The sequence below is a fragment of the Mesoplodon mirus genome (assembly GCF_964341445.2).
Source record: "Mesoplodon mirus genome assembly, chromosome: X".
In the NCBI taxonomy this organism is placed as follows: Eukaryota; Metazoa; Chordata; class Mammalia; order Artiodactyla; family Ziphiidae; genus Mesoplodon; species Mesoplodon mirus.
In genome coordinates, this window is record NC_138981.1 from 37,617,376 (window position 1) to 37,759,143 (window position 141,768).

At 54.0% G+C, this 141,768-nt stretch overlaps 1 protein-coding gene across 15 annotated transcripts; it reads right to left on the reverse strand.

Annotated features, from left to right (window-relative positions):
* Nucleotides 1-2,049: 2,049 nt before the first annotated feature.
* Nucleotides 2,050-88,157, reverse strand: BCOR (BCL6 corepressor). Of its 15 annotated transcripts, XM_082609993.1 has the most exons (18): nucleotides 44,584-45,004; nucleotides 29,427-29,562; nucleotides 28,832-28,961; nucleotides 28,495-28,558; nucleotides 26,240-26,365; nucleotides 24,836-24,914; nucleotides 21,060-23,900; nucleotides 20,347-20,400; nucleotides 19,689-19,875; nucleotides 14,025-14,282; nucleotides 13,334-13,678; nucleotides 12,401-12,726; nucleotides 11,816-12,070; nucleotides 6,767-6,933; nucleotides 5,471-5,616; nucleotides 4,955-5,032; nucleotides 4,634-4,790; nucleotides 2,050-3,213 (listed from the first exon to the last, which is right to left on the reverse strand). In XM_082609993.1, the coding sequence occupies exons 5-18, from the start codon at nucleotides 26,323-26,325 to the stop codon at nucleotides 2,925-2,927; spliced, it is 5,268 nt and encodes a 1,755-aa protein (XP_082466119.1). In that variant the 5' UTR covers nucleotides 26,326-26,365; nucleotides 28,495-28,558; nucleotides 28,832-28,961; nucleotides 29,427-29,562; nucleotides 44,584-45,004; the 3' UTR covers nucleotides 2,050-2,924. The 15 variants fall into 15 exon arrangements, 14 of the variants coding, with proteins under 14 accessions (XP_082466119.1, XP_082466120.1, XP_082466123.1 ...); XM_082609994.1 differs by lacking the exon at nucleotides 28,832-28,961; XM_082609997.1 differs by lacking the exons at nucleotides 28,832-28,961; nucleotides 29,427-29,562; nucleotides 44,584-45,004 and adding an exon at nucleotides 45,394-46,171.
* Nucleotides 88,158-141,768: the final 53,611 nt, after the last annotated feature.

Consider the following 141,768-nt stretch of genomic DNA (forward strand, 5'->3'; position numbering starts at 1 on the left):
CCACTAGGTCCTCAGGTACCCAGGCTCCTCCAAATACATTGAGTGCTTGACTTCCATGCTTCACGGTCCAGGGTGGGTGCTGTGGCTACAGCAGTCACAACCACATTGTAGCCAGGGGGTAGGACCAGACAAAGGGAATGACCTTGACCTTTAAAGGCACCTTCAGAAGAACCACACTTCTACTCTCCACCTTGGTAAGCAGTATGAGTGGATCTATACCTGCGAGCCCGCTTCAGCCAGTATGACCTCATTTATACCATATCTTCACTGTGGAGAGCACCTCTACACCCAGTGGGTGCACTCCCTCTGCTCCCGTTGTGGGGGGAGGGCGGGGGGCGTGTGCGTCTACACCTATGGTACCTCCTCTTTGCCCATGGCCACAACCTTAAATGTCTCCTAAATCAAGCCCATTACTTACTTCCCCTGCACCCCTTAAACCTGTGGCTCCCACTTATTTTCTTGGCTTTATTAATAAAATGACCTTCATCCAGGATAGAACCTCAGTTGGTCTCAGGCCCCCCCTGGACCAACAGCACAAATGCAAATACAAACAGCCAAATATCTTGAGTTTGTCACTGCTTTTATTTGGGCTCTCGGGGGCCCCTTATTACCTATAGAAGTTCGGGCTCACTGGTGTTCTTTCGTTTCGATCATTCCTGCAGGTCTTGCTATTTATAGTCTTTCTCTCCTGTTGTTTGAGATGATTTCCTAATAAACAATATCCAGCAAACTGTGAACACTGGTTTTAACTCTGGAGTGGGGAATGGGAGGAAGGGTTGGCTTGGGATGACAAGAACCTCTATTTCTGAAATGCTGGGATTTTTTTTTAAACAATGAAAGTGTATTTTTTTATGATCAAAAAATTAGTAAATCAAGAACACTGTTGGTTCCCTTTTGTCTTCAGGATACATCCCAAGCATCATTTGGTGCTCACCAACAATGGGCTCTCTCTCATTTCCACCTCTGACAGTGCTGGATTTCCCCATCCCCAAACACGGCTCACTTTTCCCACCTGCCAGGTCACAGAGCTTGCAGGTCCCCTCCCTCTGCATACTTTACGACCCCACTCAAATACATCATCTCCATGGCGCCTTCCGTCTGCTCTGCCTAGGTGTTCTCAGGGTTCATTGCAAGACTGAAAAGCACTAAGAGCATTCTGATCCCAAATGGATTTGATACAAGGAATCAGATGCTTATAAAATCTTTGGGAGGGCTGGAGGAATGTGAGTCAGGGATGACACTGGAAGCGCTGGATTTAAGACCAGTCTGCTGAGGTTGTCATCCAGGCATCACCACAATCACTACTGTGTCTCATTACCCACAAAGCTGAAGACCCAGTGTTGGAAGGCTGATCGAGTCACTAAAACTGGCCAGCATGTCTCCCTAACCCTTCTTACCAGCAGCAAGTAGAACAGGAAGATGCCTCTACCTTGCTCTGCCTTCCAAACCAACCATTCAGAATCCTAGCGGCAAGGGAGCCTAGTAGTTTTCAGGTTTCTCGACTCTGCACTGAAAGAAGGAATTAAAAGGATGTAGGATGGAAATTGATAGTACCCAACAGGGATACTGCTGCAAGAAGTAAGAGCAGTAGAGTAGCTGAGTGGTCAAAACTACAAGCCTTGACTATTGGGCCAAGCAGGTTTGGACTTCGTGTTAAAAGGTAACAGGAAAACACGAGGCCTGGAGGGAGAAGTGACACAATGGAAGTCCTGTTTCTGGAAAAAGTATTCCCAAAGATAAAGGGTTGGCCATGATGAAGCTACTGGAGTCCATCAAGGTCAAAGGCAATGTAAAAGCCTACTACGGCATCAGAGGAGTTAAGGTTGAGAAGGATCTGAGAAACATCAACATATATGTCTATGAATTGAGTTTTCAGGACAGAACTTCAAATTGTCTTCAGAGTCTCACTCCCCTGAAATCCTGTAGTCTGTTTCAGTTTATAGAGACTATAAATTGCCCTAAAGTTATCTGTAGGGAACCGACCATCAACACCACTTTAAAACAAATTGTAATGTTTTAGGAAAATACATAGGAAACAAGGTACTTCCATTTTCTCCTTTCCTCAACAGGTTTATTGCCTTTTAAGAAAATTTTTGTAAAATATAAATACAAAGGCAGAGAATGTACTTACAAAGTTAAAACACAGATTTCAAACATAAACACACAATTCAGAAAATTTTAGTTTTATGTACAATTTCAAGCAACCTCAACATATTATGTTAGTTTTCAGTATCTTACAGGGTACAGAAAAAAATAGCTCAAAGTCTTCTTTAAATAAGAGCATAAAATGTTTAAACATATAAACAATCCGGTTTGATGCGTGAAAACTAATTTCACAGCTTTTAAATTAGGATATAAAAATTTCATACAATTAGTTGTTGTGTGTGGATATGGTTTGAATTTATATTACACACTACTGGATCACATCCAATAGCACTGACCTGGCCTGAGCAGGTACTCTGTAAACAAAACATAAAGTTACAACGTCGCCAAGTGCCTTCCCCGAATTCAACCCCCCAAACCAACCACACGGTTCTGACCACACTCTCAACAGTTATGGCCTCTGTCGTCGGAGCTTTGTATGAAATTAAGTCAAAGTGTGGAGCTCCTTTTCCTTGTTTTTTTTTCTCCTTAAAAAAGAAAAGAAACAATTGTTCCGAGTAAAAACAAACATATTCCAAAGCATGTGTACATTGAAAAGTAAAGAAACTTTATTAACAACTTCATAAAAACTGACTTAAAAGTTTAAAAAGAAAAAAAACATGTTTCAAAGTCCTTCCGACTGGAGTCGTGTCTCTTATATAAAGAAGAGATATTTTCATATGTAATAGTGTCCTTTCTTTACAGAAATAGTCGTATTATGACACATATGCACAAGGATTAACACTATGACACACTGTACACGGCGGGCCCCGGCGAGCTCACTAGTAGTCGTCTGAGTCCATGTCTCTGGGGTGGATCCACTCCACGGATGAGCCCAGCAGAGTCTGAAGCTCGTTCGTGAACTCCACCAGATCTAAGAGCTCCTTACTTTCCGGATTAAAGGACTCCAGGTCTTTGGGGCAAGAGAATAAGAGACTTGCTGACACTTGCCGGTAGAACTCGGCCTCCGCGATGGTGACAATTTCCACATTTGGGAAATTGCAGCGGAATATGCGGGAGGACATTTTCAGTTTCTTGAGCAGGTCTGAGAGCAACAGCCAGTTCCGAGGCCTGCACCAGAGAAAGGACAGTGGTTTGAGCTTCCGGCAAAATGAGAAGCGCTCCCAACTATGAACTACCCGTCTCCTGGCGGTGAAAGGGCCTGCCGCTTCCACTTTGATTACCCCACCCCCACCCCACTTCTCACTGTCCTTAGAAGATCTACTTCTTTTTTTTAAAATTTTTATTTATTTATTTATCTTTGGCTGCGTTGGGCCTGTTGCTGCGCACGGGCTTTCTCTAGTTGTGGCTCGCGGGCTCTAGAGCGCAGGCTCAGTAGCTGTGGCGCATGGGCTTAGTTGCTCCGTGGCATGTGGGATCTTCCCGGACCAGGGTTCGAACCTGTGTCCCCTGCACTGGCAGGCGGATTCTTAACCACTGCGCCACCAGGGAAGCCCGGAAGATCTACTTCTAGCGGGGGAACTCTGGACTCATGTGCATGTGTTAAGAGACCACCTAGGGCGGATCAGCCAACTTAGACAAAAGCAGGAGCAGCGCCCCTGAACGAGCCTCGTTGCAGGCCACCCCAGTGCTGCCTTGGCTCTGGCCACAACTCAGGTCACCCCTCTCCAAGTAAGTGCACCCCGTTCTAGTCACTGGGGAAAACCCAGTCTGTATGCCAACCCAAGGGCGATGGCAAACACCTCTTTGACCTCTCCTCTCCTCCGGCCCTCACGGAGAGAGCATGAGAAACACTCGAGGTCACCTGGCTTTCCTTTCCTTTCCCACACCTCCAACCCACCCCTCAATGCTGCCGGGAGTGAGGCTCTTTCGAGAAGGGAGGTGGTACAATCCTTCCTGATACCCTGCCATGCTTTATGATCTCTATCCCGAATAGAATGTCACCACAAAGGCAGACACGCTCCTAGCCTCAGAGTCCAAGGAGGATGCTACTCCTTAAGCACCGAGGTCAACACACAGCAGAGCAAGGTCTCCTGATGTGTTCACTCCGAAGGGTTGGTCATGGGGCACAGTGGCCCGACCGTGGGGACAAGACTCGGTCTAAGCAAATCTGAAGACACATAAGATCCCAGGTGCCACATATGGCTTTCTCTAATCTTATACGAGAAGAGGGTACATCAGTATCGTCCCGTGGACCTCACGCGCCTTGGAAGGCCCCTATGGTAGCCGTTTGGGGAGGATCCCTTCCCCAAGAGTTTAGTGACTGAAACTGTGCAATTGCAGTCGCTGACTCCCGTGTCCTTTGGGCTCTAGGGGTGTGTTCCAATGAGGGCAGTTTGCTGGGGAGCCCTCCCACCCCCCAAACTTTTCTGGAAAAGTTCTACTGCATTATGTGAGGTCGGTGGACACTTGGTGAGGAATTCACTCACCCCCCAACCCATCCACCCTCATCTGCTGAAGGGGATTTCTAACTCCTGCCACCCCATAGAGCAGCTGGGCTGGCTCTCGACCACACGCTGGCCACGCTCACCCCTGAGCGACGGACACCTGGACGTTATAACACGGCAAAAGGGGGCTTTCGGAAAATTCAAATTCGAATAGGTCACCATAGGCCTCGTTGCTGTCATCCTGGTCCTCCGGTCCTGGGGGATTTGCTAAAACATCGTAACCACTTTCATCATCTGGTTCTAACCGGGGGGGCAAACAAGAGAGAGGTCAGTAAGCTGGAGCAAGATTCCAGCTGTTCTCCAAAAAGGACCCTGGAAAAATTCTTTCCCAAGCAAGTCCTGCTCACAGCACCACCCCCACCCCCACCCCCACCAGCCCAACTGAAACGAACAAGGCTGCTCACCACACACAGAGCTGCCATAGAACTCCCAAGAGCAACCGGGGTCACCGTCGTCAGGAGCCTGCAGGTCATTTAAATAGTCTGGAGAGAGAGGGGGAGAGAGAGAGAGAGAGAGAAACAAGATAACGCCTGCTGGTAAGAGGCAAATGATGCTGGAGTTCGGGAACATCTCACGCTGGGGCTGGTGTCACCTCCTGACAAGTCCCACTGCACACGCCTCCAGGTACCTGACTGAAACCTCCCCACGCGTCCACCCGCCTTCCTGAGGGACTGCCCGCCTCACCGCCCCAGCCTGCCAAACAAAAGCTAGCCTGGCTAGCTAAGAGTTTTCCAGCCCCCCCCCCCACCACAAAACTCCAAGTATGTATCTCTTCTTTGACAGACTAACGTTGGGCCGCTTTTCCCAGTAAAGCGTCACTTAGGGTAAACGGGGGGTGGGGGTAGGGGGAACCCAGATGAAAGGCTGTGAAGTCACCGTCTAGATGCTTGAACAAGACCGTGTCTTGACCTCTGCCGTACCTGTTAAGAACTTCTCCAGAAGCTCGCTGTGGGTCATTTTCATGATGGTTCTACCTGAGTACGTAGCCAGGGTAGGATCAGCACCGTAGGAGAGGAGCAAGCGGACAATTTCGAGATGATCATTCTCGACAGCATCGTGGAGAGGCCTAGGAGAGGTGCGGGGAATTACACCTGTGCACGCGACGCTTGCTTCTAGCGACACGGGGCAAAATCGAGCGTGTGTGGCCAAGCCTCGTAGGCGCACTATTTCACCGAGGAGGTGAGTGTACGGTCGCTAGGACAAATTACTCTGTTATTTCAACACATAACCCTTTACGGGACAGGTGAAGGGACCATCTCAGGCCTAATTCTTCAATGCAAATCTCTCTTAATGCATGGCCCAAGGAGGAACTCAGGCCACGATGAAAACGTTTCCAATGAACTTAAATAGTGACAGACTGTAAGAAGGTAACGTACGGCGGGGTGGGGGGAAGAACCCCAGCATCACGGAAGCAGATACGACAAGCCATTGTTACACCATTACAAACAAAACCCCAAAAGTGCAGTTTGTAAAAGAAACTAGGGGCAAAGTGGAACCTCTCCTGAAACCAACTTGGAGATGAGTGATCAACCCTCTCGCCCAGAAGCAGTCGACAGGCAGGGCGAGTTCGCAGGAGGATACAGAGTCCTCCTGCCCGTGTCCGCTGGGGTCAGGAACACTGTCCGCAGTCCCATCCAGAAAGGATGCTATTTGGAAACCATGAACCACCAAATACCTTACGGTTTTGCTAATTTTATGACCGTCAGGAAAGGCCCAGTGCCCTGCCTCGTGGTGGCATCCCAGGTACAACCAGGAAGATGCTTGGGCTGACTCAGACCTGGGCCTCTGGCCAATAAACCGAGGTCAAGGACAGACTGGGGGCCAGGACCGGGAATGTGGGTGGACACGGCAGGTCCTATCAAGCCAGTTGCCACTGGACCTGTCTGTACTCCTGCAACTTTCAACTCACATATATGTTAAATATTGTGATTCAACAGACGCTGGTGAAGAGTCCAGGGTCTTAAAAGAGAACACCCCTGATTATTCATGCAGGCTCAACATTTTCAGGGACTTCTGTCCATAAGAGCGTCACAAAGTTTTAAAGTTCTATGTAAATTTGCCAGAAAGATCTGTCCGATTCCATTCTAGAGGACTCCGCCATCAGTGTGCTTACACGGCACTCACTCTCCATCTTTCCTTCTGGGGTTCCCCGCACACCCTGAGAACCACTGCCTATGCCCCAGCAGGGCCAGGCCAAGAGCAAGACTGCCACTGACCTGGTTCCATCCTGGGCACTGCAGTTGACATCGGCGCCATATTCAAGGAGGTGTCGTACGATGTTGAGCCAACCTCTTGCACAAGCCTCGTGCAGGGCACAGTAACCCGCGTTGTCGCGGTGGTTCACATCACAAATCTTGTTCTCCAGGCAGTACAAGACCACTTCCTATGGGGAGAGGAGAGGAGAGGAGAGGAGATACCATCAGACCACCATACAGTGAACCTTGTAAGGGTGACCTCCCCATAGCTTGGCGGTGCCCACTTTTAAAGGCATACATCCTTGGGGCCAAAAGCCCGCCATGGTGCGGGCAGGCGGCAGGCATCTTGGTGGGGGGCGAGAGTGCGTGCGAAGGGCTTGGAGATGCAGACAGTGTTGTCTAAGGCTCTGCTGCACCAGTGGCCTGGCCATGGGCAAGTTACCCTTGAACTTCTCCAAGCTTCCACAGGGCTGCTGAGAGGACACATCTGGATAGCGATGAAAGCCCTCAGCCCAGGGGCCGATGTGACCAGTACAGAGGTGTCACGGCTGCTAACATCTTAGATGACACATTGCCAAGCACAGACCATTCTCACTTGATGGGTCCGTTCAGTCGGTGGCAGCGGATGATAACACAAGTTTAGATAAAAGTATGGATGACCAACACTTAAAGAGAGCTTAAATCAGCCGGAGAACATTCCCCAGCTTAGAGAAGGAGGAACACCCAGGTCAGCTACATCCTCGCACCCCCTGTTAGGACCCCAAATCAGAACCTGGGCCTCAGATGCTCTTGTTTGTATGTTAAGTAGAGTTAAAGAGAAGCTCTCTCCCTCCATCCTCGAGGAATGACACAAAATGCCTCCAATAACCCCACCCTCTATTTTGCCTCACTCCACCCTCTCGGGGCAGAATCAGTCTAATATTTTCATATTTACTCAAGTTAATGACAGGAACCTGATACACCACAGGCTGCAACCTCCACATTTCAAGAATCAAATAAAACGTTCACCCTCCCCCAACCCGGAGATGTTCTGTGTCAACACTGTGCATTAGAATCACTGTTATTAACCTTATTTCTTTGGCTTGTTAAAATATTAATGAACCACTCCCAGTAAGCAGAGCAGGAATTTATTCAATGTTTTATTACCTTAAGAAAGTTTTCAGACACATCGAAAGCATTTGCCACCAGAAAACACGTTATACTGTTTATACTGGGTAAGTCGTGCCCAGCAGAGAGCCGTCAGGTTCTGAGAGCTGGGAGTAGGCAGAACGTGCATGTGGCCCAACACATGGTCTGCTGGGCAAGGGGGGATGGGATGGGGTCAGAACAGGCCTCCTTGTGACATCTCTCAGGTAACTCATCTGTTAAACCTAAAACGGGGGTCATTCTAGCCGCCCATAAGTGCGAGATGGGTTCTGTAAAACCTTTTATGCCCTTTGGAGGACACGCCAATCAAAGGTGACCACTCACTTGGGAGCGAACTAGAACGTTCCATTTGCTTACCACGTGAACCTAATGGGGCATGCTGGTAAACCTGGCCATCGGTGCCCTGTTACTTCAGGTCACTGCAGCAGCTCCCTTCCAAAACAAGAGGAGGAAGAGAAAAGGCACGCCCACGAATGCGTTTCTCCGTTTACATCCCAACCTGCCAGAAAGCCCACAATCCTCTGGGCTCCCAGGCCACCTGCCCCGAGCCCTGGTATCCAGGATACCGCATGAAGCTGCTGCGCTTTTAGCAGGCCCTCACTAGCCAGACTTGAGTGGACGGCTGCAAGCTAATGAGTTGTGTGCCCCAGCCAGGGAGAGGCCCTGTCACGTGGCTCTGGGATCATGTCTGAAGGCCACCAACTGCTGTGCACACATCAATTTACTCAACCCAGGGTTTATTTGCTGTGACAATCATGGCCTTCGCCTGGAAACCTTCATCACTACTAGGGCAGATTCAAGGGTACCTAGAAATGAAAGGCCGCCCAAGCTGATGGGTAAGTCAACTCTCTTCTCCTGGAAGATGGCGGCAAAGGCAGCAGTAGCCCCACGGCCAGGTCAGACTTTTGGCCACGGGCTGTCCTAACTCAACCACGTTGATCCCACTATTTACACAGTGCTTCTCATTTCCCCAGACGAGGACGTCTTCTGTCACCCACAGGAACCCAGGAGATAGCAGGAAAGGAAGGTAGTACTATCCTCATTCAACACTTGGAAACAGAGGCCCAGAGATATTAAACCCCAAGTTCAATTAACATGAAGTACTAGACCTATAACTCAGGTCTTTGGTACCTGGTCAGCTGGGAAGATTCAAAAGGCCCAAGAGGGCCCCAGTTAGAGGGATGCAATCCAGCTGTGACGAGCATCCCACAGGCCTTCTCTGTTGGGGGTCAAGTGGGCTAACTACACTCTCCTAGCTAGGAGGGTGATGGCCTCTAAATGGATGGCAACCGTCGCCACCAACACTTTCTCTAACTGAAAGGTGAAGAGGCGGGGCGAGTCTGTCGACGCAACACATTCCTTGGTTTATTTTCTCCGCTAGAAATAAACGGGAGTGTTTGAAGGCCAGCCCACCCATTCCCAAACAAAATCCAACTGCTTTTGTTGGACAACTCTCTGTTCAGCGGCTATAAGCCGAATGCCATTACCCGCAAAATGTAACCATCAAGGCCATAAACCCGACGTTGTTAATTAATTAAATGCCTCATTAACTTTTTAAAAAACATGACTTATTCAATTCATAGAAAATTTAACCATCACCGCTAAAGGCGCAAGCATGTGGTTGCACACGGGCGTTTTAGCCTAAGAAATAGAAGCCTTTTTCCCAGGAGGGAAAGGTTTGAGGTCTTTGGCCACGCAAGTGATCTAGTTAACGCGGATCTGAGGCCAGAGTGTGTTTCTAAACTTCCAGAACCAGATTATCATGACATAACGCTCAGACAGCCTTTATACTGCACATGGTATCTTTGGCTAAGCAGAAGAAAATAACCAAGAATGCTGAAGACAAAACTTCAGGAAAACCCTCCCAAACCACACCCTTATCTGGTTAAGCAAACTGTCCTTCAATTTTAAAAGGTTTAAGCTGCCACATCTCCCACTGGGCCATCATCCCAACATTTAAAATTCTGCCCAGAGAAATCCCAGAAAGTTGGATTCAAAGTTGAAAGCGTTCATCTACTTGTCACAATGTTCAGCATCAACACTGGTGATCTGTGGAATCTACATATTGAAATTTACATTTGAAGAAAAAAACAAATCCGACCGTAAACATTCCCAAGGCTTCCTGTGCAATCAAAGGCCAGGTAGCCTAAAAAAGTATGGATCAAGTGCCCCTTGGTCCAGGCCTCAGAGCCACCGAACCAAAATGGAAACTGTCTTAGAGGACCAACGAGGGTCTTTTGACGTCTCTGGTCCCAAAGGGAGGCTGCTGGAAATGATGCCAAGTTCACAGGTGGGGCTAGGAGCCCCGCCCTCCACGGCGGGTGCAGCAGCACCCCGCGCCCCCATCTCCAGCATTTGCTGGAAGCGGGAGTCTACTTTCTCAACCCTAACCCAAAAGTTGGGGTTAGGGGGCTCCCCCCCACCTCCAGCGTTTGCTGGAAGCAAGGAGACTATTTTCTCAACCACGGGGGGTCTAGCTCAACACTATGTGCAACATCTGCTCTGTCCTCCCAGGCGCCCGCTCTCAGCTCTTGGGAAACCAACTGGGTGCTCCTTGGACTTCACCTGCAAGTAACTGCGCTAACTACCAGAAAGTGCTCTCTAGCTAATGGAGAGGTCTCCAAGAGATGTGTAGATATACACAAGAGCACATTCAACCCACAACAACAACAAAACACCCCCAAACTAAGCATAGCCCTAGTGCTTCCAACTTCCCACCCCCAGTCATGCCTTAGGGCCAAGGCAGGCACACCTCGAAGGGCTCACGGCACTATGGACCGGGGTGGGGGGACACGACGGGAGACGGGGGACAGGGGCACAGAGCTGGCTGAGGGTGTGGGCGCCAGGGCTCCGGGCCAGCCTGGGTCCTGCCACCCCAGTGCTCAGCCACACCTCCACGCTCAGCCTGCTGAGCCGCGTTTTACTGTCACCATTCAACTCCCAGAGGGCTGATGCCAGCACAGAAAAATGCCTTTGCCCTGTGGGCTATCACATCACAATTGCTACTGACAAGTATGGTGGGGGAACTGCACAGGGCATGGAGAGGCATCTGTCTCACAGAGGTTTTGAACTGTAAAAAGGGCAATTCCAGTGTGAGCCAGTCTTGCTGAGGAGCGTGGTGGGCTGTGGAGCACTGCTGGATTGCTACCCGTACGGGGATCAGCTAACCCCTCTGAGGCTCAGTTTCCTCACCCGAGAGTGGGCTAGTACTCGTTACTCCCAAGTGAAGATGTTAACAGGGTGAAAGGAGTTACTACAGATCACACGGGCTTAGGCAGATATCAGCTCTCTTTCTATGTTGCTCTAGCAACAGAGGCTGTCACTGTCATCAGCCGTGCTGGGTTGGGATACAGCAGTGTGGACAGGGAGTTTTGTGCAAGGCTCAACCCCTGCTCCCCGCCCATCAGCCCTCGGCTCCCGTGCCCTCTCAGAAAGAGACTGCTCAGGTCTGCCCCACTCCCACCCCTACTCTGCACAGACACTTCCCACCGGCTACCCCACAGGGGCATCACTCTACCCGAAACAGCACAAGTAACCCAAAAGAGAGCTAATAACTACTCTCCCTCTTGCTATTCAGAATCCAAAAGGGCTCATTAAAATTCCCCTGGTCGCCAAGCCCTGGGTTAGGTCAGATTTTATATCAGAGATAAGTGAGCCGGACTGGCCGAAGCAGCCTACCTGCCTGAACGGGAACGAACATCAGAGAGGCCTGCCTTTCTTTTCACACCACGACTGAGCAAGCCACCAAAGAGCCCGCGGTGTGAGCGGCGCCAACGCAAACACCCTGCTGGAACACCCAGCCCAGCCCGCCACGTGGAGGGGGCTGGGCTCTGAGACCCGCCCCCCATCCCCAGCCAGCGTGTCCCCCACCCAAGGAGCAGCAGCCGGCGGATCCTGATCCGGGGCACCCACAAGGGTGCTCACCTCGTAGCCAAGCCGGGCGGCCCGCTGTAGAAGGGTCTCGCCCGCGTTCTTATTGACAATAAGTCTCCGCGCTTCCGGTGGCATCGGGCGGGACTGGGTGGTCTCTGGAGGGGAGCTTGAGCATGTCAGCTGCGAGGCCTGGGAAGCTGGTAACAATTGCTGCAAACGGTCCAAGGGCTTCTGGTCCTGCTTGGCCGGCGAAAGATCATAGTCGGAACTGAGCTCAGGCCGCTTTCGAAATCTCCGGACGGTCACCTATCACGAAACCAGGCAGCGCACACGTTTCAGGCTGTCCTTCCACCACCCGCCTGGTTCGCCTCCTCCCTGAGTTACAAACCTGAGTGGAGGAAAGCACTTTTCCTCCTCTCTGTCTGGGGGAGGCGGGGCGCGAGGAAAGGGTTGCATTTTTACTAGCTGGGAACTTCACCACCACCCAGGAGACAGGTCCCCTAGGAAGGGGCAGTGACGTTTTGGGGGGAGGGGTTCAGGAAAAGGAAAGCTTTGTCCCCAGAAGCAGAGAAGTAGGCAGGCGGGATGTGCCTGCACAGGCCCGGGGGGCGGGGGAGAGCCAGGGGCAAGAGGTACCTTGCCATCCGCATTGTCCACGTAGTAGTCCCCTGGCAGCGGCAAGCCCCGCCTGGGCTCCTGAGGGATCAAATGCTTGGTTTTGCACAGTCGCTTCCCGGATGGTTTCTCGCTGTTGTCGGTGTATTTCTGCGGCAAGGGCGAAGGCTGCCAATCCATTTCTTCGTCCATGCACAGCACATCTGTCTTCTGGCTTTCTTTAACTTGGTCATGTTTGGTAGGCAGTCCTGAGGCTGGCGTGCAGCTTGGCTGAGTCTGCTTTTTGCCGCTTGCATTGGTGGATGAAAGGCCCTTCATGGGCGGAGAGCCGGAGAACACAGGCAAGGCTGGATCCACAGGAGGGGGAGGGCGGGAGGCAGGGGGAGAAGAAGCGGGCGTTACACAGTTGTAGCCGGTGAGGAAAGAAAAGCCCATTGTTAGCACTGATCGTTGGAGCGGCTTCAGTTTTTAAAGATATACCAATTATGTTTTCAAAGCACTAATATTTTAATTATCCCACATTCAACCGGCAAATAGGCTAACCCACGAAACGCCAAATGGCAAGTCGCTTCAAAGGGCCGCAAGAGAGGGCAGAAGCCAGCCCTTCGTGCGCTCCCGTCCCCACCCGTGGGGGGCCTGGGTGCTCGGGACAGGGCGACTGGGGACAGCCCGAGGCTGGAATGAGGGCACTGACAAGCGCCCGGGGTCACCCAAGACTTCCCTTCCTGCCCAGCCGCGGGCTGGGTGATGAGGAGCAGCCCAGGAAGTCGAGCTCCCGCCTCACTGTACGTTCCATAAGGAAGTGTGCAGGCTGAAAGGACCTCATGAAGAAAACTCCCCGCTCGCCACACGCTACTCTTGTCAACTTGGATGGCGCTCAGGTCCCCTCCAGGGCCGTTTCCCACAGAGGGCGGGTGATCCACCCTCCAGGAGCGCCCCCCGCCCCGTGCGTACCTTGTTCATTGTCACTGCATTTAAGGGACTCCTCCAACCAGCTTCTGTTGCTTTTGGCCTCTGCCCTTTTCCTGCCAGGTTTCTCTTCGGAGATGCTATTGCCCTGGGGGGTGACCGCAGGCTGAACCGCCTGGGTCACTTCCTTCCTGCCCTGCCGGCCAGGTTTGCTCTCTGCTGCCGACACCTGCTGCTCCCACCGTTCTCTAAGGTGCAGCAAGTGGCGTTGCTTTTTGGGATGGAGCCCTGTTAATTCAATGCACACCTTCAGGTTGGTCAGCTCACTATAATGTGGCTCTTCTAAGTGGTTAGAGGAACTGTTTGTCATTTCCCTCTCAGGCCAGTCATCTAATGGAGAAATAACTACAAATTAATGAAGAAGCCCCCCGGGGCGGGGGGTGGGGAACAAACTGTCTTACACATCACTAATAGGGGTGGGGGAGGGGAGGGGTGTGGTCACTGTGTTGGCTGGAACTTGTCACCAAGTCTCGGGAGGGGGCCTATTTGCCTTTGGCCACCTTTGGGCTCCAGCCCCGGCACCTGGCTTTGGGGGGTGGGGGATGGGATGGGGGTGGGGGGTGGGGAGGTGTGAGTGGCTCCCCCCAGGGCTCCAGGGTGGGACTGGAACTTTCCATTGCTCCGCTCCAGGACTTCCGCAGGGTGCCCTGCAGGCCCGAAGCGAAACCGAGCTCACCTTTGGAGACCCGTCTCCGCTTGGCTTTCAGCAGAGAGTCCTCCGGGAGCTCTTCCACAGTGGTCTCAGTGTGGTTGCTATCGCCAGAGACCTTGCGCTTTCTGTTCAGCCGGAGGGTGGGGCTGCGTGGCGCGTCCGGGGCCGCCTGGTCGGCGGGGGGCTCTCTGGGGGGCTCCGTGTCCATGAAGTAGTCCTCAGGAAGATCATTGTCCTCTGGGGCTTCGAAGGGGTCAGGTTTGCTTCCATCATAACACTCCCCTAGGGGAGGGGAGACAACCCGGAAAGGAGGGAACAAAGGTCACCAGGAGCAGGCAGGACCCCCATGCCCAAGGCAATGTGCTACCAACAGACCCCCCTTTGGAGACCAGGGGCCTCACACGCTGGAAGCACAAAACCCTCAGAAAGACGTCCCAAAGGAAGGACAGCTGAACACAACCAGCAAAGAAAGCAGAAAATGAGGCGCGTAGCCCACTCACCACCCATCCTTCAAGGGTCAAGGTGAGGCGTCTACACCACCCCTCTATAGGCATGTGAGATCACTCCCTAACTGCTTAACTCTCCAAGGTGGCTTACTTTTAAAGGGAGGGTGAGTGACCTCACAGTAAGATCCAACCAATCAGAGCGGAGCTACAAATTACTATGGAAACAGTTGCTACTACTTTGTAGTAAACAAAAAAGGCTGATGTCATCAAGAGACCAAATAGCCCCCAACTGCCATCTACACAGACATAGCACCAATGTTCACTTGGGTCAGCAGGGGCGAGGGTGAAGAAAGAATGGTGGGAGGCTGGGAAGCTGGGGAGACCAAGGGAAGAGGAGCCTGGCAAAGGCAGAGCGAAAGGACCGTTGTGCACACACAAGGGTCAAGGGCAATTTCAAAGAACTCAACCAGATTGCTACAAGTCCGTCTGTCCTCTTTCCACACCCGTGGGGGGAAAAGCATTTCACTGCCATCGAGGGGCTACTCCTATTTCCTGTCTAGGAAGAAGGCCCTCAGTGACACCAGTCACCCACCTGGCACATCTCCACGCCTTCCTTCCCAGGCAACAAGCATCTAAGGACATTTCAAAGACAAGACTCCAACCCCTTTCATGGGGGTGGGGTGGGGGTGCGGCGGGCAGGGCTGAACGGCTCACACCCCAGCTCCGCCTGTGTTGCTCCTGCCCCCTCTGCTCAATCTAGCATCCACTTGGGGCTTTTCCTCCAATCACCCCAGCCTAACATCACTCCTCACTTTTGCTCTAGCCAAAGAAACAGTTCAACTGCTTTGCTAGTCACATTGTTTCTAACACACAAATAATTCCATAATGATCACTGTGCTGTTAAAGAGTTCCCCGAAGATGACCCTGTGTCCATCACCGGCCGGGGGTGGGGGTGGGTGTATGAGTTTGGTATTTCGTTAACACCTGAGCTAAGCTCCCACAGCCCGTTTTTCTAGATGAAATCATGGACACACCCCTCACATGCTGCTCGCATTCCTCCTCCTCTCCCTAGACCACTTCAAGTATCACTCCCACTTCTGCCCAGCCGGCTGGTCCCCTGATCAGCCTCTCTTGGGGGCATTCCCGGCATTTAATGGCAGTCAGTTGTGGGGATGAACCTCACCCCGGCCTGGGCTAGCCTGACCTGTGTTCTCAATGGTGGAACACACTTAGCTTTTCTCCAAGGGTATATCCCAAGGTGGGACAGGTCCCCATCTACTCTTGCCGGAATGGTGGAATCACCCCAACCGCGAGGGTCTCCTGTCATGGCAGCAGGAGAAACCCCAAACTCCTGGCCTGTGCTTACGGGTGATGCAGCCCAGGCTACCGCAGGCCGGGTGAAGACGGCGTGCTGCAACTCTCACTCTGGCTGCTCTGTGTCCCTCTTAAACACTCGGGCAGGAATGGCGCCGCTTTACAACGCGGCCCCCTTCACTTGTAAAGTGGGAATGTTACTGCTAGCCTCCCCCCAGGGGTGGGCTTCATAATCACGGGCCGGACCCAGCACAGAGAAAGGCTGGAAAAATCCCTTTAACCAAAAGATGCCAAGACTTTCAGACCAGCCTGAATTTCAGGCCTGAAATGTATGAAATTTTAAGAGGTGAGCCCTGCTGGTTACACCATTGGACTTCTCTGGTCCAATCAGCCTTCCCTAAAAGCTCCGTGGGAGGGGATCCATGGAGGAATGGAAGGGCTACCTTAAGAACCCCCATGTCCAATTTGAAAGTTTCTTTTTCCAAACTAGGTCCATCCACCCTTCCCCCAACCCCGAAGCCTTTTAGGGCAAAGATCTCAATTCCCCTCAGCTAAGGCCCCCCAAGACCTTACGCTAGTGTGACCTTACCCAGGCCAGTAATAACCCTGAAGGGACACCCACCCCGACTGCCCAAGGTGCCCATGGCCACCAGCTATGGGGTAGAGGCTCCGTGTCACTTGGAGCTTCTCAAAGACTGTTCTAACCACGACCCACAGGAGGATGACCCTTGAGGGCAAAGGAGATGGGGACATAAATAGATACACGGGGATCCTAACCATCAGGCTTTGCCATCATTGCTACTTTTGGCCCTTCTAAAAGTGGGAAGCCATGTGCCCTTGGTCACCCAGTCTAAGCAAGATGTGAACGTGGCTATATTGTTTTTTGAGGTTTAATGCTTGCTCCCTGCAGCATGGTCATATGACTCACAGCACATATATCCCAAATTCATTACGGTTGTACCATAGCATCACCTCACAGAAGCATCGCCACAGCAACATTTACAAGTCACTGTGGCAACAAAGCACCCTCACCACTGTTGAGCCATGCCCAGTGAGGCCTAAACAAGGTGAGAGGGTTCTGAGTTGCTGGAAGGCTCCCCAGGATTAAAATCCCCTTCTCTGTAGCTTAACTATAGCACCTCCAGTCAGGGCTAACCTTGTTAAAAGTTACACCCGCTACAGAAGGAGTGCAGGGGGCCTCTGTTCCAAAGTAGTTTACAAACGTGCAGGTGCTCAGCTGGAAGAGAAGTTCCCTGAGCAAAGAAGTTTCATGAAGCCCCTCGACTGAGGCTTCCTCCAGCCCCTGGCCAGGCACTGCCACTGAGCAGGTCCTAGGCCTGTCCCAGCCAAGTGGTTGGCAAGGGAGATGGTTACTCCAAGTTTGAGAAGGAAGGGACCAATGCCTCCTTGCCCCGCCCCATCTTCAAATGCCACCGAGGGTTCCTAGTGATGAACTTCCAAGTCTGAGGAACCTCCAAACTCATTTGGTGAACTTCCAAAATAAAAATTTCACTCAGCCACCCATGTGATCATAAAGAATAAATGAGTATCTCGGCCACTGTGTTTTCAAGTTAATTCCTTTTTTAAATAAGCCCCTAGCAACAAGATGCACCCGCACCAGGACAACCAGGGCCGCGCAAACAGCACCCACCACCTTGGAAGCTCCTGGGCCCTCCATGGGTAGAGGCTGCCTCAGAAGGGGGAAGGCATCTTGAAGGCGTCCTGGACCCTCTCTGGGACCCCTGCCCGCCCCAAATCCCCGCCCCAGCTCCCATGTGCTCACAGCTCGGCTCTCGGCCACACCGACACCCATGAGAAGGACCTGAGCCCGTATCAGCTCAAGACATGATAGCCCAAGAACAAGAAGGCCCATTCATATCCAGCTGAATGGAATGAACCCCTGCTGTGCCTTGGATGTGGAGGCCGCGGTAAGAACAGTGGCCCCTTCAGGTGACCTTTCCTGACCAGCTATTTACAAACCCCACGTCTCTCCAAGACAGAGGGTGGGTGGGGAACCCACCTCCATTGCCCCAGCCTTTCAAACGGAGCCCCTCACCTTCCCCAACCCTTCTCCTGCCCTCCCATGGTGGCGATTCATGGCTCACTGGGCCATGTCCCGGGTGCTCCAGGAAGAGACCCGTCGGTCGGTCTGAGATTGGAGGCAGGCGGTGGGGGGAGGGGGCTTTCGGAATCATCTGGGGCTCAGGCCCTGCTCCCCGTCAGCCACACCGAGTTCTTGTGTCCATGCTCAGCAGGCAAGACTGGGAAGGACACACACAAACTTCTCTGGGAAGAAGGGCGGGTGAGGCCATTGAGACACAAAGGGCAGCGGCCACCCTGGGTTTGGCCACGTTGCTGGAGAAAAGGGCGAGAAGACTCGAGGCCGGTTAACTTCCCGCTCCCTTCCTCCAGCCTCCCTCACCATCCACCCAGAACAGGCAGAGCCCCTCCTCAGAAAAGTGCATCCCCGTGAACTTGGCCTTGCCCACTTTTATCACATCTCCCTGAGAAACTTCCCCAAGAGCTGAGTTATGAGGCCACTCAGGAGGGTAAGGGCTGCGTGTCGGCTGTGAGCATAAGCAAGGAGGGAGGCCTTCTTGCTGCTTTACTCCAGGGTGGCCTGGACCCTCCGTTTTGCATTCCAATCCCGAGGGGGAGGAGCTCGGAATCGTCGACTCCAGGCACATCAAGAGCCCCATCACTCGGGTAAGGCCGCCACTGACTAGCCACAGAAATCCCCTTCTACGGGAGCCACGTAGCACAAACCGGTCCCGGTGTGGCTTACCCAGAACCCTGGCCACAGGCCTTTGTCTGACCCCAAAGATGAGCTGGGGGAGGGCAGTGCCCCAAGCAGCAGAGAGAAGCACACGCTGTCGCTGACCATAATTTTCCCGAACTGCATCAGGCACCCACGACCTAAGCGTGCGGGCAAACGCCGACCCTACGACTGGGTCCCAAGGGCCTGGACCTCCCAAACGTGCCCACCACCCCCGACTGTCCTGTCTCAGGAGGATTTCACGCCCACCCTGTCCACGACGTTCAGCTAGATGCCCTCACTCACCATCACCGGTGAGGTTTCTGGGGTCCGGAGCAGGCTGCAGGCCACAAGCACGCACACTGAAGAAAGCGGGAGAAAGACCTCCACTTGCTGCCAACACATCTCATTAGCCCAGGAAGTCTCGAGGGCAAAGCCCGAAGTCAACCCCAGTGGGGGAACAGCTGATGGGAGCGCAGAGTGTGACTTGAGGCAAACACTAGCTTTCTCTCCAATTTTGCCTCCAAAACATAATACACCCCGTCTGGTAGGAAGAACGACCTCGTTTATCCCACGCCCTTGGAGCGTGTTGTCAACTCCTAATGACTGCAAACAAGCCTGCCACAGAAAATAATTATGCTCATCTTTCTGGTGCCTTCATCAGCCCTCATCTCATTTTAACGAAACCTCTGCCTTTGGAGGGAGAATCCGAGTACTCTCCACTCCCTCCCACAGGAGACTGTCGCTCTGGAGGGTCTGGCTCTGGCTGCAAGTGTCATTCCGCTGCTACCAAAAACCCATATCCGTACCTGCTACAAAACAGAACACATACCTGCTACGCTGGAGGTCTTGCACTGCCATTCCTCTGCTCTGCTGTATCAGACTATTACTAACTACAGGACTAGCATTTCTCCGGAAAAAGGAGATGCGTGCCAGGAAACAACATTTCATAGGTGTTTCACTCCTGGATGCCGCAACGCTCAAAAGCACAACCAGCCTTGCAATCCACAGCTGGGAAGGGTGGCCAGAGCAGCCCGTTCTCCGAACAGCCAGCACCCAGACGCTGGGCCATCGGAAGCGTATTGTTTCCTCTCACCTCCCTCGGCACTGGGAGCGGAACCGCCCCGTTCCCACCGACGTGGTACCACACGCGAGCCGCCTGGGTTCACTTACATCTCTCACTGTCGTTCTGGTCAGCAATGGCCTCCTCCAGGGCGACCGACTTTGGCTTTTTGTCCTGACTTCCTTTCAGCCTTTCCCAGTCAGCGGGGCTGAATTTGCACACCTCGGAGTCTTTGGTCGTGGGGTGGCCACCTTCTCGCTCTTTCATCTCCAACTCTGAGAAGCGCATCATTGCACGCTAGAAAGAGAACGGAGATGGAAAAAAGACACACCTTACCACCAAAGCTATTTCACTGCCCTTACCTTAAAGGAAAGTATCTTCAAAGAAAAGTTTGCCCAAAACCAACCACAATTTATGATACAACTGAGATATTTTAAAATTTAACGATAAAAATGTAAGAGTGTCTATATGTAACTAGTCACACACTCTTTATTCGTAAAGCCATATGTATGTAGAGATATATGTGGTGTGTATGTATAGCCATACATACACTGTGGCATAGAGACAGACATTCTCTTTCGAAGGTAAATAAAACAAAACAAAAACACAACGCAAAGAAAGCGAAACAAAAACACAACAGAAAAGAAAACAAATGCACAATGAATAAAGACGACCATGGCCCACAAACTTCCCTTTGTATATTTGGAAATGAAATTTAACTCAAAAGGTTTATGTAAGATTCTAGTAATAAAAATTTGAAGAACTGACCTCACAGTAAGCAGCGGGTAGACATAAAATACTGTCCTCTTGTAATCCTTCCATCTATGTAATTAAAATGGGCACTCAATGGATCATTTAGATAACTTCATCCATTTTTATAAGCATAAACCAATTTTTTTCTTAACATTGCAAAACAATTTGGCTTTATTTATCTTTTAATTAAAAGTAAAATATCTTAAGGAAATTCCTATACAACATCTATCATTCACTAGCAAGTTAAATACATACTCTATCCCTTTAAGCAAGGTTTGTTTTTTTGTTTGTTTTGTTTGTTTGTTTTTTTGGCGGAAAAAAAAAATTGCACGAATCTCACAGACATGCGGCCGCTACACACCTCCACCAAGTATCACGTAAGGCATTCTAAGCAGCGCTTTTAGGTATATTTGTTAACGTACAGTAACGGCAGAGAAATCAAAGCGATTGATAGGTAAATGTCATGCAGTCTTTTAGACATCCTTTGCAATAATTAAAACTTCCGTTATCAGCATTCGAGTGGAGTTCGCTTAAAATCTACAGAATAACTTAAAGTATCCACTTACGTCCCCTTACTGGACACATTTCAAACATTTAAATTATCCTAAGCTTCATTAACCAAATCAGCCCGGTGTCCTGCCCTATCATACCCCCGGCCCCCTCCTCTTCACACATTAAAAAAACCTGACAACTGGTCAGGCTCCTGAAATTCGGGTGGGGGGGCTCACCTGCAATGCCCGCTGCTCCCGGCTGAGCTGACTGGAGTCTGCGTACAGTTCGGTGGTGACACACTTGAACCGATCACCCACGTAACCAGCGGAGTTTGCGATTCTCTTTGCCAGCTTAGATGGCTTCGGTTTCAGAACTTTGCCATCGGTTGATTCTGCCTCGTCAGCTCCGTCTTTGGTATAGGTGGGGGTGACGTCCACACTCGGTGGGGCACTGCCCACGCAAAATGGTTTGGGATCCTCTTGGGTTTTCCCGAAAGTGACCGCAGAGCCATCGCTCCCCAGGGTCGGCTCCAGGAATGGAGTCGAGACCGGCATCGCCAGGTTCTCCTTGTTGGTTCCCGCTGGAACATTCTCCTTGCTTAAGCCGAAGACTGGCTGGCCCGGAGCCTGTTTGAAAGTATAGGCTTCGTGGAAGTCACTGATGCGCCCCAACTCCTCTCTCAGGGCAATGAAATCCCGGTGTGGCTGTAGGGCCGGGTCAGGCGGGGGTTTGGTGGGCTCGGCACCCTGGCTGACACTCTCAGCTGTGAAGCCGGGTTTGGACACGTTAGCGTCGGTTTTCGCATCTGGCTCTTCCCGGAGGAGGTCTACATAGACGAGCTTGTCACTCTTGGCGACGGTCTTCCCTTGATTCCAGCTGGGGCTGGGCTTTAGGTTCTTGTCCGCGGGGACTTCTGGATGTAACTTGGTGCTGCCAGCTTCCAACATCTCAGAAAACCGGTTCCGGAGGCTTGGGTCCTCGTAGCGGGTCCTCTCGTGGGACCGGGACCTCCTCTCCGGTTTCTCCTCTTTAGTGATCTCGATGGGCGTGTGAGGTATCAACATGGGATGCACCATGCCCAACCCCAGCGCGTCCTGGTAGGTCACAAACTCCGGCCTGCCCGTGGGTAGCCCATAGGGCAGTCCGGGCTTTGGGGCGAGGTGCCCAGGAAAGAGACTGCCATTGGGCAACAACACCGGGTGAGGGTAGACAGGGCCTTTGCCGTGTAAGGAGAGGGGACTTATGGCAATGCCCTCGGGCGCTGGGTAAGGCAGGTAACTCCTGGGGTAGGGGATTGGTGGGGACCTGAACGCCTCGTTTGGTGAGAGAAATATTGAGCTCGGCGGGAGGCCATTCTCGTTCGCTTTGAAGCTCGGTTCTGGGTTGCTGGCTTTGGCGCCCTTGCTGCCGGTGCCGCCGCTGTGCTTGGCAGGTGTGGTCGGGGGCTGGCCCACGTGCTGGATGACGGATGGTGTGGTATCCACGGAGCTCCTGCTGGTCTTGCTGCCCTCGGCGGTGGCATTTGGGGCCGGCGACGCAGAGGCTGGGCGGCCGGCGCTCGACACCGACCCCGAAACGTTAGTGACCACGGCGTCGGTGGCGCCCATGCGGGGACACGAAGAACTGCGCTGCTGCGGGATGGCCCAGTCCAAGGCCTTGTTTTTCAGCGGCAGGCCTTTGCCATTGTTCTCTTCGTTAGGACTTGGCCCGGGCACCACCCAGGACGAGGGAGCCGTGCTAATGATCTCAGATCTATAGATAGCACAGCCATTTCCCGGAGGAGATAGAGTTTCTTTCGGAATCTCACTTCCGGAGAGCACTAGGCCGCTTCCAGCTCTGCTGTGAACCAGGACGGTGGGAGCCATCTTTTTCATGTGGTCAGCTTTGGAAGCATCTACATCCACCACTTTAGAGGACAAGTCTAGTGGCTTATCGGTGACGTCTTTGGTAACCGTCTGCTTCTCCAAGAGAGGAGGTGAGCTGCCATCTTTTCTGTCTTGACCTGCTGTTTTCCGGGTGTGCCCGGGAACTGGCTGGGTGCTTTCGGCTCCTTCTGGAGCCTTTGGATACTTGCTGCTGCAGAGCCTGGCCGCGGGGAACTCGCTGCTGACCGTCATGTATGGCTTCGACAGGGTGACCGAGGGCGAGGTGGAGATCCTGGCATAGTGCTTATGGAACTCGGAGTAGGTGTCCGCAGCGGGCTGGGAGGGAAGGTGGACGCGGGGTGAAGGCCGAGGCGAGGGGGGCAACAGGAGAGCCGTGTCCCCCGGCAGGCCGCTGGTGACCGCCTTGGCAGAGGGCACCCTAGGCTGCTTACTGTTCTGGATGTGGGGATACGAGTGGGAATCGACCGGGTTCCCAGGACTGACGCCCATCTTCCAGGGCAGGCTTTTGTCTGCGCAGTGGACCAGAGGCGGGATGGCTGGTGAGGCCGAAGGCGTCGAGAGTCTCATGGGCGAGGCCAGGGATGATGGGATGTGGGGACTGACGTAGTGAGGTGGCGGCAGGTAGAGAAATCGCTCCCCATTGGTACAGACCGGAGAATACAGCGGCTGGGCCAGGCCGTAGGACTGCTGAGGTAGCAAGGCCTTGTACATGTTCAGGGAATACTTATTTGGCGAGTCGAGGAAAGGGTAGATGGCTGGCGTGGCCCCCTCCATGTAGGGATTGACCCAGGGCAGCCGCAGGTAACTAGCACCATTGATGTTGAGCGGGCTCTGTTTGTCGCTGGCAGGTCTGTCCAAGCCCAGTGTTTCTGCCGTGGGGACAGCACTTTTTTGTATTCCGGGTGGCGTTTTGTATATAGCACTGAAGCCATTTGGGGGTTTTCCGGAGACAGCGGAGGCCTCCACGGTCTCAGGTGTATTCGGCTTGAACTGCATCTCTGGGTTTCTTTCGGAAGAAAACCCCAGACCGCCTATGGTTGTGGCAGCCTCCCGCCCTTTCTCTGAGCCCAGTCCACACAAGCTAGAATAGACGATGTTTCCGGGGACACGCAGCCCTTCCCGGATCAGGCCGGTGCGGTCCATGCTCAGCGCTGCCAGGCCATCGATCCGATGGGCCGTGGTCGCGTCCACCTTCGCAGAAGAAGAATATGGGTATTACCGAGGACACACCTTCAAAGCAGCCCATCCCAAAGAGAAACCGCGGACTAGCTCAACAGGACATCAGCCTCAACATCTGAGCCGAAACGGCTAAAAACTAAAGGATTCACAAGGTCTGTGGCCCCCTCCCCGCTTATCCAGAACCCTCCTCTGCTTGCCGCCTCACCTTTGTCCAACTAGTGTCCTCAAAGCACGGAAAACGTTGGTCCCTTTAGACTTGAGGCCCCTGCATTAATTCAGTCATCTATTAACTCTGGAAGATCCACCTTCTCAGCAGAAATTCTTTGCTGCAACTGAGGTGATACCAACTCCACTGCTCTCAGAACCGCCCTCGTGGGGTACAGAACTCGGACTCACCCTCCCCAGGCCCCAGTCAGGTTGGGGCGGGGCGATGTGCACTGTGTTTTTCCCGGATGGAGTGGGGAGGCATTCTTTAACATAACAAAAACCAATCTTCAGGGGGGCAGTAAGGAATGAAGGACTTGAGCTGTCTCATTTCTAAATCAATAAAGAGGCCAGGGGTCAAACTGTGGTTGTGTCTTTTGACTTCCTCTCCCTGGTATCTGAAGACAGCTCTGTTTCATATTTTACTGGGAAGGTAAACCCTAAGGGTCTACTTGGAGGCTACAAATTTATCCAGCTGGGAGCACTGATGTGGCACGTAGCTTATCGAAGAAAAGGCGGCACGTATCCCACCAGTCACCAGGGGACGAGGAGCACAGCCAAGAAAGGGAGCCAGGAAGAAATTGGGTGAGGCTTCGTCCTGCGGCCTAGGCTTTCTACTCAGCCCTGCCCTGAAACACCCCGCCCCGCCCCCAAAAGGCCCTTTAATGGTAATGCAAATGAATGCACGATTGATTACAGATCACTGATACTCAGCACATCAACAGAAGCCATTAATCTCTTACCACGTTGTGATTCAAGGGATTTTCTTCCCTTAGTTCCAGTCTGGCCTTTGAAGCGTCACCATCGTTTACAGGAATTTTCCTATTTAGAAGGACACACCAACTTCATGAAAGCATTCCTCACTTAATCCATCTTTCATAGATTGCCCCAGAATAGACCAGTTTCTAATAACTCCGTTTTTCCAACTGCCCTTAACAAACAAACAAACAAACAAAATCCTCCCCAATGGCCCATATTGAAACTTGTCCCCGAATGGTGATTCACCGGGACTGGAAAAAACAAAGGAAAGGCAGGGCAACAGGGATGTGAAATCACAAATACGTCCTCGAGTTGGGTAAGGCAGAAATTCTGCACAACCACGTCACCCTCACAATTTTTTCTCCAGAGAGGCCGGGCAGGACAGTCCGGGCTCTGCTGTCCTAGCAGACCCTTATAAGCTCTACCTGAGGACAGGAATGAAGTAATACAATGTCCAAAACCAAAGTGGGGACCTCAAGGCTGGAGTCTGCGAGCTGGCTACATCAATCACTTCTGTGTTACCCGTGAGGACAGGCTTTCAAAACTTTTCCCCAAACAAAGTTAGGTACCATGTCCTAAGAAACTGGTTTCCATGGTGATAATGAAGCCATATTTGACTGCCTCTATCAAAATGATGGGGGATAACACACTAATATCATACAAATGTCAGCTGCTCCAGGGGAAGCCGCACATCTGTGCCAGGCTGCTGCGGCTGCCCCTGGAACTTGTTATCAGAGAGCATCGATAAAGAAAGTGCTTGGTGCCAACTTCCAAATCCCCAGGATAAAATCACTGACAAGCGGCAGAGAAAAGTTTCATCATTACCCGGAAGAGCAGCTTCAATTATCTACTGCTTAGCTGCCTCTACCCCGCACTCCAAAATTACTGATGAGGAAGCATAACAGAGCTGTCGGGTGACTGAAACCAGGAGCCAGTGGCCTCGCTTAACAGGCGGCGGAGGACGCAGAGAAACCCTGGGCTTCAATGACGTGAAGGGTGGCTATCGCCCCATTTATTACTGAGCAAACTATTTGTTTTAAAAGCACATCGAATGCCGATCCACCTGGGCCCACACTCCTGACATTTAGAGTTAAAGCAGCATATAGACTGGGATTAATTCTCCTTCATAAATATGAAATAATAAATTAAGGACGAAAGTGCACTGAAAGGCCGCTTTAGGGGCTAATCTCTTAAAGGGCGGCAATGCTTCGCTGAGCCAGGTTGCCTGTTAAAACTGTAAATCAAGGGCCGCCAGCTAGGCAGGAGATCTCCCCCCTACCCACTTTGGGCCCACTCTGGCTGTGAGGACGTGAAGGGGGGGCTCTGCTCAGGAGCCCTGGGGAAGGACCCACGCTCTCCCCAGGCCTCAGCCGGACACACGCATTTACCTGTCGTCGCTGATCCCACACATGCGGACCCTCTCGCTGTTCATCCAGCTGTGAACGTTCCCATACAGGGGGGTTGCTGAAAGCATGTCGTCTTCTTGGATGGCAGCTTTTCTTCAAGCGTCTAGTCTGTTTAAAACAATAAGAATCCCAGGAGGTTGAATAAAAAAGGAGCCAAAGAGGGAACAAGAGAAAACCTCCTTCTAGGCACTTCATACAGAATGCACTTGGGAAGGCAGACCCTGCTCCATGTTCTACAGATGGCCAGGAGCAAAGGAACACACCTGAGCCAGAGGTTCAAGGAGGGAGATGGAACTTCCCTGGCAGGAGGCGCTGGGGGATGCAGAGAGAGTTCAAGAGCCACAGGCCACACCATTCAAGGTACAGCACGTCACCCTTAACCTGCCCTTCTCCCTTCCCCTTTCCCAGCCTTTTGGAGAACACACTTGGATTGAAAGTGGACGGTGCTGGATTCCAGGGAGCCCCACATTGATTCTTCTTGCGGCTGAAAGGATTGGGGACAGGGGTGGGGTGTGGGATAAAAGGCACAACAGTCCGGTGTGGCGGCCCAAACTACGACTCACTTCCACGGCTGCGGTGCGTGTGACTTACAGATGGAGGGGTAAAAAGAGTCAGTGGGCTGGCGAGCCACCCCACCCGAGCCCTAGATTAGATTAAGCCCCAAACCTGGGTGGTTTGGCCTGGGAGCTGCAGAGGGAGGCGGCTGAGTAATTCAATGACGCCTGCTCGCTGGGGACCAGCAATCAGGAGCGAGTGCAGAAATCGTAGCAGCCCAGGCTGCCGGGCTGGGGCTGGGGCTGCAAGTTTCCGGCCCGCGGGGAGCAAGCAGAAGCCACCCGTTTCCCGTCTACCGGGAGGAGGGGGGAGGCTGCTGAGGCAGCGGGGAGAGCCCCGCCCCCTCCTTAACTTCCCGGCCCACCAGCCCCACCCACACCACATTCTAGTTTGCTGCATGAGTGAAGGGTCAGGACAAGCTGCATTTTATTAACAGGATTATCACGGCGCGTGATTTATCCTCGTGCAGGATTTTAATTGCTCTTTGGAGGTTGAGCCGTTTCTTTTGACTGCGCTTCAGCCCCATATCCTGCTGTTAAATGCTGGGTTAATAAGTAGGGGAGCCTTTAATGCCTGGGACCGATGGCCCTAGGCAATTCCCCTGCTCGCAGACTCCCTTGTCCGGGGCGGGGTGGCGGGGGAGGGCCCCCCCCAGCCACGACCTCTTTACACAGGACCCAAACCTGAGTGGGAAATCACTGGTGTGCAGCTCATGGGGGGAACTTTTCTTTCTCCTCCCTCACACACCCACCCACACAGTTTCCGAAAGCCCAAATGTTCCCCAAGTCGACACATTTCCTTTGTTAGCAGGAAAAAATATGCAAATGCTTGCTTTTACACTTTAGCACACGGAGCTGACTGCCAGGTCTGTTGGGTGGGAGCCACCAAGGACTGGGGACTCTCTTTCCGAGAGTGACTAGGGGTGGGGTCGGGGAGCACCTGGGAGACCTGAATCCCAAAGCCAGCCAGGCTATCCCTCTGCATTTCTTTGTCCTAACACAGGCTTTTGTCCACCAGCATCCCCCGTCGGCCCCTATACAGAAGAGAACACCGTCTGTTAATCAAGAGCCGCACGCCGCAGACACACGGCGCGGTTAGAGCTCAACAATGAAGCTGGAGGAGAGGCAGGGATCTCCCAGTTGTGTCCGGCCTGGTGGGATTCTAGAGAAGCTATTTCTTTAGGAAGCGTCCCTTTCTTTAGACAGACTGGGGCATTTCCAGTGGCTGGCCACAGTGCCCCGAAAAGGTGGACTCAGATGGACTTGGGCATCAAGGAAGGTTCTGTGGGGGGCTCACGGGCTGTTCTTCCGTGTTTCGAACATACAAATCAAGTTGGGGGCAGGCCACCACTAGTGCGGGGCCGACCAGAAGGCACGTTCAACAAAGTGTCCCCTCCCTAACCCCTGCAGCCCCTTCTACAAAAGGAAGACCAAAAGGAAGATGTCCAGGGAAGCCTCATCTACAAGGTGGAGGAGCAACATTCCTCGGTGCAAGTGTCCTGGCCGCGGCTGCAGCGGGAGGACCACACCATGCCACCCCCTGGCTGGGTGTCATGATGAAATTTGGACATTATACCAGAAGCCAAAGGGTCACTCCACCAAACCCTTAAGAAAAGGATGAGGGACGAAGCGTGTGTGCCCTCGAAGCCCCAATCTTCTGGTGCTCCAGTCTTCAAAACTTACACAAGCTGCCTCTTACATGTCTCCTTTAGTTGTCACCTTGGGACAAGGACCTCTGAGCACCTGACTGAGGAAACAGAAAGGCCGCTGCCACAATCATCCTATTGAGCCCTCTCCCCTCCCCTCAAAAAGGGCCAGCAGCCCCCTTCCCTTGAAAGGGCTTTTCTTTAGAAAGGGCGGCCTGGACTTAGCATGAGAGGGGAATGCAGTTTAGAGACACCTGGGACCACGGGGTGCTTTCAAAGCCTCTCCCCGCCCTTCCAGATCTTGTCTGGTGGGGTTTTCAATATTAACGCCGCACAGATAAATAACACCCAGTTTCAGGATGAAGTGTTCTTACGTGCACAGGGTCAGATGGAGGGTTGAGGCCCCGAGCGTGGTCCGGTGTCATGTGAGTGGGGGCGGGGCGGGGGGCTGGCCGTGAAGAAACAAGAGGAGGAGGGGCAAGGCTCAGTACTGGATCCTGCTGACTACACCCACACACCTACACACACACACACCTACACACCCACACACACACACACACACACACACACACACACACACACACCCCTTATAATCTTTAGCTGCCCCATGAACTTTTTGTGAACTGTTTAAAAGTGGAGGTCTGTTGAACAAACAGCGGCGCCACTGCCAGCCATAATTTCATTGCAACGAGCTAAAGACTTTTAACTCTTCAGGTTCCGGGCCAAAGATGGACCTGAGCGGAAAGGGCCAAGGAGCCGGGGACCCTGCCTGGCATGAGGCCCTTCTCCAGAGCGACAGCCCAAATCCTGGGCAGGAACACCCTCATCCTGGGCAAAGGTCATACTGCGTACACCCCATCATCACTGAAAAACGGGCCCACCCCCCATCTCTCTGGGATGTAGAACTAACTAAGGGGATCTTGGGCGCAAGGGACACAGAGACAGGGTCAGAGACACCGCCATGCTCACCCCATTCCTCTTCTAGAAGCGGCTATTGAAATAGTTGGGGGTCTTTCTTACTTTCTTCTTCTTCTTTTTTTTTTTTTTAACCTCCAAGGAAAAGTTCTTCAAAAGTGACTTCCCTGACCCTTGGCTGTGGGTCATGCTGCAGGGGGCAAATGACGTGATTTAGATGACAGACAGAGCAAGCGCTTTGCTGCTGTATATAAGAGGCTCATCTGCCCTTATTTCTCAACGACTCCCCCCCTTTTCTTCCACAGGTGGGTGATGCTTCTGGAAGTGCCAAGATGTGTGAAGTCAGTCATGAAAAGCACTTTACAAGCACCAACCTGTTTCCAGTGGGAGCTGCTAAGCTACACCTTGGCTCTGGGTTTTAACCCTTTTTTCCAGCAGTGGAGAGAAGGGGGCAACGATGTGGGACAGGGATGAAGAGGGAAGGTGGCCAAGAGAAGGGGTCAGCCGGGGAGATGGAGGAGCGTCTGGTTTCTGAAGAACAGACCAGGAGTTGTGGTGGCTGCCCGCTGAACACCCAGTTCTGGGAGAGACCCGGCTTGCAAAATGCAGACTCGCCGTGTGGTCTCCGGCTTTCGGTCTGGCCCTAGGGGCAAGCACAGGAGAGCTTGAGTCTCCCTCGACAGACTTGGGCAGTCATCTGGTCCGGGAGCCAAGAGTTATGATTAGCATCCGAGCTTGGCCTGGACGCTGGGGAGAAGAGCCTGATTGGCAGAAAGAGGTCAAAGGGACCAAGATTAGGAGCTGTCCCCCCAACCTCGGCATCCCTGAGTGAGGGCACCTTGGCCCTCTGTGAAAAGACACGAGGGGGCACACGGGTCCCCAGCTGCACTCACCACCGTTCTGCCGATTCCTGCCATGAAGACACCATTATGGAACGAGGAGAAGGAGAGAACGTTTGTTTTGTTTTGTTTCTTTAAAGGCGACTTCCCTTGGCAGGCAACAAACAGGTTGCAAAGGAAGGAGCAGTGGCCGTGAGAGGCTGGCGTGAGCGCAGGGAGGAAGGCAGCACCAGGCCACTCCTGGCACCTCTCCTTTCTCTCCACCCCAGCTCCTCCTGGCACCGGGCCACTTTCCACTGCCTCCGCCCTTGAGGTGCTGATGGATTGGTTCAAGTCTGCACAGCACGCTTGTCAAGTGACAGCGACGGAATGGGAAGCAGCGCCACCAAACCATCCCAACTTCACTCCAATACGAACGGTGCCCCTTCCTAGGGCCTCACTCTCTAGGCACCCCATGCCGCATCAGGCACTTATCCAGTTAGTGACCAAGAAGACCTGGACGGGTTTTGGGGAGTTTCCGGCTCAGAAGGCCGGGCGGACGGCAGGGCTCCCAGCCAGCATGCCATGTGCCACAGTCCTCCGTAGGCTGGGGACCTCTTCGGGGAAGGGGTGTCTCTCACTGCACAGGCATGGCTGGTTCTCTGTGGAGGACACGTGCGCGCGCAGTCACCACAGCCTCCCAGCTCCCACTCTCATCCACGGCGTGTCTCTGGGCAGGTGGCCGGACCTCTTCAACTTTGGCCCCCTCATCTGTAAATATTTGGCACCGTGTTTTCCAGAGGATTAAACTGCACTATGGACTTGAGTTCTGCCTGGCAATAGCTGGTGCAGGCCACATCTAACCCATTAAACAGCATCTGACTCCACTAAACATTCTACGTAACAAACAAACCCCAGAATGGCTACATAGTTTCCTTGCGGCAGAGGGAAGGCTGAGGCAGGGACACAGAGGGGGCCAGGGAGGGGTGATCTTCTGCAGAGTGTGTGGCTTTCATGGAAGCCCAAAGCTCATGGCGCGGGAGCCCTTCCTGGGACTGCTCCAAGCGCAGACTGAGTCACACACAGGCACTTCTCTACTGGCGTCAAGGAAGGGAGGGATGAAGAAGTTCCTATTTTAGGACTGGGGGCCGCGAGGAGGTGGGAGATGAGAAAAAGCGGTCCAGGGTGTGCAGCGTTGGGGCAAGTCCTCCTGGGATGTTTTCCCCAGTATGTGTAGCAGTGGGGAGAGGGGAACCCCAAGGATGCCCCCAGGTCGGGGGTAGGGTCGCAGGCTTCCTGGGGTGTGGCTGAAGGAGGTCGCCCGACTGGGTCCTGCAGCCGGGCATGGGTGCTGGGGGGGAGAGGGGGGTGGGAGGAGTGATCCAGCCTGCCCAGGCGCTGTCTCTTGGCACACTCCAAGTCATGGCTGTCGCCGCCTCCAGAGGCGTCCCCACTCACGACCCAAGTTTTGCATTAGTAACAGAGCTGCGGAGCAGGAGTGCGGGTGTGACGGGGTGGGGGACGGGAAACTCACGCGGCTGGCCCTGACCTTTTGAGCAACCAGAACCTTCCCTGCCTCCTCCCAGGGCGCCAGGATAGCGCCGCGAGCCACTCGGGTCAGTCGGGAGTGAACTTGGCCCGCAGCAGCGGCGGCGGCGGCTGCGAGTGGGGGAGGGGCGCCCCCTCCCCCGCCTCAGCCCCAGCACGGATCGGTCGGCAACAAAGGGATTTTCTCTCCCACCACACACACCCGCGCTGCCGCAGGCTCCTCGCCCCTCCTCCGCCAGGTCCCCGCGCAGGGCCGCCCCCCCACACGCACCCCCCGCCCCTCTCGGCCAGCCCCCGACCCCAGCTCACCCCGCCCGCGCGCTCCTCTGGGCTCCCCCTTCCCAGGCGCCTGCCGCTGAATCTCTGACCAAAAGCAACTTTGGGTGGGCGCACGGAGAACCCAGGATGTGCGGCGGCGCGCCCCAGGGGAGTGGGCACTGACTGGAGACCGCTCCGGCCCATCGTCCTGCGCTCCCTTCGGCCAGCCAGGAGTGTTCTCTCCGTGGACGCCTCCCCCTCCTTCCCCGATTCAAAGATGCAAGCCAGGTGTAGCCAACTGTAAAAGGGGGCTCGGGGGCTTGGGGAGGGGGGCACCAGCAAGGATCGACCGGGGGAGCCGCTGCCAAACCGGGGCTGCCCGCCACACACCCCCTTTCCCAAAAACAGAGCCGTGGCCCCCCGTCAGCTCTTGGACCAACCTCAGACGCTTCCCCTCTCCCCCCCCCCCCCGACGCCAGGCCTCGGCTTTTTGTTCCTTTCACTTTCTTTCACGGTTGTGCCACACACAACCACGCGTGTATGCAAGAGGGGGCCCCATTTGGAAGCTGGTGTCCCTCAACAGCAGGCAGCAGCCCAGGACAGGAAACCTAGGTTGAATGCAATTAATCGACCTTACTCCACTCCTCCCCGCCAACCCACCCTCCACACCCCCTCGGGTCTGGTCCCTACAGGCCGGGTTCCCACTTGGAGTCTACACAACCTGGAGGCAAATCCAGAATAAACGATCCATAGACCACGACTCTAGAGGGGGTGTCACTGCACTGCAGCCTCCATCGGGGCTTTGTAGAAACAAAGTGAACTCACTGCAAACTCCTCCCCCCACAAGGAACAAGCTAGACCAGAAAGCTATTAACGACAGCTATCATTAGTACACACAGGAAGCACAAAGGAACTTTTTACGAATAAAAGATGCATAAAACACAGGGTCCTGTGATCTGCACCCGGCTTCCCTGCTGATTGTGTGCAGCCTGGGAGTCCTGGGAAGGCTGGGGATGAGGGTCAGAGGAGGACAGGGGCTCCCACTTTCTTTACAAGGAACAATAGGAACCCCATGTCTGTTCATCTTGGAACCCGGAACACCCCAAACAAAGCTGTGGGAAAACTGCGGTAGACGTGGGGGCCCGTGAATTTTTCTAGCTGTTCAGAGCTTAATTACTCCTCCTTGATCCGTGGGACCAGACACGACACCACCAAGGTTAAAATGCCCCAAACAGCGCCGAGCAGATGTGAGCGAGCTGGCAGACGCGCAAATGAGGCCTGCCTCGGAGCACGATAACAAGTGACTAATACGTTGCATATCGTTGAAAGAAAATTATTTTTCTCTAATTTGCATTTGCTTGGGGGGAAAAAAAAGCCAACCAGAGTCCCTCTTCACAAGCACGAGTCTAATCCTGGAAATACAGCCCGGCTGCTTTAAGAGAGCTGGAAGGAGGGAAAGACTGCCAGTGTTTTGGCGTTGCAGGCTTGTTTATCTTTCCGCCTTTCCTCCAAGGCGAAACTCGTTTTGCAAGCAACATTCCTACAGAAAATGGCACACGTCATAAAAAGAGACCAATTTATAGAACTGGCACCGAAGTTCATGTATCATTCCAGAAGCATCTCCCAGCTCCCCACTAGGGAACCCAACTAGATGTAGAAGTCCACATTATAACTCAGAGAGTAGATCTGGGGGCAGGGGTGGGGGGGGGAGGTGGACCCATAATTTGCAGATATCCTGCAAGCTGTACACTCAGGGGCCGAAGTCACACAGAAGGGCAGGATATAGAATTAAGTCAGCTCTAAATGATCCTCCAAAGCCCGGGGGGCCAGGGCTGCGGAAGCCTTCAACCTTGAGGTTGGGGGGAGTGGTTTTTACACCCAGCTTGCCCCAGGACAGCCCAGGGGCAGGCCCATCTTCCGGATCATCCTGAGGACCATCCTGAGCCCGCCAGCTTGGACCGGCCCAGCGGGGTATTGCTGCCACCCACCAACTGTTCTCCCTCCCACCCTGGCGCCTCCCCGCAGTGCCTGGCAGAGGACCAGGAACTCAGAGAAGGCCGGGCTGTGGGCATCTCGTTGATTAAGTCACAGAGTGGGTGGCGCTGTGGGCAGACCTCAAGACAGCACCGTTGGTCCTGCAGCTGAAAGGCAAGTGCGCTCTTAAAAACCGGGAAGGCAAAGGGAGGCGGGTGATCAAAAGCCGACTTGCACCCCTCCCCACCCCCATTCACCCCGCTTCGGGTCCTGAACCTACACACTTGTGTTTCCAATCCAGGAAACAGGGCCGAGGGCATAGAACACAGCGGCCGCCTGTCTCTTGAACTTGTCTGAATAACAGGGCCATTTCAGAGGAAGAACAACGGCCTTCAGAGCCTCTGCAATTTCCAGAAAGCCTTCAGTTAATAATACATTCTTTCCAACAGGCTTGCTTTAGGGCGGAAAGTTATTTTCCCAAATCTTAACAACCCGGTCACAAGCCACTGAGGCCCCAGGTCAACAGATCCCGGCCAAACCCCTCCAGACAGTTGACACTCATGACCCCGCAGGCCTTCTCCTGCCACCTCTGCCTAACAAGTTCCCTAAACCACAACACACCAACCAGCGCGCACGTCCACCACGATCCCAGGAGCCAGAAAGATGCGTGTCGCGGGTGCGGGGGGGCGGGCGCCGCCGCCGAGGGCTCTCTCGCAGCGCATCCGAGGGCTCCCGGGCCAGCAAGGGGCGGCCACCTCTGCAGCTCTCCGCGGGCCTGCACAGTGCGCGCTTTGTGTGAGCGCCGAGGAGGCACAGTGCTGCTCGTGCACCAACAGCTGTCACATTATTTGCACTCGCTGTAAACAGCCTTCACACTCCCCCCTTACCACACAGTTAAAGCCAGACTAACAATCCACAGTTAGAGATCAAACCAACAACAGCAGCATTGTGTCTGCCTTCGCACCAAGCCCAGCAGCTGGCAGGTTTCTCCGGAACAAGAGACCCCCCCTCCCCCCACCCCTCCAGGCTCCAGCCAAGGCTAGCCGAGGCAGCAATGCGTGTGTCGCTGCTGATTGTTAAAGCAAGAGAACACAGCCATTTCGCGCAGAGTTCTGTGCGGTTCATCAGCTCTCTCCCAGAGTTTCCTCCTCTCAGGCTCCCTCCCCCATTTCCTCAGCTGGGAATAAAGGTTGTTCAGACTCCCAGGGTCGGTTTCTCTGCTCAGCAAAGCGTGGGTCGGCCTGCCCCGGCCAGGCCTGGGGTCCTGCAGCCCTCTCTACCGTGGTCCCAGGGGCTAGGCAGCCCGGCACTTTCTGCAGCCCAAAGCCTCGTGTGTTTCAGAAAACCGTCCAACTCCCTGAATCCTTCCTGGTCGCCCCACTGATCAAAATGTCTCCTTTATGATTTTTGGTTAAGTCGAACATTTCCATAATCGTCATTATTAGCGCAAATTACACGCCTAATCGGTCCTTAAATAGATTTTAATTAAATAATCATACAAGGCTCATTTTATGACTTAAGAAAGGCATTAGTTTTCGTTATAAACTTTCCACCAGGATATAGAATAATGATAGCAGACAAATACTTATTCTTTGAAAAGTACCAATAACTGATGGGCAGAGTATTACTGGGAAAGCAGACCCTGCTTCACACCTTCTGGAATCGAAGTGGAGACGAGACAGACCACATCTGCACGACTTTCCTCCGGAGAAGGGAGAGGGGATTTCTTCCTCCAAAGCATTACTTTTGTCTTCTCTTTGGGGCCAGGAGAAAGGAACCCCAAATGTTCCTTTTCCTTGCCCATTTGAAGAGATTTCTCCAGCTTGGAAGTCTCTTCTAGAGACCACTCCTCGCCACCCCCATCTGTTTTCCACCCCTCAGTCTGCTGAGAGCCGTGGTGGAAAGCAGGCAGGCTGTGCTTGTTAAATGCTGTGTAAAATGCTGTTAATAAAATAATAAATACAAAGAATGGAGGCTGCTGGTTCCATGGGTGTTTTGACTGGAAATGCCTTGGCACTTGTCATGTGTTTATGGGAGGGCAGACAACTCTAGGATTTACATAGTTTGGACATTTCTGTACTTCATTTATTCTTTCCTAAATGACGTAGGCCTAGAGCTATTTCAAGTTTGCATTTGTACAGAACTGTTAAATGCCTAAGAGTTTCTCCAATTAAACCAAGTTTTAAATCAGACCCAAGGCTGGAACATACTCTCGGCCTCGCCCCACTCCACCCCTCTGCCTCTGTGGCTGGAGAAAACAAACAGACCCTCAACAACAATCCCCTGTCCTTGCTCTCCCCACCTTCACCACCCCCACCCCCGGAGGGGCACCTAGGGCAAAGGTTAAGGTGTCTTCAGATTACAGGCAAGGCCCTGGCTGCACACACTGGAAAGCACTGCAGCTGGGCGCATCCTGGGCATACTCGAACCTCTAAAATAGTGAGCTAAGATGGGGGGAAAACTGCTGGCCTGGTAAAACCCACTGTTCACAAAACAATGTCAGCAAAGGCTGGAAGGCATTCTTTAGAGAGGTACCAGGGACTCATGCCTACTGAAGCTCTTTCAGCACAAAGGCTTTTAGGGGAAGAAGGGAAAAGGGGGGTGGGGGGGAGGAGAGAAAGGGAGGGCTCCTGTTTCAGAGCAGGCATCCCCAGAGAGTCAAGAACCAAGTGTAGCTTCAATCAAACGCTGACTTCCCCTCTGGGAGTCTAGTAGGAAACCTGATCACAGTAGCTTACTACCGGCCTGGATCCATACAGGTCTGGTTTTCTTCTCATGCTAGTAATTTTTTAAAATACATATCGATATAAAAGAAGCAATCCCTGACAGACTTTTATTGAAAACCACACTGAGACCTCATAACATCCGGACTTAATCCCTATCAAACAAACCACAGCACCTCTGGCCTCTGCAGCGGGCCAGACCCTTTCACCTCTTCCCACCAGGTCTCTCCCCTCCAGCCGCTGCTGTTCCCTCCCCCCGAAAGAATGACGGGAGGACTTGCCAAAGAGCACCTAGATACCGGTTCTGGAATCAATTCCTAACCATATAAATGATCCCACTTAGGGGGAGAAAAAAAAAATCCCAGCCTTTTCATATGGATTCCTTTAAAGCCCAGAATGCAAAGAACTGTAACAAAGGGAAAGATGAACCCACGGAGGCATACCTGGAGGAATAGCCTCAGGAATACCCTTGGAGGGGAGCTTAACCTGCAGGTTGGTCCCCAGACACTGGCCTACGCAGGTCTTGGGGGGGGGGCATCTCAGGGGCAGCAGGGAACGGAGAAGCAACCTATAGGAATCTGACCAGTCATTCAAAGCAATTACTAATCCTCCAAGCCTACTATGTGCCAAGTATTCTTTGATCCTAAAGGTGGAAAATTATTCCCAGTCTTACAAATGAAGAAACTTACTGAGGCTCAGAGGCCATAAATAACCTGCCCCCAAGGTCACACAGCTAGTAAAAATGGGCCACGGTCAAACTCAGTCCTGGAGTTGCGGAGAGGAGCCAATTATTGGTCAAATTGTGCCATCCAGAATCCCCAAGAAGTTCGCAAGGCTTCCTTAGCCCTTGTACTCCAATACAGAGTAAAAGGATAGCACTTAACACCTATGAAATTCGGTCCACAAGGAGCCCGGACCCTAGTTTCTCCTACACCCAGAAATCTCTTGGTCCATGTGAAGTCTTTCGACATTTCTGCCAACATCCTACCCATCTCCCTACACTGGAACACCCTGGTGTGAGGCCAGGGATTCCCAACAAGGCTCCACTTTCCCCTCCTCCAGGAGCCCAGAACAGGCAGTGGGAGGTGGGTGCTACTCTTAGGTCTCTGTAAAAAGTGCTGACACCTGGAACTAGAACAAGGCTTGCCACACTAGTTTTGCCACATAAAGCAATAAATCAAATTATCTAGACAGAGCAAAAGCCCTTTGGAAAGAGTGCCTACATCTACCTTTCCTAGGACTTTAATGAAAAACCCAGGGACTAAAGTGGGCTGGGGAGGCAACTGAGGGGGAAGCGGCTTGCAAGATGCTAGACCGTCCTGGACTCCTGGGGGTCCCCACAAAAAGCCAAGTCCCGAGACAAACCGGGTGTTGGGGTTATCTCTCCTCTCCCCAACTTCTCATCCCAGCAGCGCAGGGTCAGCGCTCAACATCCCCTCCTCACCCCATCTTCAATTTCCTGGTCTGCCCCGGGCTTTCAGAAGCTCCGGGAACCATCCACACCCGATGCCACAGACGCCACAGGCTCCACGACCGAGGGCCGTCTCCAGCTCAGCTCGGTGGGAAGGGGAACGGGCAGGAGCGCCGGACACTCAGCCGCCCCTGCGGCTTCCCGGCCCCGGGCGGGTGGCTCCTCCAGTGGCCGAGGCTCCGGATGTGTGAAATGGCTCCAGGAGCGCCTGGGGCAGGCCAGGGCCTCCGCAGCGGGAGGGACCGAGGCGATGGCGGAGCCGGGTCCTCACCCCTCTAGTCAGCCAAACACGCCCCGGCGGCCCGGCAGCCCCTGGCTCGCAGCCAGTGGCTTTCTCTCTTTTTTAAACTTTCCGGCCTTGGCGATCACCGCCGATTGGGACAGGATTTCCAGCCCCCGCCTTCCCTCCTCCACCCCCTGCCTTCCCTCCTCCACCCCCTCCGTGCAGGCCCTTCCAACCTCCAGGGAGGTGACCCCCGCCCCCGGGCACCGTGAGTCCTTGGCCCCGGCAGACCCGCCCCCGCCCCCGCCACTTGGGCCACCTGGAGCGAGCCGCTTCCCAAAGCGATCGGCGTCCGGCCGAGTCTGGGGCTGCTGCTGCGTCCGGGGAGGAACTCCCGCAGCCTCCAAAGGTCCAGGCCTGCCCGCAGCGGCATGCAGAACCGCCCCCTACTCTCGCTCTCTTCGAAAGACCAGACGCGGGGGGGGGGGGAAGTTTAAGGCCTGTCTTTAAAAAAAAAATTTAACCCTTCAGATGCAAGAATTTGGGTGCCCTTGGCACGGTTATGAGCGCTCGGGTAGAACAATAGAAATAGGGGGTGCCGGAAATGGTGCAGGAAGACCCCTATAACCCTATAAACCTCTCCTCCCCCCTCGCAGTTACTATTAGCATTAAAAGATCCCAGTGCCTTCAATGCAATAGTGCCTGTTTATAACTTTTCCCTGCTGGGTCCCCATACCCTAAACAAGCCCCCTCCTCACGTTTTGCAATCACCAGGGCAAAGATCGCTCCCAAATCTGTGACCTCCCGGAGCTCTTGGGCCCCTCACCTGCTCTGCCCCTGGCACCCTGACCTCACTCACCCTCTTCCCCCCAGTAGTTCCTCTAGTTTGCACCTAGACAATAAATTTAGTTTCATTTAGCTTCCGGTCTTTAATTTTAGCAGGTCTCCTTTTTGCATGCAAATCAATATGGCAATTACCATCTAAAAGCTCGCCCAGCCCCGGGTCAATGTAAATTGATCATTGTCCGCCTTCCACAAAATAACACCGGGAGTCTGTGATGCATAATGAGATTATACTGGAAACTGTCTTTTAGATCAAATTATATTTTATGCTGTCAGGATCTTCTCCTAGCGGACTTCCCCGCTAGTCTAATCACGGGGCGCCGGAGCCCATGGGTGCTGAGGGGCGATGGCTGGCCGGGGAGACATGGTTCTAAGAAATAACAAAGTGCGGGGACGCCCCCCCTCATTTCCAACACCCTCGACTAGGGGCCGGCGGAAATGAGCCTGCGCTGGGAAAGGGGGCCTGCTACAGAAACGTTGCGGGGTGGGGGGGAAAGCTCGTTGGTTAATTCCCATCCAACAGAAAGTCAGCTATCCCTTCCGGAGGAACACATGGGGGGCAACCAGCGAAAGCCGTCGGGCCGGGCTGGAGGTTGGGAGACGTCCCCGGCCAAGGGCTCGGGGCACAGGCGGCTTGGCTGCCACGGGGGTGGCCTGAGAAGACCTTCCACTCCTGCCCCGGCTGCTTCTCAAGCCAGCGCCACCATCTAGGCCCCGGCAGCGCAGCCAGCCTTGCAAACAGACGGAATCCTGCCGGCCGTACACTCGGGCGAAGCAGCCCGGTCGGGCCAGGCCGGCTTCGGCCTCCCCTCTCCTGACTGGGCGAGGCCCCTCCAGGCCCGAACCCTGTGAGCCGAGGGCTGGAGGCCTCCAGCCAGGAGAAAGTCCTCCCGCCCCTGCGCGGCCCCCGGGGCACGGGTGTGACCCTGGAGCTTAACAAAGGGCCTTCAGAGCTCCTTTCGGCCTCGGGCTGGCGGGGGAGGGGTGGGGCCAGCGGGGAGAGGGGCGGTACGGCGGCCCAAGTGGACCCGTGAGGCCCCCCGCCCCGCCGGGCTGGGTCTGCCGGGCCCGCCGCCCTCGAGGAACCACCGAGGTGGCATTGCCGGGGCCGCTGGGCACTCCCGAGGACCGTCCTGGGGTTCGGGCGGCTCGGAGGCCGGTGAGCCTCCTGCCCAGCCCCGCGGCCCGGCTGTCGTGCCCGACCCAGCGCGGGCTCCACCCGAGTGCGGTCTTCCCAATAAAAGCTGGAATTCCCGGCTGGGCTCAGACAAAGAGGGACCGCGGCAAATCGACGCCGCGGGCAAACCAAACCCAAGCCGACTTTACGCGCGCGTCTGGGGTCACAGAGGCGCTTGCTAATCCTCCCTACGCTGGCCGTCCCCGCACGGTCTCCTCAAGGGGGGGAAAAAAAAGGGAAAGAAAGCATACCTCCCCTTGATTCCGCCCAGAGGCCGAGCTTCGCACTTCTTTCGGTTCAGTCTCTCTCACTCAGTTCACTAGGCCCTGCGCCACCTTAGCAAACAGGACTTAGAGGAGCGCAACATCCCTTGCTTCCGACCCAGAATGCAAAGCTACTCCTCTTTTTCCTCCACCATCCATCCTCTCAGGGTCCAGAACTCAAAAATCTTTCAGAAATCCTCCTACCTGCTCAAGACATACTCTCTTCCCCACTCTAGATGGGAAGAAACTATAACCAGAAGCAATCTTAGTAACCAAGGGCCATCCACCCTTAGTTAGGCACCGTCGCCCTCAGTTTCCCTCTAGCTGAAGACACAGTATTTCCCAGTGAATGAGTGTGCGAATGTGGTTGTGTGGCCCACACTTCCGTGCCCTACTCTGTCTCGCTGGGCAGAAAAATCTTCATCAGGCACTGAGGAGTTTTTGTCATTCAGCCTGTGTATCTAAGCATGGATGTATGCATGTGAATGCTTTTTGTGTTTCCAAGTGACCCTCTTCACACCTTTAAATGGGCTTTTGTCTCTCCAACGAACTTACAGAAATTCTGCTCCAGTTTCCAGCTCAACAAAGTCTGGGATTTTCTCCTAGAATCTCGCTCTAGGTCTCAGTATTTGCATACCCATGTTTACATTCCTCGCGGCCAGTTCTTTATCTCTTCTGTATCTCTTGTTCCATGTGGGCACCAGAGCCCAAGTGTCTTGATTTGTCTCAGCACATGTCATTCAGGCGCACATCTTAATCTGTGCATTCCTGTCTAACACGTACACCTCCCCACGACTTACATTCTTGCTTTGCCTATAATGGGGCTCGTTCCCAGACCAATATGGGTTTGCAGTTTAATGTAACTAGAGGATCCCCTAAGACTACAAACCCTAAAAGGAAGAGGAGGGGGAAGGAGAGAGGAGTGTGACTAACGATTCATTTCTCTATAGGGTAACCCACCCACCAATTTCTACCTCAGGGAAAGAACGAGACCAATGCCTGCAGAGCTGTATTAAATTTTTAGACCCATTCAATGTTGACCCCATGGATGTGTATACAAATGATCGATCTTGTACACATCGCTGTCCAACTCCTGTTTGGAGGCTGCCTCCCTGCACATACCTTATTTGAACTCTCCACAAGTTCATGGTTAAAAGTGTTTTTATTTACATAGACAACTCAAGGACCCCTTTGCTCTCTCCGACGCATACCTGTACGCACTGGCCAGGCATTTCAGGCTTGGGTCTTTGGTAGGCAACACTCTCGGTCAGAGGCCCCACTGACTAAAGCTCTGAGCAGACCTTCACATACTGGGCCGCTGGGAACAGTAAGGTCTAACCTCTGCATCTCCCCAACTCAGTTCCTTAAGTGAGGGTGCCCACTGTGTGTGTTCACACCTTCCCCATTGAGAAGTATCGGGTCAAATTAGATCACCTAGCAGCTGCGTTTGGTTCGTCGAAGAATCGAGCCCAATGTACCAGGATGTGAGATTGCATACACAGAAGAGAAAGGAAAACCCTAAGCCCAGACTCCCGCCTCCTCTCCCCAGGGGGCTACTTTGCCTCCAGGAATTTCTACTACACTCCCCACCCCCACTCTCCCTATCGTCTTTAAAGGGTTAAGAGAAACCCTCGCAGCCTTCCCTCCACCCTGGTCGCTGGGCCCGAAGGCTCGCTCGCTCACGGGAGTCTGCCGCCGCCTCCGCGGCCCGCCCCCCCCCCTTCCCGTCCTTCAGCCGGGAGGGAGCCTGCATGCCTGTCTAGACCGATCTATCACAGGCACACCAACAACACCCGCGAGAGCGCGGAGACCCTACCCAGGTCCCCCTGCCCGCACGGTTCCCGGCGGACAGAACCCTGGAGCGTGACCGTGCCTGCAGGGTCGGGGTGGGAGTCTACGGGCTCGGGCTGCCCCGAGCGCACAGCGGGTCCGCCCCGGCCCCGGCCCACAGCGCTCCCGCCAGCCCGGCTGCCGGGGCACAGTCACAGCTCTGCGCGCTGGGCAGTCCTATTTTTATCTTGTCTAATCCCAAACTGGGCGGGGAGCACAGGCGTCGTGCTTAGAGAACAAGAGATAGGCGAGGGAGGCGGGGAGGAGCAGCCAGGCAGCGACGCGAGCGGGAGCGAGTTAAAGACACAGTCGAGGCGACCGAGAGCAGGAAGAAAGAGCGGGCAGCGCGGGCCTCGAGGCGCCGCACGCAACGCGCCGCCCGGCGAAGTTACACTCGCCTCCCGGTCGCCCCTCGCTGCCCGTCCCTCCTCACTTCCCAGAGGCGCTCTCCGCAGCCCGGGCCGCGGGGCCCCGGCCTGTGTGGGAGGCAGAGGCCCGGCCGGCCCTGCAAAGGGCTGGAGAGAATCGCTAATGAGCTGTGCGGCCCATTGATCCGGAGAACACTTCCTAATTAACTCTCAGTCACCTACTGGTGACAGCGCCTCAAAGGACAGCGCTGGGGCCGTCCGAGCCCCAACCCCGACCTGCCCGCGGAGCGCCTGGCGCCCGAACCCCGCGCCCCCCCCACTACCCCAGGCAATCCCGGTGAGTGGCGGCGTAAACCCGCACACTAAAGGCCAGCCTCGGATTAAACCTGGACGGCATATTAATCACCGCCATCTCCCCCCTTCCTCCTCGCGGTGAAATCATGCCCAAAATAAACACGGGAACCAACACTGCAAAGCCCAGACCAGATAACAGGTCGGGGGTGGAGTGGGAAGGGTCGAGAAGCAAATGTATTTTCCAAGTGTCCACGTACAGGAGTCTCGGAGGCCGACAATTAAAATGCCTTCCACACAAGCAATTCTGTTGGCCAAACCGAATCCAACACCTCGTAAGGATTGATTTCGGCCCGCGGTGTCCGTTTCCAGTGCCACAGGAAGTGTCAGATGGCTAGAAATACCCAAGTCTGTCTGCGTTCACCACCCACCACCTTCTGGGGTGGGCCATTTCCTCCTCGTTTTTATTCCCAAGTCATTTTAAGGATTTTTCTCCAGAGACTACCCCTAGAAGCAAATACCACTACCCCTCCTCTGGCCTTCTCTCAAAAAAGAAAAAAACAAACAAACAAAAAAACAGCTAAAACCCTGAGCTGTCTACTCTAGACACAGGAGGCTGTACGAATACCTATTTGAAGCGCGCTGGTTTCTTTTTTTAAGGTTTGTTTTTAAATACACATAACCCTCCCCCCTCCTTCGCTCTTCCATCCCCCCAACCCCCCAACCCTTTAGACGCCGGCGGCGCGCGCCCTCGCGCGCGGGCACTCACAGCCTCTAGCTGGAGATCGCGGACTTTCTGGAAAAGATTCATTAACTGCAAATTAAGCCTCGCCCCGGCTTCGGCCTACACGCGGCCAGGCTCAGCCGTCTCAGGGACCCGGGGACGTGCCCACTCGAGAGTGCAGGCGGCGGGAAGCCCGCCGGGACCACGCGTGCCTCGAGCCGCCCTACTCCGCACACGGCGCCCCGGGGCTTGCTTGGTAAACAGCAGGAGCACGTCGCCGCCGCCCCGAGCCCCCTAGTTGGCGGAGGCTCTGCAGCGCAGCCGCCCGCCTGCTCCGAGCGCGGGCCCCGCGGCGCAGCGGCGCCTCGCCCTCCCCGCCTCGGCCGAGGATCGCGCCCGGGTGCGCAAGTTCCTCTTCGCCCTCTGCCTCTGCGCCGCACGCCCTCCGAGTGGGACCAACTTCCTCCGGCCGCAGACTCGCACACGCCCTACAGGGCTTTCCACCAGACTCCACGCTACCCAGAGGAGGACCCAGGTCTCGCCCCCCCGCCCGCCGCCGCCCCCACCCCCGCACGATCTACCCCCACCCCTGGGGTCTCACAACTTAAAACCAACCCCACGACGTCGCGGGGAAGGTGGGGGTGGACCAGGGTGGCAGATTAAAATTTTAAAAGAACATTTACAAAACAAAGCGTCTGACCTGACTGGCTAGCTGGCGGGCGGGCCGAGTCGGAACCCCTCGCTCTGCTCGATTTCCTAGTATTTTTTTTTTAATCCACGTGATTCACGCTTTGGAGCAAGCCAAAAAAACCCAAAAAAAACAAAAAACCGGGACTCCCTTCCCGAGTCGCACGGCAGCGGCGGCAGGTCGAGCTCGGCTCGGCCCGGGGCGCCCGCCACACACACCCTCGCGCACGCACACGCCGTCGTTCCACGAGCAAGAACGAGCTGCCTCCGGAGAGGCGAGACGAGGCAGCGGCGGCTGGGGGTTTTTACAGTTCTTTCCCGAGTCGAAAAAGAAAGCAGACGGGAACCCGCCGCCCTCCCCTTCCTGCTAGCGAGCTAACGCCGAGCCGAGCTTCCCAGCTTCCAGCCCAGCTCACCCCCCCGTCCCCCCCGCCCGACTCGCGGCGCTCAGCGACGACCGCGCTCCCGCGCACACAGGCACACACTGCCTGCAAACTTCCACTCCGCGAACTCCCTGCTCTCCTCCCAGCCCCCAGGGGGGCGGCAGCCCCCCCCACCGCCGCGCCCCTCCCTCCCCGAAGCCCACGCCGGGCCGCTTAGGTTGGCTGCATTTTTAATAACTTACAGCTAGGAAATAAAAACGAAAGCGAGCAAAGCAGCCAAAGTGAAGCGCGAGGCACAAGCTTCGAGGGGTACGCGAGAGAGTCAGAGGAGCCACCCGCCGCTAGTCTGGGCCCCGAGGGAGGGGGCCGACTGCAGCCCGCCGCACGCACGCCCGCCAGCCCGCGCGGCCTCCGCGGGGAAAGGTGTTCCGGGCACTGACCTGAAATCCCCAGCCGGGGAGTAAGCAGGGAGCCTGCGATCCGGCGCTTTGAAGTTTTCCCCGGAGCAGAGTCGAGGCGGCGAGGAGAAGCGACGGGAGGTGGGGTGGGTGGGGAGAGATGTGCGGGGTTGGAGGAAAGTGGGGTGGCGACGTTGGCGATGGGAGAAGGGGCCGGGCCGGGGAAGCGCGGCGAACAGCAAAGTTTGCCGTCCCCCGCTGCCCGCAACCCGCTCGCGGCGCCGCGCTCGCTCGCCTCCCTCGCCGTCTGCTGCCAGCCGGCTGCCCTCGGGGTCGGCCCCGCCGAGGGGTGGGCTCTGGGCCGGGTGGGGGCGGGGCAGGGAGGGGCGGGCTCAAAGCCTCCGGGCAGGTGGCGACAGCCCCGCGCGATCCTCCGGGCTCTGGCGGCTGGGCCGGGCTCGGCCGGGCTCAGCAGCTCTCGCGTCGCCGCTGCTGCCGCCCGCGCTCGGGCAGGAGCCCCAGCGCCATGTTGACGATTAGCCGCGAGCGCCCGCTCGGGCTGGGTGTGTGAATGTGTGTGTGTGAGTGTGTTGGCCAAGTCTTCCCTGCGCGGCGACAGCGCGGCTTGGGCTCCCCGCCCGGCAGCTCGCGGGCTCCCCCTCCGCCGCCGCTGCCGCCTCGCTCCCGCTCTCGGTCGCGGTCTGGGCTCCGGCGCGTCTTCCCCGCTGCCGCCGAGCTCGGTCCGCGTTCAGCAAGGAGCGTAGCTCTGCTTCACCTCGCCGCTGGGAGCCCAAGCTCCGTCTGCCGCCGCACGCCGCGATCCCAACGCGTCCCCCCTCCCTGGTTCCCTCCTCTTCCTCCTCCCCCTCCCTCCGCCCTCCCGCCCGCCCTCCCTCCCTCCCTCCCAGCAGCCGCCTCCCCTCCCCCCGCAGGCGCAGCGCTCGGGCGACAGCCGCCCGCCCGCCGCCGCCTCCAGCTCTCGCAAGTTTGAGCTCCCCCAGCCTCCGCTCACCCTCCGCTCACCCTCCGTTGCAGCGCCTGGGCGGTGGGGTGTCGGAGGGGTGATTCCCCAAGAAAGGTTTGTCCGAGTTTCCCCAGCCGTCATCGATTCCCGGCGCGTTTCGCCTATCTGGGTCCGAACCCCAGACCACTTGGGTGGCGTCCCCCTCGCCCCTTGTCCTCCCCTCCCCCGCTTGGACCGAGTTGGCTGCGCACACCCCGCCCGGGCGCGCGTCCTGGGCGAGCGAGAGACCGACTTGGGCGGCGGCGGCGGCGCGGGCGGCCCGTTGATCCTGAGCCGAGGGGATGGGGGGCGGCGGGGGCGGCTCTCCCAGCCGCGCGCCGAGACTCCCCTCGCTACCCAGAAGGCCAGTGGAGGACCGCAATTACCATAAAGCGCCTAGCACTCGGCTCAGCCAAAGCTGTCAAACCCCAGCGGCAGCCGCCGCTGCCTCCTCTCGCCACCAGCGCTGCGCTCTCCCGGTCGTGCGTCCCCTCCGAAACCAAGCAGAGCCTGGCGAGTGCGCTTCGGTGCCCATCCCCACCCTGGGTCCCCCCTTCCTCCCGGAGAAGCCCTTTACCATTTCGGTGTCAAGAGCTACCTGAAAACACTACCTTGGGCAACGGTGGCCGTTCCGCCCGAACTCCGCGCCCGAGTTCCCCGGACGTTTCGATTGTGTGGGAATTGTTTGGAGAGGCGGGGGATGGAGGAGGCAGCCCGTGGGGCACAAGGAGGCGGGAGTGGGGGCGGTAGGGGAGTGGAGATCCACCAGAATTTCTCCCCGTTCTCGGGCATTTCACAGTCTGCATCTCAGATGATTACAGGGTCTGTCCTGGCCCCTCACCCCTGCCTTGGGAGATTATCTCCCGCGTTTTATTTTCCTTGGCAGGGAGCAACTTTTGGCTTACACCGTTCGCTCCATAAATTTCCACTCGGTAACGTCGTGCTGATCGGAGCTCGGCGGCGGCGTACAGCCTGCGCCCGCAGCAGTTCAATTCAATTGACACGTATTGAGCTTCTCCAGCGCACCCGGCGCGGCGCTGGGCGCGGGGGGAGGGCAGGGGCAGGCAGGCGAGAGGGGGAAGCGGAGAGGCGAGGTTCCGGCCTCCCCAGAGCGCAGAGCCTCTAGGGCGAGCCGAGAAGCCCCAGTTCGTGAAGCGGGCGGGAAGGGGTGGGAGCGGGGGAGGGGTGTTCCGGCCTAACCGGGCCCGGACACCGCCGCAAAAGGTGACCCCACTCCGTTGCTGGATAGGCTCTTTTTATGCTGAACGTGGGGGAGTCTCTTTCTGCCTAAGGACAAGATGGTGCAGGCTCGATGAGAACATCAATCCGAAATGGAGGTGGCCTGTAAATCCACACGGAAAGTTTTAAAATATCCTGGAGTGTCTCCATGCCAAAAATAATCAAAAGCATCTCAAGTTGATTACTAAGTCAAGGTCAAGGCCAAAATCAGCTCTAGCTAGTAGATCCCTTTAAAAAATTAGACTTAATACTGACTGCAGGACTGGTGTTAGGTGCGATTTTATTTATTCTGTTTTAGTTCTCAGTACATAGTTATAAAAACAGCCCTTTTCAAAGCAGAAGTGAAACATCTCTACCGTTTGAAACCCGAAACTTCGGGCAGAATTAAATCTTCATGCTCCAGAGCTGCTTAAAACAACTGATGCAAAAGACAGGCGGGCAAGTGCCCCTGTGAGCAGTTCCCAGCCCTGCTGGGCCGCCACGGTTTCCAGGACCCGTGCCTGCATAATGGAATGTACGCCTTTTTCTTCCTGGTCTCTCTGGAGGTGGATGTCTCTGAAGGCTAACCCACACATTTTTTTAATCTCCGGTAACAAGCAGAAAGACACCTGGACTATTATGCTGTAAAGCTATTTTTTATAAAGACATTTTAGGGCCAGACATTAAAAGTTATTAGACTGAACGCATGCAAGTTACAGACACAGCTGGAGAAAAGGCCTCTGGTTGTGTGTTGTAGCAACATTTCTTTTTGAAGCAACTCTTTATTCAAAACAAATCTAAAATAACCGGGAAGGCTGAAGTCGGGTATTTGTGGGGAAACACTCTGAATGCGGTTCCAGGCAAGGAGGCCGCTGTGCCACTGTGGGCCGAGAGGGAGAGCTGGCCTGGGTGAGTGCGGAGCCGTGCCAGGCTCTTCTGGCTCAGTTAGGCCACCGCAGAGACCCTGGCCCCATGCCCGGCCACCTTCTCTCCCCTTCCCATGCCTCCCCAACTCTCCCCCCAGGCACAGGCTTTTCCCGGAGTTGAAAGTTGCGTGTAACCGTCCAGAACTTTTGGAAAATCCAGGAACCAAGTTAAAACACGGATTCTGCTGCCTCTCCGAGTCCTGTGGCCTCCCGGGGCTGCTGACAAAGGGGCCTGTTTGTCTAACTTTAAAAGTTAAAATGAATTGGGGAGGGGGGCGGTGCCGTAAATGCGAAGGGGCCAGAGGAGGGCTGACTGTGGGAGAAATTTGATGCTGGAGACAAACAGACCAGTAAATTCGCCTTTGACGTAATTTGCAGCATGCGCGCGCGCACACACACACCCCTTTTTAAGGAGTCTTGCCTCCGTGGTATCCTTGGTGGGATTAAAAGGTTTCTCTTCCATCTCCGAGGGATATATTTTGCAACTCTGTGGGACTTTAAAAAATATCTTATTAAGGCAGTCCTAAGAGGCATGAATGTACGTGGGGGGGAGGGGGTTCATGACTCACTGGGGATTAAAATGTGAGATTTTTCCTGAGGTGCTCTAAGGTGGAGGAGGGGGAGGGAGTTTACACCTATTGGCCCAGTTAGTTGGCATTATTCCAGGGAGGAGAAGCAGAAAGCTCAGGAATGGCAGTCCCGGCTTGTGTCCTCACTTGGGAAGGGGCTCCGGGAGTGGGGACACCGTGGAGCCTGCAGCCTGTGCGGGCCCACTCCTGCTCCCTCCTCCCCTGCCCTCCCACGAGTCCCTCAGGAGCTGACCTGGGGGTCAGGCTGCTACACTCGGCACTCAGCAAGGGGAGGATTTCAATGAAAGCAAAGGAGGCGGCGGCGGGAGAGAGCCAGCGAGTGAGCGCGAGGGAGGGGAGGCCGCACAGGCAGCGGAGAAATAAAGAAATAGGCACAGAATGGCGAGGTGCTTCCAACTGAGCCGCAGGGCCACTCCTCTCCCACCTGCCTCTTGTCCCCTGGGAAGGGTCTCCCAGTTATAACCTATGGCTCTCGGGCACTCTCCTGCTGCGGATTCTATCCAGCCTCTGCAACTGGAGACAAGCAGGTTGGCACTTCCGGGGAGCAGGCCTGGAGCCTGGTCGCCCTTTTCCTGCCAGGCTGACTGCGTAAGGTCTGCCAGGCCCTCTTCCACACCTTCAGTCACCACCCAAGGCCTAGGGGAAAGGCCATGCATCCCGTGGTGCGGTTCTTACCTGGTGTTTGGGGGACCCCAGGGCCCTAACATGGTGCGTGGGGTTTGTTTGTAACATACTCGCAGGAACTAAGTCATAAAGCTCTGTAGGCCCCGATGACACTCTTCAGAGACTGTTCTCATGTCTATGCCACTGGTTATTGGAATAGGTGGGATTTGTGTGATTACAGAGAATGCATTTTTACTCTATATAGTGTGAGCTAGCCTGTTAATGTTAACTATTTTTAAAAACAAACACCTACAATAAGAGTCTTCCCCGGTCACTTTGTAAAAGAGCTCTGGGCTTACCAAGTGGCACTTAGAAGACCCAGTGGCCCATCTTCCAAGCACAAGGCATCCTTGTCCCAGGGATTTCACTTATCTGGAAACATCTAAAGGTAGCTGCCTTCCCTGGTAGGAGTCTGCTAGACTTAGGGGTCTCCAGATTGAAGACAGTTGCTCTTTCTGTCTAGTCTTTGAACGGTTACTGGGCGTTTGTGGGAGGAGGGTCCAGAAGGCAGGCCCAACACGGTAGTAGCAACTGCCTCTCAGAATTTCTGGTCTGGGCTAGATTTCAGGCTCTGACCAGGCATCGGTGGGTGAACTACCGCTGACACTGAGGGGCTTGCTGGGTAGACGAATGTCAGCCGAATGAACATAAATACTGGCGGCTTGGGGAGGCCCCGTCTTGCGCCCCACCTGGCCCCTGCTTAAGAGCCCTCGAAGCCACCGAGCTGGGCTGGATGCTCCTGTAGATAAACTCAGACGCCACGTCCCGCCCCGGCTGCTTATTTAGCGAGGTGCCTCCAGCTCATATTTTACCCAGTCGGGGTCAGTGAGTGGGAACCGCGGGGAGAGGGGGCGGAGAACACCAACTCCTCGCTCGCAGACCCAGCAGGGCGGCCTTCCGCCCGAGCCGTTTTATTTGCAGCTTCCCTCCTCGGTGGCCGCGGGACCCCTGCGGACACGCACCACCCTGAGCCCCTTCGTGGGCACTATCCCGGGGACTGGAGGGATGTGGAAGGCTCCGCCAGCCCCTCGCTCGGGGCAGGAAGGGAGTACCGCCCAGCAGATGAAAACGCGGCGCTGGCCTGTCCCTAAGTACCTCTGAGGCCACCACAAAGTCGGACGCAGAGGTGAGTGGCGCGGGGCGGTTGCCCCGGGAAGGTCAGCCAGGGAGCAAAGCTTGGGGCTAGCGCAGGGCTGGGGATTCCAAACGGCCTAATCCGCTGCACTTCCCCCCCTCCCTCCCTCCCTCCCTCCCTCCCCCCTCCGGGTCCAATCTGCTCGGCCTTCGCCCGCGATGCTCCCCCCATCCAGGCGTCTCCAGTACGTTGGCAGTCGCGCAGCCCCCGGCCGCGAGCGCGGGGGGTGGGGGGTGCGCAGGGTGGTTTGTTTTGCGAGGCCTGACAGAACCTTCTGTGTGCGGCGGAGGGAGGAGGCTAATGCATAATGCACAGCGCCTGGAAGCCCGGCCATTAGCGGCCTGTCGGTGACACAGACAAACGACTGAGAGGGAGGAGATCCAGCTCGCTCTGGAGTTTAAATATACCAGCGTGGAGGGGAAACGCCATGATTTAAAAGTGTGTGTTTGCAGACACTCGCATATATTTTAATGATTTCCAGCAGGCCACGCGTCCCAGCCTTGCATCCCCCTCCCCAAAAGGGGGACGTGTATGGGGGGGGGTAGGAATGAAGGCAGAGTGAGAGGCCTCAACCCGAGACCCACCGCTAGCTTCTGAGGGACGAAGGGGAGAAGAGGTTGGTAAATGCACCGCGGAGAAAGTGAGGCCTAGGGAAGCCACACGACCCAAGGCCATCCCCAGATTTTTTTTTTTTTTTAAATCTTGCCATAGAGCCTTCCACCCCGGACTGGACCTTCTACGTTGTACTAAAAAGAAAGGCCTGGGGGAAAGAATAAACCCTACTACCCCGGCTTCCCCCCAGGCGCCCACATTTTTGAATCTTCCCTTTCCACTGACAATCCAGAGACCTCCTTCCTCCCCGTTTAACACACCAGTGTTTTTTAGCAATTAAGGCGAGAAGGGGGTGGGGATAAAGATAAGCCAATTTTTTTTTTCCGCCATGCAAGTGTGAAAGATAAGATAACGCTAAGCTGAGGCAAAGCGGCTGCTTACAACCTCCCCTCAGCGATTTTGATCGGTCACTTCTTATCTCACAAAAATGCTCCTTTCGAAAACCATCAAAAAAAGAAAAAGGCTGAAGGAAAGCATTTTCATTTGGAACTGACATTTAAAACTCACCTTCTCTACACCAGCAACCCCTCCCCATCCGCGGGGCTCCCCAGGAAAAGTCGCACCTCGACTACAGGGTTTCAGGCTTTCTCGTGGGGGGCAGGATTACTAGTGTAATTAGGCTGAATAAAACCAGGGATGCGTGATGAGGATTTATCCTGCATCCAACCCCAGGCTCGCAGCCGGGTTTTCCTTCTCTGAGTTCCTGATCGCTGTTTGTGTTTCACCATCGCGCTCGTGTGTTAAAACTAAACAGGTAGTTATATTTGGGAGGATCATATAACTATGTCAACACGAAGCGGTTGTTAATGCGAAATAATAAGAAACTCTGCTGATTTTTACAGGTCCCTGTAAAGGAAGGAAAAGGCGTCATGCGCCCCGGACCCCGAGAACTCTCAGCCGAACCGGACTCTCGGGGAGTCTTATAAAATTCTTTTCTCGCACAAAAATCTCACCAAGGGGTTTCCGGAAGACTATGTATTTGTTGAGGGAGGTTTCGGTATTGAACTCCAGGCCCGCAGGGCGGCCTGTAAATCCCCCCCAGCCCAGCCGCTGGCCCCAGATCGCAAACATCAAGGCAGGCGCCCCAGGCTGAGTTGATGAACCTCTGCGCCCACCTCCGGCTTACAGCTCCCGAGCTCCCACTTCTTCACCCCCCATCCCGGGTTCGCAACTCGGCGCTGGGCGCACACCGAGTCTGCCCTCTCCGGGCACGACCTAAAGCCCGGGGCTAGCCGCGGCCGGATAGTCCCCGGGGAGCCGAAACCGCCGAGCGGGGAAACCCCTCCTCTCGCCCTTCCGCGAAAAGCCTGGCCCCGGCGTAGGCGCCAAGCAAACGGGCATCCGCTGACAGCCGGGCCTCACGTAAGGCCCACACGCGTCCCATTAGTCAGCCTGAGTTCCCCTCGGGCGAGCAGTCTGGCGCGGCCCCAAGGCCAGGCGCGGGCGGGGAGGGGGTGCGGGGCCGCGGCGAGCTGGGAGCGGGGCGGGGGCGCGGGCTCTGCGGGGCCCGGCCGGGCTCGGTTCCGCGTTCCTGGGCCCGCGGGTAAGCTGAGCCGGCGGGGCAGGCCGCTCCCTGGCTGGCGCCGAGGCGCCGAGCTGCGCTTCACGTGCCCGCCATATCAGCGGTGGCGGCGGCGAGGAGCGGGGGAAGGGAAGCGCGCCGCAGCTCCCGCGGGGTCTCCGGCCCCCCTTCCCCCGCCCTGCGGGGGGCTGGGTCCGGACCACCCCGCAGCCCCTATCCCCGCGCCGGCCGAGAGTGGCGCTGCCAGACGCCGAGAGGCTTCTAGGGCGCCGTTCCGAAAGCTGCGCGGCGGCGGCGGCCAGGGGAGGGTGCTCCTCGCGGCCGCCCCGGGAACTTCCCAGCCGCCCCGCCGCCGCCGCCGCAGTCACCGGGACCGGAAGCCCTTGCGCCGCCCCGAGCGGCCTCCGCTGGCCCCTAGGGCTGTTCCAGACGAGGGCTGGTCGCGCGTCACCTTCGATCCCTCCTAGTCCCAGGCGGCTGCCTTCGCCCTGGGGCATCCCCATTTAAACCCGGAGGACCCTTCTCGAGGTCCAGCGGGCCCTTCCTCTATCACCGCCATCAGCGCGGCTCCCCCCGGCAGCTGGGACAGGAGGGGCGCGGAGCCGCCACTCCGGCCGGGCAGGAACACCTGCTCCCGGGCCCTGCAGCTGGGCGCGTGGTGCCGGGAGAGGCTGCCTACTGTTGTGTGCAGAGATCGCGGAGGAGAAAATGGGGCTCCGAAGCTCAGGGCCAGGCGCAGCCGCGCCCTGGCCGCCCCCAACTCCCACCCTTTCTGTGCGATCAAGCCCGAAGCTCGGGGACTCGGGTCTCCCTGAGGGTCGAAGGGCCGCCACCCCTGGGATCCAGCTTCTGGCATCAGGAGGTCGTTCGCAAGATAGATGGGACAAAACCTGTTTTGGGAGTCTTCCCGGTGTCCGCCCCCGCTCTCCAAACCAGACACACTCATCTCCCCATGGCCCCCATTCTAGCCTCCGGCGGGGGACAAGAGTAGGTCATGGCGGCACTGGTACGGGGTTCGGACTTTGCCACGCGGCGTGGGCAGGGCCGATGGACCCTCCCCATCTCCTGTGTGCCCAGAGGAGATCGGGCAGCCGAGATGACCTGCGCCGCTTGCCCTGCCTCACCCCCCCTCCCCCGTCCCGCCCTCCCCGGAGCTCCTGGCCCAGGGCCCGGCCGGGGAAGGCGTTGTTTTGCCAGCGGGAGCCGAGCGAGTGCGCAGAGAAAAGCCTCCCTGCTCTAATGAGAGTGCACACAGCGCTGCAGCGAGGAGGATGATTACCCGGCGGGCGGGGGGGCGCGGGGCCGGGCCTCGGGCGGCGTGTGCGGCGGCCCCGCGGGCCCGGAGTCCCCGCCTGTCTGGCTGCTAATCGCACGCTTTCTGCTGTTACGGAGGCAGGCGGGAGCCGGCGGCCAAGCCCAGCGCCGGCGACTCGGCGGGTGACACGGAAACATGGCGCAGCGCCCCTCCCCCGCCCGCCCGCCCTCCCCGCGCTCCCGCCTCCCGCCTCGCACTTCCTCCCGCCCGCGAGGCTTTTGCAGTTCTAATGCTCTGCTGTCCGCCCGGCACCATTACGCTAGCAGCCGCTTCTCGGCCGCCGCGCGCGTCTCTTTCCCTTTTGTTTTCGGGGTCTATAGAAAACGTTTGCTTTTGTCCCGAGCTGTCGTTAAACCAAACTTGTGGTGGCAACGGAAGGCGGTGCGGGCGGGGAGGGGCCCGGGGATTTTGGCAGCAGCCGACCAGAGCGTGGTGGAAACTTCTCTCGCTGGGTTCCCCGCCACCCCGCCTTCCCCCCTCCCCTCTCACACACAGGCCAGTCGGCCTACCAACGCTTCCCCCCTTCTCCCCCTGAGAGGCCTCAGCGCTCCAGGAAGGAGGTCTGGGCTAGAGGGACTGTGACCAGGGGTGAAGAGCCTAGGGTGCGTGTCCGTGGGCCCCGAGTTTTTGGCACTCGGTGACCTCGCTCCTTGAAGTCTTGACTTGCCTCTCCCCTCCCTTTAGTCATTCGGGGCTTTGTATCAGCCGATGGAGAAGGAAGGGGAGGGAAGAGAAGAAAGTGGTTCTCGTGTGTGGTTTTTATATTAAGGGTTTGTTGGAATCTCTCACCTCCAACTGTATAGCCTCTTTTATAGGATCTATGGCGAGAAGGGGGAACGTGGGCCCCACGGGGGAAAGGGTCAGAAACCTAGGCCTGGGAGCTGGATCTTACTCTACCGGTCGGCTCAGCTACAGCCCGGTCCGCAAGCGGGGTGGGGGGGACATTGCAGAGTGGGGAACGGACAGGAGGGCCGGGTCCCTCGATCCAGGAGACGCCAAACCTCCCTCCCCCGGGCGAGAGCGCAGGTCCCCCTGGCGCGCTCCCCAGCCCAGAGCGCATGCCGTGGCTCCGCACCGGAGCTGCTCAGGCGGCAATTTTTTAAGCCTGCAATTAAGCGAGGCGTCGCCGTGTCCTCTGCTAGTGTCGATCCTGTCAGTCGCACATGGCCTTGGTGCTCCGGTCCGAGGCCCCGCGATTAGTCACAGGCTCGCTTCGCTCCTTCCCTAATCCGCCTCTGCAGGCAGCCTGGGGACGCGGCCGACTTGGCGGCGCTGGCAGGGAGCCACTGCGCGCAGGGCGGGCCGCCTGGCCAGTACCAGACCCGCTGTGCCCGAGCCGGCGCGGGTCCCAGGGTGCGGGCTTGGGACTCCCTCCTCCCTTCACAGCCCCCAGGCTGGGGCGGCAGCGCCCCTCCTCCTCTCGCCCCACTCCCGGGCCTGCGAGATCTATTTGTGTGGTGTCATTTGCATAAAAATAGGACAAGTGTTTCAGTGCGTTCGAACGCGGGAGGCGAAATTCTTATTGATGTGTCTGTGTGGAGCCCTCGGTTGTCGGAGCGGTTTGATTTAGGGTGTTTGTGTTGCCTTCTGCGAGAAATGAGAGGAAATCCTGCGCAACGCCTTCGGCAGCCCAGCCCCCACAGAGCATCCCCCTCTGCACGGCCCGAAACGGTCCACCGCCTGGACCCCGGCGCGCCGAGTCCACAGCTATAAGGCTGAGGGCCAGGCGGGCGACCCATTATGACTCATAAAACTGGGCGGCCTAATCACCAGCTGCCAACCCGTTTACGTGTGGCGCTTCCCAATGTTCCCTTCGCCCGGCCCGGGCCTCCAGCAGGTTCGCCCCGGACACGGCTAGAGCCGCTCAGTGGGGGCTAATCAAGTGGTCGCTCGTTCCCGTCAGCAGCGCGGCTTCCCTTCCCGGGCGACCCCCGCGCTCCCGGCCTTTGCGCTGCTCGCCAGCAACTCCTCAGCTTGGACAAATAACTGGGAGGGCGCCGGCCGCGCGGAGCCAGTAAATCAATCATTAACTCCCCGGTGAGGCCTGGCCAGGGGAGGGAGCGGCGGCCAGAGCCGAGTCAGCGAGGCGAGAGCGAGGCCCCCACCCCGGGTTTGGAGCCGTCCACGCGCCAGCAGACAGGGTGCGTGAAAGTGGGTCCCCCCGGGGCCTCCAGATCCCCTCCAGAAGCCTCCGCCTGCCGGGCCTTTCAAGCCCGCACCTCGCCTCGCCAGTCAGGTCGGGTTACTGTGCGGCCCCCGGGCAGGCTGGAACATTAACGAGCCGCCCCGGGCCTCGCGGCCTGCTCTCCCCAGGAGAGCCTGCCGCGCTTGGGCAAGCTCCTCGGATCCGGTCGGGCTCCTCCAGACACTGGCTTGCCAAACCAAACCGACCGCCCCCGTGTCGACTAATCTCCCAGCGGCACCCTCCCCACGGAGCCCACCGTGGGGCGGCACGCAGGGGGTTAAAAGCTCCGGTTCGCCCTGGCTCCTCCGCGGCGCTGAGGAAACGCTGATCAAAGTGCTTACGGGGAAGGAAACACACGCACACTTGGGCCTGGGTCGAAGAAGAGCGACTGGAGAGACGGCTCGGGAGCCGCCTGCCTCGACCCGCTTCCCACACTCCCGGGAACGCGACGGCGGCGGCGGCGGCCCGCGCGATTCTCTCCGCGGAGCTCGGCGCGGCGGGGCCGGGAGGCCGGCGGGGAGGGGGATGGAACGAGGGGGAGGGAGGCGAGCCCGGGCTGCGCGCCAAGAGGCCCAGAGCCGCAGATTAGTCACCGCTCGGCTGGGCGCTCACGGGTGCGCCCGGGAACCGGGAGGGCAGGCGTCGGCCCCGCTCCGCCGGGCTCCCGGGGGCTCGGCGCCGCGGCGCGGGCGCCCCCGCCCCCACCCCTGCGCGCACCCGGCGCGGCTGGATGAACTCTCGGGGGCTCGCGCTGTGGAGATCCACTTGTCAGTTCAAGGGCAGGACAGAAACTCTGCAAGCAGAGTCTTGCGAACAGGAAATTTCTCATTGACAAGGTGCTGCCCCTCCCCCACGCCCGGCTTCAAAACAAAACAAAAACCCGGCGCGAGCGGTCAATGCACCCAGCCCGGGCCCTCCATGGTCTGCGCCCCTCCGCCGCCTCGGCGACCCCCGCGGCTCGGCCCCGGTCCGGGGAGCGGAGAGCTCGCCGAGCCCCGGGCCCCAAGCTCAGGCGGCCGCCAACAAACAGGCCCGGCGGGCAGGTTGGGCTTGGGTCCCGCCGAGGGCGCCCAGCTGCCACCCTCCGGGGCCCTGGCAGGGTCGGGCGGGGGCGCAGGGCCCGGGAGGTTCCGCGCCTTCTCGGGTTATGAACCTGGCGGAGCGGCTTTGCGGAGCTGGAGGCCGCCAGGTCAGCGGCTCCCCGGAGGCGTGGGGGCGGGGAGGCCGCGCGGCGCCGCCGACTCGGTGAATCCCGCTGCGGGGACCCGGGAGGGCGGCGAGCTCGGCCTGGCAAAGTTCCTGTAGAAACTCCATGTTTAGAAACTCCAGCGGCGTCGCGGGAGGAGGGGGCGAAGAGGGCGCGCGGGGCACGCGGGGGCGGCCGGCACCCGCCTTGCGCTCCCGGGGAGGGGTCCTGGGCCCCCAGGCCAAGGCGAAGTCTGGAGGGCGGGGACGGCCGGGTCCCCGGCCCGTTCTTTTGTGTCTGCCCCTCTCTTTTCTCCACACTCTAAAGGAGATATTTAAACCCGTTTCATTTATTGAATTCAGCCAGGAGAGGAAGGCTGCCTTTTTAGGGACCCTGATATTCAGGGTAATTTCGTATTTGACACATGTAAATACTTAGTACTCTCAGGTAAGGTCAAATTATTTATCATCTTAATTTATATTTCAATAGGCCTACAATTTAGAGGCGCGAAATGCCTCCTTATGAATCATTATGGTCTATTAGGGGAAGTAATGTATAAACAGCACTATTTGGGAGGGAATCACTTATGTTGACATTTAAATGGCTCTTCAATAGTTAAAAAAAGAGAGAGAGACATTCGAGTGCCTTTGATTAAATATACAATTTACACGACCATCAGCAAAGCCATCAGGAATATAAATTCTTCTTGGGATTTTTATTTATTTATTTCCTTTCTTCCTTCCTTCCTCCCTCCCTTCCTTCCTTTTCTTCCTTTCTTTTTCTTTCTTTCTTTCTTTCCTTCCTTCCTTCCTTTCCTTTCCTTTCCTTTCCTTTTTCCTTTCCTTTCCTTTCCTTTCCTTTCCGCCTTCCAGGACGTGCATGTCATTTAATCCCTATAGGAAAATCCACAAATTCCAGGCAAAATATCATTCTCCTCTCCTCCAGCTAATGGTTTATCAAAAACCCAGGGAATCACCGGAAGTGTGAGCAAATTCCACCAGCAGGCACCCAGTGGGATGTTTATAGACCTTTATACCTCAGTAACAGAATCAACCACTTTCTAACAATATCACAACTGATTTGTGAAACATTTTAGCTTCCCTGCTGGAGTGGAACCTTCCTGAAGGCCTGTGTCCATTCATGCAACCTGCTGTTCCCACAGCACTCAGCACAGGGCCTCATACCATTTTAAGTCATCCTCCTACACCTGCTAAAATATCACTGGCAGAGGCTCTTCCTGACTGCCTCCCTCCCCCACCCCCATGCACTCTTTATTGAATTACTCTGTTGTATTCATTCCCTTGAAGCATCTTCCATCTTTAGAATGCCCTTCTTTAGCCCCACATCTCCTTCCCTGGCTCCCTATTTATCCGTTCCCCTGCACAGCTGTAGTTCTCAAAAGAGGTGTCTACGTCCATTAGTATTTCCATTTCCTTACCTTGTGTGCCCTCTAAAACTCAGCTCGTTTTGAAGTTATTCTAAGATATTGGGATAAATTACAGCTTTGTTTGTAACAGCATAAGATTAGAAACAACCTAAATGTCCAGCAATGACATTGATGGTTCATGCATACAAGGGAACATTCTGTACCTCTTTTAAAAAATAAAAATTTGCTCTGCAGTATTGATAGGGAATGACCCCTAAGGTCTATTGTTAGGGGAAAACCATAATGTGCAGAATGGGTGTGTACAGTACAATTTGGGTACCTTGCAGTTTGTGTAAAACACAACGTAGAGGGGATACAGACACATATTTGTCAGTACATTAAACATCTTCAACACTGCTGGGGAAGATTAAACATCTTCAACACCCTCACTACCACTTTCTTTATTTTCAGAAATGGGAACACACTGCACAAGCTATTCCGTACCTTACCTATAAAACTTATTGCTACATGTTACAGATCATTTTCTATATCAGCACTTGGAGATGGGCTCTGTCTGTGCCAAGGCCTGTGGAATTTCACTGTATAGATGCATCATTTATCACACTCTTCAACCTCCACCCTCCCTAGCTGTTCTGCAGAAAGGGCTCAAGATCACCTGCCACTTCCTTGTTGCTGGAGGGTGGGGATGTGTGTGGGGGGGTCAAGCCTTCCTTGGCCTTGGAAGCACTCAACACCCCTGACCACTCCCCACTTGAACTGCTCTTGGCTTCCCAGATACCACACACACATGGTTTGCATCCTACCTCTGAGTCTCTTTCAGTCTCTTTCTGGACTCTTCTCTATGCTCTACTAGTTGCCTTGGACCTGGGTCCTTCCTTCTCTCCCCCCTGCCCCAATCTCATCCAGGCTCATGGCTTTAAATACCACCTACTTGCTGATGACCTGATAACCCTTCAATTTGTTTTTCCAGTTCCAGACCCCCATATCAAACTGCAGACCTGACATCTCAATTTGGCCATCTACGACCAGCTTCATGATAACAATAGTGAACACTTGCAGAGTGCTGGCAACCCTCTTCTAAGGACTTTCTAGAAATTAACGATTCATCCCTACAACTACCCTCTGAGGCAGGTAGAATTATTATCCACATTTTACGGATGAGGAAACTAAGGCAGAGAGGTCACAGAACATTCCCAAAGTCACTCGGAAAATGGTGGAGCTAAGATTCAAACTCAGTCAGTCGTCGAGTCCACATTCTTTGTCACTCTGCTTCATAGCCTACCTAAAACTGAATTTAAAAAAAATCAATTCATCTACAAATATTTGGGGGTATTTACTAAATGCCAGGCCCTGCAACAGGTCCTGGGGAAAGAGTGGCAACAGGACAAACTGTCCCTTTAAAAAGAGACCTGCTCTTCCCTTGGGACCTGCCCTTTGTCCCAATTCCCTTCCCTATGGCAGAAAATGTCTCAGCCACTTAGGTGCTTAAAGCATAATCTTGGGGGTGGGAGGGAAGGGGTCATTCTAGACCTGTCTCCTTCATCTCCCACCTCGCCTTCCTCCAGTCTGATGGCAAGGCTAAGTGATTCTACTTCCAAATGTTCTGTCCAGTCAACCTACTTCTCCCCATTCTCCCAAATCCACCTTGGCCAGGGCACCATCTTCTTGCCTGGATTAGCATACAGGATTACTAGTCCAACTGTTCTCTGTGCTGCCACTCTCACCCTCCCCCAACCCATCCTCCACATGGCAGCTACAAAGTCTTTTGAGAAAAAAAAAAAAAGCATGTCACATGTCACTACCCCACTAGTTCCCACTGTACTTGGAACAAAACCCAAACTCCTTAACAAGGCTTCCAATCCCTGCCACCTCATGGCTTGCCACTGTCTGCCTCACCCTCTGAGGGCCAGCACACATGGCCCTGTTGTTAATAGGCTCTGAGCATTCCTCCCTGGGCTGTCATCTCCCCAACAAAACTGTACGCTCTGTAAGGACAGGGTGCGCCATCACTGTGTACTAAGTTTGCATCAATATCCAGGAATGAACATGTAGAAACATACTGTTCTCATAATGTTGTTTGCGGCACATTTGTGGCACAATGCCTGGCACATACAGATGCTTAAAAATACACTTCATTTATTTTTTACTTTTGGCCTCGCCACGCGGCATGTGAAATCTTAGTTCCCCGACCAGGGATCGAACCCTGCAGTAGAAGTGCGGAATCCTAAACACTGGACCGCCAGGGAATTCCGCCCCCCCCCGCCAAATACTTGATAAAGAGTAAATGAGTCACTGAATGCTTCATACGTTTTTGCTAACTCCAATCAATACTCTATATCATGGCCAGAAAAGAAACCAAATTCAAGAGAGCAAAACAAGGGACTTCCCTGGCCGTCCAGTGATTAAGACTCCGCCCTTCTAATGTAGGGGGCACGGGTTTGATCCCTGGTCGGGGAACTAAGATCCCACATGAATCACTTTTTTTGGTGCAGCTGGCCAAAAAAAATACACAAATAAATAAATTTTTTTTTTTTAAAAAGAGAGAGTAAGATAATTACGGGCATGTGCTTCAGGAAAAGCTGGGTGTCCGGGCTTGCAGGGAGTAGCTCTGTAGTTCTGGTGAGGATCAAGACCTAAGAAATTAGGAAAGTAAAGCATGAGGCCAGAGGAGCCATTATCGCCTGGAGAGGCTCATGGGAGCATGGGATGCAAGTATACAGGCTTTTGTCAGAGGAGCCAGGGTTCCTGGGTGTGCACGCTGAGGGCGGGCCTTGGACGTTCCTATCCTTGCTAAGTGCCACAGAATATCAGCCCCAGGAGGTGAGAGAGGGACGTCCTAGCCAAGAAGAGCAAGACAGAGCCCAAAACTCCTTAGAGTATTTTGCCTGTTGCCAACCACTTGGTCCTTACTTGGTGGCAAAAGATTGAAACCACCCTTCTCCAGACCCTCAGAAACCAGAAGAGTGGGTTCTGGTCACAGGTAACCTTGGGCAGTCGGAGTTCTTCTCTCAATCCCATGCCGCCGTTTGACTTTGAACAGTAACTATGGCATTATGATGCATTTGATAGCAAAGCAAGTCTTTTTTAAGGATGAATAATTCCTCCATGATAAAAATAGCTACTGTTTATTGAGGGCCTTCGCTCTTTTCAGTTACTTTATTAGGTAGATTCCCAAGTTACCTCACCAAAGCCCCCAAAATAACCCTATGGGTTAAGTATTATGATTCACTTTTTACAGCTAAGGAAACTGAAGCTCACAATTGCCCTCCCCAAATATATAGCTAATCTAACTGAGTTTGGCGACGGGGATTCTACCTGACTCCAAACCTGGGCTCTTTCCAGTAGAGTAATTGTTTGTCTCCCATGCATATGCACTGTTCCCCCAAACCTTAAACTGTTTCTGGGATCAGATCCTACATAGCTTCTCCAATCCTGTCCCTCTGGGGTCGTCTTGACAACTCGCCAACTGGAGTAAATATCATAAAAGGAGTTTGTTTCTTTCTGGGATCAGCAGGTCTTGGCTGATCTGCTGTGTTCACCATGGGAACCTAAGAATTTATCGTCTATGTGAAGAGTTGCCTTCCTCTCAGGTAAGCTTTGAAAAAGTGAGGGGCCAAGTTCAAGGGAAGGACTTCCTCCCCAGAACAAGTAGATTGTCTAGCTCTGTTTGGAAAGTTTCTGCACCTCCGCCAGTACTAAATTATGGCTCAGCGTTTGGTGAGATTATAAACCACCTTGCCCTTTCAGACTTCTGGGCAACGTTTTTCCCAGCTTTGGGCTTTGATAAAGATTACTCTGCTCTTACCATGGGGAGAGCTAAAGCAGGGAAGAGAGGATATTGGGAGAACCCACTACACAGCCCCTCTGAAGTTCTTGAATTTGGGGAGGAGGAGGGCCACTAGCCCTTTTCAGCTCTTAGGAGAACAATAGCTAGGATTTATTAAGGGCTCACTATCCATCAGGCACAGTTCTAAACACTTTATATGCATTACTAATCTCATTTCACATGTGGGAAAATTATCCCATAATAAAGGTACTATTATTATCCCCATTTCACAGATGAGGAAATTGAGGCTTAGAGGATAATTCACTTGCCTGCTTGCCTGGACACTCATTGCCTGATTCCTAGAGCCTAAACTTTGATCCATGCAGTCTTTCCAACTCTCCAGGCACCTGTGGTCAACGTCATTACTCTGCCAATTCCACGGGCGCATCATAATTGGGTGCTTTCTTTGGATCTAAAGGAAATGGCCTTCACTGCATGCTGGCATGCCAACGATGCCCTCTGAGGACATGACAGCAGTGAATTTGTCCCAAAGGTCTCTCTGAGATGCCTCTTGTGTTCTGTCGCTTTCCAAGATGCAGCCTGTTCAGGGTAAGCAGAAGCTCTGGGATGATCCCCGTGACAGAGTGTGGTCATCCCTGCCCTGGTCTCTTTGACAAAGCAAGCTGGCCAGTCGGCGGATGCCCTCGCCAGTTCAATGCCAGTGGTTGCGCCGGGACCTTCCTGACCTATTTGCTGGCACGGGGAGCGTGCAGGAGGGAAGATCAATCTGCAAGATAATTCAGGTTCTGTCTTTCTTCAAACCAGCCTCTGTCCTCTGCTCTAGCTCTGCCGACAATGATTAATGCGCCACGGACTATTTCCTTTCTTCGGCTTCTCCCTGGCTTTGGGGTTTATTTCACAGCCTTTGCCAGAGTTTCTCCTCAGCAGAGAGTAAATACTCGGAGATTGGAGCACAGCCCTTGGTGTTACTCAGAAAGCGTCCCAGGCAGCAGGTGGCACGGGGCCATCCCTGGAGTAGGTGATGCCACTGTTTAGGGTTCAGTGCTAACCCACCACCTCCACCAATGAAAGCCTAATCTTTTAATTATTCTGAAAATACCCAAACTAAGGATGGCAGGGAAGGCAATTAATAGGATTCATACGGTCTAGTCCTCATTTGTAATTATATATTATTATTTTTCTCCCTACTTTGTTCCAATAATGATTTAAGGCTGCTTCCAAAGATACACAAAACCCAGCAAAGATAAATAGAGTGGGACGTGAATTATAATGTCATGCCCACTCACAACCTCTGTGCCCCGTTCCACATATAGAACTGAATTCATAACGCCTTTCAAAAATGAGGTAATTGGGACTTCCATGGTGGGGCAGTGGTTAAGAATTCGCCTGCCAACTCAGGGGACACGGGTTCGAGCCCTGGTCCGGGAAGATCCCACATGCCGCAGAGCAAGTAAGCCCATGCGGCACAACTACCAAGCCTGAGCTCTAGAGCCCACATGCCACAACTACTGAAGCCCACGCGCCTGGAGCCCATGCTCCGCAACAAGAAGCCACTGTAATGAGAAGCCCACGCACCGCAACAAAGAGCAGCCCCGCTAGCTGCAACTAGAGGAAGCCCGCGTGCAGCAACGAAGACCCAACGCAGCCAAAAATAAATACATTTATAAAAAAAGAAAAATGAGGTAATTCTGCTGTTTTGGTGGCAACACTAGGTTCTTTGTAAAGCAAGGGGGTGGTACACAGTAATGTAAGGACCGGGGAGGGCACAAGAGATCCCATTTCTAATACTGATTCCCTGGGTGTGTGACCTTGGGCAAGTCACTCACCCTCTCTGGACTTTGGATTCTAAAATCCTCAAATGTTTCTGCCCATCTCTGAGGCCTCCCCGCCACCATCATCACCATCATGCAGGTGGAAGCCAGAACTGCCCATCTAGCATGAGGCCCCCTAGGAATTACTATTAGAGAAATGGGTTCCCAGGAATACCTCTCTCTCTCTCATAAACACACACACACACACACACACACACACACACACACACACACACACACACACACACACACACACACACACACACAGAGAGAGATCTTCCCAGACACTGGAACAATGGAACTTGAATGGTCTCTTCCCCTAAGGCAAGAACCCTTTCTAATCTTTAGCTAAAGAGACACTTCTGGGATCAGGGTAGCATGGAGAATGTCCTTCTGAGAGGCAGGGGTCTCTCCCTCCCTCATGTGTGATCTACTTTCCTTCCTCCTCCTACAGTTCAAGATCCTCTTAGAACTCGGCCCCGATCCAGTCTCAACGGCCTTCACTCCCTCCTAACCCCACTTTCCATTTGTTTATCAATTCCAGCACCTAACACCACTCGCCTCAAGGCCGCCAGGAAGACTGATTTTAAAATGCAGGCCCGCCTCAAAAGCACACTCTCAATAGGATTCCATTTACCTCAAGTTTTAAAGTGGGCAAAGCCAATCTAAGGTGTCAAGTCAGCCTAGGGGTGACCTCGGAGGAAGGGGGACAATGGAGAGGGGCATGCCCCTTGGGAGGGGGCACAACAGGGGGTTCGGGGTGGGGGGCCTGGGAATACGCTGCATCTTGATCTGGATGCTGGCTACACGGGTGTGCCCAGCTTGTAAAGATTCATCAAGCTGTACATTTAGGATTTAGATACTTTTCTGTCTGTGTGCTGCACTTCAATAGAATGTTAACAAAATAAAAAATACAATAGATAGGGAATTCCCTGGCGGTCCAGTGCTTAGGACTCCGTGCTTTCACTACCGAGGGCGCGGCTTCGATCCCTGGTCGGGGAACTAATATGATCCAGCAAGCCGTGGGGGCGTGGCCAAAAAGAAAAAAATACAATCAATAAAAAAATACGCAAACCAACTGGGGAAGGAGAAGGCTTATAATTGCATGCGAGCTCTTGGGCAGGAGACCCGGCTGCAGGAGAGTGGGGGACACTCTGGGTGGAGTCGGGGTGGGGAGTCAGGGCAGTGAGGTTTTTCTAGAGACAGCCAGGAAGCACGGTTTAAAATCACGGGAACAGGGGCTTCCCTGGTGGCGCAGTGGTTGAGAATCTGCCTGCCAATGCAGGGGACACAGGTTCGAGCCCTGGTCTGGGAGGATCCCACATGCCGCGGGGCGGCTGGCCCCGTGAGCCACAATTACTGAGCCTGCGCGTCTGGAGCCTGTGCTCCGCAACAAGAGAGGCCGTGATAGTGAGAGGCCCGTGCACCGCGATGAAGAGTGGCCCCCACTTGCCGCAACTAGAGAAAGCCCTCGCGCAGAAACGAAGACCCAACACAGCCATAAAAAAAAAAAAAAAAAAAAATCACGGGAACAGAAGCAAACTTTCTGCTCCATGATAGAAGCGAGTCGTTGAGAGCAATGCACCAGGTGGATGGGCCATGCTCAGCGCCCTGCCCACGGCCCAGAATGCCCGCGCAAGAGCAGCAAGTAGACAGCGTTAGCGGATGGCCAGGCCCCGCCATCCGGCCTTTCCTGCCACCTTCCTCTCCTCCGCAGGAACTTCCTTCCACTGCAGCCAAACCACACTTTTCACTCTCCCCTCCGGGAACCCCTTTCTCCCTTCTCTCCTCTAACCCTGCTTCTTCTCCCTGGTTCCCACACACCACCTGGTCACGACACCCATTAATGCCCAGAATGCAGTCCAGGGACCCGGGAGTCACCTCTGAGCTCTCTGACCACCCCACCCCTCCAACCTGACCCATCACCAAATCCTGTTTTCTGTCCTCTTGGCAGCTCTAGGAGTCATCCATTCCCTCTGCATCCAGCGCCTGCCTAGCGCAATCTCTTGCCTAAGACCTGGCAATGACCTCCTAACTGGCCCCCTTGTCCGCCCCTGCCCCTCTGCCGTCCACTTCCAGCACAGCAGCCAACAGCAACGACCATACCTGCAAATCTCGACTGCTACTGGGTACCAGGTGCCCTTCCAGACACTCGGCACATCCTGGTGAGCAAAACGGATGCCTGTCCTTGAGGTGCTTGTATTCCAGCAGGAGAGAGATGGATGATAAACAATAAAGGTAACGGGTCTTAAAATTGCCTCGGACAGTAGACAGTGATACACACCAAGGAAAGAAAAGTGGGAGCAGGTAAGGGCCAGCAGGAGGGCAGAGGGGTAGGGAGAAGGTTTCAGGATTCGGGGGTGGTCAGGGGAACCCTCTTTGAGAAGGTGAGAGGTGAGCAAAGACTCGAAGGAGGTGAGGGAGCCAAGAGGATTTCTGGAGGAAGAGAGTTGCAGGCAGAGGCATAGCCAGTGCAAAGGACCTGTGGCGGGAGGGTGCCTGCGGTGTGTAAGGAACAAGCAGGATTCCAGTGTGGCCAGAGTGTAAAGCAGGAGGGTGGATCAGAGAGGTAATAGGGGGCACAGCACCCTGGAGCCAGAGCAATGGTACCCCTACAGCTTTCACTACTGAGATGAAGGTGAAAACCCTCAGCCAGCTCACCAGGGCCTACCCTTCAGACGTTTGTTCTCGGCTTCTGTTTCCAGCCCCTTCCCACATCCGGGCCATCCCAGGAGACTGCCCGGATCCATCTTCCCTCCACCCCACTTTCCTAGTCATTTGGAGCTCTATCTAAACAGCATTGCCTCTAAGACACATTCCCCCGAGCCAGGGTAGTCCCCCAGCTTCACCACCCTCTCAAACCACCTGGTCCTTAGCCTTACACCACAGGCCTCACCAGTTCGCAGCAATCTATCTTTTTTTTTTTTTTTTTTTTTTTTTGCGGTACGCGGGCCTCTCACTGTTGTGGCCTCTCCCGTTGCGGAGCACAGGCTCCGGACGCGCAGGCTCAGCGGCCATGGCTCATGGGCCCAGCCGCTCCGCGGCATGTGGGATCTTCCCGGACCGGGGCACGAACCCATGTCCCCTGCATCGGCAGGCGGACTCTCAACCACTGTGCCACCAGGGAAGCCCAGCAATCTATCTTTAAGTCTATAATTAGTTCATTTGGTTCATCGCATCTCTGACAGGTGTTTACTCTATGCGGAGTACTGTCCTGGGCACCAGGGCACCGTGGAGAACAAGATTGACAGGGTCCCTGTGCTAAGGCAGACGGACCATAAACACAAAGCAAATAGAGAAGATAACTTCGGATGATGGTATGAGCTGCAAAGAAGATGAAACAGGGCAGCGTGGCTGCGAGGGGCGGGGATGGCCAGGGAGGCCTCATCCCGGGCATGGCTTCTGAGCTGAGAGGGGACCAGCTGTCTGGGGATAAGGGAAAAAGAGCTCCAGGCAGCTGGAGGGTAAGTGCGCAGGTCCTGAAGTACAACTGCCCCTGAACTCTTTGAGCAAGTGAACAACGACGGCCTGTGTGGCTGGAGGCGAAGGGGCTTGCCTTTCCAGCTAGAAAGGCGGTCCCACAAGACCCAGGACCCCTGTGTTTCCTCTGTGGCTGCACCCACTGTGCCTGCCCACAGCTGCCACTCACCACATTGGTTGGATGAAGGAGTAGATATTTCATTTCTGCGCCTCCTTCAATCCCACTTTATCCCCGAACTCTCCCCAGTCATCTCCAGACCTCCAAGAACACTTCCTCCCCTAAGCCAAAACCTCAGAACCTTTGCTTGAGATCCTTGGATGGTCAGCTTGGGGCCGGGCAACCCCTTGAAATGGTGCAAAAATGGTGGCCTTGGTGCCCGTGTCCATTTTTCTGGGGGCGCATGCATCAAAGTCCGGAAGGTCTGAGACCTGACCTTTCAAAACGTTTATGAAACAGCGACCCGAATCCCTGGCTTTGCAGATGTGGGAACTGGGGTGTAGAGGACGGACCATGTATCCCGGGCTCCCCATGAGGCCGCCAGCTGCTAGGCCACGAGACCCATCTGATCTGGCTGCAGGAAGCCGGTGTGGGTGCTCTCTCTTTGGCACTTGTAGCCTCACAGACGCATGTGAGGTGCCTTGCCGCCGGCCCCTTCTGTTTGGTTGTCCTCGCTTTAACCTGTAACGCGCACCAAGTCCCTTGTGGCTGATGTCCTTCCTCCTGGGATTATGCATTCCTTGGGGGCAGGATGGGCTTCTTGGATTTTTTAAAATGTTACTTGACCTTACTCTTTACTTCTGCGTCTACACACTTCCAACTGAGGGACCCCACGAGCACCGGCTGCCCAGTCAGCTCCTTCCTCCCACGCCTGAAGGACCACAGAAGCCACCACGTGGGGCCTTCACTGGCTTGTGGTCAGGCCTGTGGCTGGATATTCTTAGCAGCCTTCAGCTGGTCATCCCGAGAATCTCAACTCCCCTGCCACCAGGGCTTAGATCGCTCACCACCAGGGCCAAGATGTTCTCTGTTTCCAAGCAGACAACTCAGAGTCCAGAGTGAAGCGAAGCATGCTTGTTTCAAAGGCCCACAGCCCAGCGTCACACTCAGCCAGCGGCTGCGCACTGCAGCCTGGGCCTGCCGAGCAGCCAGACTGTTGGGAGAACGCGTTCTGACTTAGCAGGAACTGCGCAGCGCAGCAGGGGCTCTTGGCCACAGCAGGGCAGTTAGTGTGGCTGACCTCTTTCCTGGGCCCTGGGGCAACTCGGAGGCCAGGGAGTCTCAGATACTGGCTGACCTTCCTTTCTACAGGTCGAAGGCATCCACTATGGGTCAAGAGGGAATTCTTACCATTATTATTTTTTTAATTTTAATTTTATATTGGAGTATAGTTGACTTACAATGTTGTGTTAGTTTCAGGGGTACAGCAAAGTGATTCAGTTATACATATACATATATCTGTTCTTTTTCAGATTCTTTTTCCATATAGGTTATTACAGAGTATTGAGTAGAGTTCCCTGTGTTATACAGTAGCCCCTTGTTGGGTATCTACTTTATATACAGTAGTGTGTATATGTTAATCCCCAACTCCTAATTTATCCCTCTCTCCATCCTTCCCCCCCGGTAACCAGAAGTTTGTCTTTGAAGTCTGTGAGTCTGTTTCTGTTTTGTAAATAAGTTCAGTTGTATCATTTTTTTTAGATTCCACATATAAGTGATATCCTATGATATTTGTCTTTCTCTTTCTGACTTCACTTAGTATGATAATCTCTAGGTCCATCCATGTAAGCAACAACTTTCAAAAAAGAAGGGGGCTTCCCTGGTGGCGCAGTGGTTGAGAGTCCGCCTGCCGATGCAGGGGACACGGGTTCGTGCCCCAGTCCGGGAAGATCCCACATGCCGCGGAGCGGCTGGACCCGTGAGCCATGGCCGCTGAGCCCGCGCGTCCGGAGCCTGTGCTCCGCAGCGGGAGAGGCCACAACAGTGAGAGGCCCGCGTGCTGCAAAAAAAAAATAAAATAAAATAAGCGGGGGGGGGGGGTCCTGGGGATCAGAAATCCCCGTTGTGGCTCTTTCCTGAAATCCCTGGGTGAATTCCCCTTCTGGATGAACCTGTTTCTCCCACCCTGGAGGGTTCCTCACACCTGGCCTGCCACCAAGCTGTGTGTACAGTGGCACGGGTGGGGACGCGGGTGGGTGGTCACTGTGGGCGGGAGGGCAGTGTAGTCAGTAGGGGCGCTACAGTCAGTTAATCGCATTTTGCGGGTGAAGGTTTCTGCACATTCACCGTCCCGTCCATTCACAATGGTGTTCGGAGGCAGAACTGGTCGGGCTGCCCCGCAGAGCTGCGGCTCTGGCAGTGGGTGTTGGCTTTGTCAGCCTTTTCTGCTGGGCTGTTACCAACACCGCATCCCTGAGCTGTGCTGTGTGCCCATCAGAACTGCAAATAATATGGCACTTGACCTCTCCCAACTCCGCACCTTTTCTTCTTGTTTTCTTCCACACTTTCTCATTTCTCTTGGGGTGGCTGGACCTACAGCTGTGTCTTACTTTCCTGCATTTATCTGGCTCCGGAAGTGTGTGTGTGTGTGTGTGTGTGTGTGTGTGTGTGTGTGTGTGTGTGTGTAAGGGGGTTCTGGGGGGAGCAGAAATGTTTCTTCTCTCCCAGCATCACCGTTCCACCAATCCACAGCCGATAAAATTCAGGTTCAATGTCAAAACCCCGCGTCTTTGAGGATGCCACGTGGTGAGGAAAGGCAGCTGTGGAATGGATTTGGGGGAAGGGGCAGGGGCCTGGGAGGGGAGGAATAAGAACCAGAGAAGCTGCAATAGGAGAAACCTTCCAAATCCCCAATATGGGCTCTTGGTGACTTCGGGATATGAGGACTGGGGGGAATCATTGAGCTAGGGGTTAAGGGGACCATGAAGATTCCGAACTCAATTCTATTCTCCAAACTCCTATTAAACACCCCGTATGTATAAGTCAGGTGTTATGGGAACTAGACTGCCCTGAAAAAGACACCCCAGGCACCTGGGGGAAGCGGCAGGGCAGATGGAAGATGGAGGGGTTTGTCTGGGGCCTGGGGCGTGGGGTGATAAAGGCCGGTGAGGCCAGCCTGGCTTGTCCTGTTCTGGGAGGTTGCCCACACAGTCTCCTCAAAGCCAGGGAGCCAGTGGTACAGGCACGTGAGGCCCTTGCAGCCTGCTGAGCACCTGCAGTGATGTACTAGGGGCAGCTGCCCTGGGAAAGATGCGTGTTTGTTGGAGAGAGTGAATCTGGAGGGTTTAAGGACCTAGAGTTGGAGTTTTTCCTCACTAGCCTCACAATGGGTAGGTAATAAAATAGCAGAAATAACAGTAGTAGCAGTTGCATGTTTGAGCATTTACTACGGTCTCCTGTCATAGATTAAAAGCGGCCACACAGGGCCTCCCTGGTGGCGCAGTGGTTGAGAGTCCGCCTGCCGATGCAGGGGACGCGGGTTCGTGCCCCGGTCCGGGAAGATCCCACATGCCGCGGAGCGGCTGGGCCCGTGAGCCATGGCCGCTGAGCCTGCGCGTCCGGAGCCTGTGCTCCGCAACGGGAGAGGCCACAACAGTGAGAGGCCCGCGTACCGCAGAAAAAAAAAAAAAAATGGCCACACACAAAAAGATGGTCACAACTTCTTTGTAGCTCTCCCCACCAAAGGGTGTGTTATGGGATGAATTGTGTCCCCCCACATCCATATTTTGGAATCCTAAGACCTAGTAGCTGTGAATGTGACTGTATTTGGCGTTAGGGTCTTTAAAGAGGTAATTAAGTTAAAATGTGGTCATTCAAAATGAGTTCACACAGGTGGGCCCTAATCCAGTCTGACTGGGTCCTTATAAGAAGAGGAAATATGGACACAGATACACAGAGAGAAGACCATGTGAGGACACAGGAAGAAGGTAGCCGTCTACAAGCCAAAGGAGAGAGGCTTCAGAAGCCACCAGCCCTGCCCATACCTTGATCTTGGACTTCCAGCCTCTAGATCTGTGAGGCAGTATGTTTCTGTGGTTTTAGGCACCTGGTCTGCAGTACTTCTCTTATGGCAGCCCGAGCAGACTAATACAGAGTGGAATCTATGTCCCCTTCCCTAGAAGCTGGGCTGGCCTGGTGACTCGCTCTGACCAACAGAATGTGGCAGAAGCGATACTGTGTGACTTCTGAGATAAAGCCTTAAAAGACCTTGCAGCAACCTGCTTCACTCTCTCAGGCGGTTCTGAAAATGCCACATAAGGAAGCCAGTCTTGTGTATTAGAGGATTCGAGGTGACAGGTTGGAGAGCCACTGTTCACCCCAGCTGAGAACTGGCACCAACTACCATACTGTGCATGAGGCCATCTTAGGCCTCCCCTGAGATGAGTGAGCTGCATGAACGAGCCTGGCCAACCCACCCAATGGTGAGGAAGAAGAAATTGTTGTTGTGTTAAGCCACTGCATTTTAGAGCAGTTTGTTACACAGCAATAACAAACTAATACATCTCATTGAAACATACTATAGAAAGGGTTCCATCCCAGAGTTTTAGAAGAAAGTTATGTTTTCGTGACTATTGGGCAAAGCCCTCCATTAAGTGAGAAAAATCTTTATCTAGAACTCTTTCTTCCCTCAGCTACCTCTGGCTTGACCCCGCACTGTGTCTGTGCCTGCTGTTTCCAATTCTGAGGCACAGCATGGGGTACCTCTCAGGAGGGAAAGGGGGCAGGGAGCGCTTTCCCTGAATCATCAAGAGAGAGGAAGACCTCCATTTCTTTATCTGCCAACAAGGAGCGGCTGCCTATGCCAGTCAAATCCCCGGATGTCGTTTAACCAAACACCTTCTGGGTACACAGCAGTAGAATCACTATGGAAATAGCCACCATTTATTAAGCACCTACTAAGTATTAGGTGCATATTTAATGCATTCTCTTATTTAATTCTCCCAGAAGTATGGGCAAAACAAGTCACTAGTCACAAGGATTACCCTCTTGTTGATGAGGAAACTGAGACTCAGAGAGGTTAAGTACCTTTCCTAAGGTCACAAAGCTAGAGGGCCTGGACTTGCAAAGTGACGGTCTTTCTTCTCCCCCAAGGTTTGATGCTTAAGGAGAATGGGGATCCCCCCTCCCCCGCAGTGAATAGAAATAGGAGGAGCTGGTCTATAAGGAGGAGCCTGGCCAGGTTCGCAAGGGAGAACCAGGGTGGAGCCACCTGGAAAAGCCTCAGGGAGCAGGTGACGCAGTCCGAAGTGGGGAGGAGCTGGGAGGCCTTGGGGAGGTGGAGGTGGGGGGCGTGGGGAGCTCTTCATTGTCCTTACCTGGGGGCAGGAAGGGGCGGATGGAACCCACCCCTGTAGCAGGCCGCCCCTCCACCACCTCCCTCCGGGCTCCCAGCTGGTTTCTCCTTCAGGATGACTCCGCCCTCCCCGGGCAACTCCCCAGGCTCTCCTCCTTCCTTCCCTCATTCCTGCTTATGCAAATCCCTAACCACTGAAGACCAGCTTGATTAGGGGATGACTGTGTGCCCGGGGCCCCTGCCAAGTGCTTATCTGCATCCCCTCATTTCATCCTCATGACTGACGCTTCAAGGCGGGCACCTCGTTATCCCCACTTTACAGATGGGGAAACTGAGGCACGGAGCTGTGAGAGGATGAGCAGCCTGCATTATGGCCTAGCCTAGTTAGTCCTGTCCTGGCCTCCCCAGCCCTCTGAGAGCTGCCCGGCCATGGATTCCTGAGGTGCTTACACACGGGTATCATTCACTTGGGCACGTGGTGCCTGTTCATCAATGTGCTCTCCTTGACCCGCATCACGAGGCCTGTGGACCATTTCTCGCCCTCAGCATGGTGTTGGGCACGTAGGAGTGCAATAATGTGATGAGCTCTGGGGGCTAAAGTGTTGCACTGCTGTGCGGCTCTAAGCCTTACCCCGCCCTGCTCTGAACAACACGGTCGCCCAACGTAAGGTGAGGCTAGTGGCGGTGATGAAGAAGGTGAGGGAGCCCCAGGAGGAAAAGCAGGAGGACCAGAGGAAGCAGCATCCTCAGACTGCCAAACACAGGTCCCGCCGTCTTTTTCCAGAATAAGAGTGTGAGCAAGAGGGGTCCATAGGAGAGCACCTCAGGGAGGGCACTGGGCCACCTTCCCAAAGGACAGCGCTCATTGGAGCAGACGCATAAGGGCTCCTCCCTCTCCTGTCCTGCCTTCCCTGTTGGGCAAATCCTACCCACTCTGGCACCAACTGGAACCCAGCCTCCCTCTTAACGCTGCCTTATCCGGAGGCACCCTTGAATGCAGCTCTGGAAGGCAAGCCATCCCCCATCTTCCCCTGGCAGCCCAGGAGCTGGCCCAGTGGTCTCCCTTTGACCTCTCCTCAGCCCCCGACTCTCTCCCGACCTGGGGCGAAGAAAGCAAGGGCAGAGATGGGACCCACTCTCTGACTGCTTTCTATTCAGCTGCCACTCAGTTCCCCATCCCAACACGTGTGGGCCTCCCAAGGGACCCACACCAGGGCATCTGTCCTGGAGACATTGTGTCCTCAGCCGGGTGTTCCCATTTGGAGCCCAAGAAGGTTCCAGTTGAGCCCAGGCACTTGGTTGGAGCTGATACGGGGTCTCAGGGGACCACGGGAGACCTCGTGCGTCCAACAACCCCCATCGGGGAATCAGAAAGTACCTCACTGCTGCCCTGTACTAACTATCCCAATGACTAGAAACTGAGAATGAGGGAGTTCCCTGGTGGTCCAGTGGTTAGGACTCGGCGTTTTCACTGCCGAGGCCCAGGTTCAATCCTTGGTCAGGAAACTAAGATCCCGCCAAACAAAAAAAAAAAAAAAAAGAAAGAAATTGAGAGACTGTCCCTTCACCCCATCCTTACAGCCCAGTAGACATGAACAAAAGCAACTGGAAACCTGGCACCTGGCACTGACTTTGCCCTGGGAGCTCCTGGGCCTCAAACTAGCAGAAGAGGAATTCACATTTGTCCAGCACTTCAAAGATATCTCACTTAATCCTCATCACAACGCCATCAGATACCGTGGCAGATTTAAACAGGTCCGTGGGTCATTTGACACTCTTCGCATCAAGAGGTGGGGGCGATGCTCCCACTCCTAGAAATCTGGGTGGGCTCATGACTGCTCTGAATGCGACAGAAGTGATGCTGTGAGACTTCTAAGGCCAAGTCAGAAAAGGCCATGCAGCTTCCTCCTGGCTTTCTGGGACAAGTCAAAAAGAAGTCATGGCCATGCCGGGGAGTCACAGGTAGATGCCCCAGTTTACAGCCCAGCTGAGCTCCCAGACCATGGCCAGCAACAACTGGTAGCCGCGTGGGCGTGCCATCTTGGACATCCCTCAGATGGCTGCAGCCCCTGTTGATATCTGACTGTAACCCCCAAAGAGAACCACCCGGCTGAGCCCTTCCAAGAACTCCTGACCCACAGAATTGTGACCAAAATAAAACAGTTGTTTTAAGGGGCAAAGTAATTTGTTGATAAATTACCAATAAACCTGGGGTAATTTTTGTACCAAAACCAGATCCATAGTGAGGTTCCCACTTCACAGAAGAGGAAACTGAGGCTCAGAGGGGTTGAGTACCTTGTCCATGGTCACACGCCTGGTAAGTGGAAGAGTTAAGACTCAAACTCTGCCCCTCTAAATCCAAACCGTCTATCACAGCCCCTCCTCACATGCCCCCTGACATTTTCTCACTTCCTAGAAGGGAACATTCTTTTCAGAATCAATTAGTTTCCAAACCTGGCTGTGCATCAGCGTCAACTGTGGTGAGAGGTGAAGATAGAGATTTCCAGGTCCCACCCCAGGTCTAAGGAGTAAGGCCAGGACACTGCATTCTACGCTGACACCCCAGGTGATACTGAGACCATTGGTGAGTAAACCAACCAGCAGGCCCCGCTGCTCAGCCAGGTTATCATAGACATTTAGAGGGGACCAGCAAGCTTTTCTTCAAAATATACCCAGTGTTGGGACATCACTCACCACATGTGCTCATCTGAGTCAACCGAGACTTTCTTGATCTCACCATCTGAGAAGTCTTCTCCGGCCCCACACAACTAAGAGACAGAACCTAACGGTCATGTATCTGATCAATAAGCACATCGTAGGCAACTGGTGTGTGAGAACACCTTGCTAGACAACGTGGTCCCTCCAAGAACTTACAACTGAGCTGAGGAGATAAGGTGTAACCGAACAAACAAAGGATAAGTTTTGTGGCTGTGACGATAAGCACAAAGGCACCTGGTAGATTTCGACTTAAAGGTAGTCTGGGAGGGCTCTATGGAGGAGGTGTGCCTGGAGCTGGGCATCAAGGTGAGCAAGGAGATCACTCCAGGTGGGGGATCCAGGAGCTGAGTCTCCCTCAGGGAGCAGAGCGGGCAAGAGGGTGTGGGTGGGCAGTGGGAAGCCTGGGGCTGCCGGGCAGGTGTGCTTGTGTCATATGGAAACCACTGTAGAGCAGGACCCGATTGGTGGTGGTCGGGGGGGAGTGGGAGTGGGAATTTGAGGCTCGATCCAGATTTTTATTTTCTCAGTTTCCAAAAGCTACTGTCATTAAAGATCAAGGACCACATTTCAGCTTTTCCTGAAAAGTAAAAGAAAACCATGTGCTTTTATTTCCCAGGGCATAAGCTAACATTTTCCCCAGGATGGTTTTTCAGGAGACACTTGGGAGAATTTTCAAGGAAGAAAAATCCTTTGTTTCTGCCCTTTAGGAGCCTGAAATCTCATAGGGTCCACCAGAATGCCTAAAAGGAAAGAGAAAATTCCAAGTGCTGGCAAGGAGAATTCTCCTATTCAGTTCTGGGAATATAAATTGGCATGACCACTTTGGTTTTTTGTTTTGTTTTTTGGCTCACGGGCCCAGCTGCTCCGCAGCATGTGGGATCCTCCCGGACCGGGGCACAAACCCACGTCCCCTGCATCGGCAGGCGGACCCTCAACCACTGCGCCACCGGGGAAGCCCTAATGCTGTGTTTTATTTTGATGTCTTAACCAGCAGAAACGTGTCCATCTATTCACTAGAAGGCATGTACATAAGTGTTCATAGTGGCACTATTAGGAATAGCCCCAAAGCAAAACCGCCCAAGTACCCATCAACAGGAGAATAGCAGAGAAATAAAATGTGGTGTGTTCATACCGTGGAATAGTACACAGCAAAGAGAATAAGTGAACCATCCAGCACACACTATGGATGGATCTTATAAGCAAGAGGAGCCAGACACACACAAATTTCATAGTGTAGATTCCGTTTCTATAAAGTACCAAATCAGGCAACGCTAAATCATGCTATTAGAAGTTAGGTTAGCAGTTATCTCTGGGGCCATAGTACTTGGAAGGGGGCACGAGATGATTTCTGGGGTGCTGGTGATGTTTCCTGATCTGGGTACTGGATATATGGGTGTGTTCATCAAGCCCGACGCTAATGATCTGTGTGCTTTTCTGTACAGCTATTTTGCGTCAATAAAAACGAAATCATCACCATTGTCATCATCATCATCTAATGGGGAATGAAGGCAGAAGGCACAGAAGGGCCTCTGTGATAGAGTCGCGAAGGGATTTACATGGAGAGTGACAAAGAAACAAAGCCGAGAGACGTTCCGACATGGATAAGTTCAAGATGGACCCAGTTAAGTCAAGCAAAGTTGTCAGTGAAATCAGAGAGCAAGTTGCAGTTGCAGGAGTGCCTGACACACTCCATAGTGGCGGCTGGTCTAAGAGGCGATTACATCCAGCTGGTCCCCTCTCCAGACCTAGGCTAGGATTAGTTACAGAAGATGGATCACCTCACACACCTTTGGAGACAGGAGGCAGAATTCCCCCAAATAAGAGATGGTCTGAATCCTCATGGGGCCCCACCATTAAACATCTGCCCCTAGGGGCTTCCCTGGTGGCGCAGTGGTTGAGAGTCCGCCTGCCGACGCAGGGGACGCGGGTTCGTGCCCCGGTCCGGGAAGATCCCACATGCCGCGGAGCGGCTGGGCCCGTGAGCCATGGCCGCTGAGCCTGCGCGTCCGGAGCCTGTGCTCCGCAACGGGAGAGGCCACAACAGTGAGAGGTCCGCGTACCGCAAAAAAACAAACAAACAAACAAAAAAAAACTGCCCCAACACTCCATTCTCTCTGCTTACAAGATGTAAATCTTGACGCTGCCACCTTGAATTTTTATACAGTGGATTCCTTTGATTGGAATCACTTTGGGCAAAGGTGATTATACTCCATTAGCTGTCGGAATCAATTGAACAGCGAGCTTTCCTTCCTAAAGGAAAGGGCCAGTTTCCAGTACTTGGCTTACTGCAGAGCCCTGGAGGAATTCATTGAAGGGAGGCCCGATTTTAAACAGCATCACTTTTTGAAGAGACATTAGGCATCCCTCCCACATTATTCAAGGATGGCATGAGAAAGGCAGGGCAGGACTGGGGGGAAAGGAGCTGTAAGAAAGAGCTGGAATCTTCGACCTATTCCCTTAAACAATCAATGCATGAAGGCCTGTCCTAGACAGCCAGTGAGACTAGCTAGAATGTCTACTTGGTAGTAGAGTGAGGTCCAGTGGTGACACTTCCTGGGTCTTACTCCAGATTTGTGTCACTCCAAGACATGCTCAGAGGCCAGCAAGGACACTTGCTAGGTCTTGGGTCTCCTGTGGTTTTTCCCACCTACACCCCCATCCTTACGTAGGAAACCCAGACAAGAAGAAAGGTCTCCATCATGGTGTTCTTTCTCTGCATTGGGATGGCCTGTGATCCATCTTCCCAGGTTTCCTGAGGTTGGCGGCCATGATTCAGAAGCGTCTGGACCCATAATAAACCACCTGAGGGATGTGAATGTGTAATTATTGCATGGATTTAGTGTAATCTAAAACAGAGGATTCCAGCAAAGGCGGTCATATCATTTCATATACGTATTTGTATATATAAATGTCTTAGCTAGAGATACATAGTTTTGGTTTGAACCATCTGTTTCAGATTGCATTACTGTTCCCAAATCTTCATCCCACCTTATATCCATGCCCTTTGCCACGTGACTTTACAGTTCATCCCTCTAGAGGTGGAGTGGCCCCCCCCACCCCATTGATGTCAGGCCACGAATGTCCTTCGGAGCAGGACTGGATCCAACCCACACTTACAGTCAAGCCCAGTCGGGCACAGTCTAGATCAGCTAACCACAGGGGATCCATAGACACGGATGTGAGAACTAAATGCTTACTGATGTCAACTGCTAAGTCTGGGGGTAGTAGCTCGTTATACAGCATAATTGCAGCAAGCGTGGACTGTATACCACTGAGCACTTTATTCCATCAATGCACAATCTGCCATCTAAAAGAACATCTCATCTCTCTCCCCTTACCCCCTGTTTTTTTTGACCGTGCTGTGCAGCATGTGCATTTTAGTTTCCAGAGCAGGGATTGAACCCACACCCCCTGCATTGGAAGCGTGGAGTCTTAACCACTGGACCGCCAGGGAAGTCCTTCCCCATACCCTTCTTAATTCTTCATAGATTTATCATAACCTGAAATGTTTATATATATATATATATATATATATATATATATGGCTCGTGCACTTATTGTTTCTCAAGTAAAACAAAGTTTTATTATGGCCAAGGTACTGTTTTGTTCCCTGCTATAAACGCCCAAAGCCCTAGTAGGTGCGTGGTAGGTGTTAAATAATTATGTGCGGAATGGATGGATAGTCCTTTTTGCCTTCAATTAATATGCCTCTTGTCTAATTTGTGTTCCTCTGTGAAGCTCAATGACTTGGTGGTAGGCAAAGTTGAGGAAGAAGAAAACATTTTGTGCAGAAAAAAAAATCTGTGAGCAGGAGATCACCGGATACTGTCCCTGATGAGGGGTGAGGGATTTTTTTTCCTCGAGGAGCCGCTCCCTGTGGTAAGGGCCTCAGAAACCACAGCAGGCCTCCAGAACTGTGACAAGTCAGCAGGTGGCTTGGCCGGTGCCATCCAATGGAACCACGACACTGCTAAATTTCTGTGGCCCATCTCAGGGGCTGTCCTCAGCCTTAGGAGGTTTCTGTGTGTCAGTTCACTGGGGGGAACTTCAAAGGGACTGATGTGGCTTCCAAGAGCCATCAGGACATTTGACTCCCTGGCACTGGGCCAGCATCACACGTTAATTAAATTATATGGCAGAAACACCACAATGTCAAGGTCAGACATTACAGCCGTCAAAGACTAACATTAGGTGCAGTATTTTATAGCACAGAGCAAAGTATACCTTTAAACAAATTTCCTTATCTTTCCCGGGTTGTCTCTTGCCTCTGGCTCTTTCGACGCTGCCCATGTGAAGAGCATCCCGGACAACTTTGTCTGAGGGTCCTTAAGACCCTCTCTGGCTTGTTAGATGCGGGGGTCGGGGATGTGGTTCCTGGGATCGTACCCACTTGCCCCGTCTGACCCTCAGCTTGGGCCTGAAACGGGCCTTTGTGAGCCTGGAACACCCTGAGGGAGAAGGATGTATTCTTCCTGGCTTTGTCCCGAAAGTAAACGCTAGTTCTTTCTTCGAAGATGGTTCTATCAGCAGGGAAGCAACTAGCCAGGCTAGAAAATGGGGAGAAAAAGAAAAAAGGCTTTCCCTCCAAATGTCTTTTTAATAAGCACGGCTAGAAACTCTTCATGAGTGTGGAAACTGTCCAGGGGAAGCCCCCGGCTCCGAGCAGAGCTGAGCCAGGGCAATTCTCTCAGGCTGGGAAGGATTATGAAGCCACATTCTGGGTTTCCTCCGGCCTCTCTCGCGGTTACTGATGAAAACTAGGAGGCCATGAACTCAGGGCCAAATGACTCACGTGCAATCACCGAAGCAAAGCTGATACCAAATGTGTTTGTCTTGTCTCCCCAATACCTGTTAAGCACCTTCTATATGCCAGGCACTATTTTACTTGCTTTATCTCCATCAACTAACTTAATTCTCCCAACATTATGAAATCTGTTGTTTTATCTCCACCCACCCCCCCTCCATTTTATAGACAGGCAAAGTGAGACACTGAGAACAATTGCCCAAGGCCACACGGAGAGCAATTGCCTAAGGCCACGCAGCTGGTCAAGTGGCGGAGCCAGGTTTGGAAGGAACCAAGGCAGCCTGGCTGCGCCCTACCAGCTACTGTGTTGCCTTGGCTATCGAATCCCACAAACCTCCCACGAGCCAAGAGCAATGATAAGGTGCTGGGGGCTATGGGGGGAGCACCCTGTACAAGCAATGTATCCATGAGGGCCTAAGTAACATTTGAAGATAAAGTTAAATTAATTCAGATCTTTGAAGGGGTTTTGAATTCTTTCCAAGGGTAGGAGTGTTGAATAAACATAGTGCTTTCAAAAACCTGCCTTCCTATATGGGTGTTCATTGTACTTGTTCTTTACATTTTTCTGCGGGTTTGGGATTTTTTTTCAAAATAAAATTTAAATGTTTTAAAAAGAATTAGCTTTGGGCTTCCCTGGGGGCACAGTGGTTAAGAATCTGCTTGCCAATGCAGGGAACAGGGGTTCGAGCCCTGGTCCGGGAAGATCCCACATGCCGCGGAGCAACTAAGCCCGTGCGCCACAACTACTGAGCCTGCGTTCTAGAGCCCGCGAGCCACTGCTGAGCCCTTGTGCCACAACTACCGAAGCCCACGCGCCTAGAGCCCGCGCTCCGCAACAAGAGAAGCCACCGCAATGAGAAGCCCGTGCACAGCAACGAAGAGCAGCCCCTGCTCGCCGCAAGTAGAGAAAGCCCGCGTGCAGCAACGAAGACCGAACGCAGCCATAAATAAATAAATAAAATAAATAAATAAAAAATAAATTAAGTAAAAAGAATTAGCTTTAATAGACTATCCTGGGGGACTTCCCTGGTGTCCAGTGGTTAAGACTTCATGCTTCCACTGCAGGGGACACGGGTTCGATTCCTGGTCAGGGAACTAAGATCCTGCATGCTGCGGGGCGAGGCCAAAATTTTTCTAAAAAAGAAAACAGACTATGCTGGGGAGGGTAAGCAAGAATCCGGGAGCGGTGATTGCCTATAGAGAGGCAGCCTGGGTGGCTGAAGAACGGTGTGGTGGGACTGCGGAGAGGCGCCCCTTGATATTCTCGGAATTTTGTGCCACAGGCAGGTGTTATCCGTAGCATCTGCCGTGCACGTGACATCGCCTGGGTGGAACCTCAGGAAAGAAAGCGCAGAACTCCCGGTTCCCAAGTCCCTATCCAGCAGGCTGGCTGCTCAGAGTGTGGGGGGATCTTTGGTTATCCAGCTGTAAGTGGAAAGTGGGCAGAAACACTCCATCCACTCTTTGGCTTGAAAAATATAAGCTTGAGGAGGAAAATCAAGGGCAGCTTTCTGCCGGCTTTAGGTGCTGTGAGCACAGGGAGGCTTTCAGCCGCATGGGGCTTAAGTGTCTCGGGGAGACTGTAGGTTCTCTAAGGAGGGGCCCAGAGCCTGGTAGCCTGGGGTCTCCCCCAGCCACCCCCAACAGTCGCAAGCACCGTGCTCAACAGACAGAGGGGGCTCTATGGAGTGCTTGTGGGATGAATGAGCCGTGCTCACCTTCGGACAGGGTCCATCTGGCCCAATACTCTCCCTGTAATATGTATGGGTACCTCCTGGGGCCTGGATGTCACACTTATCGCGCGTTAGCAGTGCTTCCCAGCCTTGACACACATAGAACGTGATGATATTTTTACGACGCACAAGGGTAAACAGCGACCAAGTGTTCACAACGGCCGCACATGGCTGCTCAAGGCCTGAAGCTACTACCCCCGCCCCTGCCAGACCCACCAGGCCACCCCAAGGGTCTGGCCCACTGGCAACCCCGTCACTCTTGGCAAGCTCTGGGTGGAGGGCTGCAGGGGCCATTCGCTGGCTGTCTGCAGCTAGCCACCTAGACGAGGAGAGGGCGGGCCGAGGGCACTGCTAAGGGGCAGCAGGCTTTCCTGGGGTTCGGGCTAGGTGCGAGGGTGTGCCCCGGGCTGGGGGGCGACGTGGGCCTGAGTGGTGGGCTGGACGGGGCAGGCTGCCAGCTCCAGCTGGCCCGCGGCCAGGAAGTCTGACTGAACTTGGGCCAGCCCTGTTGGCCCACAGACTCTGTAAGCTGAACTGCTCCAGCGCTCCTGGGCCTTTGTTTTCGCTTCCCCACCGCTCTCCCTTAGTGTTTAGGAATGTGCTTTGAAGGTTCCAGCGTGTTTCGCCTCTGCTTAGAGAAACCAAGAGCAGAGGCTGGGCGGAGGCCAGATGGCTGCAGGGAGGGCACCTGTGATCACACTGCGAGCGCCCCAAGGGGCAGGTGGAATCCAGGGGGCGCAGAGCGGGGGGCGGGGGCACTTAAGCCAGCCCCGTTTCTCTGCTGGAAGACTGTTTCCAGTGCTACACCTTGGATAGTCTCGGGTTTATTTTGTTAAGGGAGGCGGTGTTCCCTTACCAGCTCCCCCAGAGGGCCTCCATTTATCCAGGAGCTTTTGGGGGGTAAGCTACACTCTCGTATTTGTCCAGAGCAAGAGAGAGAGCTGAAAGTAGCGCTCGAGCTAGAAAAGTTGCCTCCTCCATTCGCACGAGACTCACTTTCCCGGCCTGCCTTGGGAGACGCCGGCAGGCCCTCCGACGACAGCGTAGTGAAAGGCCCTGGTCCAGATGGCCTCTCTCGCACCTCCACCCCTGGGAGAGTGGCCTCATGTCCAGGCTGCCCTCCCGTAAACCTCGCTGTGGCCCTTCGAGGGGCCAGCTTCCTTCTTCCCCAGCCCCCTCGCCCACCGTCCTTCATGGCCTGCGTTACCCCCTACTCACCTGCTCGGGCCTTTGAGCGCTCCTAGCACTGTGGTCTCATAGGCCCAGCACAGCGCTTTGCACACAGCAAGCGCTTAACAAATGCTATGTGACAAAAATACCTGGGCTCTGCAGTGACCAAGATCACCCCGGGTCCCTCTCTAACCAGAAGTCCTCTTCCTCCTCTGATTCCCAGAGCAGGGAGCTCTGGGTTCTGGTCCTACTTTTGCCACTGATGTGTCACCTTGAGCTAGCATTGTCACGCTCTGAACTGATTTCTTCAGCTGGACTAAATGGGGGCTCAGTCAAAGCCCTGGCGGCTATGCTCTGAGATCTGCACGCACTCCTGTTTTCCCAGCTGTTGCTTTAAGCCCCGGTCTGGCCATTTCCGTCCTGCCAGGGCTCAGGTCTTAGTGGGGTCCCTGGCCTTCCGCTGAGGATGCTTCCTCTGCTTTTCCACGGTCCGTTTAGCTTCACAACATACACACCTGGTCCTTGGGCTCCTGACACGTCTGCTCCTTTCTGCCCTCACAGCCATCTATACAGCTCTGGCTCCCACGTGCGACGGGGCCGTGGCACATGAGCAATAACTCCAATGCCACAAGGGCACCCGAGTCATTTTTCTGCAGCTAGCATTGTCTGTTTGGAGCTACGGAAGACCTCCCTCCTGCCTGGTGGTGACACAGGCCCTGTTTAGTTATGTGTGGGCTCTGGAATTTTTTTTCTTCCTCATTTCCATGTCTCCTTGATTTCAGCACGAGAGTTAAATGTGCACTCAGAGGCTCTGCTGAGGACAAACAGAGAGTGATCCGACGGATCCCTTCCTGTCTCTCTCAGAAGATTCACTTTCTCTGCCCAGGTAATGACCTCCTCCCCCCCACCCCACCCCACCCCACCCCAGCTTCCTCTCAGCCTTTGTATATTTAGTGCACGTTGCCCTGGATAGAGTTTAATTAGGCACCAATGCACCCAGGGGCAAGGACCCAGGACCCCTCTCGGGCTGAGCAAATGGGGCCCAGCCCAGGCGCAGGAGCCTGCAGCCAGCCTCCCCCCTGGCTGGTAAGTGATGGGCTGCCAGCAGGTAGAGGCTGTCCATTCTCAGCTAATGATCGCCTTAGGCGCCAAGTGATGGAATATCCAGGCGGGCTGGCGAGCTGCAGGGTGCGGCCAGGGACAATTGTATGGACCAGTTTAACAGGGCTGGGGGGCGGGGGGAGGAATGGCAGAAGGAAAGCTCCGTGCGTGCGTGTGCTTGCGTGTGCTTGCGTGTGTGTGTGTGTGTGTGTGTGTGTGTCCTGGTCTCTTTTCTCTCTCCTCCCCGCTGCCTTTCCCTCGTTCTTGCTCTCGCTTTCGGTTTTCTGTTCTGTTTCTAGCCCACGCGAGTTGAAATTAGAAAGGTCTCTGCATTCGCTTATTTGTTTTAATAAAGATAGCATTTTTAAGCAGCATATTTGCAGCAATTGAGTGCTGAACTAAACACCAAGCCAACTAAATGTGTTAGGGGGAAATGAAAAGTCAGTTTACAAGAAACATATAATTAATACGTTCTCTGACTTTCCCTAAGCCTTTGTCTGGCTGAGGACAAGACAGAGGGACCATGATCAACTTTAATAAAATGAAAGATGGTATTGAGGCAAAAGGAGAACAAAAAAGTTTGGAGTAGGAAACAGTCCTCGAGAGGGGATTCTTGGGTTAATAATAAATGTTTTTAAAAAATGAATCTTTTCTTGCCTTATGTTTAGTCAACAGCCATTTTCTCCTTCTAACTACAAAGGCTCCAGAAGGCTCTAGTTTGTACTGTACCTGTTAACAGTCACTGAAGCTGAGACCTGGAGGGGGTAGGGGGAAGGTGGTACAAGGCACGGGCAGGAGATGCATGGGACTTTCCAGAGGTTGATATACCCAGGATAATGGAAATTACTATTGCACAACACCAGAATCTTCACGTGGCCTGACTTCCAATAAACTGTTCCCCTCCTCACCCCTTGGAGAAAGTGAAATGAGACATTAGACTTTCAATAATCTCATATGGTGATGATCAATCAAAACCCAGAGGAGAAGTCCAATTTATAGAAACTGTATCTGCTTCATTGGGCGGCTGAAACCAAGGAGCTGATAAGAACATTGTGCTCGCCTTTGATGTGTGAAGTTGCCCCAGAATGACAAATGCCAAAAAAAAACAAAACAAAACAACCCAAACACTGCCTGTACACATGGGGGCTTTTCAAAGGGAGAGGGTGCTCGGGAGAGGCCCATGCCACTGCAGATCACTGTAGCGAAGCACATGTACAGGCCACATAAAAACGATTTATTTTTATTATCTTTTGGCTATTTTAAGTTGGCCTTTCCATCTTTCCTGTTTGTATTTATCGCAAATGAAGTTTATTTGCTGAATTAACTTTTAATGGATCCCCTACTTTATTCTTCAAAGTTGGCTTCTAGGACTTGGGCCTTTTTAGTCCGGACCCCTCTCGCCTTTGTGAGCAGCTCTCAGCCCTCACCCCCATTCCAATCCTGGAGGTGAAGGGCTCTGCCTCTGTTAACTCCTTGCCTGCTGGTCTTTTCTCTGTAGCTACTAATCACCTCCTTTTGATCATTGCCAAGTTCTCAGGTTGAAGGAAGGAGAAAGGACCTCTTGACCATTCTGGCTGGCTTTCCACATGAGCCTGAAAATGTCGACAAATTTGAAACATCTGCCGGTCTGCTTTGGTCTGATTGCTAAAATATGCCGACCCCAAGCCCCCTCCCCCCCGCCCCTTTTAATCTGTTTCATATTCACAAATTAAGCATTTAGTCTGGGTAATAAATCAGGGCGGTTTACGAGGCTCACACGAGACAAACAAGCGAGTAGGGCGCAACACAAGCCCCTGGAAGCGGCGTGCGCGGAGCTGCCAGGAGTCGGGAGCTCCACGCGCTCGAACGCGGAGAGCAGCCCTGGCGCGCCCTGACATGCCGCCAGCACCCACACTTTGGCTGGGCCCACACCCTCCAACCTTCCGCGCGAACCCGCGGCGCCCGGCCCGCCCCAGCTCTGGGCAACTCGGCGCCCCCGCCCCGCCAGGGAGGGGCCACTGGCAAAGGCGACAGCCTCAGCCGGCACACACCCTGTGGTGGGCCCATTAAGCCTCTCCCAGCCGAGAAGCCGAGAAAGCTGGATGCCCTTCCCCCACCTCTTCCATCCGGCTGGGCTCAGCCTTAAAGATCCCAGGCCCACAGTCGCAAGCAGTACGAAGGATCCCCCTCCACATCCACGAGTGACCTCCACTGAGCCTGGGCTCGAGGCACCGCCACCTCCCCCCCCCCCAATCTCCCCGCGTTGCCTCCTCCCAGGTTTTGGTCCCAGCAGCCACAAAGCTACTTTCCGATTCAAAAGGGGGGGGGAAGGGCTCTCCTTTAGAGTGCATCAAGGCTTAAGAGAGGCATGGGGAGGGGAGCAAAGGCACAAACAGGGCTCAGGGCCCCGCTGCAGAGACCCCCGTCCGGGCTTTAGCGACCACCCAAACTCAGGGGGCTTCAACCTGTGCGTTTCCCGCCCTCCCCTGTGTATCAGGGAGAAGCGGACCTGGACCGGGGGGCTCGGACCAGTCCCAGCCTAGGACCTCGGGAGACCCTGAAGGGGAGAGTGGCTCCAGGTCACCTCGTCCGAGCCTCCGTCGCCGTGCCATGCTCAAGTTCCCTATCGATTGGCGTTCTCAAACACTATCGTGGGACGCGGCGGCAGAGAACGGAGGGCGGGAAATCGGGAAGCCGGAACCTGCAGCCCACCCCGGACCAGGGCGGGGGCGGGGGGGTAGGAATAGGAACAATTCCGCCACCTCGCAACACAGTACACGCATCGCCCTTCCTCTCATCTCCCAGCACACATTCCGACTGCGAAAGCCATTACCGCCAGCGCGCGAGAGACTTTTTAAATATTTACAGCCCGCTCTCCGCACGGTAGCCTGATCCATCTTGTGGGCGCGGAGGCGGGGCGCGGGGCTCAGCTCCGGGGGAGGTGCGGAGCTGGGGCGGGGGGCTCCAGCCGCCTCCCCCCGCGGCCCGCGGGTCCGCCCGCAGCTCCCCACCTTGTCCTCCCCACCAGGTGGGGAGGGGGCCGGAGACTGCGCGTAGCGCGCCCGGGGCCCTGCTAGGGCCTGAGCAGGCGGGGGGCAGCGTCCGGGAGGAGGGAGGGCCGGGAGGCTGATTTAAAGGTTCTCACCGGGAAGCAAGCGAGGCACAGACCTGAGAGCCGCCGCGCGGTGAAATCCGAGGAGCTCTCTTGGCGAGGAGGGGCTGTCAGAGGCCATTTATCTCTCGCCAGAGTGGAGGCTCGGCTCCCACACCGCCCGCGAGTAACAATGGCAGCGATCAGCAGCTCTGCACGCGCTTCGGTGCATGAATGGATTGCGGAAGATGCCTGCGCTCCTCTCGGCTCAGGCGGCTCTCGGAGCGCCCCCTCCCCGCCCGCCGCCCCCGCCCCGCCGGCCTCCTCCGGCCGGAGAACGCGCGGTGCGCCTCTGGGTTCGCGAGTCCGGTCACTCTCACCCCGAGCCCCCGCCGCCCTTCCCCCTGTCGCCGTTCCCAGGGCCCTGGCACCTTGCCACCGCGAGTCATTAGGGGCTGAAACTTGACACAAGCCTTCCAGACGCAGACACCCCCGCCAGCCCCCTTCCCCCTTCGCTCCCCTCGCGGCAAGTTTACTTTCAAGGAGTTGGACGGTGTTTCCGCCTCAGAGACCAGCCGCGCACGGGTCCCAGGGGGAGGGGGCGGGCTCGGAAGGGTGTCTTCACCTGCCCCGGGGCCTAGGGTGTTCGCAGGCCCCCGGCTGGCCCCCAGCCCCAGCGTCCAAGGCCCGCGCCCCCTCCTCCTCCCTTTGTGGCGGCTAATCCACCGAGAGTCCCTGCGATCCGCACATGCACACGCACTTCGGGCACCGCCACCCGGACCCACACGTCCGGCCAACTTTCGGGTCAGCGGCATAGCCGTGTACTCAAATTCTCAGAGGCTTACAGTCTCGAGAGTTCGCAGAACGCCACAGACGGCGCGAGGTCGGCCGCAGACGTGGTTCCCTTTAACTCTGCAAAGTAGGTCTCATAAAAGTCCCCCTCCAGTTGCTGCCTAGGGCTGGGAGCAACGAGGAGCGCAGTGAGGGATACTCCGAGCCCTCTTGGGTTTGCTTTCGGGGAGCTAAACCAGAACCTCGGCATGTTTCAGTCCCGGAGGTCGCCGAGCCCCGGACGCTGCAGCCTGGGGCGGGGGAGGGGCGCCAGGGGGTGCGCACTCGCAGCGATCCGAGGGCAGTGCCAAGTAGCCCGCGAGAAGAGGCCGAGCTGAGCCTGGGTTGAGGGAAGGCGGTCACACACGTGCGCAAAGAGCGAGGCAGCGTAAAAGCTGAGACGCACTCGGAGAGGCAGAGCGCGACCGGCCGACCCAGGAGACTGGCGAGGGCAGGCGAGAAGTTGGCAGCGAAACAAAGCGGGAGGAGAGAGCCAGGGAGGCTCAGCCGCAGACCCGGAAACGCAGGCAGCAGCAGATGCCCGAGCCCCGACGCGGAGGCGTGCGCAGCCAGGCCCTGCCTGGCATCCCCCGATTTGCGCGCCCAGGGACGCCGACGCGGACTCCCGGCAGGGCCTACTGCCAGAGCTGGTCTCTGTTGGGCCTGGGCTGGCTCGGCGAGTCAGCTTGGACCTTCCCAGCAGATGGTGGGGTCCACGGAGTGGGCTTAAATGATAGGTACCCCTCTGGTCCCCGCCCCTCCCTGACCCCCGGACAAAGGTATGGGTTTGAGGAGCTCCGCACTTTCTCAAGGCAAGAGTGCAGCCCTCGACTCTACACCCTGGGGGGGGGGGCCTCTGGCAACTGTTTATCTGACTTGGAGGCGCTGGGAGGCAGCCACCCTCGACCGAATTGACATTCCAGCTTCCCGATCGCAAGACCCCTATGGCAAAGCCCACGCCCTGACTTTCCAACAATCGGGAATCAAGACTGGACTTCCCGCAAGGAGGAACAGCGTCATGTGAGAAGAGACCCCCAGCCTCAAGTTCTCCGCCGCTCCCTCCCACCCCCAACCCCCACTGGGCCAGCAGCGCCCCCTACTCACTGATCCTCCCCACTTCTCCCCCCGCTGGCTCCGCAACCCGGGGCAGCAAGCCGCGGAGCGCGCCTCTCCTCCTCGAATGAAGCTGAGCGCTTTCCCGCGGCTGTTGGCTTGGCGGCACACTGGCTGTACCCACCCCCACCGCGCGCACACACACACACACACACACACACACACACACACACGAGTCGTTCTCGCCCTTCCTGTCTCCCTGCTGGGCGTCCTCGAAACCTAACTGCACAGCCTGAGTGCAGAGCCCCGGCAGAGTGGGGAGCCCGGGAGACCGAGCCAGGGGAGAGGAGGAGAGGGCCCGTAACAGGGGAGGGGGCGCACGCCTGAGAGAAAAGAAGCCAGCCCGGAGCCACAGCCCGGAGGACAAGGGGAGCATAAAGGGAAAGCCAGCACTAATCCCTCAGCCAGCCTATGTGGGGCCTGACGGTTTACAAAAGCCTTTTCCCTGAATATTATCTCCTTTGCACCGGCCTCACCACCGGGCTGTGAGGGAGCTAGAGCAGATAGCGTTACCCCCATCAGCAGAGGAGAGAGAGGGGCCCAGAGGGGTTAAGAGAGGTCTGCACCAAGGTCTCAGAGCTAAGAGTGGTGGAGGAGGCCCCAGGCCTGGGGTTTCCTGCTCCCAAGTTCACTTTCCTGTTCAATAGCTCTGTGTGTGTGTGTCTGGGTGAATATCTGTGTGGAGGGGAAGGGGGATGGCCGGACGGGAATGAACAGTCCAGTTAGGGAAGTCCAGGAAGGAAGGACACAGCCTCACACCTCTTCCTCTACTCAGGTCTCACCCAACAGCCTCCGTCCGCTCTTTGCATAGCAGCCTGCGAGCTGGCCCCCAACCCACCTGCCCGGGGTGAGCTGTCGGTGCCTGGCTGTGCCTTCAGCAGTGGCTATTCCAGAGGTCTTGTATCTTTGGGAGGCCCCGCTCTGCTTGTCAGCTCAGCTCTCCTCTCTGCCTGTCATCCCCACCCCCAGCCTCGGCTGCAGGATGCCTTGCGTCCAACTGTGGTTTCCGGGCAATAAAACAACTATTAAAGTCTCAGGCACGGCTGGTGATTTGCATCACATCCTCTCGTGCATGGATTCAATATTTAATACACAATATTGAATACGGATATTAAAAATCAATAGCTGGGGATCCCTGGGGAGGCGGCACAGTGCGATCCTGCTTCGGGAACACAACCAGCTCCTCTAAAGAGACAGGAACGGCAAGTTCAGCCAAGCTGAGCCCAGAGCCAGGGGAAGTGAGGAGTAGTGGATGCCTCTCAGCTTCCTGATATGCTGAACTGTACCATTCCTAAGTCACGCTAAAGGGAGGCCAAAGGAACGATGTGCTCCCAGGCTTTACTAGCTGGGGAGTGGGATGGGGTAGGATTTATTTCCAAGCAAGCTACCAGGTGGATGGAGCCGCCCTTTTTGCTGCCATTTGCACTTCAGTTTGGTTCAGGTCTGAGTCCTGCAGGCAAGCACTCAACACTTCCCACCATAATGGCTCCTTCCCGGGGCCTCATGACATCCATCACAGATAGGCCCCATGGGGAGCTTTTGGCATAAGCTTTCAGGGAGATGGACTGGGAATTCCAATGGCTCAGAATATTCTTTGCACAGTAAAAGAAATGTGAATTAGGCTCGGAGTCACAGGGTCTTCTGAGGCACCACCAGCCTTCAAGACAGAAACCCTCGGCCATGTGACCTGCTGAAGGGCCTGGTGATGGCTGGCTGGTGACAGAGAAGGGGACGACCATGAGAAGGAGGCTGGGACACTGAAGTACTCCTGCTACAGAACAGGAATCCAGATCGTCTGTTAAACAGCCAGGAGAAGAGCGAGCTCCCGGGACGCACAATTATCTTTTCAGGCCTGAAGAGGAACACAAATTACTTTCTTCTTTATCAAAACACAGAAGTACACTTTCCCCTACACAGAAACAAGGTTCTCACACACTGATAGCGAAGGGGTGAAGAAGAATAAACATCTTTGAAAGGATTCCTTTTTTTCTACTACAGAAAGAGAAGAGAAACTAACAGTGGGAAACACACTTAGGTTATCTGATTGGAAGGGCCTGGAGGTTTATAGATGCCAAAGAACTAGGTGAACTTGACCTACTGAAGTGCCATCCCAGACACTAACTTATAATATTAGTTTTATAGATTCCCTTTTTTATCATAGCTTAAATCAATATGGATTGAGTTGGAAATCTTGCTCTGGTTATAAATAGAAAGGACACCTCAGGAAAACCCCAAAGTGGCAATTTGGGTAAAAGTTAGAAGGGAAGGAAAGAGGTGTTAGAAAGTGACAGTTAATGAGCCAGTGGCCTTGCCTCTTTGTTCCCTAACAGTTGTCAGAGAAACCATCAAAGGGAAGGAACAGGGGCCCTTCTCAGAACTGTCACAGGAAAAGCTGATGCTCTCTGGCTGCTATAGATCCCCTCGGTGGTGGCTCACAGACCCAGCCCCCTGGGAGTTTGCCTGCCTGTATTTATGCGTTTCCGGGCTGGGGGTGCAGCCACTTTTACAACACCGGGCCCCTGGCCTGTGAAACCCACTAGCAAAAGTTCTTTTCAGAGGAAAAGACGTTCTAAGGCGAATGTTGGATATAGAGCAACTGCCCCAGCATCGTCAGCAACGTCCTCCTGAGTCCTTCGGCACTACCAAACTCTCTGGCTCCTTCCCACCTTGGCCATCGGGCCAGGCTCTGGGCCTCCTTCAGACCCATGCAGACCTGACAGTTTGCAGACCCCACAGTTTGCACCTAGCAGGGTCATGTGACTAGGGTATGAGACAGCTGGCCCAGGGAGAAGGGAGGCTCAGCTGGGGGGACCCAAGGGCCCAGGAGGGCCTCCTGGCACAAGCTCAGAGCTGATTCGCTTTGGAGGAGGTAGGCAGCCCTGGTGGGCCTCCCCACCACCCCGCCCTTCTGAACGTTTTCCTGGCACCAACCAAAACTGCTGGTGGAGTTGCTCCTGAAGCCTCTCCGGGACTATCACTACCTCCTGGTGCAAGACAGCAAGGACGATGGCTTTCTGCCCATAGGATCCCCTGGATAGTATGTGCAATTCACCAAAACAAGGGGCTGGAGATTCTGGCGCGAAGCCTCACAGTTCGGATAAGACTCTACCTCCCCTCCCAAGCCCCACACAAACACACCCCCGAACTGCTGGGGTGTACACCGAGCTTGAGACCAGGGTCAGCGGAGGGACGGTCCCCACCACCAACAAGTTGCCGGCGGAGATAACAGCTGTGGGAGGGGGAGGGGAGCCGCAAGCAGCCACGACTGAACGGTTACGATCTAGAAAATTCAACAAGAGGCCGCCGCGGTGGCGGCGGCGGCTCCAATTAGCTGAGCCAACTGGGAAGGCAGAGAGCGAGGCGGCGGCCCCGCCGATCGTCCTCGGGGCGAGCAGGCGGGCGGGAGCGCAGGGCCTCGGAGCTGCCCGGGCGGCCCTCGCCCGGCACCTCCCGCGGGCTCTCGGAGCGCGCCTGGTGTTTACACACTGTCCTTCCGACACGGGATCAAGTTTCAGGCCGCGCTGGAGGCGCCGGGGGCCGGCCACAGGCCCGGGAGAGGGGAAGAACTGGAGCGGGATGGGCAGGGGCAGGTGGGCCTGCGAAGAGCTATCCGGAGGGAGAAGCATCTCCGAGTCGCAAGAGTGGTGTGCTTTGCTCACTCTGGCCGGAGAACTAATCCCCGGCGAGGGGAAGGAGTGCCCAGAAGCCGGGCGCAAAGACTGTTCTGAGCGCCCCTTGCGAGCTCTTCACTCCTTCCCCCCAGTTCCTTTGATACACTACCGGATTCAGACCATTGTTGGGGAGGAGGGGGGGACGGTCTGTGGGCTAGAAGAGGAATGCGCTCCTAGAGACCTCGAGCTTCCCCGCGCGCCCGGGCCCCGGGGCTGCCGAGGCCTCGGGCCGAGTGCCGGAGGGCTCGCCGCCCCGCGCCTCCTCTGAGCTGGCAGCGCGCGAGTGCCCCACGCTGTCAGGCGGCGGCGGGTGAGCTTCTAGCAGCACAGGCACACTGTAAACAGCTGCGTGCGCCCCCCCCACCCCACCCGCCCAGGCTGGGAACCTCACCCAAACACCCTGTCGCCTTCTCTCCGGCTCCCGGCAGAGGCTGGGGGGGGGAGGGGGGAGGGGGGAGGCGCCGAGGGCAAGGCTTTTGTAGCCGAGCCCGGAGAAGGAGGGCCCCCACCCCACCCCCAGGCCACCGGGGCCCGGGAGCGAGCGTTCTGAACCTGCAGGGGTGCGGGGTGCTGCGGGGAGGGGAAGGAGTCAGCGCCTGCCCCCTCCCCACTGAATGTCTGCTTTGTTCCGGAAAACAAGGGAAGCATTAGGCTGCTGCCCCCGGGGAAACACAAAACTTCTTTTTGAATCTCGGGAAGGGCGGTTGACTGCGCTACGGGGCTCCTGAGACAGACCGAGGAGGGGAAAAGCTGAGAGGGCGGGTGGAGACAGGGAGACTCCGGAGGGAGGACGACGGACGGGGGGGTGGGGGTGGTCAGCCGCTCAGGGTGACCGGGCGGGAGACACGGGAACCCGACTCGGCGCGAAGGTGCCGCGCGAGTTCCAGCGAGCAGCCGGCCCGGCCAAGTGGCGCCGGCCCAGCCGGCGGCCGTGCCAGCTTCCTGCCCTGCCCAGGACCGCGGAGCAGTCGGGGACGCCGCCGCAGGCTGGCCCAGAATCGCAGAAGGACAGCGGGGATGGGGGGCGCAAAGCTACAAGTAAACCCTGACTAGAACTTTCTGCACCACAATCCCCCCCCACCCCCAGAGTGGGCCCGGACCCCGGGCCTGTGGGGCGTCGGCTCTGGGCTTTCAATCTTGGAGGAGGAAGGGGGCAAAGGCCCAGGGAGCTCCCCCGCGCGGGAGATGGCGGACTGTCTGAGGTGTCTTTGGTCCCATTTGATGACCGCTAATCCGATCGGCTCCCAGGCCCGCTGTGCCGTTGCGAGGGGGCGGGTCACTTCTGCCCTGGCCGGTGCGTGCGGGCGAGGGAACGGAGCGAAAGCAGACCTGGAGCTCTCGCTCTCCAGCTCCCTGTCCTCCCCCGACCGCCACCCCTCACTTCGCCCTTCCCGCACCTGAGGATGGGGAGGACACCCAGGCTCTGCCCCACCCTCCGCGGGGCGCTCCCCTCCGCTTCGGAAGCTCAGAACGAGAGCGAGGGTTTTCCCCCTTTCCCCTGGGCTCGCTGGGTTTCCAACTTCCTCTAAACCTCCCTCCTCGTTCCGAAAAGCCCCGAGGAGGGGAGCGGAGAGGAAGCACGCAGCTAGTGTGCGAAATGAAGACCATGTGTGGGGACGGCGGCATCAGAGTGCAGCCGCCGCGGGGTGGGGGGTGGCGAAGGCCCCCGCGCGGCCGGAGGCTCGGGGCGGCAGCAGCCAGCGCCTCTGCTCGGCGTTGGGGACGCGGAGCCGCAGCGAGGAACAGCGAAGAGGCTGGGCCGGCCTCGTGGCGGGCAGCAGGGAGGGGGTGCGGGGGCAGCCGCGCCGTGGGGGGCGGGGGGGCGGGGACGCAGCCCAGGCTTCCTGGGCCGCAGCTGCGACCGAGGGCGCAAGAGCAGATCGTGCTCGGCGGCGGCGGCGGCGGCGGCGGCGGCGGCGGCTCGGGCCCGCCGCGCTCGCAGCTGAGAATCAACAAAGGGAGGCGGCGGGCAAGCGGGGGAGGGGCGCCGCCGAGCGTTCGCTGGCTGCTGTGGAATAATAAAAAATAATTAATAATGATAATAAGAGAAAAATCCCCGGGCTTTCATGGCTCTGGGTTTCCGTGTGGCTGCAGCGGGAAGCGCGCTGTCCTTGAGGCGGCCTCTCTCGCCCGGTCTGCCCGCCCCTCCCCCTCCCCCTCCCCTCCCCTCCCTCGCCCCCTCCCCTCCCCGGGAACCGGGAAGAGAAAGGTCTGCAGCTGACAAATATTATCCATTCTCCCCATCGATCGCGGAGTGTACAGATGTGAGCGCTTGATGTGCCCGCGGAGCGGCGGATCCTCCCTGCTCGCTCGCTCTCGCCCTGGCTCTGCCCGCCGCCCCCCTCCTCCCCCTTTGTTCTCCTCCCCTTTCCCTCTCTTTAAATAGATTTCAGGGCGCTGCCTGTTGGAGAGCAGCTGGCGATCTCTCCCGAGAGAGGGAGCGAGCGCAGCCCGAGGTGCCCTGTCACCAGCCTCCCCTCCCCCACCTCGCCTTCCCAGCGCGGTCCCACCCCCCACCCTTCTCCAGTTTCCAAAACAGAAAACACTGGGAACACCCACGTCCACTGCACCGCGAGTCTCTCGGAGCCTCTGGACCCCTCGCGTTGTCCCCGTGCTGTTCCCCATGTCGGCGTCTGTGTGCGGGGGAGGGGGGGCGCACGGAGGGGACCCAGGGACGTGCCGGAAGGGCCGAGGGTCGGGATCTTTCCCCGGCAGCAGGAGGGACGCAGCCCCGGTCACGCTGAGAGGGGACAGTTTACCCATTAGGGAAAGTCGGCGGAGGCGGCCCTTTTATTCCTCTTTTGCAAATGGCAGATTAAGCCAGCAGCGTCCGGCCTCAAAAGGGCCGGCCGCTTGGCTAAGGGTTAACCCGTCGGCCGGTAATCGCGGACACACTCACACACGCGCGCGCGCGCACGGCGCGCCCTCCCTGCCCGCCCGAGCGCCCGCCACAGCCCGCAGTGCGCCCGAAGCTAGGGGTGGGGAGAGACTCGGGGGGGGAGGGGCGGAGCGGGCTTAACCAGGCCGCTCGACTGAGCCGAGGCCACCTCGCCGTCTGTCACTTAAATGATTGTCCTCCGCTCCGCTCGGTGCGGTCAGTACGGGCTGTTAACAGGCAGTTGCAATCAGTTTCCGAAAGGTCAGCCAAGGTCCTCCGGCTCTCGCAGACGGAAGGCATTACGAAACCGCTTTTGTATCTGCAGGCACTTTAGAAAAAGAGGCGAGGAGGGGCGCACTGCAGCGCCGCTGTGCTGCGAGCCCCGGGAGAGGGGCGGGAGCCGTGGGGCTGGGTAGCTCCCCCCCACCGCCGCCTGCGGCCTGCACCCGGCAGCGGGGAAACCGCACGGCGAGTGACCCAGGCCCTCCCGGTTTCGATGGGGAAGCAGGAAGGAAGGCGGGGGGAGCAGGCGGGGAAGGAGGAATGGGAGGAAGTGGGAGAGGCGTCCTGGCTCCCCTCCTCGCCCAGCCTTCGGCCCACAGCAGGACCCAGACCGGGGCGGGCGGCCTTGGGTGCCGCAAGATCCCGCTCGGACTCTCAGGGCCTCCTGTCTCTGGGAAGTGGGGCGGGGGAGGAGTTGGGGGGAAAAAGAGAGACCCTCGCGGAGCAAGCGAGTCCCCGCGCGGTGTCTGAAGACGCTGCTGCTGCAGCCGCTAGAAGTCGTCCATCAGCAACCAGTCCAACCTGCCAGTGATAATGTGCGATCAACACCAAATCACCCCCGCCAGGCGCGATCCATCATCGCTGCGCGCCGCGGGCCCGCGTGAAGCTGACTCGGGGCTGGGGGCTGGGGAGCAGGAGGCTGTCGCCCAGCGCACTGGGACTCTCGGCACACCTAGCTGCCCCTCCGGGAGGCCTGCATCCCGGCATTCATAACTCTCCAAGTTCCCCAGCCGCAAAGCGCAGACCCGGTGGCTCCGCGTTCTCGGCACAGGTCACTTAAGAGCCCTCACGCCCTACTATCCAGGTCACACCCTACAAAGCCGTCCCTTCCTCGGAGCTGCCCTGCCCGTCCCCTCCCCCTCCTTCGAGAAAGACTGGCTGGCGGGAAATTAATATTTAATATCGTGAAATTGATTAAAGGGCTGGAAGCCGGCGATGGGGTGGGGGGAAGGGTAGGGGCGTAATTAAAGATCTGAGAGTTGTGGCCGCTCCTCGTCTGCTCCAGCCGCACGCGGCCTTTGTGAGGCTGAGGCGGAGCCACGCTGGGCTGAGCCCGGCGATCCCGGGGCGGTGGCCCGTGCTGCCCAGGATCCGGCCGGCGTCCGAGGGTAGAAGGCAGGGGCCGCACTGCGGGGGCAGGCTGTCCCGGAGGTGGCCAGTTAACCTTAGCACACCTGGGGCTGCGCGGACAGCCGCGCTTCCCTTGCCTGCCTGTATCATGGGCTCATCTCGGCCGCAGGAGCCTGAGGGTCGGGTGCTGCAGCTTTTCCCAGCTAGTATGGCGCAGAAGCGCCTTCCCCGCCCGGGGTGGGGGGCCAGGAGGGTGCATCTCCCCTCCGATTCCAAGGTCCCCAGCGCTGCCTCACACTTTGGGACCCGCTCGGAAGCCGCCGACCCCACCCCTTGCCTGGGGTCTTCCGAGCCTCCCACGCAGCCCTTCGGGAGCAAGGAGTCAGGTCCATCCAGTTCCGTAACTGGGGGATCCTGAGGCCGAGGCTGCCCGGAGCTGCCGCTGGTTCTCTCTCGTCCAGGCCCCACCCCGGGCCGCTCACACCCGGGGCAGCTTAACTCGTTCAGCTGCACTGCAGATGGGGCCTGCCGCTCGAGGCGGCGGTCTCCAGGGAGCCGTTACCGAACCAGTTCGGCCGGCGCCTGTCGTACCGTTTATGGTTACTGCGCCTCCCGAGAGGGGCACGGGGCCGGACAAGGGTGGAGGTGGGTGCCCCCGGGCCACCCGAGCTGGCGCTACTAGAGGAATTCGGTGGGTGCAAGGTCTGCGGTAACCCGTTGGCGTGGGCTACGGTTTAGAAATCAGATGGTTGGCTAGGTGGCAGGCTGGCTCCTGCAGGCCTGGCTTCAAAGGGCCGCTTTGAACTTTTTCTTGTACACGATTTATTTTTTTTGGTGAAGCGGTCTGTCTGAAAAGTATCAAGTGTGCAGAGGGGAGAAAACACAAACACAACAAGCAGGGTCCTTGGCCCTAATCAGTTGGGGGGGCAGGAGGGCCCACCAGGCTCCAGGCCCGCTAGAAGGAAGGTCAGGACCAGGGAGGATTAGGCCCAGTCTTGGGTTTATTGCTGTACTTGAACAAAGCACCGGGGCCTGCCTAAACTGGGGCAAGAGAGAGGTAATTAATAGAGGGGCTGCAGAAGTAAAGAAAGGCTGGTGTGGCTGCCACCTGGGTGGGTGAAGGAAGTGTTCTCCATGAGAATAACCAGCCGGTGCAAACATTATGCAGAACGACTTTATTTCACCAAAACAAAACAAAAAAGTTCACATTCAGCCTCTCATGCTGAGCTGATAAGCAACTTGCAAACTTTGGATGGAATCTTGAACCAGTGGGAGGTGTCAGGATGCAGTTTACAAAGGGCAATGGGAAGCTTTTCCGGGTACTTCTTCGTTCCTACCATTGTGATTCTACCTGCTTCAGCTACTCCCTTGGGTGGCCCTTCTGACCTCCCCACCTGAGCCCAAGGTGAGATCACTCAGAATGGGCAGTATTCATCAATGCCATTTCTGGTAAACTGGACCTCAGGTTCTGGAGTGTCCTAGGAAGAAGGCAGCCTACACAGTGCGCATACTGACGTCAGTGCAAATGTGATGGGCGGCTCACCTTCTGTAGCCTTTACTGGATTATATTATGGATTTCCCAACCGGATGTACCCCGTTTTCCAAGACATTCCTGATTTCAAGAGCTCTGGGCCCTGTATCTTAATCGGGCAGGATTCGCGACCTGCGGTCATGGGTATTGTGTAATTGTGCGTATTGTGTCCCACGCCTTAGCGGCCGAGCTGCCAGGATGGGAGGAAATGGCTTGGGAGTGAGGCCTGCACCCAGTGGTACCCACTGGTCCTCTGTCCACTGTGTCTAGTCTGACAGCCATCCTCCTCATCTGAGATGAGCAGTCCTCATCTCAGCCAGGGCCTGTCCCTACCTCCCCCTATCAGGAATCTGGGGGAGTTGGGTGATAAAACATCCCTTTAAGAACCATCCAGGTAGGACGCAGGGCAGGGAGCTTGTCTGGGGAAGGGGTTAGGACTGGGTCCTCAGGGGTCCCCGTAGGCCAAGCAGGAGCGGCCTCCCCGCTGGGGGCCCGGGCCGGGCGCGCCGGCTCCTGGGGGACTGCGCCCGCCTCTCCCCCGGGCGCGGGCTGCACGCCGGCCGCCATCTTAGCCCGGGCGGCGCGGGCGGCGCTGCCCCCGGCGGTGGGACCGCAGAGCCGCAGGCCGGGCCGAGGCGGCCGCGCGGGCGTTCCCGGGGCGCCGCGCCCGCTCCCTCCGGAGGCCCCTCCGCGCAGCGGGTCAAGGCTGACCCCTGGCCCGGGGCGGCCGCTCCTGGTTAAAGCGCGGCCTGTAGTCGCCCCTGGCCGCCACGCCAGAGCGGATTTTAATCCGGAGAAACGACCTCCGGTTCCCGGACTCCTGAATGGTCCACGCGTTATCACCTCTCCCGCGCCCAGCGGCCCGGCCGCGCATCCCGCAACTTGGGCTGCTATCATCCCCGGGGGCGAGGCCTGCAGTACAGTCCCCGCCGTTCAAGGGGTCTCTAAGCCGCTTCGGGGCAAGAGAGGATTTGAAAGTTACCTCTCTTTAAGGGATCTTGATTGGAGAAGACTGTCACGCTACTTGTCCGCTTTTTGACAGGCGTATATGGAGAGCTTGCTAAGGGCAAGGCACTGGCTTAGTCCCTAGGGGAATCCAAAAGTACAAAAGTGAATTTTGTAAAAAGGCACCCCTGGCCCTCAAGTAATTTACAATCTAGGTGGGAAGGCAGACTTGTAAATGACTCACTAAATACAAATAAAAGGCAACGTGAAATGAATGTAAACAAAGCGCATGAATCCTGCAGTAAATGGTCTGGGGAAGGGCCAATTAATTATTTTTAAGACAACCTTTACTTCTAAAAATGTAGAATCAGTTCTGGGAGGGGAACGGAGGATAAAAATATGCTAACACTGAATAGTTCCAGGGTCCCAGGGAATAACAGTCATCACTTCTGAAAGGTTGATGTTTAGGGGAAATGGTGAAAGTTTATTTAAACTAAGCAAAATACCAAGATTCAGAAACTTAGGATTCATTTCTCAGCTCCTGACATAAGCTGAGCTGTAGAGATGCAATTTTCCATCCAAACACAATAGCACCACCTCCTACCTCCCCCGCTTTGCAATCGGTAAAACTCCCACCACACTTCATAAAAAGAAAAGTTTTAGAAAATAAAACTAAATGGAAGATTAGAAATTTCTAAGAAAGGTTTCAGACTTAAAGAAAATGGGCACGAAAAAAGAAACACACAAAACAAAAAAGATCAGCCTATTTGCAGATGGTCTCCAAGATGTGAACGCAGAAAACTGTCCCAACATGATTTGTACAGAGGTTGGAGAGTGTGGGAAAATTAGTCATAGGTCAAAGAAAATTAAGCAAATAAAAAATGAGGCAATGATTAACTCCAGGAAAAAAAAAAATCGTACAAGAAAGGAAATGCAATCACTGAAGCTCATCTGCCTCATCAATAAACAATCTATATGTGGTCACAAAGTAAACACTGGATATGAATTTAATAAGAAATTATGATATAGTTCTATTGTGAGAGTGGGGGAGGGGAAGTATGATGCAGAGAACTAAAATCCTCCTCTCCCGTACCAGGAGGTCAACAGATGATATTATTATTATGGGTTATTTCAGAGAAGGCCACATCTACATGTTACTTAGAAATATGATGGTATCTACCAGAAGAAACCAGCAGAACAAACAAGAGAGGGAGGTGCCCCCAGCGGACTGCTTTTTTTTTTTTTTTTTTTTTTTTTTGCGTTACGCGGGCCTCTCACTGTTGTGGCCTCTCCTGTTATGGAGCACAGGCTCCGGACGCGCAGGCTCAGCGGCCATGGCTCACGGGCCCAGCTGCTCCGCGGCATGTGGGATCTTCCCGGACCGGGGCACGAACCCGTGTCCCCTGCATCGGCAGGCGGACTCTCAACCACTGCGCCACCAGGGAAGCCCCGGACTGCCTTTTTGTACCAAGGCTTTACATACTATTTGGCTTCATAAACTTTGGGTAAATACTCCTTTATGAAAAATACAAATTAATTTTTTAAAATTAAAAACACACACTTAGGGGCTTCCCTGGTGGCGCAGTGGTTGAGAGTCCACCTGCCGATGCAGGGGACACGGGTTCGTGCCCCGGTTCGGGAAGATCCCACATGCCGCGGAGCGGCTGGGCCCGTGAGCCATGGCCACTGAACCTGCGCATCCGGAGCCTGTGCTCCGCAACGGGAGAGGCCACAACAGTGAGAGGCCCGCGTACCGCAAACAAACAAACAAACACACACTTATTTAGAAGAATAAAACTCTGAGAACTCTCAGCCACAATGATGTAACTAATGTTCTTTGAAAGTATCTTCCTTCAACATACCCAGCTCCAATTACCCAAAGTGTGGAAAGAAACAGGGAGGGAGGCGAATGGATTTGGAGCTCGTGGCCTGTACATTCCTAGTTATAAAGGAAGAGCAAATTTGCTGTTCTCAGGAGAGATGCCATTTCTGGCTTTACTGTGAAAATACCTTCCCCAATATTAATGCAATTCCACATACCCATACTGTCCACTATAGAAATGAACAAAGAGTAAGCCTTACAGGTCTAATTTAGAAGGCTTCCAAAGGCTTCCCCTAGGAGCCTACTGCTGACACCAGAAAAATCCCTCTTTGGAGTTAACTTTGACTAGGAATTGCTCTCTCTGGATGATCCTCCACTTTTAAATGCAAATTGTCTTCGTCCATTACACATTAGTGTGAATTTCAGTTCACAGGTAACCTGTTGGGATGTCCAACGCTATTGCACCACCTGTTAGGGTCTTACACTCAAATGCCTATACCCACTACATAAAGGCCTGCAGTTAACAACATCCCTGAAAGGCTTCACGTTCGAAAACAAAGAAAACATCTCCCCGTCAAATCCCACCTTGCTGGCTAAACAAGACACATAGGTAGAGTGACACCCCTGTCTTTTTTTTTTTTAACTCCAAATAAAGCCTAGGAGGGATCTAGTAATTCAGTAATTTATGAACACTGGACCCTGCAGATGAGAGGGGACAAAACAAAGAGCGAGTAACGGGCCTACTGCTCCAACCTGCTGGGTCAACACTGGCTTGATCTGCAGCCTAAGGCTGGCCCACTCTGCTCCCAAGATGCCCTTTTGACCCCCATCCTGCCCTGTGTCACCACCTCTTTTCTTCTTGATCAGAGAGAAAATCTGTTTCTCCTCTGCCCTGAAAACAGAACTGCCACTAGCCTACTTGGTGACTTTGGGAGCATTGGAGAAAGGTGCCTCTGGGCCTGAATTCCAGTCTTCACTCCCCGTCTTGGCTGGGAACCTTAGTGCAGTGCACAAACTACACAACCTGATGTGGTGACCCTGCTCGAGAAGCCAGCTTATTTCGGGGGCTACCCTGGAGGTTGCTCAGTTCTGACCTGCAAGGTTCCTGCTGCATCTGGGTTTCTTTGGTTTCCAGCACAGCAGACCTGGTTTTCAGCCCTACAGACCCTAATCACCTGAAGAGCGGCTGGGCTGAACCAGCTGCATCCTGGGAAGTTGGGGTGAGGTCAGGAAAGGAGCAGGTAGGTCCCAGTTCACCCAGGAGTTCTCCACTAACTCTGGGACTTCGACGTTCATTGAGATCTTTTAAAAACTTGAGCATCCTGCCCCAAAGCCTTGCTGAAAATGAAATCTTCATGAGCAAAAAGGAAAGCAGGCCAGAGGGTGCACGTGCCTTTTGGAATTTCAAAAACGGGAAAATGATTAGATTTCAGATTTAGGGAAGGTGTGTCACATTAAGGGAGCCAGAGAAAATAATAACTGCCAATTCCGAAGCAAAGCAAAATCGTGTTTTTCCACTACGTTGCTATCTCTGTCTCCTAGTCAAGCCACAATGAAATAGCAGATCAAATAGCAGATCAAAGGCAGAGGCAAATACAATTATGTTGCCTGTGAAACCCCTAGCATGAAATTAGAAGTCAAACTCTCCATTCAGGGGTTAGAGACGAGGATAATGCGAACCGGAGGCCCTAGAGATGTACCCAGCTCCTTTCAGTCACAACACTATCCATGTTGGATATTTAAAACCACACCTGGGGGTAGGGACGAACAGTAAGTATTAGAGTAATGTATTATTTCTTCCACACTTTAGCAAATGCACTGACTACATTTCCAGCTCTGTACCACAGAAAGGTATCTGTATGTTGAAAAAAAAAAAAAAAAGGTGATTTGCAAGCAAATCGTGAAACTAATGTTGCCTGAAGTGGTGAAGGGATACCACAGATCCCCCCAAGATGGCGGGTGAAGGATGGTGGTGGCCAGATTCCCAGTCCTGTCCTTTACTTGCTTTCCCTTTCAACACTGAAGGGCCTAAAACCCAGCTGATTCCACCAACCAGTTCTTCCTCAGTTCTTCCCACACTTCACAAGCTCACAGAGAGAGCTGTCCTTTGATATCGTCTATTTTTCATAAAACCCATATTTGCTTTACGGCTCAATTTCTTTTACCCTGGCCTAATTTTAGCTCTCTGTCTCCCCCTCACCCCCCATATAATTTATACAGCCTCTTGAGGGTACAAGCTCCTATTATAACATAGACTATTCTGTTTAGAGCCAGTGCTAATTAGGCTTAGCTCTCAAGAGTGCCTGGCATGGCTTTCTTTCTTTCTTTTTTTTCCCTCAGTGGCCATAAGTTCTTTGACACTCCTCCCAATGAGCAGTAGGGTCTGTGTCCCCTCCCCTTGAATCTGAGTAGGCCTGTGACTCATTGTAGGCAGTAGAATATAGTAGAAATGACACCACATGATTTCTGAGGGTGGGTTGGAAGAGGTGATGTTGGCATGCTTGTTTTTGGAGCCCTGAGCTGCTGCTATGTAACTTCAAGTCCTACTACCCTTAAGCCACCATACTATGAGGAAGCCCAAGCCACACAGAGAGCCCTGTGCTTGTGCTGCAGAACACAGCTGAGGTCTCAGCCAGCAGCTGGAAAGGTGGGTGAGGCAGCGTCCAGATGATTCCAGCTCCCAGAATTTCCACCAAATTCTGGACCCACTGAGTCCACAAGCAGAATTCAATTGCTTCTGCACTAGCTCCCTTGCAGCTGACAAGCTCTGACCCTCACTTGCCATAGTCAGTAGGGGAGGTCAGTTTTATAACATGTTGTGAAATCCATAGAAGAAGGCAAGCAGATTAAAAACAGAAGTGTGGAGAACAGGACATATTTCATCACAACCCAAATCCTCCACCTTGGATGACACAACGCCTTGTTCTTTATGGAATCCCTGGAGGACAGACGGTGACCTGTCTCCTCCTCAAATCTGATCTCACATTTCCCCTAAAGGATCTGGTTGAAAGGACCCCATGTGTTGTTCCCTCCTGACCTACGCTGGCTGTACAACGGAGCCAGTTCACAGGGCAGGAGAGAGGGACCAAACATTTCCACCGGGCTAGCTTTGCTCTCCCATCTTTCCTCCTCCCTCCCCTCCCCACGTTTTCCTTGCCTCTTCTTGAAGGTTCTCATGTCGGGGAGGGGGTGGGATGGAATACAGAAGAGGGATCAGCTTACTTCATTTTCTTCCCAATTCCTCCACAAACCCCACATCTTCTCATTCCCTGGCACCCAACTACCCCATTTGTGTCACAGTCCAGACAAATACGTTTCCATTCATGATACTCAGAGTCCCATTTGCTTGGCCACACCCACAGAATCACCTAGTAGCACCCCTGGCCTCTCCCTCCGCCTTCCCCCTTTCTCCTTCCCTGAGGCAGGTACTCACAGGCCCCTGCTGCCCAGGCAGCCCACCGACCCTAACTTACAGCCTGCCCTCCTGGGGAAATGCTGAGCTCAGGGGAGACCTGGGGAGGGGCTGCAAGACATCTGGAATGTGGAAGACTGAGGAGGGGAAGACGGAGGGGCCAGGTCCTAATCCCCCATCCCCCAACACACACCGCCAATAAGCATAGCAGCCAAGGAGCAGGAGAAAAGAACAAGTCGCCTGCAATGTGGAGAAAAATAGGCCAAATTTTGCGTGGGGTGGGGAGGTGAGAGATGAGGAGCTACTGAACAGGCCAGAATGGGCCAAGCCGCAAAGAGAAGTAGGCAATGCCCCCCCCCCGCCCCGCCAAATGCCAAGGGGTGAACTCGTCAAAGATAAAATACAGCCATGAAACAGGAGCAGAGGTCAAGCCCAAGGGACAGTTCTCCCCCAGACCACAGAAAGCCAGCACCAACTGGGATTATGTGCCAGCCACTCATCTCAGGTGGCCTGGCCCTCAGGGCACAAGCAGGGCTCAGCCACAAGAAGCCCTGCAGAGGAGCACCCAAGGGCCTGGGGCCTACCTCTTCCCCAGAACCTGAGTCCAAAGGCTGGCACTGCTCACCGAGCTCACAGCTTTGGGGCTGCCTGCTTGCTGGACAGTGGGGTCCTGCAGCTCCAATTCACAGGGCTACTGCAACACACATTTTAGAAACAATTCTCTCTGCTGACCCAAATCCCAGGCCAGTGAGATCTGTGCCCAGCTAGGACCTTTCTTCCTATGCTTCAAACAATATCTCAGCCCCAACCCTTCCTCACTCCTTCAAGAACAAGGGTACAACATTTATTAAAACCTTATTATTATTATTGATTAAAACCTTATTATTGCTTTACATGCAATTACTTCGCCAAATCTTTCCCCAATCTGGTGATGTAGGCATTCTCATGCCCATTTCACAGATAAGGAAACTGAGGCCCCCAAAAGGTTATATAACCGCTGGGGGCAGAGCTCCCATCTTAAGCCCAGATGTGTCTTGCTCCAGAGCTTTCCACCACACCTGTGATCTCCCAAACATTTTGATCACGTATTTTGTGCCAACCTGTGCCAGGCTTGCAAAGATAAATGAGACAGTTTCTGCCCTTGGGGAGTTTGAAGTCTAGTGGGGGAGACAGAAACACTGCAATACAGTAGGATAGGGGCTCTGAATGGAGGGTGGTCCAAGTACCGTGGAGCCCTTCTGAATATCTTGATCTGATCGTCATCACCCTTTCACTTCATTTCTACTTTCTTAGCCGCCCCCCCCCCCCCGGTTTCTTCTCACAAGGCCGCTCTTACCCTTCCTTAAGCACTAGCTGCTGGCTTCTCTTCCATGCCTGTTTCTTTTCTCCTATCAACGGAGTCTGTACTCACACACCTGGCAGGGATCCTGGCACCCTACTTGCCTGGAAAGGCTGCCTTGGTTGGGTAGATGTCCTTGGCTTCTGGGAGGAGCGAGACCCTGTCTGCAACCCCAGGCTTCCTCAGGTGAGACATGGGCACAGGGGCCTGGACACTGAGCAGGCTGGTAGGCCCTAGCAAGGCTTTTATTGAAGCCTGTTAAAGGGCTTTGGGCTTCCTCTGATGAAAGGCGCTTAAGTGCATCTGGTTTTGATTACAGGGGAGGAGAAAGCCAGGCGGTCTCTCGGGGGTTGGACCAGTCATCTGGCTCTGCCTTCCTCCGGGCAGAGCAGGCTGCTGGTGAGGCCAGGTGTGGGGGGCAGAGGAGGAAGCAGAGCTGGTACAAAACCCTCTAACTCTCTGAGGCTTCTGACCCCAGCCCCTGGCTCTGCCAGGCGGGACTCCCAGAAACAGCATGGTGGCTCAGAGATGTCAGGCTCCTTTGATAAAGTCAAGTTTAGAGTGGCTGCTGGCCACCCCTGACCAACAGCTCTTCACTGATTTCCACCCCCTCATCTCCAAAATAGCCTCCTAAGAACCCCTGACCCTCCAACAACCTTACCGGCTGCTCCCTCAGACAAAGTTAAAATAGGCTTCTGCCTCAAGGGTTTCCGCAAGTGATGAAAACTAAGGAAATGCAGACTTTTAAAAGTTAAAAAAAAACCTTAATGTTTTCTTTCTCCTTTTCAACTAGCCGGGTATCATTCCCCATAAAACAGACATCGTTAAGGATTCCACTTCACTGTAGCTGACAACTACGCTGAATTAAAGGAAGAGATTAGTATTATTTTAAAATAAGGTGGCTGTCCTGGACCATCACCAGGCAGTCCCAAAGCCACTCTCTGCCCCGCACCTGTCTCTGCGCGGGCCTCCACGTGGGCACAAAAAGCTCTTGGGGGATCGGATGGGTTAAACACAGTACGCGGTTCTAGAAACGAAAATGCATTTTCTTATTCCCGCCCTGATTTAATTCTGCTGCGTGTTATTATTGTCAAGTCTTTTCGCACCACCGTTTCTAAAAAGAAAACCCGTGGGTCTGCGCGGCCCTTCGCCGCCTGCTCGGCTTTTATTGTGCACGCAGCCTGGTCTGTCTGCGTGGATCCAGCACGTCGTGACCGCCTCACAGGCGCGCACGGACACCCTCGGATTGGCATTTCGATAAGCTGGGCGCATTGTCTCAGCGGCGACGCACACACACTCACGCACACACATAATAAAGGGCTTACAGACCCTGGCCAACCCTCCTCGCAACCCATAATTAGAGATGACCTTTGCGAAAGGCAATTAAAATATGGTAATGATCGATGCGCTCGCCCCTTTTCAAATAAGAAAATACACAGGTGTTGGCTTCGGGAGGCTCCACCTGGCCCGGCCAGGAGGCCTCCTCCAGCTTATGAATGAACTCTTTCTCCCGGGAAGCTTCGACTCCCCGCTACCTACGCGAGCGCTGGCTCCCCTCCTCCCCTCCCCTCCCTTCCCCCACCAGTGCTCAGGCAGCTTGGAGCTCGCAGGCGGCGGCAGGGCTTTGTCATCGGAACGCACACACAGACACGCACACGCGCGCACCCGGCCACCACGGGACCGCGGCAGCCGCTGCGCCGTGTGCTTCTTCGCTGCGCTCCCCTTCCCGCCCCCTTTTTAAGAGCTGCTCCAAATCCTTTCTTCCGTCTTTTATGTGTGCGGTCCTTTTAATCGAGGAGCTCGGGAAGCATTTTAGAGGGGGCTCCCGCGGGGCGCAAGACCGCAGGACTCAGGACGCGCGCGGGGAGGACGCGTGGGCAGCTGGGCTTTGTTCTGCCCCTTGCCGGGGTCCCGAGGGCGGAAAAGCCTCTGCCGCGCTGGGGCCCACCGTTGAATCGGCGGGCTAAGCACTTCCCCACCCCCACCAAAACTGGAACGTGAAATCCCCTCCGGAGTTCACTCTGGACTTGGTCCGGGTGGGGCGCATCGCCTTGGGGAGGGTCTCCTGGTCCACAAGTGGCTCTCCCCATATAGACAAATGTGCAGTGTCATTATGGTGGTTCCTGTTGCTCGAGGCCCCGGGGGTGCTCCCGCGGCGCGCGCGCACCCCACGTCTACACGGCCCGGAGAGCGAGAGGGGGGCCCAGGGGCTGAGACTCGCCGGGACGCTGCCTGGAGGAGACGCCGTGTCGGGCTCTCCCGCACCTCCCGGCTGCCTTCCGGGACCGCGAGCACAGAGCCAGGGCGGCCTCTCGCCTTTCATTACCGGGCCTACGAAAGCAGCAGCCCAGGCAAATATGTAGCTATTAAAATTAATCGCCCTGCGTTGTCAGCTGAACATAATGCAAATTATTTATGGGCTGTCTGCGCAATATTTATCATCGTGCAGGCTCCGGGCGCTTCGTGCCTCCCGGCCTCCCCCGCCCGCTCAGGCCCGCGCAGGGCGAAGCTGCGCGCAGGCTGCGGCGGCCAGAGGGCTCTGGGCACCCAAATGGGGTTCCGAGGGCGAGGCCGCGCACCAGGCTGCCTTCCAGGCCAAGAGACTCACTTTGGTTTCTGACACTCATTCCACATTTGTTGGAGGCCTACTACGTGCAAAATTAAGAGGTCTGCAAAATTAGGGGGGGAGTGAAAAAAAATTGGGAGAAACTGGAACAAAGAGACAAGCTTGGGCCGGAGGGGCGATGCAGGCGGAGGCTTCTCGGCTGCCCAAGTGAATTTTCTAAAACCCAAGTCTGTCCTCCAACTCGGGAAACCCACACTTGCCGAAGCTGGATTCGCACTCAGGGAAAACGAGAGCATCGGAGATGCCCGACAGATTCGAGTACAACGCTGTCGACTGGAACAGGAATTTGGTGTCCTTCAAGCCTCAAAACTTGTTTGCAGATCGCAGATAACACATTAACTGCTAATTGTCGAAATCGGCCAACCATTTAGTTTATCACTGCTGGGGGCCCCTTGGTATTCGCTGCACTTTTTATATGTAAAAACAGCCTTGGTACCTCCTAAACGGCTTTTGTGTGGCTTTTGTTTCTCTTTTAAATACGGTGTTTTAAAAAACAGCAGCAAACACGCCACCCCACCCCCTCTCTAACCAAGCCTTCTCGTTTCAAAAAAAAAAAAAAAAAAAAGAAAGAAAGAAAAAAAAAAAAAAACCAGGAGGAGAAATAATCTATAGGACAATCCCCCCCTACCGGTCGGCGCTGGCGTTAGGGCTTTTTACGCAGATCGAGTCGCCCTGGCCTGCAGAGGTAAACAGGCTTTCTGCACCGTTGCTAATTGAATCACGAGGGGAAGAACGGCGGCTGCGGGCGGGGGAGGCCTGGGGATCCGGGCCCGGTGCCAGGGAGGGGAGGGCGCAGCACGAGGGGCATTGGGGTGGTGGCGAGTAGACCCTGCCCGGAGGCCTCGGGGCCTGGCCGGGGAGAGGAAGGTCGGTGGGCGGTCCAGCCAGAGGGCCCCGCTTGCAGTCTAAGAAGCTGAGCGAATGCGCAGCCTAGGCCTCTATCCCCAGCGCGCCTGGGCGCCACCTGGGGCCGGTCACGCTGCGTGAGTCCATCTGCGGGGAAGGAGGTCACCTGGAGCCCCCTCCCACACACAGTTTTAGCAGTTCTGGACCTTCAGGGCGCAGAGGCAGGGCTAGGTCTTTCTTATGTTCATTTTAAGCAAATTATTGCCCTTCGTCACTGTCCCCACCCTAAACGCCAGTCACCTCGCCCTTAGCTGATCAAGCCCGAGTCAGGGCCTACTTCCGGGGTTCTGGGGGGTAGCGTGGCTATCTATACCATCTGCTCTCCAGACTAAGAGAAGGATACGGGAGCCAGAAAGCTACTTAGAATTTATATTCCTCAGCCAGTTTTCTTCTCCTTAAAATGTGATTTGACCCAATTTAGAGGTCTTTTTTCTTTCCATTTAACCCCACTTTTGACAGGGATTTTTCTTAGAGCATTCCAAAGATTCTCCCATTACCTCAGAAACTTAATTTGAAGTGATGTAAATGAAAAGGATGTTCAAAATCTTAAACAGCTTTTGGATTCCCTTTATCTGTACATTCCTGCATGGATTTGAGGAGGAGCTGGTTTTTACTTTGTTTTGTTTTTTAATCAGCAAATCACTGTGTTTTCTAGAGTAAGAGAGACTGAACATGAGTCACAGTGATGTGCAGGGGGTCAGGCCCCGTTTACAAAGTGCTTGAAGACTTTGGTTCTCAGAATCCCACTTGAGAGGGGCAGGATGAGTGTTACTGTTCCCATTTACAGATAAGGAGACAGACTCCCCCCCACCAAGTTTCAGGACTCTAGTCTTCCTCATTGAACTGGGGCCAGAAGCCAGCTGAAACCTGCCAGCTCCTGCCTGCATCTACCCTCCTCCAGGTCAATGTCATACAGCAAATGCTGCATCCTTTTCTGAGATGTGTCTACTGAGACCCCAGCCACCCTCTGGGTTGAAGCAGCCCCGACGGCTCACATTTTAGGCATCTCTTTCCACAGCCTGCAAACCGCACGGGATAGTCTCTTACAACCGTCTGTTTACTCACTTCCCTCCACCGGGTCAATTCCGACTCCAGGCCCGGGAGGACAATTTTAAAGTGTTTCTGCAGACAGACCCTCTGGCCGCGCCGGAAGTGTTTTATGGACCTGTGAGCCGAGTTAATCCCAGGAGGGGCGGCAGGATTAGTCCCTGGTGTGGGTGGGGGATTCCTGTATTAAACTTTAATCCCCATGGGAGGAGAAGAGATGGGGGACGGGTGGCTATGGCAATGTGTGCCCCCCCATTAAAGTCCCAGATTTGGGCCGAGGCGGATGGAAACTGAGGTATGTGGATACCCCAAAGCCTCGATCCTCGGCGAGGCGGGGTGCAAGGGGGGAGGGCGCCCCGCGCAGACGCACCCTGGGAGACCAGTGAGGACATCGAGGGCGAGTGGAGAGCGCAGTAGTGTGCTTCCCCCCCCCCGCCCAGGTTTTATGCTTCCCTCCCAGGCAAGGAGGAGAGCCGCAACCCGGAGAGGGAGCCGGAAAGAAGCACTTAATCACCGGCGTCTCGCTGCTCGTCACGCGAAGATGGCAGCGGCTCCCCTGTGTTTCAAGGTTCCGGGAAAGGCGTGTGTTCTGCCTTAGGCGCGCGGGCTGCTGCGCTCCCTCCCTCGGCTCGGCAGCCGGCCGGGGTCTCGGAGCCTCTCTCAACGCCCGCAAGTGCGGGTAGGCCAGCCTGCCGCCAGGCCTGCCTGTCCCTCCTCGGGCCCGGCGGTGGCTAGGGTAGCGGGGGCCCGTGGGTCTCCGCGAGCTAAAAGAAGTAAAGGCTCGAGGATGTGAGATGGGGAGCTGATCGCCCAGCCGCCTCCGATCACAACAGCCCCCGCCCCAAGACACACAGGGCCACACTCTGGCCCGGGCACGCAGGGCGTCAAGCTGCGGCCAATACAAGACATGAAGGGTGGACTCCCAGTAGCGGTGGCCCGAGACCCGGCCAGCCTTCGCGGAGAGGGGATTTATCGCCACCGCCACCCACGCGTAGGCCCCACTGTCTAGCCTTCCCCCTTGACCCCCCGGGCCATCGTGAAACACAGAGCGCACAGGTCCCCCCGAGCCGCCGCCACTTCCGGGGGAGTTGGGGATCCCCAGCCCTGGCTGCACGTCCCAGGGGTGCCAGCATGTGCACGGACCCTGAGGAAGAGCAGGGCAGCGCGGCCCCTCCACCCTGATTCTTCCCCGGTGCAGCACACAACCGCCACGGGCTTCCGAAGCGCCGGAGAGGGGAGGAGGAAGGGAAGGCGGAGGCCCGGGAGGCGGGCTGCGCGCTTGAGACACGTGTGTGTGTGTGTGTGTGTGTGTGTGTGTGTGTGTGTGTGTGTGTGTGTGTGTGTGTGTGTGTGTGTGTGTGTGTTTACACGCGCATGCGCGCGCGCCCGGAAAAGGGGACGAGTGTTTGGGGGAGGCAGGGTGAGTGTGAGCAACCCGGAACCAGCCGTCCCAATCGGGACTTGCCTAGCTGGCCTTTCCAGCCCCCGGCCGTGAGGCTGCGTGCCCAGGGCTGGCGGCTCAAGCGGAGGGGAGCCAGGAGGTGCGGAAGGCGTTGCCGGGCGTCCGGCCAGCTCCGCGAGAGGAGCCCGGCTGCGCGCCCGGAGCCCAGGGACCGGCGTGACCCAGCCGCCCCCGCAGGCGGTAGTTTAGCTCCGCCTCCCGGGACCACTGACTCTCGGTGATAAGGAGTTCCTCGGCAATCGGCTGTCCCCAGTGCTCAGTCACCTCCGGCGGACGTGACCGCCGGATGCTATGTGGCGAGGTGGGGCGAGGGGCCTTTGCACTGCCTTCTCTGGTCCCTTCTCCGCCGCGGAGCCACAATAACGTGCAAAATAAGGGCCAAATGTCGGGCTTCCTCATCTCTTCCCATAACCCTTTGGAAGGTGGGGGGTCCAACACCCCCCAAACAGCTCACCTTCACTACACAGCACTGGGGAGGCAGCACAGCCCTACATTCCTCAGTCGGGGGCGATCCTGGCCATAGCCCAAACTGTGCGACAAAGCCGCTTAACAGTTCTGGGCCTCAGTGTCCTTATCTGTAAAATGATACCAATGACGTGTCTAACTCACGGGGTTGTTTTCAGAATAAGAGTTGATACATAAAGTGCGTAGAACTCCGCCTGGCGTACCGCGCTACAATGTCTGTTGTTAGGATTTGGTACCCTCTTTCCAGGTTGAAGCAGCTGAAGGCAGGGTTTGCACAGGGTAGAAAGGGCACCGCTGCCCACAAAAGTTAAGAAGGCAAAATGGGCTCAAACTGTCTCCGCTAGATTTTCCCTTAAAGACCCTCGTGTGTGGTAGGGATGGAAGGAGGAACTTTGCTTTAATGGTGCTCATTTAGACTGGATTAATGGGAAGCTCCTGCTAGGGCTCAGGCACAATTACCCACCCTCTCCCTGACGCCTTGGGCGAACAGCACTGGTTTAGAGGACGTCCGGTAGACTCTTCCAGGACACCCTTTCTGATGGCTCAAGGCCACCTCCTATAAATCAGTTCTTAGAGGCGCTGGGCAAAAGCCACATCCTCTGGGGATGTAAGTTAGCCAGATTTTAACACTGGTCCAGAGCTGGCAGGCGGCAGGCCCCAGTCCCTGGGCTGCTGGTGAGTCTCGTTTTAGGGACTCACAAATGCACCACTATGTACGTACATAGAACGGGTCAGATTTCTAATTTCAAAAAGCTTCCCATTTCCTTTGAAACGGGGTCTCCTGCGCGATGGGGCGGAGTTGGGGCAAAGAAGCGCCCCGAGGAGGCCTCGGCGCCACTCACTCCCCGCCTGGCCTCTCCCGGGTCACTCATAATTCATTAGGTGAGACAGCCTTTTCCTTTTCAAAGACAACGCAAATAGCCTTTCCCTTACGTGGCTGCCGGCGTTCGCCTAATCACTGAAATGTGCTGGCGGTGCGCTCTCGCTCTTGCAGTTGATCCTTATCGGAACTGTGCGTGCCAGGCAGCCAGCCCCGCGAAAGACAAAGACGCGGGTGCCTCCGGGTTTGCTCCCGAAGCTTCAGGGTCACCTCCGGGGCTTCCCCTTCACAGCCTCTGGCTCCCACGCCGCTGCCGGCCAGCCTCCGGAACAAACCCGCAGCCCTAAGTCAGAATTCCAGTTCTCGAGCGCCACCCGGAGCGTTCACTTTTCCCCTCCTCCGAGGCCGCGTGGTGCGCGAGCGAGAGTCCGAGGGCGGCGGGAGCAGACGTTTGGGGCCGGGGGCCAGGGGCGGGGACTCCCCGGCACCCAGCAGCACGAACGCAGGTTAAAGAAAAAGCAAGAGAAAAACGTGGGCTTATAAAAGCCAAAACCCAGGACCATCTAGTCTGAAGTACAAACAACCTCAGGAGGGAGTCTGCAAGGAGCAAGCAACCCCCATATAGAAACTACAACTAGACGAAATCCCCGTTTAGAGTTATAGTAAGAGTCCTCGAAGGTGGAGTGCAAAGGGGACCGCGGTTTCTTAGGACACACACGGGCTGTGCTAAGATACATCATGCTCAGCCCGGCACCTCCTGCACACACGTTTAATAGCAGGCAGAGAGCGGAGTTTCATCTACAGATCAACTAGTTCTCACAGTATTTATAACTGACTCAACGTTTACTTGATTTTTTAAAAAAAGATTCATCTTGCTTGAAAGATACATGAACAACCTGTATTTAGATGAGCTAAGTTCTCTCAGCTGCCTGCCCATGTCTGTCTGGTCTCTCTAAGAATCCACGTTTTCTAGCCCGGGAAGGGGCAGGCTCCTCCTTCGGCGGTTTCCTGGCTTGTCGCCCATCCTCCCCAAGCACCGGGAACGGAGACGGCCGCATTAATACTCGCGGGCAGCCTGTTCTGACCTATACTGTCATTTTTTCCATCGGTCAGAATCGGGCTTGGGGTGGGGGGAGGTGTTCTCCTCCGAGGGGCTCTGCACGGATCATTGGGTTTTCCCCGGCGAACTTAACACGGAGGCAACAGGGGCAGATGGAAACCAGGCCTCGGCTGGCCGGGCGCGCGTAAGCGCCGCACTCGGCAGCTCGACGCAAAGCCAGGGCTGGATTTTCGCAGCCTGGGCCCGGCGGCCTCCCCGCGCCGGCGCGATCCTCTCTCCCTCGGGCTGAGCAAACGTGCTCTTCAAATTCCGCCCTGGAGACAGCAGCTGTGCGGCGCGGGGGGTGGGAATAACCCGCAACTTTTCCAACAGAAAGTGTATGCGCACAGGAGAGGTGAAGGCCCACCCGATTCTGTGCACGTACCGACACAGCATCTAATCAGTGTCACTGCCAGGAATACGCTTCCGCGGCGGGCGACACCCCGGCCCCCGCCAACCTGCAGGAGGGAGGGGGATGCAAATGGCGTCTCGCGTCGTCCCAGACTCTGCACAGCTCCCGCTGCCGAGACTCCGAGCAGACGTCGCAGCGGGCCAAGCGTCGCCACTCTGGGGACGCGAACACGCTGGCGGCCCGCGCCCCTCTCCTAAGACCTGGTTGCGAGAAAACGAACTAGCACCGCTCCCCGGGCCGAGGCCATTCCCCCGCCCCCACCGCCGGAAGAGCTGCCCTTCCCCGATGGGAGGGGGGCGGGAAACTTTGCGAGACGACTGTTCCGCGCCTTTCTCGCGTGGCGTCGGAGAGGAACTTGGGTGGGTTTCCCGTCCGAGGCCTGACCACACCCTCCCACTTTTCTAGGCCTCGGACCTCAACCTCGTGGACTACGGAGCGGAAGGGGACACTTCGGGCCACTCGGAGGGTGGCACCGAAGTCAGGCGTCCCCAAGGGCTCTGGCGGATGGCCAAGTTTGTGTTCTTTCCATCCCACGCCGGAGTAGCGCTCGCTACTTTGGGGAAACTTCAGACTCCTCAACCCCGGCCACGAGGCCACCCCTGTCTTTAAGGTAGGGCCAATGGTCTCTCTACAGCACCCTCTCCCGCTCTGCGGCCCCCGCACCGCTCCCACAGCCCCGGGGAGTCCCCACAGATGGCCCGCGCCTTCCCTCGCCCGTTCTTCCGGGGGAGGGGGAGGCGCGTGGGTCGTGTGCACCACGACTCCGGCCCGCATCCTCCGGCGGAGCCACCTCCTCAGCCTGCCCCGCCCGGAGTCGCCCTGCGGGATGCAGCCTTCCCCGCGCGTAATGGGGCACCCCTGGGACGCAGGCAGGGATGGCGGTTCCGGTCGTTCCGGGATTTGCGTGCAAGAAGACAACAAGGCCGGCGACTACAGGAGCGGCGCCTCCATTCTCGGGGTTGAGACGCCCGCGCAGTCTCCGTGTCGGTCCCGCTATCGCCACTCTTGCCTGGGGGGCCCGCTTCCGTACCCCGTGCCACCCCCCAGCAATCCCTCGTCCCGCCCTTGCGGCACCACGCGGAGCTCCGAGCACGCTGGCTCCCACCCCAGCCCCTCCATAACTCGCGCACCTCCCTCGCCCCGAGCTCGGGGCACCACTCGCTCTCAGCGCCCGGAGTACGCCGGTTCCACCCTTGGCTGCGAAAGCCGCCGCCCCGTGCCACCCCCGCCCGGCCCGGCCCTTGTCCCAGCCCTTATCCCAGCCCGGCTCCCCCGCCAGCTGCGCCGCCACCGCCGCACGTGACCCGCCCCCGTCGCGGCTTCCGCCTATCTGCCTGTTCCGGAGCACAAACAATTTCTGCTCTGACGCGGGGTCTCTCGGGCCCCGGCGTCCTCTCCTCCTTGCCTCCCCCCCTTCCGGGTACGAGAACTCAAAACAACTCGCTGACCTTCGGGCCGACCAGCTCCGGCTTCCACCGACTCCGGCATTCTGTTCAAACCCGGCAGCGGCGGCTTCTAAGATTTCACTCCGCGCTGGGCTGGGGGGAGGGGGTGATTCCTCCGGGAGGGGGTGTCTCAAATCGAAAGAGCCACTTCACGCTCATTCCTCTCCTCCCAAGTGAGTTTTTAGACTGTCCAGAGGCCCTGGGGAAAGCCGCGCGCAAAGAAAGCCACCCCCCCACTCCCACCCCAACACGCGCGCGCGCGCACACACACACGCGCACACACACATACGCACACACACACGCCGCCTTGACTGGTGCCTGACCTGATTTCCAGGGTCACGGCCCAGCGGCGGAGGGCCTGGACAGCCTCCGAAATACCACGGAGCGGTGGAGTGCGGCACGGATCAGAGCTGGGGTGGGGTGGGGGGATTGCGCTAAATAGTAATAGTAGCTCCCACTTTTGGGCTGTGCCGAGTACTTTACAAGCCCTTGAACTTTACGGATCAGGAAACTGAGGCGTAGAGAAAGGTCAGTTAATTGACTCTATCAGTCACCCAGCGAGCTAAATGACTTAGTAGGAGTAGGAATTTGAACCCAGGTGTCCCAGAGTCCGGGGTGGTTAAACATTATGCTAGTGCTCACCTTGGAATCAAAAGTACAGACCCATCTACAGAACTTAGTGTTCACTTGAGGGCTACATATTTTCCACGTTGCGTTGTGACTGGCACCCAGTAGGCCTTAATAAATAATGGTGAAATGAATGTGTGTCTGAATAAATGATTGACAGAATCACTGATGGCAAGTGATTTTAGAGAAAACGGCCCCAACCACTGCTCCTTCTAAGAGGACTGTTTTACCTTAATACAATCTCTAGCTGTTTTGTGACTGTTTGCAGATAACAGGAAACTCTTATTCAAAAATATATTAACCTCCCACCCCTCCCCCCAGCCAATCAGCCTGGCAGCGTTTGAACTTGCTGGGGCACATACCCAAAGCAGCTTTTACTTGATCTCAGCCATTTTCCCTACCCTGTTCCTTCTCCGTAGGCTTCTGCTCAGGGTCAGGCAGCCTGGAGCTGCATTTGAAGTGATTCTGAACATATCACAGGAAAGGAGTATACACCCACCAAACATGGCTCATTGGCTTCCCTTCCACAGGCTGGTGGTGGTGGTGTTGGCCTGAGGGGAGCGTGACTTGCAGCTCAGTGGTTATCTTTTAATTCACAGACCACATAAGGAACACCATGATCCGTGCATCTGTGCAGCTTGTTCCAGAGTCCCAGCCCTCACCAGCTGTGAGGTCACATCTCTTGGAAGGCAGTCATCTACCTCAACCAACAGCTCCGAGATGCTGGGCAGCGGGACCATATCTGCCATTTGGAGAACTGCCGCTGGTGCTCTGGGCTGTCCGACTCCTTCCGGTAGCCAAAGAGAGGATGCGATTTTTAAAAATTCATATATTCAGGTAATCCATATTGTCATCCGCTGTCTCCCTCCCCCCGCCCCCGTTTTCTAAACCTAACCGGTTGTTCCTTCTGTGTCACTAATTGGGCAGCCTGAAATGAGGACAAATTTCATTTCCGGTTACCTGAAAGTAAACTTTCTCCCTTCCAGTTTGATTCCTCCAACATCTGTTGAATGCCTCTGTGGTGTAAGTCACTATGTTAAGTAGAATATGGAGGAAGAAAATGGCTATAGTCTCTGTTTCTGATTAGTGATATAGTCTGTCCTCCCTCCCTCTCTCTACCCCTCCCTTCCTCCCTCCCTTCCTTCTTTGTCTTTCTCTCTTTCTGACAGTTGTCTATTTTGGCTCATGTTCCTATGATAATTCACCAAGAAATGAAAGCGTTTATTTTCTAAGTAACAACCCAATATTGATTAGAAGGCTGGGGTTTCAGCCGCCTCTTTTACAGTCTGGTCTGGAGTGACCAGCAGGGCCCTGTGACCTCAGCTTGTGGCCAGCCCAGGTTGGAAACATCTAGTGATTTCTAAGGAGACCACAGGCCTCAGTCCTACGTGGCCGGATCGTAGCTGCACACAGTCTTGCCGAAATTCACTTACCCCTCGTGCAGGGGGAACTGGTGACAAGTGATGCTGAACCAGAGGTTCAGGATGCTAATATGATTTATTATCTGTGTACAGCCTGGGGAGGAGAAAAGGCTCATAAAAGTGTTCTAGGCTGGTCATTCTGAATGTGAGCATTTATTTATCTGCAAAGCTGCCGAATGTCCCTGCAGGAAGTCGCGGGCGCAGCAACCCCTGACTGCACAGACAAAAGTCTCCCCTTTACACAGGGCTGCTTTTATTGTTTCCAACAGCTTTGTGCTTTCCCTGGGGGAAGAGGAGAGTCACAGAGCGAGTTTTCTTCCTCTTTTCTCACGCTGCAGAGGAAGTGATGTTGTGGAAACAGGGGCATTAACTTGGCCTGCAAACCACATCAGAGCCAGAGTTGGGAAAAGCTCGGAGCAGGGTGGCATTCCTATGGCTTTCGTCCTCCAGGTCCCCGAAAACCCAGCCTGGGTCTGAGCATGGGGATGGCGGGCGCTCGCAGGTGGCACAAAGCAAGAGAAGTCGTACTTGGGAATCATTCCATGGGTACAAGGGGCTCCCTGGGGATGGATGCTCTTGAGCAATTAGGAGTCAAGCCCCCAAATGACTCCTGGAGCAGTTTCATTCATTCTTCATTCATCTGTTGGAACACACTTAGGGATTATGCACTTTGTGCCAGGCACTGTGCTGGCCCAGGGTATGCAATGGTAAGCAACAGAGACACAGTCCCTACGTCACGGAGCTTATGTTCTACTTCGCTTGGCACACGAAAGGTACTGGATGTGGTCCCGACCGTCGAATCCCGTAGGTCCTACCTCCTTAACGTCTATCCTGGGCTCTTCCTCATCCGACCATCCTTAATTCAGATCCTTGAGGACTCCTTGTGGAACAATGGAACCCACCCTCCCCAAACTCGCCTCCTCCATCTGATCATGCCACCCACTACTTTGAATCATTCAGGCAGCAAGAAGGGGAGAGACAGGGGGAGATAAGGACACCCCCATCCAGCTGAGTCAGCCTCCTTTCTAAAGATTTCTCAGAAGTCCCACCTAGTGATTTCTACTTGTGTCTCATTGGCCACTTCTTGCTGCAGGGGAGGCTGAGGAATGGTACCTTTTCGCTTGAGGCCATTGCTGCCTCAGGTTACTACAAAAGGGGGGATGGTTCCTGGGGTGGTTAGCCAGCCACCTCTGCTCATGTACTCACAGGGCATGTGACAGACAGTATGACATCACTTAGTAGGTGGTAGGAGAGGGTTCAAGAGGGACCTTTTGGGCTCTGTTCCTGGTTCACATCCCATTTCTCTGGGAGCTGCCCTCTACCTCCTCTGTGGGGTTGGGATGCCAGCAGCCTCTAGTTGCTGTAGGTGCAGCTGGAAGCTGCCCCTAGCTGAGCCAGTTCTGTTCTTTTTTTTTTTTTTCCCCCTGGAAATGGGGGATCAGGAGAGAGAAAGCTGGTCAGTCAGGGCAGGGCTGGCTGCATGGTTCCACCTCCCGCCCTCCACCCCGGCTTACCTTCCTGAGATGGATCCTCAGATGCCAGTTCCCCACCTCCTTGTGACCCTAGCCCTGCTTGGCCTCCCACACACCACCCTGGCCTTGGGACTGCTACTACCTTCTGCCCCTGGGTACTAACTTTGGGACGGTCAGGGTTGGGGAGCCTCACGGGGCCTTGGGGGTGGGGCAAGGTGGCAGCACTTTTGGCCGGACAGTTGGCAGGGCCCTCCCCTCCACTGAGGATCCAGGCACCGAATGTGTCCCAGCATGGAGGTTGTGATCCCTTGGAGGCCAGCGAGTACCTTGGGTGGAGGCAGTGGGCATGTGGGGGAAGGGGAGAGTGAGGTCCCAGCCCCTGGCTGGGGGCCTGCATTTTAGTTTTGTTCTGGGCCCCACAAATTATGTAGTCAGCCCTGCCTGACCGTGGGGCCGTTGCGTTCGAGCCTGTGGATGCCAGGCCAGGGAAAGCCAGTCTGCAGAAAGGCAGAGAATAATAAAGAAATGCGGGAAAAAACAGAGTGCCTTCAGAAACACAGGGCCCCAGAGAGGGCAAAGATCGGTTCCTGAAGGGCGTCCAGTGCCCGGCTCCTGCCCCCTGTGGGGGCCTGCCTGTACTTCTGCTCCTGAGTTCTTCTCATCAGTTCCCTTCTGTTCCTTGTGCTACTATGAATGGATTCCCCTGATTACCAACTAAAAGCGCCCCAACCCAGACCAAAAAAAAAAAAAAAAAAAAGCTTGGTTTGCAGTTTATAGTGTTGGGTTTCAGTCCCAACTTTGCCGTTTAACTAGCTGTGTGATATTGGGCGAGTGGTGTTTTTTTTTTTTAAATATTGATTTATTTATTTAGGCTGCACCAGGTCTTAGTTGTGGCACACAGGATCTTCATTGTGGCATGATTAGTTGCAGCATATGGGCTCTTAGTTGAGGCATGCATGTGAGAACTAGTTCCCCGACCAGGGATCGAACCTGGGCCCCCTGCATTGGGAGCGCGGAGTCTTACCTGCTGGACCACTAGGGAAGTCCCTGGGCAGGTTAGTTATTCTCTCTGAGGCTTCGTTTCTTCAACCTTAAAAAAATGGCTGGACCTAATGGTACCAACGTTGTAAGTTGCTATAAGGATTATCTGTTTACACCCCTTCTTGTTAATAGGAGGATTTAAGACACAAAGGCATGTAGAGAATTTTGAGTGAAACAACTTCCTTCTCTGACTGTTTTCTCAGTACTTAAATACTGCATACTTGAATCTGGTTAACTTAAGTGGTTAGAATAGGGTCAAACAAGATGGATGTCATAGGTTTGAGCACTAGACAGGTTTGCTTAGCGTATTTCCATGACTAAAGACTAAACACATAAGGTAGATATTCCAGTTATCTATCGCTGCACAATGAACAGCCCCCAAATGTGTGGTTCAAAATAACGACCATGTTACTGTATCTCATTATCTTGTGGGCCAGGAATTGGGACAGGACTAGGATGGGTGATTCTTCTGCTCCATGTGGGGTCAACTAGGGGCTCTCAGTGGCACTCTGGTGGTGGATGTGCTGGTCTGGAGGGTCCAAGTTGGCTTCATGCACAAGTGTAGTGCTTTGGTCGGGATGGCTCCAAGGCTGGGCTCAGCTGGGACTGTAGAATGTGGTTCCTATCTGTGGCCTCTCCAACATGGTGGTCTTAGGATAGTATCACTTTTTCCATGGTGGCCCAAGTTCCAAAAGACCAAGATAGAATCTAGAAAGCCTTTTCTGACCTAGCCTTGGACATCATGCGGTATCACTTCTGCGGATTCACCTAATTACAAGAGAGTTAGAAGCTCACCCAGATTCAAAAGCAGGGGACTACATGAGGGTGTGAATACCAGGATGCATGGGTCATGGGTAGGGGCACTTTTGGAGACTAGCTATCACAGTGGACCAACCACTTATATGTTTGTTCCCTTAGTCCTGGGGAGCAAAGTGCAAGGACATGGTTGGAAGAGCTCAGGTCCATCCCCATTCATCATCAGAAGTATTCTGGGAAATCCTCAGCAAGGGGCAGGAGATGGAGAGGCTCTTGGGAACATCAGCCTCTGCAGAGAGCTAATTCCATAGGCTCTGGATGTTAAATCTTAGTCCTGCTTCAAAACCAGCCTCTTGGGCTCTTGAACTTACAAAAAATAATCTCAGATTCCTATGAGGGAGTTATATATATAATTGTCTCCATTTTCTGTATGAGGAAACTTAATTAAATTGCCCAGAATCACAGCTAGAAAATGGTACAGCTGGAATTTGAAACCAGATATATCTAATGCAAAAGCAGTAGGTCATTTTACAGTTTACAGTTTAAGTTACTTTCCCAGGGTCACCCAGAGAAATACAGAAATACAATTCAGTACCCATTCATGGTAAAAATGCTTAGCAAGATTAGAAGAGAATGGAAATTCCTTCATCTGATAAGGAGTATGTACAAACAAAACTTACAACAAACACTGTATTTAATGGTAAAATATTAAAAGCTTCCCCCCTGAGATCAGGAACTAGATAGGATGATTGCTATCACTCTTTCTATTCATTATTATTCTGGAGGTCATAGCCAGTGCAATAAAGCAAGAAAAAGAAAGAGAAAGCATCCAGATTGGAAAGGAAGAAGTGAAACTGTCATTATTCTCAAATGACATGCTTGTGCACATAGAAAATCCAAAAAAACCTACAATCCAACTATTAGAATTAATAAGGGAGTTCAGCAAGGTCACTGAATTTAATGTAGGGCTCTGGTGAGGAGTCAATGAGAAGTTTGTATCAGCTACTAAACCCTTACTTATTTAATCCTCACAACCTCTTCTCTTTGGCCTGTGACCCTGGTGACACTTCCTTCTTGACATTCCCTTTACCCTGTCTTCCTTGATACAATCTTCGTTTGGGTCTTGTCCTCCTCTTCTGGTATCTGCTCCTACAACATCGGCCGTGCTCAGAGCTTGATCCACAAGCAGTGCTGTGGCAAGGACAACTTCATCGTGTTCTCTGTGGGTGGCACCTCCCATGGGTGTCCGACACTCTTATAATTTCTTCCCTGGACTCTCCCGCTGACCTAGTTCTTGGTTCTCCCACCTCAATTTTTCCCCCCATTTTTTTTTATTGTGGTAAAATACACATAAAACCGACTATCTTAACCATTGTAAGTGTACAGTTCAGTGGTGTTAAGTACATTCATGTTTCGAAACCATCACTACCATCCTCCTGCCTCAGTCTTGCTCCCTTTGTTTCCATCTGTCACATAGGCCCCAGTGGGAGGGGACCTTCCTCAAATACAAACTTGATCTTGCTGTCTTTTCCCTCTTTAAAATCTTTCAAGACCGGAGACACCTTGGTTAAGTTCAACATCCTCTGCCTGGTATAATAGCCCTCCCCAATCGCGGCTCTTGCTTCCATGCCTGTTTTAGTTTGGGTACCTCCCAAAGCTGACCCTGAGCCAAGGATTTGGGGCCATAAGAGAGGTGATCCCAGGAAGCACAGTGAGGGAATGAGAATCAAGACAGGGAAGGGAGGAAGGCCAATATACGGTATGTTTGTGAGCAGGTTACCGATATGGGCAACTGGGGCTCAATTCTGCTGGTGCCTCTGAGATCCTGTGTAGCACACCCCTCAGCACTGCCCCAGTGAGGGGTGAGGAAGCTGGAGTATTTATCCACCAACTCCCAACCAGTGGTGTGCTGGTAAACCAGCTTTCTGGGAGAACAAAGAAAGTCCCAATTTGTAGTGTTTGCCAGTGGCCACGATCTAAATATTCCCACCGTGGCTGATTGGAAGCTACCAATGTTTTAACACTTGGCTTGCAAGTTTTCTGAATATGTAACAGTCAGGCTCTCCAGAGCTAGTACCACTGCTCCAGCACACCCCAGCTCTCATTCCGCATTAGTTGAGGGTTGTTTCTGGGAAGCTAAGCACTTAGGATCTGCTCGCCCATATGGTGGCCAGCTGAGCGTGCTTCAGAGGCCTGAGAACTCCCTCTGATGGTTTCAGGAAGTCCTCATTGTATTTGGGAAATCTTTTCAGGTGCCTTCCGGGTTGGGTGGAGGGACATGGGTGGGACACCAACAGAGCTCGTGGTTAGGTCTTTGCAGGGCCCCCCTGCTTGGAATGCCTGCTCCTTCTTAGCACACACACCCCGGCCCCCCCCCCCCCCGTGAGCTTCTGCTCATCCTTCAGTACTCAGCTATGGTGTCACCACCTCTGTGAAGCTCTCCCTGTGTTACCACAAACTGTCCTTGCTCTCGTGACAGCCTGAAAGCACGCCCTTGGCTTGTTAATTGCTACCTGCCTTTGTCCCTCACTGTACTGCAAGCTGCCAAGGCCAGCGATGTTGTCTATCAGTTTCTGTAACCACAGTTGTTAGCCCAGTGCCCAGCACAAACTTAGCTACTTAATAAACAGACAACTCGCCCCACCCGACCCTGGCACATAGTAATGATTGAGTCAAATTAACACTCTCCCCCCTCCCCCTCCACTATTTATATATCCACTGCTCAATCAATCAGTTGGTCCCTACAGCTTTATTGCTTATTCCCATCCGTTTCCAAAGAGGACTTGAGGCAACAAGCAGGTGCTTCCTTTCCCGTGAAGGTGTGAGTGACCATATTTTCTGAAGCAATGATCAGGACACATGATCTGACACATGTTACGACACATGGTCTGACAATGGGACAGAATATTTTAAATCACCACCCTCTCGGAAAATCTGGGCTGCGTGGCTCTGTGTCGAAAAGAGCCAGGAGCCATGGCCTCGTAATGCACACCCAGAGCAGGCAGGAGTTCTGTTTTAAAGACCTCTGTGCTTTGAAGAGCGGCATGTGAAGATAGCTGAAGAGAGAAGTTGATTTCTGTGGCACTCTAGCTGGAGTGATCACAGGGACCAGGGAAAAATCTGTGGCAGAAACAAGCTCCCATTAAGACCATATGCTGTAGTTCTAATCGATGGCTCTTAGAAGTAATTCCCCGACATTGCATTCATTTTTACTGCCTTCCCTTCAGGGGCAGGAAGAACAGGGTTGTTAGCCCGCGTTTATAGATGAGGGTATTTAGAAACAGAGAGGTTCAATGGCTCAGCCCCAGTCACAGAGTGAATCAGAGACACCGCCAGCCTCGAATCCAGAATTCCGACTTGAGCTTCTGTGCCAAGATCCCTCGGGGCACATTTCCTCTCTAATTTGCATAAATCATCAACATTTTTTTCCAAGCTTGTGCTGAGAAAGCCCCTTTTCAAAGAGCGGAAACTCCCTTTGCCTTCTGTCGCCTTAGTTTTATTTTATGAACCAAATTCTTTTACTTCAACACGTAGACTTGCTATTTTCCCTTCCGTTGAGCCCTTTTCAAAAGAGGTCATGACCTTTGCTTATAGATGCAATGGAAACGGGTGAGCCTAAATGAAATAAAACAGATGATCCGGAGGCCATATAAAGTGTAATTTCAACTAATGTTCAAAATCCCATGCAGTTGATTATAAATCTTAGATCCTGGCAGGTTATCAGGAAAATAAGAATGGATAAATGGTGCTTCCAGTGTTTGGACCCCACTAGGTGTAAGATGAGCATCCAACCTTGGGAGCAGATTCCTAGGATTAGAAATAAGAAACTGGACATACCAGGGCCGTGCAAGCTTTGAGAAATTTCAATTTGGAAATATGTAGGGAGCCATACCTGAGACTGAAGGTATGCCAACTTGGTCTTTTAATCACCAACATAATTACATAATTACTCACAATCCTTTCACATATTTAAGAAATTCTTAGCTTATGACCTCATCTGTCTGATGGTCCTTAGGTGACTCCAGTATTGAGGTTTCTGGGCATGAACTGTGCTTCATGGAATCCCAGGTCGGCACTTAGTGCCTTGTTGACACTCACGAAATAGTAATAATCCTCTTGAAAGTAAAAACATATGCAATGTGTTTGGAAAAATCTCCTCCTCCATGTCAAGTACGTTAGATTTTCAAAATAATTTATGGCTCATCTGTTTAACCATTAGAAAAAGAAGGAGTTCTGTCTATTTGAAATCTTTGGTAAAATAAAATTCAGCATAGAGGAAAAGCTTTTTGTCTACGTGGCACAGTAATTTACTTTATTACTTATCACATTAGTCAGCTATTGCTGCAATCATGCTGTGTAACAAAAGTTTTAAGCACACCCAAACTCAGCAGCTTAAAATGTTTATTTCCCGTTCATGGGGTAGGGGTCGGGGGCTGGGGTTCTGATGATCTCAGTTAAGTTTGGCTGTACTCTATAGCTTGGGTCCAGGCCTGTTCCACATGTCTCCTCATCCTCCTTGGCCCAGCAGCTTCCTGGAGCATCCTCATTTTATGGCAGATCACCAGAGAGCAAAAGGCAGGCCAAACAACACAAGCACCTTTAAAGCCTTTGCTGGCATCATATCTGCTCACATTCCGTTGACTAAAGCAAGTCACAGGGTCAAGCCCAAGGTCAGTGGAGCAGGGGAGCACAACAGCCCAAGAGGGAGGGGGAGGGGAGTAAATATTTGCTGTACAATACTCCAGTCTCTCACAATTATCATCCCTAAAAGCCTGTGTTATGGACTGAATTGTGTCCCCCACAAAATTCATATGTTGCAGCCTGACCCCCCAATCCCTCAGAATGTGACTGCATTGGGAAATATGGCCTTTAAAGAGGTGATTAAAAAAAAAAAAAAAAAAAAAAAAAAGAGGTGATTAAGTTGAAATGAGGCCATTAAGGGAGCCCTAATCCAAACTGGCTGGTGTCCTTATAAGAGAAGGAAATTTAGACACATAGAGGAAAGGCCATGTGAGGACACAGCGAGAAGGCAGCCATCTGTAAGCCAAGGAGAGAGGCCTCCGAAGAAACCAAACCTGCTGACATCTTGATCTTGGGCTACCAGCCTCTTGAACTGTGAGACAATAAATTTCTCTTGTTTAAGCCACCCAGTCTGTGGTATTCTGTTATGGCAACCTGAGCTAATACAGCCTGTAAACCCCTTGTGGGTGACTCAGGGCTGTGTCTTACTCATGGTGTTGTCTTCCCCCACAGTAGTTAGCACATTACCATGTGTACATATTTATGTATATTTGGTGAATGAATGAAATCTTCTCTCAGTTTCAAAATCAATAATTACTTATTTTATCAGCCAGACTCATGGTTGCAAGTGTTAGAAACCCATTTAAAGTTTTTTTAAGCAAAAAGGAAATCTTTGGGGTCAGATGACTGGGGTAGCTTCGAAAATATACAGAGTGATTCTAGGAACCAGGGCCTCACCTGCCAGATCCTCTTTCCATGGTCCTTCACTGAGGCACTTGGCCTTGCTTTTGCAGAGAAAATGACTACCAAGAGAATGACAGATTATATTTTCCAAAAGTGACGACAACAATATCTCCCATCCCAGCTGCTCATCTTACAGTGCGACTTTGACATTCCTCCCATTGAGAGGTAGGGTCTGTGTTTTCTGCCTTTGAATATGGGTGGGCTTGTGACTACAGTGGAAGGGACACTGTGTGACTTCTAGGCTAGGTCATAAAAGACGATACAGCTTCTGCCTTGTTTGCTGGAACATTGCCTTTGGAGTCCTGAGCTGCCATGGCAGAAGTCTGAGGCTGCCATGCTGTCAGGAAGCCCAAGCTACATGGAGAAGCCACATGAAAGTGTTGTGGCCAAGAGCCCCAGCTGAAGTCTCATCTAACAGCCAGCATCAGCCACCACATGTGAGTGAAGATGACTCCACATGATTCTGGCCCCCAGCCATTGAGTCCTTCCTGTTGAGGCCCCAGATATTGGGGAACAGGAACAAGTCCTCCCCATGGTGCCCTGTGAAAATTCCTGATCCACAGAATCTGTGAGCGTGATAAATGGTTCTTTTATGCCACTATGCTTTGACATAATTTGTTCCCTAGCGATTGTAAGTGGAATAAAGAGCCCACTCTTTAGAAAATTCTGGGAAAGGTCTCCAATTGGCCAGGCTTGGGTCACATGCCTACCTCTTGAGCCAACTGCTCTGTCCAGGAGGAAGTAGAGTAGCTCTAGCCTAGTTTATGTGTTCATTCCTGGGGGAGTAGGCAGGGATGTTATTACAGCCACATACCAGACGCCTAGGGCTAGAGTGATTCATCAAAGGTGGTAGGGGTGGTATCAGAAGAAGGGGTATGAGAATGTGTTCTGGGCAGACTGAAATAATAGCTATATTCTGTCACCTTTACTTTGTTTGGTAACCTTTTTTTTGGGGGGAAGGGGAGGTTTAAGATAGTTTCCTTTAAAAGAAGATCGGAGACCACAAGCTGTGTGATTTTGAGCAAGTTACTTTGCCACGCTGAGCCTAATAAGAATTTTTTTTTATACTTCTCTGGCAAGTTGTTAAGAGTGTGTTACAAACGCTTTTCATTTTAGTCAAAATTTACGTCAGGTCAGTCATCACTTGGAAGCAGGGACTTCAGTGTTCTGCTGAAGTGTCCACATTGCTGTCTGCGTTAATTTCCACATGGCTTCCGTCTTCCCTTTTCCACCCCAAAACACACACACATACACACCAGTCACACGTGATGTGCACACACACATATTAAATATGTATTTTTCATATATTCCAAAAATAACCAAACCTTTCTTCTTTCCTGAAAGCCAGTAATATTTTTGAAGCCTAGAAATATCCTTAGGATCAATATCCTCTATCAGGGATTGGCAAACTTTTTCTGTGACAGGCCAGAGAAGAAAAATTTCAGGCTTTGCAGGCCAGACAGTTTCTGTTGTGACTACTCAACTCTGCCCTTGCAGCCAAAGCAACCACAGACGATATATAAGCAAATGGGTGTGGCTGGGTTCCAATAAAACTTTATTTATAAAAACAGGTAGTGGGCCAAATTTGGTGCACAGGCTGTACTTTGCACAGAATCTATAGTAGCACTGTCCAATAGAAATATAACGCAAGCCACATATGTATGTAGCTGCGGAGAAAGGTGGTGTCTCCCCAGTGTCAATTCCCAGCCTGCAGTAGCATCAGCTCCCCTGTTGTAGGAGAAGGTATCCAGGCAGAGCATCAAAGATATGTGGATGCTGGAGGAAGGAAGTTGTCAGAGTACAGTGAATTGTCTCACATAGCTGCCCACGAACTCAGGCAGGCCAAGGGTGTAAGGAATGGGGCATCAATGGTGTCTGCCTTGGGGAGCAAACCTAAGGAAGAAACCTGTGCCTTGGAAGGTAAAACAGTGAAATGGGGGAGGGGGTACTAGGCCACTGGAGATATCATGGTGCTGCTGGGTCAGGGCTTTCCTGAAGCCAGATCTAACTCTGGACTTTAAGGTTATGTGAACCAGTACATTCCCCAATCAGTATGTAAGCCAGTTTCCATGAGGATTTCTGTCTTATCATGGAAAGCAGTTTTTACTACTCTACAGGTTAATTAGCTCAGCAATTCTTTGGATGCTGAATAGTCTTACTATGAGAGTTGAGATTGACAGAGGTGTGGAGATTCCGTATAAGTGTTTCTCAGCCCCTCTATATTTGATAGGATACTTCGCTCCTACTCCTGCCCCTCAAACAACAAAACGAACATGACCTTGTTGTTGTTGTTTTTCAACCCTATATCAGTAGTAAAATAAGACTTAAGAAACACCCTGAGGAGTTTGGTTAGGATCTATTTCTGAATTGCATGTGGTCCAGCCCGTTGGCTGGAGCAAAGTGTAGACAGAAACTACACCATCATTAAAGAAGGTGTGGCATATATATATATATATATGTATATATGTATATATATATGAATATTATTCAGCTATTAAAAAAAAGAAGGAAATCTTGCCATTTGTGACAACATGAATGGACCTTGAGGGCATTGTGCTAAGTAAGATAAGTCAGACAGAGAAAGACAAATACTGTATGATCTCACTTATATGTGGAATCTAAAAAACCAAACCAAACCAAACAAAATTCATAGAGAACAGATTGGTGGTTGCCAGAGGCAGGGGATGGGGGTGTGGGTGAAATGGGTGAAGGGGCTCAAAAGGTACAAACTTCCAGCTATAAAATAAGTAAGTCATAGGAATGTAATGTACAGCATGGTGACTATGGTATACATTAATAATAGTTAATAATACCGCATTGCAGTATTTGAAAGTTGCTAAGAGAATAGATCTTAAAAGTTTTCATCACACAAAAAAATTGTGTAACTATGTATGGTAATGGATGTTAACTAGACTTACATTGTACTGATCATTTCGCAATATATACAAATATGGAATCATTATGTTGTATACCTGAAACTAATATACTGTTATATGTCAATTACATCTCATTTAAAAAAGAAAGGCAGGGCCTCCCTGGTGGCGCAGTGGTTGAGAGTCCGCCTGCCGATGCAGGGGATACGGGTTCGTGCCCCGGTCTGGGAGGATCCCATATGCCGCGGAGCGGCTGGGCCCGTGAGCCATGGCCGCTGAGCCTGCGCATCCGGAGCCTGTGCTCCGCAACGGGAGAGGCCACAACAGTGAGAGGCCCGCGTACGGGGAAAAAAAAAAAAATAAAAAATAAAAAAAATAAAAAAGAAAGGCAGAAAGAAACCATCAGTCCAATAGAGACCAGGGCAGGTATGGTAGGTTGTTGGGTCCCTAAACACCCATTTCAACTCTCCTCTTGCTGACAGTCCTTTAGAGCAAGTCTCTACATTCAATAATGCGCTTTCCCTGACATCTGTGCAAGAGAGGTGGCCGTATGACTCCATTCCAGCCAGTGGGACACAGTCAGAAGTCACCTATCATTGCCTCTTCCGCTGCTTTCTCCTTTGGCTGGAGTGAGGGGGCTGGGGCTAGAGACGCACCCGTCATTTTGCCACGTTCCGAGGAGGGGGAGACAGGCGGGCTTCTTCTTGGCCTTCGTGGGCCACCCTTCCAGACCTGGACTCAATTACCCCGACTTCTTACTGCCTGAGATAAATCAGTGCCTTTACCATTAAGCCAACAACCACAGTTGTTGAGTTTCTCTTACGGGCAGCTGAATGCAGTCCTGTGTGATACAGAATTATATAAGCCTCTTTACTTTTACCAGGATGTTCCTTTACTACCTTCCCAAGGATCATGGGCCTGTGGGAGACCTCAGAAAGCCTAAACTGTGGCCAGGGCAACAGATCCAAAGCAGGACAGATGAAAGTAGGTAGAATAGAGCTCAATGGCCGTGGGAGGACCTCGCCAAGCTTGTTTTTAAAAATCTTCAGGGAATCCAGGGGAGATCATACAGGCTTGGCTGGTGAACCAGGAGCCAGTTCGTCCTCCTCATTGGTATAGACTCTTGGTGAGTGAAAGTGCCCAGATTCTAATTCCAATGCATGGAGGGAGAGGGGTCCCCCTCCACCTGCTCCAACAACAAGCAGTGCCTGGGACACCAGCTGGGTGTCCTACAGTTCAACTCAATTCTGACCCCATCTACCTGGAGACAGCGTCAGATCCCACAGGTTAAGGGCTCAATCCCACAAGACTGCCCTCCGCCTCAGATGCCAATTGCAAGTCCAGGTTGTCACCTGTGCCTCTGACCTACTGGCTATAAATCAGAGGTTCCCACGACCTCCTTCTTGGGTTCAATTAATTTGCTAGAGCAGCTCACAGGATTCAGAGAAACATTTTACTCACTAGATCACTGGTTTATTATAAAAGGCTACAACTCAGGAACAGCCCGATGGAATTGAGGCATAGGGCAAGGTGTGGGGAAAGGACACAGAGCTTCCATGCCCTCTCTGGGCTCACCACTCCCCCCATGTCTCCACGTGTTCACCAACCTGGAAGCTCTCGAAACCCTGTCTTTTTGGGTGTTTATGGAGGCTTCATTACACAGGCATGGTTGATTAAATCATTGGCCATCAACGACTGATTCAACCTCCAGCCCCTCTTCCCTCCCAGGAGATCAGGGGGTGGGAATGAAAGTTCCAACCTGCTAATCACAGGGTTGGTTCCTCTGGTGACCAGCTCCCATCCTTAATGAGGTGTCCAAAAGTCATCTCATTAGCATAACAAAAGACACCTTTTATCACTCTCAGCACTTAAGAAATTCCAAGGGTTTTAGGAGCTCTGTGCCAGAAAGGGACCAGACCAAATCTGTGTTTCTTATTATAAATCACGAGATCACAGTGAATCTCTCTTGGACTCTACCAGTGCAGAATGAGCCATCAGAGGCTAAACGACAATCCCAAGCTACACGATGGGGAACATCTCCTATTGCTCTAGGACCTGGGTGCTCACCAAACCCTTGTCCCTCATGAAAAAGTCCTTTCGTTTTAGCTCCTGTGCTCTCAGGCACCCCCATCATTCTCTCCACTTCTCTTTACTGCTAGTTTATGGCATTTAAAAAACAACCATCACAACAAATTGCCTTTTCTTCTTGCCTTTCCAGAAAGAAACCTAAGTGCTAGTATTATTTTCCACTTTTAATCACAGCTTGACAGAGATGGAAAGTTAAGTCATGTAATTGCTTTTGTGTTTTGTACTTCTTTTCACTATTTTGGAAAAAAGAAATAGTTCAATGGATAAAATGTGGGTTTACACCAGACCCCAAACATCACGAGCGTTAATGGCAACCATGTGTTATTCCAGAGAATATGCACCTACTTTGTGGGAGGAAGAAAAAATACGGCGCTGCTCAGCTAGTACACAGAGGAAGCCAAAGAGTTCCAAAGGCATGTTTGGGGACAGAGAGCTGTTTCAGGTATCTCAAAGTAAAAAAGATATATTTTGTAAAAACTTAAGATGTAGATATTACCACGGGCGTGCTTGCAGCAAGATTGCCTTCCCCAAACTATTGAGTCATAAAACGTCTGTCTCGTAATTGGAAGGTGGGGGATGCCTGGAGGCACATCTGGCCCATCCCGCCGCCTTCTGCCTGGATTGTCCACAAAACCACTGGGCCAGCATGTGGCCCTCTGTGCAGAGGCCAAGAAGAGGGGCTGCAAACAGGTGGGGCTGCAGCTTGGCCATGAGGGCTCCCTACCGCCACCAAGAATGGAGCTGGGATGGGGCTCTCCACCCAGCACAAATCTTTCCCCATCTCTCCCGTTGCCAGAAGCCTCAGGTGGGCTGGGATGGTAGAGGAATGAACTTAGCAGAGACCCACTTGGTTCCAGGAACCATGACTTGATACCGCTGAATCACGATTGCCTGCTGGAAGGGACAGTGCAGCCTTAGTCTTTGTATGTGTGAATTTAGTGTCTGCTCGGGGGCTAGAATCAGAGTTGTGGTTGGAAGCATCCAGCCCCAAATTGTAAAGTGGGTAGGAATTTTTGCTTGGTCACGAAGTCTGGTGTGCAGACACTAATGCTCTTTATTTTCCTTTTTCTTTCTTTTTTTTTTTTTTTTGCAGCCTCTAAATTTTTATTAACATGAGTTTTTAAAAACAAGCATCCGTACTAGTGTGGGAGGGGTAAGGGTGGGAGAGGAGTGGAGGGCAGGGCAGGGCAGGGCGAAGGAATTCTGCTTTATTGGTAATAAAATGCCAGAATTTTTTATTTATGTATTTTAAAAAAATTATTTATTTTTGGCTGTGTTGGGTCTTTGTTGCTGCGTGAGGGCTTTCTCTAGTTGCGGCGAGCAGGGGCTACTCTTCGTTGTGGTGCACGGGCTTCTCATGGCGGTGGTTTCTCTTGTTGCGGAGCACGGGCTCTAGGTGCGCGGGCTCAGTAGTTGTGGCTCGCGGGCTCTAGAGTGCAGGCTCAGTAGTTGTGACGCACGGGCTTAGTTGCTCCACGGCATGTGGGATCTTCCTGGACCAGGGATCGAACCAGTTTCCCCTGCCAATGCAGGCAGATTCTTAACCACTGCACCACCAGGGAAGCTCAAGCGCCAGCATTAACTAGAATTACCTTCGCTCTTGAGCTCTCGTTTCCACTGATGGTGAATACTGTCAGCGTGCCGATTCAACCCAGCTCAGCACTGTTTAAAGGTAGTCCCTCTCAGGGTAAATGCGGCACTCCCTCATCCTCACGTTCTCTTTCCCTTCTCCCAGGGGTAATCAAGGGCTGACCCCTGGTCCCGGCCTGAGGAAGGGGCCCACAGGACACCATTGGTACTCGCTGACTTCTGCCCAATTGTGTTATTCATCTCCAGCTGCATACGAAACCACTCCAAAACTTACAACAAACACAATATTTATTTTTCCTGTAAAATCTGCAATTTGAGCAGAGCTTCACAGATATTTGGTGTCAGCTGGGGTAGCTTGAAGGCTGGGGGTTGGAATCTCTCCAAGGCCCCCTCAGACAGTGGCTGCTGGGTGTCATCTGGGACCTCATCTGGGGCTGTCAGATGGAACGCCTACACATGGCCTCTGCCTGTGGTCTGGGTTTCCTCACAGCATGGTAGCTGGGTTCTAAGGGTAAGTGAAGAGAGAGGGGAGGGGTGTGCCAATTTGCCTTTCATGACCTAGTCCTTAAAAATCGTGTGGTATCACTTCGTCACATTCCGTTTGTCAAGGTGGTCACAAAAGCCCACTGAACTTCAAGAGGTGGAGAGGAAGACTCCACCTCTTAAGGGGGGAAATGGCACGTACTAGAAGAGCATGTGAATTCATAAATGTTGTAGAGGCCACTCTCAAACTACGGTCTGCTACACCTTCTCTTCTCCATGCATTGGCTGCTGATCTTTTTAGAGCTGCCACCATCTCTGGTTCATTAAGTCCACTATAGTACCCTCACTGCTACCCAGAGACCTCTTGGTGTTCCAGCCTCACAACCATGTCTGTGCCCATCTTGGGGATGGAAACATTTATACAGCTCTATTTCCTCATGCTTGAGAACGCCGTTGGCCTCCAGGCCTCCTGGGCTGTAGCTGCCCTGTGGCTCCGGCACCATGTTGGATGTGAGGCTTCTCCGTGTAGCTTCCAGCCATCCGTGGTCTCCTCTGCTTGAGCCCCAGCCTTCTGGTGCCCATTCCAGCCGGCAGGGAAGAGGCAGCTACTCTTCTGAGGGCAGACTCCACATTAAGGACATTTATTGTAAATTGTATCCACCATTTCATTTTACCCCTTATTGGCCAGAACTTTGTCACATGGCCACATCGAACTGGGAAATGTAGACCTTATTCTGTCAAACCATGGGTTCAGTGAAAAATTGGAAATTTTTTTTTTTTTTTATCAAGGGAGAAAAGAATGGGTTTTTCAGGAGAACTCCTATCTTGACAACAGAGGCAGCATTTAACCTGAGAGCTTCAGGGTGAGTCAGAGTCAGCAATGATAGAACCAGGGGAAGAGTATTTTAGGCAGCGGGAACAGCAAAAATAGAGGCTCAGAGGCAGGAAAGAGCATGGCCTATTCCAGGTACAGGAGTGTAATTAGTGAAGGGTGTGACCTGTGGAAGTGAGGGCAGGTAGACAGGAGGAGAGAGATGAGATGAAAGGAAAGGCGGGTAACTACCAGACCATGCGGGGCCATGTTGGCTAGGATTAGTAGTTTGGATTTTATTCTAGAACACATTTCCAAACAGACTCTTTGATGTCTACAGTTCCCACAATTAACAATTATTTTTTTGGTGCAAAAGTCCATTCAACACAAATATTTATTGAGCGCCTACCCATGACAGGAAAACAGAAGGCATTGTGGGAAGGTAGGAATAGCTTGATATTTGGATTATTAGCATTTAGAAGGTACCCAGTTTGGTCAGTGTATTAGCTGAGTATCCCTGAGCAAATTACTTAACTTCTCTGAGTCTCAGATTCCTTGCTAGGCAACGTTGTAAGTTTTAAACAATATAATGCGTGTAAAGGTTTATGGTGAACTCTAAGGAGCCTTATATACACTATTGTTATTGAGATATTGTTACAATATTGGTGTAAGTTCATCACACTCTTTCTGGAGTACCAAAGGGCCAATCTGAGGGTAGGTGGTGGAGGGGAGAGGATGGATATAGAGAAGGACCCAGCAGGGAGAGGGCTGAAGGGAGGGCCCCTGGCATGGTCACCAAGCACTGGGCCCTGAGGTGTGCAGTTAAGGAGGGACAGCAGGGGATACCAATGAGTCACTCTGGCAATAAGTGTCGGTGGCTGGAGCCGACACTATTGATGCCCATCTCCGCATCCCCTCAGCCCGCCTCTGAGTTCACCTGCAGCTGCGCTGAGCTGTTTCTAGAAAGCCTGCAGGGCTCGTCTCTCTTTTCTTCTCAGCCTATGGACTTTCTTTGGCATCAGGGATCTTGCTGGAAGCATGCAACCTGGAAATGCCATGGAGTTAGCATCCTGGGGAAATTCTCAACCCTGCTACCCCAAGTTGGGTGTTTGGAATGGGGGATGTGTTCTGATGTGTGCCCCACATGGCCTCTCAGGGGGTCCCGGGTGGGGTGGAGTAGCTGCCCTCAGTGGTAACTTGCTCATCAACGCCCCCTGAATGGGCTCTTCTCTTTATCTCACCTCCCCACTCCCTCACCATGCTTCCCGGGGTCACCTTCCAAATAAGCGACCTGCACCCAAATTCTCTTCTCAGGCTCTGCTTTGGGGGGAGCCTCAGCCAGCTCTCCATTCCCGACCCCCTTCCCCGATACGTAAGGTGAAAGGGCACAATTATAGGTGGCCACTTGACCCACTGCCAGGTATTGGCTCATAAGCCAAAGTCTTTTGGAAACTTTCTTGGAAAGCTTTCACTTCTTTATAAAAGGAACAGATATTTTTGGTGCTGGAATACCTCCCCCACCTTCCTGCCTTGACCATGAACACGCTTTTAGAGCTGCCGCTGCTGTCTTGAGGCCAGAAGGAAAGGCCAAGAGGATAACAGAAACGCTGATGCCCCTTATGTATTAAGTCACCAAACTCACATCTATAGACAGCTAATTCTAGACTTCTTCTTTTGTAAGGAAAATAACCCTCGGGTTTGTTGAGGATGCCGTTCACGGAGTGCTTGGTTACTTGCACCCTAATGCAGACCTAACTGATAACAGTTGCTCAGGGTGCCAAGGTCAGTGGTGGCTGCAACCTAGATTTTCAAGTCGTGGAGCCAGTGAGTCAAGCTGCTCTGCAGCAGGCTGGCAAATGTTGGAGCAGCACAGCCGCCCTTGCCCTGCCAACTCCCACTCCTGTTCTTGCCCCTCTCCAAATTCCACGGCTTCTCCCAAGCGGGATGGACAAGGCTCCTCAGACTTAAAGGTTGAGGAATGCAGGTGGCTTCGGAGGCCACAGACAAGTCTCTGACCTGCGTCACTCACCTTCCAGCCTCTGTTTCCTTCTTTCTTACTTCGGATTTACAGAGAGAGCAAGCTCTGAAGCAAAAGGATAAGAAATCTATCCAATTAGGGGGACAATTCCCTGATTCTCCTGTAATTTACATTTCTTCTTTACTTTCTGTCTCGTTTTGTCTTAGAAAGCAAGCCCGTGAAAACTAGGCTTGTGATTTCTTTTGACTGACTCGTGTACAGTTGTTCACTGGTACTAACTGAGAGCCTAGATTGCTCCAGGCTAGGGGAAAATACCAAGGAGATGGAAGGCCTGTCCTGTCCTAAAATAGGGCACAGTCTAGTTGGAGGCATATGGAGCCTCCCAAGAGGGCCTATAGTTCAGGAGGCATGATAGCATAGGGGTCCACGAACATATGTTCTGGAATGGATGACCTGCATCGAGCAAGGTGCTTAACCTGTGTGTGCCTCAGTTTCTTCCTCCGTAAAATGGAGAGAATAATTGTACCTAATCCTTGGTGTCATTGGTGCAAATTAAGTGAATTAGCCGTGATGATGATGACGATGATGATGAAAGTTCTGTGTTCATTCACAGTGCCCAAGGCAGCGCTTTGCACATTCTAAGCTCCAGGAACGGTTTCCTTCACCCAACACCTATTTATGAGTATTCAGTACATGCCAGGCACCGTGTTAGGTACTGGAGGTACAGTGGCAAATTAGACAGATAAGGCACCTGTCCTCATGGTCCGCCAGGGACAAGGGCATGAAAGTCATTACACCTGCGACAAATAAGGACTCCAGTCAGAGGGCCTGGCCCAGGTCCAGGCCTTGGGGTGTGAAGGGGGTGGGCTGCTGAAGCCCAGACGGAGCACACCTAAGTGGAGGCTGGAACGGCGTCCAGATCCTGTGCACCTGGAGGGTTAAGTGTAGGCAGACAATCAAGGGCACATATCAGTGATTGGGTTCAAACTGGTGGAGGATTCGGGCACGGGGACACAGGGCAAGGTGTGTGAGAACCACACCCCGGGCCTCCTTCTGACCTCCTCTGCCTTGCCCCCTGCCCATCGGCTGTGTGGACGGATCCGGGGCCCCGCGGGAGCCAGGCGACGATCTCCTGCAGGCAACAGTTCTGATCCAGCCGTGTAGGAAGATTAGCAATGGAAGATTAATTTCTCCTTGTCATTTCCCCAGGGGCCTTAAGCAATCTCGGGAGCAATTTTCCTCGCCTAGAACACCGCCCTCGGGAAGCTGGCTGGGATGGGCTGCGGTGTGGCGCCGGGTGAAGGACAGCCCTCGAGTCCCAGCTTCGGAGCTGGGTGGCGAGCCAGAGAGAAATGTGCCCGCTGAGCAGTCATCGCCGTCCTGTAATGGACGCTGAACAAAAGAAAGCAAAGCATAAGCATCGCTTTGCTGTGCGGGCTTTCCATTTGGCTAAGGAGCGTGAAGGACGCTGGAAACGGAGCTCTCGGACTTTCGGTGCTGACAGCCGCAGGGAGCCGGCAGTCTTTGTCTCCAAAGAGATTTCTTTTCAGAGTCGCGGCTTCGCCTGGAGGGCGGGGTGCTGAATCCAAGGCCACAGTTTCTCCTTCCTGCTAAAGAGAAGGAAGAGGGCAGGGCTGTCTTGTGCTCTACCACGGGGGAGTCTGAGGTCAGATCTTAGGAAGGACTTCCAGGTCAGAAGGATAGTCTTCACCCTGGATTTCGATTAGAGGCTTTTCAGTGAAACCCAGAAAACTGTTGTTTGGTTTGAATTGGGAGATGCTTAGGCTGGAGGGTCTAGGAATTGTCTGAAGGTTGGGACAGGGTGCGTCCCACAGAGGATTGTGTTTCCCGGCCACCAAGTGGCTGTGCGCTTCAGCCACTCAGCTGCACCCCATGCTGGGCCATGGATGCCCCCCCCGCCATCGAACCTTTATTGAGCACTGATTGTACTTAAAATAGGGCTCCACCAGTGTGACGCTGGATGTGGTATTAACCTCTCAGACTCCATTGCTTCATCCCTAAAATGGGCTTGATAATGTCTTCCTCGCAAGCAGATGGACAGCAGTGAGCTAACGTATGTAAAGCAACCAGCATACATGGCCATTGCTTTGGACAGGGTGCCTTCAGCTGCGACGAACGGAAGACCCAGCTAAGAGTGGCTTCACAAAATTGGACTGTGTCTCACAAGAGAACTCCTGAGGCAGGTTCACTTTGGGAGGTGGGCTGGGGGCGGGGGTAGCATCTCTCTGCTCCACTACCCTCAGCTTGTTGGAGGTGACGATCCTCATGGTGTAAAGATGACTAAAGCAATTCCAGACATCACAGGTTCAGTTTAAAGAAACTGACACCTCCTTTTCTGTGGGTAGTGCATTTTACTTCCAGTCTCATTGTCTAGGACTGGGTCACAAGGCTGTGCTCCACCAGTCTTTGGTAAAGAATATGAGGTCATCATGGTTGGCTTGGATCAAACATAACTCACCCCCTAAGAATGTGAGGAGGTCCCCTTCCCTGATCGCACTGCAGGATGAACACCAGAACAAAATTTGGGCTTGGCCATCGAGGAAGATGCAGTGAAGGAGAGAATGGACCCTTGGATAAGCAACCTGTAGTTTTGGCCACAATTACCTACCTACCTATTTGCCTTTTTGTTCCTTTTTTTGCCTTGCCAGGCAGCATGCAGGATGTTAGTTCCCCGACCAGGGATCGAACCTGTGCCCCCCTGTAGTGGAAGCGTGGAGTCTTAACCACTGGACCTCCAGGGAAGTCCCTACCTTTATATTCTTGACTGTATGTCATATTTCCATGAATAGAGAGAATATAACCCCTTGCTGTCAGGAACCTCTTGGTTTTTCTATTCCCCAGCCCCAGGCACGTAGTAGGTACTTCATAAACACTTGTTATTGATGATGATGACATGTATAAATGATTTCAAACATCATGAAGCAGTAGGGTTTGTACATATTTCTTTTTTTGAGAGCGGTAAGGGACTTTAGGAAACAAAATATAATTTTTGAAGCAGTACTTCAAGCATTACTCTGAAATTAATTATGAGATCAAGGAGGAGATACTACAGAGAAATAAAAGTATGTTGTTGTCTGGTGAGAGGAAGTCAGGAGAAAAAAATAACCAACATACATCTAAGGAAATATATATATACACATACAGACTTTTTTTTTGGTCCAGCTTTCACTTCCTGCTTTACCAAAGTAATCTACACTGAGAATTCCCCGCCCGCCCCCCCCATAGTAAAGTGTTTTTTTGCAGTTTGGTTAACCAAACAAATCAATAGTGGCACCCAGTGGCTAGAAGGGTTAATCAGGGAACAACAGTTTCTTTTTGCATCTCAGTTTTATCAACCAGAGCTGCATTTAAAAATTAAACCACTGAGTCAAACATTGAAGAAAATGTCTGTTTGGGCTTTGACTCTGGCAGCATTTTTTTCCCACGCCTCCTTTCCTCTTAGCAGCCAAGATCTTGTGGGCTCATCCTCCACCTTGGGGCCCAGAATTTGGTGGGGGGAGGGGTCTTAGAAAGACCTCTCTCATCTGGCACGGCTATGGGGATTGTTAAAAGCCTGTTTATTCTATGTCCTCTCTAGAACCGAGTGTGTGTAATTATGTGCATTGCTGGAGTTCCAGGTCTTTCCTCCAGAGGACATTCCCCCCTAAAGTTGCTGACGTCTGGTCCTTACCGGATTTCAGAAGGCAAGCGATCCAGAGGAAACCAAAACCTCTGCCAGTTAACAGGATAACCAATTAACCAAACCAGTGAGAGGGAACACGGGAATGCCCGTATCTAGCTTTGGAGTTCCATCTTCATTCTTCTAGCAGTAAGCAGGGAGAACATGTGACATAGGCCAGACTGGTAATTCCTTGCTCACTAGGCTTTGCAAGGTTCTAAGTCCTATTT

What these genes read in the sequence shown, in the direction of transcription:
- BCOR (XM_082610000.1), bottom strand. Translation starts at nt 26,325, where the DNA reads ATGCTTTCAGCAACCCCCCTGTATGGGAACGTTCACAGCTGGATGAAC. An exon ending in TGTGGGATCAGCGACGACAG is followed by an intron (nt 24,915 to 26,239) that starts GTAAATGCGTGT and finishes CCTTCTAAATAG; the next exon opens with GAAAATTCCTGTAAACGATG. An exon ending in GGGAGCAGCGGGCATTGCAG is followed by an intron (nt 20,401 to 21,059) that starts GTGAGCCCCCCC and finishes TTAATTACATAG; the next exon opens with ATGGAAGGATTACAAGAGGA.